General features: G+C 38.3%; 7 protein-coding genes, 1 long non-coding RNA gene and 1 pseudogene across 16 annotated transcripts; 3 read left to right on the forward strand and 6 right to left on the reverse strand.

Annotated features, from left to right (window-relative positions):
• Positions 1–1,235: 1,235 nt before the first annotated feature.
• Positions 1,236–10,277, reverse strand: LOC122670563 (ubiquitin carboxyl-terminal hydrolase 24-like). The gene is made up of 8 exons (XM_043867503.1): positions 9,965–10,277; positions 6,418–7,125; positions 6,083–6,267; positions 5,134–5,378; positions 4,140–4,285; positions 2,589–2,765; positions 1,618–1,855; positions 1,236–1,464 (listed from the first exon to the last, which is right to left on the reverse strand). Exons 1-7 carry the CDS (start codon positions 9,974–9,976, stop codon positions 1,655–1,657), a joined length of 1,674 nt encoding a protein of 557 aa, XP_043723438.1. The 5' UTR covers positions 9,977–10,277; the 3' UTR covers positions 1,236–1,464; positions 1,618–1,654.
• On the reverse strand, positions 5,241–21,673 carry LOC122670565 (pentatricopeptide repeat-containing protein At2g27800, mitochondrial-like). Of its 2 annotated transcripts, XR_006334226.1 has the most exons (3): positions 20,306–21,673; positions 5,658–5,700; positions 5,313–5,378 (listed from the first exon to the last, which is right to left on the reverse strand). XR_006334226.1 is itself a non-coding variant. In XM_043867505.1 (2 exons), the coding sequence occupies exon 1, from the start codon at positions 21,617–21,619 to the stop codon at positions 20,318–20,320; it is 1,302 nt and encodes a 433-aa protein (XP_043723440.1). In that variant the 5' UTR covers positions 21,620–21,672; the 3' UTR covers positions 5,241–5,378; positions 20,306–20,317. The 2 variants fall into 2 exon arrangements, 1 of the variants encoding a protein (XP_043723440.1); XM_043867505.1 differs by lacking the exon at positions 5,658–5,700 and having other exon boundaries at positions 5,241–5,378; positions 20,306–21,672.
• LOC122670568 lies at positions 13,977–16,248 on the reverse strand (annotated as a pseudogene).
• Positions 21,674–34,185: 12,512 nt separating the features above from the next.
• Positions 34,186–44,610, forward strand: LOC122670564 (glycosyltransferase-like At2g41451). The gene is made up of 11 exons (XM_043867504.1): positions 34,186–34,695; positions 35,663–35,812; positions 35,982–36,034; positions 39,336–39,444; positions 39,555–39,689; positions 39,862–39,906; positions 40,930–41,117; positions 41,544–41,685; positions 43,096–43,142; positions 43,673–43,760; positions 43,950–44,610. The coding sequence occupies exons 1-11, from the start codon at positions 34,360–34,362 to the stop codon at positions 44,229–44,231; spliced, it is 1,575 nt and encodes a 524-aa protein (XP_043723439.1). The 5' UTR covers positions 34,186–34,359; the 3' UTR covers positions 44,232–44,610.
• LOC122670569 lies at positions 43,110–57,994 on the reverse strand. Its single transcript, XR_006334227.1, has 3 exons — positions 57,984–57,994; positions 43,435–43,442; positions 43,110–43,227 (listed from the first exon to the last, which is right to left on the reverse strand). It is a non-coding gene; the product is annotated as an uncharacterized LOC122670569 (long non-coding RNA).
• Positions 48,302–71,351, forward strand: LOC122670562 (DNA-(apurinic or apyrimidinic site) endonuclease, chloroplastic). 6 transcript variants are annotated; one of them, XM_043867502.1, is made up of 12 exons: positions 48,302–48,397; positions 49,049–49,232; positions 49,338–49,438; positions 49,788–49,867; positions 49,960–50,229; positions 50,400–50,722; positions 54,301–54,411; positions 63,415–63,552; positions 63,672–63,719; positions 64,946–65,026; positions 70,060–70,219; positions 70,894–71,351. In XM_043867502.1, exons 2-12 carry the CDS (start codon positions 49,140–49,142, stop codon positions 71,013–71,015), a joined length of 1,527 nt encoding a protein of 508 aa, XP_043723437.1. In that variant the 5' UTR covers positions 48,302–48,397; positions 49,049–49,139; the 3' UTR covers positions 71,016–71,351. The 6 variants fall into 6 exon arrangements, with proteins under 6 accessions (XP_043723437.1, XP_043723431.1, XP_043723432.1 ...); XM_043867496.1 differs by having other exon boundaries at positions 48,335–48,507; XM_043867497.1 differs by having other exon boundaries at positions 48,335–48,497; positions 49,057–49,232.
• A 2,378-nt stretch (positions 71,352–73,729) lies between these two features.
• On the forward strand, positions 73,730–77,156 carry LOC122670566. Its single transcript, XM_043867506.1, has 2 exons — positions 73,730–74,046; positions 76,764–77,156. The coding sequence occupies exons 1-2, from the start codon at positions 73,765–73,767 to the stop codon at positions 76,881–76,883; spliced, it is 402 nt and encodes a 133-aa protein (XP_043723441.1). The 5' UTR covers positions 73,730–73,764; the 3' UTR covers positions 76,884–77,156.
• A 2,343-nt stretch (positions 77,157–79,499) lies between these two features.
• Positions 79,500–84,458, reverse strand: LOC122670561 (U4/U6 small nuclear ribonucleoprotein PRP4-like protein). The gene is made up of 5 exons (XM_043867495.1): positions 83,479–84,458; positions 81,003–81,456; positions 80,723–80,920; positions 80,545–80,626; positions 79,500–79,774 (listed from the first exon to the last, which is right to left on the reverse strand). Exons 1-5 carry the CDS (start codon positions 84,420–84,422, stop codon positions 79,686–79,688), a joined length of 1,767 nt encoding a protein of 588 aa, XP_043723430.1. The 5' UTR covers positions 84,423–84,458; the 3' UTR covers positions 79,500–79,685.
• Positions 84,459–95,510: 11,052 nt separating this feature from the next.
• On the reverse strand, positions 95,511–98,269 carry LOC122670546 (bifunctional endo-1,4-beta-xylanase XylA-like). 3 transcript variants are annotated; one of them, XM_043867472.1, is made up of 4 exons: positions 98,134–98,269; positions 97,109–97,297; positions 96,134–97,012; positions 95,511–95,773 (listed from the first exon to the last, which is right to left on the reverse strand). In XM_043867472.1, exons 1-4 carry the CDS (start codon positions 98,228–98,230, stop codon positions 95,739–95,741), a joined length of 1,200 nt encoding a protein of 399 aa, XP_043723407.1. In that variant the 5' UTR covers positions 98,231–98,269; the 3' UTR covers positions 95,511–95,738. The 3 variants fall into 3 exon arrangements, with proteins under 3 accessions (XP_043723407.1, XP_043723406.1, XP_043723408.1); XM_043867471.1 differs by having other exon boundaries at positions 96,134–97,297; XM_043867473.1 differs by lacking the exon at positions 95,511–95,773 and adding an exon at positions 95,813–95,972 and having other exon boundaries at positions 96,246–97,297.
• Positions 98,270–110,179: the final 11,910 nt, after the last annotated feature.

Genomic DNA, 110,179 nt, shown 5'->3' on the forward strand with positions numbered 1-110,179 from the left:
AAGTTTAGCGAGAGAGTTCTTTGAGCAAGCGGATGAGGTGTGACGAAATGGTATCATAAATTAGCGGGCAGCGTAAAATCTGGTTGTATGGTTGGAAGAAGAAAATGAGAATCGGTCATGGAATATTTATACTATCCTTTTCGGCATAAAGTCTGTAATTGTAATCTAAAACAAGATAAGAATCGAATTTCTATAGCGCATGAACTAGGTGTAAGGGCTCAAACTGAAAAAACTCAAATCTCCACGTCTCAGATGATGTAGTTTCTTTCCTTTTTCCTTCGTTTAATAAAGTTTTTCTTCTCATCCAAAAATAAAAAGATTAAAAATTAAAGGGTAGCGAGATCATTTCATGTGAGGAAGAGAGAGATAGACAGAACTGCTAGTGTAATCTGCCGGGCGGCTCAGAGAACCTTTTCCCATAAGTTTATACCCTTAACCAAAAAAGCCATCCCATATACGCCCATTTCCAGTGGTCCATTTGCCCAACCCAGAAACCACTGATGATACTTCAACATTGATAATTATAAATTCAAAAATCATCAATAATCCTTTACCCTCCATATCATTTTAGCAGCCGGGTAATGGGAACTTTACCCAAACCTCAAAGGGTCATGCAAAGATCAGCCCTACACCCCTTGGAGGGTAAGGCCATTAGAAGACCCTACTTGTCCTACCTGTTGCCATCCCTACGGCCTTACCCCTACTCTAAACAAAGATAGTTAGAGGGAAAGGGCTCAGGAGGTGTTTAAAGTTTACCAATATAGAGCCCAACACTAAATAATATTCCTCAACCCTAACTGATTTCGATTAACCTCATACCCCACGTCCAAAACTCCTAAGAGCCAACCCCAGATGGTAAGAAAACAGGCATTAAGGGATATGGGCATATTCAAATTACGAATTGGGAGAGAGTTCTTGAGCAAGAAGCATAAGGGAGCGCACCAATGAAGAGCGATGAAACAATTTCCAGTATGGGGGCAGATAGGTCATTTCATCTGAGGAGGATATAGAGAGAGAGAGAGAGAGAGAGAGAGAGAGAGAGAGAGAGAGAGTGCTAGTGTATCCTCCACGGTCAGCTCAGAGAATCTTTTCCCTTATTTCAAAAACAAGGTTCTATTGTATGTAGCACTTCTATGGACTACGAGAAATCCATTTATAATCCAGAAAATCTGAGCACCTACATAAAATTTGCCAAAAATGAGGAAAAGAAAATCACACAATATGATTGTTCAGGAAAAGTAGAATAATCCATAGATTTCTGATTACTTCACAAAGAGCATAAAAATTACATGTCGTCAGTGACAAGTTGTAAGAATTGGTACATTCATATTTCCTCCATACACTATCCCAAAAGGAGACTTCCAAACCTCTATCCAACTTCCTTGATAATATAACAGCACAGATAGAGTACTAACTACTGCAACAGCAGTCCCAACCATTCCACAAATTTTTAAATATGATTAGGAAAAAGAATCTCTGCACGTAAGGCGTTTCCTACACCCTCTCATATATGAGTTTTTATTATTTTTCTCTTTCTAAAAAATGAATATTAAACTACATTGTGAGAGGGCATAGTAAATGTTGTTAGGTTCAGAGAACTCTTCCCCATATGCTTACTATTCTTTACGAGGTTGCAGCATTCAGGCTAAACCTCCTACCTACATACCTCCACTTGTTTGTAGAAGAGAACATAAGCCTGGTCGTGCAGCACCTTGCTTGTGCCAACAGCAGTGACGGAAGCATCGTCATACCTCAGCCATTGGTCATCAGAGTAGCGGCTATCAGCAGTGTAATGCCCCTTTGAGGGCTCCCTCCCATGATGAGTAATAGTGGCAACAAGCTCATATTTTCGACCCTAGACAAATAAAGCATATGAAAAAGAGTTAGAATGAACTTCCACACCAACTGACATCCTGAATCAATGGCATACACCAGAGATTAGGTAATCATAAACATGGCAACTCATTCAAGGGTGCTACACATAAAAAAAAAAGGGGCAATGAACCTTTGGGTAATCAATTTCTATTGGGAAAAGATTCAGTTAGAATGGTTTCATGAACCCCCAGGCTAAACCAGATGTAGAATAGATGCAATGATGAACACCAATCTGAATTCAATAAAGGACGGTGTGACCTGGGAACAGTTTCATAGAATCAGTTCCAGTAGAAAAATGGTTAATCTCGGTTTGACAAAGAAATAAGTCAAAAGTTTTAAGATCCATATGAAAAAATCATGGTGTCAATTTTAGGCTCCAACAATCTCTGAGGTGGCATAAAAAATTGATTGCTTGTATCATAAATCAACATTTGGATCATGAGCAGGAGCAAGTAAAGAGTTTCTATAAACTAACATGTAAAAGAGAAGTGAATCATATGGATGAGAAAAAATTTACCAAGACTAATAAATTTCAAAGTTCTATTGAAAAATAATGATTCATTAGAAATAAAAGAAAAACAACACGAATAGCCAAATGAGATACCTATATTATATGAGTTTGCTGGGCCAAAGATTTTTCCCCCCTTTTTTGCTGTGTATATAGGTAACCACTTCTTAAAAAACAAGAAGCGGACAGAGAGGTAGAAACTCACCTCAGAAGATGGAGAGACAAGTAATTCACGACCCAGGACCAGTTCAAGAGGGAAGTGCACAGGCTTCTGTAGTTTGGTGCTTCCTTGGCTTCCATAGCTAAAACGCATCAGGTGCAATATCATTATCTTTGAAAGAGTCTGTATCTTGACAGATTTGCTAGCACTCACCACCCCAGCCTGCAAGTGTTCATTTTGCAGATCATCAAAGTGGTTGAAGTTTATTCTTTTATGAGTAATGCCATGTAATTATGTATACGAAAGTAAAGAAATAGGAAAGGCATAGATGCGAGAGGAAAGGCTGACCAGGTTTTAAATAGAGGTATTCAATGAGTACCTTCTAACAGAAGGCTCAAAGCACTCTAAAGGTCAAAAGGGAGGAATGGATTTTGGAAGCGGCTGAGTAAAAATAAAAATGAAGCTAGTTGACATAAACTTTCATTTCTTTTCACCGTTAAAAATAGCACACAATCAACAACAGAGGATACAAACAGACCATGGGGAGAATTAGACAAACAGGAAAAGCAGGAGTTTGATGACACCAAATTTGTAAAGGTCCAAAATCTGGAGTCCAGGACACCTAGATCAAGCACAACCTGAACCATATCTGACTTAAATTGGTGTTGATTTGGTTATGATTGGGAAAGCCAACCTATTAAAGACAAGTTTGTATTAAGCCCAGTGCAGGAGGTTGTGCATTAAGGCCGTGTTTGCTGCTTTCTTGGATGAAAGAATTTGGGGGGGGGGGGGGGAAGAAGTGCAAAAGAGAAGAAATTCCGTCCACCTATTGTTTCGTTGTACCAAGAAAATCAGTTGTACAGAAAAAATCAAGAGAAAGTATATGACAAATTCCACCATTGTTGGTTGGTTGCCAAAGAATTGCAAATAGCTAGTTAGTTATTCCCCACATTGTGGGAGGGAAAGGAGAAGTCAGACATGAATAATTTCCTCCCAAACTTTCTTTTCCCTGCTTTTCCCCACATAATGGGTGAGAAACAAAAGTACGGATAACCATTCCCAAAAGTAGTTACTTTTTCCCTAGATTTTCTCTCATCCAAGTAATCAAACACAGCATAATGTGAGTATGGCTTTTACATAGAATTCCACCAAATTGACTCAAACCTGAGTACGACCCTATCTTGTGACCTGCTGATGACTTGGGTAATGCTTGGGTTCAAAACTTAGAGATGAATGTTAGCTTTTCAAGTTTGTCTTGGGGAGACATTAACCTAGTCCAAGAACAAACTTGCAACAAGTCTGTCAGTCTGGGCCCATAGCCAAGGAGCATGTTGACAGGCACCTTCCATGTGGCAGTTAAATTTTGCTGCCCACAAGGGGTCTATAAGTTCACCAATTTCAACAATCTCCCACATCCATGCAGTGCGTTTCCACTCATAGGCCCTATGTTGCAACAGAAACCTCAGTTTTGCAGGTTCAGATTTAAACTTTCGAAATTCAACCATCGTTAGGGAAAGAACCCAACACAAATGTCTTGACAGAGACTCGAGCCCTGATTACCTAGCTGACATAGAGGGTCCTCAATCTGAAAAGTACCTTTCCAGTTACTGATGTACGGTATCCTTCAAGTGTTTCCGGGGCAGAAAATAGATGGAGTGCATCCTCGATGGTATGAACAGCTTCTGGGAAAATATCAAGATGAAGTAAGAGGAATGGCTGAACTGTGGCAGAGGCCTTGTTACCTACACCAGACACACAAAAAATTGCAATAAGATTATAAATAACAAAAGTTCTATATTGTTTCACATCCATCTTCCTTAACCATATCAGTTCAGATGGTTATGGTATCAATTCCCATGAATATGGATAGATGCTTTTTTCCTGAGGGGAGGGTGTTAAAGGATGCTTAATAGATTGATATTAGATTTAGATTAGCTGGCATTTAGATCCCCATCAAAATAGCAAATTTGCACATTCCAAGGGAGTTGAAACCCCACCTAATAAAAATCTGATCAGGGAGATCTTATGATCATGGGAGATGGTATTGAAGATAAATGCCCCATATCCCATGATGCTGATCCAATTCACCTGATTCAATTTAAAAATGATCAGTTCCTGGCAGTTTGGATTCTGAAGATCCAAATTGAGCTTAAGTTCTTTTCTGAATTATTCTTATATGACAGATTTCCAAGATGGCCTTTTTGTCATTGGATCCAAAAAATCTAGATGAGACAAAATAAATGAAACAGTTATAAACTTTATTTTTTTTAATAAGAAAATTCTTACAGATGGGTAAGAAACCCCAAATGAAAAGATATATAAGATTGAGTGAGATATAAGCAGCAGAAACCATGAATCATTGAGTAGTATTTAATCTGGCTGAGAACCAAAAAAAGATGGATATACTACATGTGACTACCATTCATTGTTTTATGGGAAGTCAAGAAAATGCCGCAGTACAAAAAATTGTGTAAGACCCATAGAAATGGGTTATATGGTACAGAGAACAAACTCAACAAAGTCAGCTGAAGAACCATGAAAGATACTAACGTTAATCCATTGAAGCATGAAAAGAGATAATTAGGCCTACCTCTTGCCTTCACAACACTTCTCAATTGTCCCCCAAAAATTGCACTCAATTCAGAGGGAACAAAACTTTGTGTTCTTGTAACTGCTGATTTGTTCTTTGGTCCAACAGTCTCCCAGTCATCATCTTCTGTAAATGAAATCAATGATGATTTACCATCATTTATGTTTGAAACACCTTCAAGCTTGAGTAATTCATCATGCATTTGATCCATGACGAAACTTAGAAACTCTTGAGCGTCTTCTTGTCTGGGGGGAACAAGAGGATAAGGATGTTCAATATCCAACTTCAATAATACCCAAAGTACAGCAAATACATAAAATGGATATATTATTCAAGCACATATAAATTATAGTATGTCAGATAGTTTATGGCTCTATGCCCCTCTGTTCAACTTGTTGGTGTTTTGATTAGATAGTATATGTAGGTTTGTTAGTCTTCTTTGAGTTAACGTGAATATCTACTCAGGTAAGCAATGAACAGGAACTAAAAAACCTGTTCCCTTAAGAACTATAAAAATGACATAAATATCAATTATTTGACAGCAGCAGAGGGGGGCTTTGATATCATCAGCAGTGTACCACCCAAAGAGAAAGAAAAGAGAGAGAGAGGTACTTCTCATCATCACGATTTATTACTTGCTGTTCAATTTTTCTGTGTGTAGAATATCAATGAATATTTTATTGAGGGAAAGCTGACGAGGAAAGCACATTGTCTCACCAAATTATTTGAAAAAGATGGAGAATTGACTCCAATCCATAGGATCCAAAATACATTAAATTTCTGGGACCACCTAGATTAGGGATAGTGGGAAAGGACAACTTTTGAACTAAAACTCTGCAATATTGATTTAAAAAGAGAGAGGGGAAAACACCTCCACAATAGTGATTTATTCCACCAATGGTTCAGAAAACTGAATAAAATAAGCAAAACATGCTAGTTAAGTACAAACCTTGGCCTTTCTGATATACTATTTGGCACATCCGGTGTAAAATTTTTAAGAACGGGTTCAAACATGGTGGGACTGAAAGGCCTTCCAGTCTCAAGAATGGCATTTTTCTTCTTAAAGCTTGACTCAGAGGGCATGTCAAAATCAGAGAAGAACTCGACAAATGCACGTAACGTTGGAAAGCCGATCTACAAGGCAACCAAAGTTCATAATGAAAACCGTAAAAATATAAAACACAGAAACACTTGTGCAAATAACTACTAACCCAACATTTTTAGTTATATAGGTTAACAAGTTCACTAACACCAAATAATGGAGGTTATATGAAAATTAAAAACCTTGGGGATATCACGAGATCTTAATTCCTGCAAAAGCCAAACGAAAGGAGAACAGGATAGAAGAGCCTGTAGTGTTGCATTGAGAAAGCATAGATTCCCCAAATTGATTAAGCCCCGTGGCAATGAATTTCTAACAGCTGCAGTTGGCCCATTGATTGCCTTTTGGAGAACCTCTTTTGAAGCCAGAACCGATGATGTATCAACAACTATTCCATTTGGAGTAGAGTTTGATATACTGGGCAAGTTCTTATCTTTTGATTTTCCACAATCAGGACCATGCAGTTTTGAGCTGGTTGATTGCTTTGGAGGAGTAAATTCATCTTGAGACACATATAAGGAAGATAAGTCTACACTAATTTTTTCAAGTTCTTTTACCCCGTCACTTGGAGGAAAGCTAATCAGTGAACTTTGGGCACTTCCATTTTCTTTTACACTTCCTGAAACTCTTTGGGAAGCAGTATTTGTTGTCTTCACAATTTTGGTTAAATTGTCCTTTATAATAGGCTTTGATGGGTGGGAATTTGTTGAACCTTTTGAAGAATCGGTCTCTTTGGGTTTACCATTGAAACCATCTAAGGACTCTACAGTTGCAAAATCCAAAGAGCCAAATTGCAGGCCCTTATTTTCCAAAGGCTGTACAGTCTTCTTTATTGACTGCTGTTGAAATGATCGGACCTCATCTTCAGTGAATGAACCAAATATCAGTACCTGTTTGAGTAACAGAACAGTTAAAACATGTAAAATCATGCAAAAGGTGTTGTGAGCCAAAAACAGAATTATTTAAACTTTAAGGTGTATAATAAGATAAGTTCAACGATTTTATTGCCACAGTTGATCATCAGAAAAATGATGAACAGTGTTTCGAGAGATTGTGAGTAGCAACCATTGAATTTTCTAAATTCATGCCTCTTTGGGAATTACATTAGTGGGAATAACACAAAAGGAAAATTGTGAAACTGAATCAAACAGCAACTGAAATTATAGAGGGGAACTCATGTGGAAGATTATCAAACAAAGAAACATTAAAAGAATCCTTGAGCATCCTAAACAGATATCCGTCAGCGGGATATCTAATGCAGGAGAATGATCTAAACACTTTGAAATGGCTTGATCTTACAATTGGTTCTTAGATATGTACTTTATTATCTGGAGCAATGTATAATAATATGGTCCAATAGCAGAGGATAACATTTAAATTAATACCAGTCTTATTGTGGGGCCCAGTGGTAGATATCTATTTAGGTGTTTGGTGGTTTATTTCTTTAGTAAATCGTGGGATATAAATTCGTTGTTTTATTTATTAAGAATCTTATTGTAGTTTCCAATTTTAAGATAAGTCGATTTAGGAAATAAGAGTCATTAGTGGAGCCGGTTTCTTTCTTTTTGGTCTATAAATATGTAGTCCCCCCCCCCCCCCCCCAAATCAATTTGGAATTGAATAGAATGAATTGATTTGGTTTGGTTGTTGCAATTGATGGCTGAGGAGTTTTCACTCCCCATCCCACACTAGCTTTCTTCCTCTTTTCTCTCTCACAAATGTTCTTCTCTCTCGATTTGGTAAGGGACATCTTTTCTCTATTTCTTATTTTCTTATCTTCTCTCTCCTTTCACATTATCTCTCTCTTGCTTCATTCTTTTTTTAACCAATTTCTGTTTTCACATGATCAATTTGTTATTTTCCTATTTTTGCTCCCATCGTTCTCTCTCTCCTAGATCCTATTTTTGGATGGAACCTCCATTCTCCTACCACCCATCTATCACTTATTTTCTCTCCCTTATAATTCCCATTACATCTTACTCTCTCTCTCTTTTCTCTCATCACTTCACCCCATCGACCCCTCAAATTCTGCTTGGATATTTCTTAACTTGAATCTGGAATTTCTTGTACTAATTCTGTTGCTATCATCCATTAATTCTAACAGTTAGATCTTAGATTCTGTTCTGTCCCATAACAATCATCAGATTAGATACTTTTCCCCTCTATCTTTAAGTAAGCCCACCACCAGCAGATACATCAATCGATTTGCATCAATATCACATCAGAAACAATCATTCCCATAGAAATGATCCTTTATAAATTGGGACTATCACTACAAGCTTATATGCATTAAATACTTGAACGTTCTCCTATACCATGATCCCTAGGCATCCAAAACTCTTTGATATGATATTAAGTGTCTCTATTTTCTACTATATAACCCCCACCCCACCCCCCCCCCCCCCCCCCCAAAAAAAAAAAAAAAAAAAAGTGTTCTACTTTGTTTTCTGCAAGGAATCCATTACTACTTCTTTCCCAGTTCAATGTAGACCATCTCTTAATAAGGGAAAAGTAATTGTAGCTTCTTCTTTTTTTCCTTTTTAATTAAAGAAGCACATTGTCTGCTCACACACTCATCATTAACCTTCCTGAAGTAAGTTGTAGCATAGTTTCTCAGGTGGTTTATCATGCCCTAGGGAATACTCAATCCAGTTAATTCTCCTCAACCTATTCCTTCAGTTGCAATATTATAGTAAAGATCTCCAAATCAGAGATCAAATATTATATTTGCATCTCTTTTTCTCTTTTTTGGTGGGTGTGTTATGGAAGAAAAGCTTCACCAGAAGACGGAAGCTACAGCTAGATACTACTGAAAAAACCAAGTTTTGACACCCCAGAACTCATAAACCCTATTTCTCATTACCAGGCCTGGACTTGGACCTGGCTTTAACAAATTTAATGTGCAATAGATGTAAAGTGCTTCTTTTACCTACATGAATCAATTTTATCAGTTTTACCATTTTTGACCACTAAGACAGATCCCCATAACAATCTGTATACAGAATTGTATCTATTTTATAGAAAAAAGGATCTAAAGAATATCTTGCATGCTAAGAATCAAACATATTTCAAAATTCATGCTTTTATCCCTGAACTTTTGAGTTCGGACCCTACATGGCTTCCTCTGCATCACCTAACACAAGTTTGCTAATGTGCACCAAGCATGACCTTTGACACACACACACACAATGAATTTATTTGCATGGAATTTGGATTCAATCTTTTAAATGGTTGCCCACACAATAAAAATAACCAAGTGGTGATTCTACTCCACCTTTTTTTACCACTCAGCAGTCACCACATAATTTCAAAATACTGCTCGACAGATGCATACCAACACAGATAAGCACAAACTGGAAATGTGCATGTTACACAAAGGACCTTTGTTGTTTAAACAATAGCTCAAAGAGCCAGAAACGGCCATCCTGATTTCTACTACTTGTAATCACATTCACAATATTAAGTTATTTCTAGAATCAATCTTCTTCAGGACAAAACCTGGGCTGCTTCAAAATTTAAACACTCATCCAGCCTTCAATGTCCCAATAGGATCAATTGAAGGAACTCCCAACGGAGCACCCAATACGTTTATTTCATTCAGATTGATTTTCAAGCAGCATTCAATCAAATCCCCAAAACAGTTAGCACTCATCACACACACAAAATTCCAAAACCCAGACCCCAAAAAAAAAAAAAAGGATGATGAGCAAGGGATGATTTGCGAAGTACCTTATCAGTCATCTTTTTTGTGGAAAGGAAGCAATGAAAACAAAATCCTCGAACCGAACCTGGTTTTTTGGCGATCGAACACAAAAAAAAGCCGTCTTGGAGAGGAACTGTAAACAACTAGAGTTGGTAACCTAGTTCCGACGATAGGAGAAGAGAGAGAGAGGTCGACGGGAGACATGACATGAGAAGAAACGAAGAAGGGAACAAAGAAACAGCGCATTTAATAAAGGGCTCCTCCCTTTCACCCTGAAGCAGCAGACATGGGGAGCTGCTGGTCGAACGGAGCATCGACTGGGAACTGGGAAGTATAAGAAGAATGCCTTCCAGAAATAGAGCGAGCGAGAGAGAGAGAGAGGGAGAGAGAGGGAGAGAGAATCGATTGATTTGCTATGACAAAGAAAATTCCCCATCTTTCTCGACATAAGGTTTCTGTTTGTCCTTAACCTCTGTTTGGTTAGAAAGAATAAAGTGAGCAGAAATAGATAGAAATGAGGCAAGAAAATAATTGAACCTCCTGCTAAACTTTTCCAGGTTTCTCATGTGAATCAGGACCCACTTCATTCAGATCCCCGTATTTTCACGTTGCCCGCTTATATTGACATCTTATACGCTAAACTAAAATCGGATGGTCAAATAGTATATTTAATGAAGAGATTGAAAGAAGGAAACCTACCGGTGAGATCGAGAGATTGTGACATCTCCGCGTATCTCCATCGATGATGTGATCACATGATTGGAGTCTTGTGTGGTTACTACACTTCCACCACCTATTTACGAAGTTGAAACTAGTCCCTCCATAGTGCGATCCAACAATATTGATGTTCACAGGGTAAAAGAAAACTCGATCCAAACTTTTACTATATTTTTGGGTGGGAAATCACTATCTGTTCACTTGGCCCTTGCACTAATGCAGGAGCCAATGAAAGGACGGGTGGGGGAATCAATAGAGGTGGGTTTTTCATATATCACTAGAGTAGATTTTTCATTTTGCTCCCTCTCCCCCTCCGTGTCTTGATGTCAGACACCATGCAACTTGACAAGGATCTTTTTTCCCAAGTCATACTTTTATTACTATTTTTAGTATCCAATAAATAAAGTAGAAGATAAATGATTTTGATCACATGATCAGAATGACTTTTTAGGTGGCTTGATCAAATCCATCATCATGCATGGGAAATGATTAATACCTCAAATTCCCAAACCATTTTACAAGGAATTTAAGATTTTGCTAAATAAAAAGAAGCCAAAATTGGGTTTTTCTTCACACACAATGAAGAGATACCTAGTCTTTATTGCAGTTGGGTTTGGGTGGGGCTCTAAGGATAGTGTCCAACTTGTTCATACAAGGGAGGGAGACATTAATGACCCTCCCATCAGCTTCTCTCCCACACTGGACAGAAACTCTCCTAAAATGTTTTCCACTTTTAGCTGAGCATGTTATTAGACATGCACATGGTGTTTGGGGCATGTCTAACAGATGGTGTTTAAGTCTGACATGATCTTCCAAGTCTCAAAATGAAGCTCAGGAAAGTGGGGCCAAACATAAAGGCTGCCTCTAGTAAAAAGGGGAATTATTAATTTAACAAGGATATGTTATTTATTCAAACATAACAAGACACTATCTGTTACCCTCTTAAAACTATAATAAGGGATGCAATGAGATTAAAATTACCGGGATAATTAAGTGAAATCACATTCGTAGTCAAAAGTTGAGAAATAGATTAAAGAAAAAACAAGAATTTAAACGATATTTCGCATTAAAGGGTTAAATCGTAACTGAATACAACCCATCTTTATTAAAAATCAACTACCCAACCTACCTCTCTCGTTTTCGACTTGTCTCCGGCGGAGCTCAAGGCCTCCTTTAAGTTGCTGGCAAATATTACAAGGAACGTATTGGCAGTATTGTTTATCGTTGTGTAGTTGTTATTTGCGACAAGGAAGTCATGGAGCGCGACTTAGGGTTTTAGTATTTCAGAATCGTCATTGTGGTTGTAGTTCACTTTGTAATCTTCTTTAGATCCAATGTAGAATGATGAAATCGATAGCATAGATGAAGAATTGTCCTCGTGAAGTGTATGAAAATACAATGGTGAAAATCACCATTGTATTTTCATACACTTCACGAGGGTAATTCCTCGTCTGCGCTCTAGATTTCATCATTCTCCATTGTAAAATCACCATTGAATTTTCATACGCTTCACGTTGGCAACTCCTCATCTACGCTCTCAATTTCACCATTTTCCATTGGATCTAAAGAAGATTACAAAGTGAACCACAACAACAATGACGATTCTGATATACTAAAACCCTAAGTCCCGCCCCACACCTTCCTTATCATAAATAACAACTACACAATGACTAACAATACTGCCAAGGCGCTTTTCGCAATATTTGCCAACCATTTCAAGGATACCTTGAGCTGTGGAGACAAGCCGAAAACGAGAGAGGTAGGTTGGGTAGTTGATTTTGATAAGATGGATTGTACTCAATTATGATTTAACCCTCTAATGCGAAATATTGTTTAAATTCTTGTTTTTTCTTTGATTTTTTCAACTTTTGACAACGAATGTGATTTCACTTAAATTTATTTCCATTGCATCCTTTATTGTAGTTTTAACAAGCATTATATCATTTATTTATGAAATAATAAATATTTTTTAAAAACGTAATAACATGTGTTACGGGTAATATATTTCCACCACTCATAATGAGACACGTGGATACACAAAATATGAAACATAATCCAACGAATCTCCAGCCCCCGACTTTCCCAATAACATGTGTTACAGGTAAAATATTTCCACCACTCATAACGAGACACGTGGATACACAAAATAGGAAGATATGATTCAACGAATCTCCAGCCCGACTTTCCCAATATGGAAATCTTCCGAGAACCAAATAACTGGGCAGGGAAACACACAACTAAACAGGAAATCAAGGAGTCCCGCGCTCCGAGTTCCCAACTAAGGGAAGGAATCCTAGTGGGTCTACAAGATATTGAAGCTTTCCACAAACTGATGCTCCAAGAATGATCTCTACTCTTAAAAGGAAGCTACTAATTCGGAAAGAATGCGTATCAGAGGAGGACTGTCTCCCCCGACTCAAGCTGCCAGGCAACCAATATAAATAGAACCTCCCTCAAAGGGCAAGGTATGATACAATTGCTACTCTATACTCTTCTGATATTGCTCTATTATTCCCTTTTGTTGCGAAGAAACTGATTTAAGCATCGGAGAGTCTATGCCAGACACAGCTCCGACCCTCTCACAGTGTCCTCTTCTTTGTATTCCATAGGTACCTCACACAGCTCAGCCTATATTCACAGAAAATCAGTTTTCTGCCGCAATAACATGAGTCCTAAAAAAGCATGAGTTTCGAAAAGGTAAGAAACCCAAACAAACTAAAATCATCCTAAGCATGAGCATGTTTTTAACAATATAAATTTATTTTAACAGAATTAAATTAAGAGAAATAAAGCCAAAATTAATTTATTGAGCATGGTCCAACCACTTCCCCCCTCCAAAGGTTCAAATCACCTAATAAGCAATACCTATCAAAAAAGAAAAAAGCCTTCCCCCCTCCACCTTCCAAGAGAGAGATATCTCTCTAGACTGCTCTTGTATTTCTATGTATGTCTCATTATATATTATTCCATTATTTATTGGACTCTTCCCCTTATATTTTTAAGACATTGAATTCTTAAAATAAAAAGAGAAAGAATTCCTTGACCATTTTCGAAAACTATCTTTTCAATTGTGGAGAAATCTAATTGGACGATTTTTTTTTTTTTGGATAAACAATTGGAAGAATTTGACATGAGCAGAGAATGGTGTGACCATTTTTCTGTTTTCACTTTCACATATATTAAGGTTTTCCTACTCTAATGCATGTTTAGGTCAGTGATATAAACATGCATTAAGTGACAATTTAAATTTCCAAATCACAAGTCTCAACAGATTTAGGTGAGAGCCAAATGATGTGTTTCATTCAATATCTATTAAAATAATACAACCTATGATTCCTTCTCTATTTTGCAAATTGTTATTTAAACCATGAGACTGTCTTCCTCTCTTCTAAGAATACCTCCATGAGAAAGCAGAGCCCATAAGTGTGTCAAAAACTCTCCACCCTTAACCAACTGCTCTGCATGCCCAGTTGCATTATCAGAGGGAGAAAGAAATAGAATCATCTCTGCCCAAAAATCTGCTAAGACTTTCCACCTCAGCTCCTGATCTCCTATGTTCATCAGTTGCTTCCCAAGCTTAACACCCATTGCTGTTATTGTTTTGGGATCAGTTTCACCTTTCTTCATCATCTCCTCATACTTCTTTTTCTCGGACTTACATCCCTTAAGAATGTCATTGACTTCTTCAACTACTCGATCGAAAATGAAATGTATGACATAAAAGTGATCAGGCAACAGATTTGGAGCAGAAGTCACTAGATAGGAACAGTAGTTTGATATACTAGTAGCAACACGAAAATGAGGATTTAGTTCTCTTCCCCCTTTCTGTGATTGCAAAGGTGCAATCTCACAAAGGGTGGTAGCAATGTGCCAAACCAGAATACAATGAGTATGAGTCTCAAGTTTACATGCCCAAACAAGGTCACTGTCTACTCTGTTTCGCTGCAAAGAAGCTACCCCGTTTGATAAGTGTTGGCCATTAGCTTTCAGAGACTGAAGAACAGCTTTCTTCACATCCATATGCAATTTGATCCGGTAAACTGAAAAACCCTTAGTAAACTGATACACAAGTGAGGAAGTGAGACTATGATCTAATGGCTTGGGAGGGTTGAGATGGTAAGATAGAAGAAGTGAGTACTGACCCAATTGTCGGGTCCATGGTTTCAAATTAAAACATTGTCGATGCCGCCTATGGCAAAAGAACTGATACACTTTCTCGAGATACTTGTTTGGATGATTCGTAACGTATTTGCAGACCCACATCACAGTAGCCCAATCTGAAAAAAGAATGGCTATGAGCTGAAAAACCTGCATTACAGCAATGCCAAGTACTACAACACGAGTGACCAGGACATCAAGGTTGATCCCTGAAGAGGTAACTAAAGTCACAGTATCTTCTGGTGCTTGATAATTATCAAGGGTTGAGACTGCTATCCAACAGCTAGCTACAACCATAATGATCTCAATGGCCTTATAAGTTGGAAATCCAAAAAGGAAGATAATAGGGTACTTAGTGTAGAAGAAGTCATAAAGGAATGCAAGCTCTACCTCAACGACTCTGAAGGTTCTTTCAGGATCATCTAGGAGCCCTTCCCGGACCAAGTCTCCATGTCTTATCGAGGCAGCTCTCTACAAAAGGGTACCCTGCAAATCTACGGCGAAGAAGCTTGACCAATGCATAGGAGAGGCAAATATCCTTCAATCTTCCATCAGGATCCCCTTTGTGCTTTAGAAGTCTCCCCTCACATTCCCAGACCTTTTGCACTGTCACAATTTCAGGGTCCATTTGTAACCGCATCTGGTACGTTGGTGGCTCAACTGTTACCATTCTTTGTTTCTCTCCTCTGACCAAGTAATGGTAGCCCTTCATTTGGGTTGGATCTATCTCACTGTCTTTGCTCAGTTCAGGCTCACAGGTCATGAAGTCTGAAACCAATTTGGTGTATCTCACCAACCCAAATTTTCTACTTGCAGAAGCATAAGAAGCTATTCTCTCACTAGCCTTCCACATGCTTAAAACCCAAAGGAGCCAAAGGGGTACCATGAACTTTGTTTCTGTACTGTACTTGGCAATCAGCCAGCTAACCCAGAACGTCTGTAGAAAAATCTCACTATAGTGTCTCCATCTTTGTTCATTGTCTTCAAGGCTGTAGGCAGAGATGGAGTCAGCACTGCCAAGGACAATGAGCAAGAACACAGCCCAAACTGTGAATAGTTCATTGTGGAAGGGAGAAGATTGCATTAGCCCCACAGCATAGGATATGAGGGAGTAGGACATCACATATGCTACCCAAATGGAGAGCCTAACTGCTGAGCCATAAGATCGACGCCTGAATGAGCCAAATACAACTAGAAAGGCAAGAAGAGCCGCAGTCAGGCACACAATAACTTCAATACGTGCTAGTCTGCCATGAGGGTTGTCTTTTCCTTGTAGCAGAACTGTAGTAATGTTCCCAAGCGCAAGCGTCATCTCTCTCTCTCTTTCTCTCGAGTGGAAGACTAGAGGAACACAAGCGAAGTGCAGACCCTTGGCCTCTTATAAAGAAATGCTTAATTAGGCCAGTCCTTTAGAAGCCCAGAGTAGAATCAACCCCCATTCGTTGTTTGAATGGAGGTTGGCCTTTCTTTTAGAAATCCTGTGCTGTGAGTCCCCCCCCCCCCCCCCCCAAATTGTTGGATTATGACTCAGAGGTTTTGAATGGAGGTTGGCCCGATCTTATCCATGCCCCTTAACCACAGAGAGAGAGACCTGTACATGTCTTAAAGTAATCATGCAAGTATTTAATAGGATATCAATTCAATTGCTGTTGGTGGCTTTGAATTTTGAAAGCCATCACATTGGAATTAAGAATCTATTCGATGGTTTCAGACACGATTTTACCATGGGCAAAGGGAAACTCGGTCCTGCATGATGAGTGTACCCTTCTCAGTTTCTGTGATTCTATTCACTGCATCTACCCATTGGCCACAACTTGGGTTTCATGCAGAGAGGGTTTAACCTTAAAGATGTTCTTTCCTGCCCAAGCATTGGAGGCTGTGTGTGTGTGTGTGCGTGTGCGCTGTCAATTCGCAAACTAAACTATTATATTTATAGAACAACATTGGTTCATTATATGATGTTACAGCCATGTCAAATATAGCACAAAGCAAAGTTGAAAGAAACTTTTCTTCTTTGTTTTGATAACTTGGATAATTACACAACTGACATAGTAACCATTACAGGAACATTCCCGGACTGGGGTAGTTGCAAGCATTACACCAGACAATACATATCCCAAAGGGCACCTAAAAGTATATGTGGCAGTATGGGACAAAATCACCACTTATACACCTAACCTGTGAACTAAGCAAAGGACTTCAAAAACCATAGACGACTTGGAAACCACCAGAGTGAGGGAAGTAGCCCCTAAAGCATCAGTTGAAGAACATCGACAAGCCATAAAGCGGAATCAGCGAGAATCAATGAACAGCCAGCAGAAACAAGCAGCATGTTTAGTGAGAACATCAGCAATGATACTGCTCACTATAGCAATGTTATAAAAAACGATCCAATCATGTTTTAACAGGATGAAGACATTCCCAAAGAATGGCCTTGATCTCACAATCCAGAATCATCTCCTCTGTAGTGCTGAATCAAGAAAAGCTGAATCAGTTTCTAATGTTAAATGGCAGATTCCAATTTCCTATGCAGTAGCAAGCTGCTCATTGAATAGCTGACAACTCTTGGAGTTCAGCTTCAATTAGCTTATCAATGAACTTCTCCTCCGTCTTACCACCTACTACCTTTTCACAATTTGATGCATCTGCTTGTAAGCGTTGTTTCTTCGCTGGCATCTCCTCAGTTTCGTTTGGTTGATTTTCAAGATTCGCATTATCTTCTTTCTGATAACCCAATTTCTCATTCTTTTGATTTTCATGATCAGCAGCACCTAATTTACTAGGATCTGAGTTTTCATCCTCATGCTGATTTAATTTTTCATCTTCATCACCATTAGCATTGTCTTCATCACTAGATGAATCAGAATCTGAGAACTTAGTTATTTTATTCAAGAGTTTATTGGTCATAGCTGCAAACTCAGCTCCAGAATCCTCCCCATGGATAAGCTCTTCATAGAACTGCAACCAAATAAAACAACAGCTTAGTAGAGGAAAGCAACAAATTTTAATCTCATAGATAGGAGAAATTCGCCTGCATTCATCCAGATACAAGTATGATAACTGCCTTCAGAGTTTAGTCCATGAAAAGCCAAATTCCAGTTAACTGTTTCCTCTCACATAACCCTTCAGTTTTCATACAATCAAAATCAATACAAGCATGAGAGAAATAAATTAATTAACTGAGAACCAATAACAGTGCATACGGATTATATGAGTCATACAAGATAATGAAGAAAAATGTGTAAAACCTATAAAAACTAATCAGACAAGGCAAGTTAAGTCAAAGAATTTCTTGAAAAGGAAGGGAATAGAAAGAGGTGAAGTGGGCAAGAAGGTACAGAGGGTCTTAGGTCCAATTGGGCAAAGCTGTATTGCTGATTTCAGTGATAATTTTTGGAGCATCTGGCCCGAGAGGAATAGCAGAGCTTTTGATATCTATTGAGTTTATCTCACTTCCATTCTAGGAACTGGTAAACTTTTTGAGCTTTTGATCCTCTTATAGCATACAGAGAGGCTTACAATGAAAAGGAACTGATAAACTTTTTGAGCATTTATATCTATAGAGTTTATCTCACTTCCTACCACAGATGCATACAGCTACAGAACCAGAGAAGGAAGAAGGCAAGGCCACAATCTTATGGAGTTCTGTTTGAGTTGAGTTCTGTAAAATTTTCCTTTTCCTGTTTTGACTATGATTAATAGTTCTTAGACAGGCTGGATTAGGATCCTATAAGTACAGTCCTGTTTGGGCTTGTCTTCTTTAAAGTTGTTTTGGTCAATTAGAACTCTTCCTTAGCCAGTTGATTAGAAGAGTTAAGAGCTAGTTTTGGTTTTATTTTTCCTTTCTGTCCAGGATTGACTCTAGTCTTTCCTATCTTGTGTCTGACTGGACATTACCCAAAGTTATAAATATATGTGAGGCGCTAAGCCTTCCCATTGATTTCTATGAATGAAGAAGAATTGTTGTTACTCTGGTTCTGTGGATTACAGACCATACTGCGGTGGATTCAGTAGTGAAGGCCTAGTGGATTCCAGGAGAGGCTCTGGTGGGATTTCAAGCCTGCAGATAGGGTGGATTCCTAATCTAGTAGTTGTTCTATCTTTATTATATCTTCCCTTCATTCTTCCATCAATTTCAGGTCAGAAATTCTAACTTCTATACCCTGCGGCTCGATTGTTTTCCATCTTTCTATTCTTCAGGTTGGCTTCTACTGATACACTGTTACTAAATAAGTGTCTACCCTATTCTGATTTCAGTTTATTTTATAGTTCAGTTTCTGTTTTAAAATTCCAAGTTCTAATCAAAATTCTAGTTTCCTAGTCTGATTCAAATTCTGTTTACCTCTAAGTTCGGACTTGCTTTATGGTTTCTGGTTTCATTTTTTTGTTTAATCACTGACTGATACCTTAATCGATTTCTGGTTTTAAATCCTTAAACTCTGCCATCAATTCTGCAAGTGGATCAATCTTACCAGCATTAGGATTCATCCATCTCTTGAAATCGGGCCATCAGAAACACATCAAATTTGGCAGGCCTGATCAACCTACTAAACTGAACCATAAGCCCAAGTTCCAGGTCAATCAGATTAGTTCTATTTAATTAACATTTCCCCAAATCTGGTTAAGTTCCTATCCTGCAATTCTGGAATTTCCTGGTTTTCTAATAACCCTAATCTGTTAGGTGATTAGATAACCCATATTACTCATCTATTTCCCTTCAATCTGGGGCTACCAAGGCCCAGAAAGCATTACATATAAGGCTCCATTTTCTCTTTGAAGCCTACAAAGATTCCTCGGTTCCTCTCTTCCCATATAGACAAACTAATAGGCATAAAATAGTAAAAGATGATTAATTCTTTCTAGAATTGTATGTATATGAAACAGAGAAACTGTGGACAAAGGCTGTTGGATACTTCATCACTTTCAGTCCAAAGAAATTCAGAAAAACAGGAGATCACATTAAGACGTGATATTATATAACAATTAAAAATACTGCAAAGAAGAAAAATTACTCAACCGAATGAAGAAAAATTTTATATCCTGTAATTATCTAATATTTTTATTTTCTGTTTATGATGATTGATCAGAGCTACAATATGATATGTGATAATTTGGCAAATAATTGCACAGCACAAAATCATATATTATGGAATCCACTTAAAATTGCTACCCTTTGCTTATATATCAAATCCAACTTTGGCAAGTAGCTTTTCTTCAGAAAATTAAAGTTACAAACCTGATTTCATTTTGGTTAGAATGTTAAGGGTATTAAGCCATCATTACATATTGATATAAACTACAATTCCTATGGAAGATAAACTCTCCAATGATATCACTGTAGAAATAAATTTCAGAAAGATCTCCATATTCATAGAGAGCAGTGATGTTGGGATCCAACTTTTGATATATGAGCCAGCTTCTCTATCAATATCAGGAGTAGCCAAATCATTCACCTTTATTAAAACTTAAAAGTACATTTTTTTAACACTCACCATCAGATGCTTTCAGTCATTTCGATTTTCAAATTCATCTTCGAGCCCATGTAGAAGCTTCCTATAAGTGTAGCCATCCATAATATCCTTCTCTTGCCACTCCTTCAACAACCTCATGGCTTCTGCAACCCTTCCCTGCCTGCATATCTCAACCAAGATCGTCCGGTACGTTATGAAATCTGCTGACTTTTGCCTCTCAACCATCTCCCACACAATCCTTACAGCCTCCTCAACCTCGCCACCAATAGCCAGACAATTCACAAGGGAGTTGTATGCCTTACTGCTTGGAGTGAACCCCTTGTTCTTCATTTCGCTGTACAACTCTTTAGCATTGATTGTCCGGCCTTGTGCACAAAGCCCATGGATCAGATAATCATAGGAATGCGAATTAGGAATGAATTTATATACCGTACCCATTTGATGGAATATTCTAAGAGCATCATTGACATGAAGGGAATTGACATAGCCTTTGATCATCGCATTCAAAGAGAAGATGTCAGGTTCAATCCCATCATTGACCATTTGCCTGAAAAGGCTTCTTATAGTGTCCATGTAGACATGATTTATATAAGAATTCTTCCCCCTACCCAAAAGAGCAGTAAAAAGCAGGTTGTATGTGATAATAGAAGGCCTGCAACCAAGATCTCTGCTCTTCCTCATATGCTTGTATATACTAACGGCTCTCGACAATTTCCGAGCTTCTGTGAAGAAGTATATCATTGTATTAAAAAGAGCTTCGGACCCAATATCAGAAATAGCAAGAACTTGATTAACAACATCATCCATCTCTTGGTACAATTTAGCAGAGCCAAGCTTTTTGATTGTGATGTGGTATGTCGAGACTTCATGTCTAAACCTGGGTTGATGTGAAGCCCAATTGAAGAGCTCAAGACAGACCAGAGGATCTTCCTGGAGGGTTATGACATTGGAGAGGTCTTCTGGGGTGAATCTTGGTGGGAGTTGGGATACTGACTGATGAAACTGAGCTTCGTTAAGGGTTGGTTTGCTAACTGTTTTCGACTTCTTATATTTTCTTCTTCCCACGGATCTCAGTGTTGCGTAATTGGAATGCGAAGAATAGAACAGCAGGGGATAGCCTTTAGAGAAAAGGAACATGCTGGCAGATAATTTGTTACTTGCTTTCAACTTGGTTTGAACTAAAAGGCTGAAGTTCTTGATGGTGTCATTATTCAGATGAGAATGGCAACCATGGTTGCAGAGATAAGGGTTCCCTGCGCTTGCCCCATTTTGCGCTAAATGGGTCGGAATCGATTTCGAAACCAAAGTTATGGAGAGGAAACGATAACGGAACATTGTGATGGAAGGAACTGGGCATTCATAAGTTACAAATGAGAAGCTTTTATAACAAATTCAAAATGAAAAAAAGAAGAAAAAAAAAACTGGTGGCAAATGAAGCAGGAAACCATATCTTTCTTTAGGGTTACAAGCTGGAATAGTTAAATCGAAATTGCTGGTAGACTGAGTTACCTACTGAAGGTGGCTTTACATGTACTGTGTTCATAAGCCAACAAGTAAAGAAGAAAATGGGCCTTCAATTTCAGTATTTCCACCAAAGAAAGACAACACTCTCCCAATTTCATTCAACAAATTTGAAGCCTAAAACCATCCAAACCTGAGATACAGGAGCAGCAAGGAGCAACCGACGATCGAGAACGAAGAGGCCGTGCTTCGAGCAACGAATAGCCAAAAGCATAAGAAGAAGTCAGAAAATTACAGAAAACACACTAATCTCCAGCCCGGAGGACCAACTGGAAGCCATGTGTTGCTGAAAATCCTTCCAGGAGGAATGAACTCTGGAACTGACCATTTGAGATCAGGGTTTAAGAACCCCCAGATTGGTTTTGTCAACCAGAATCAGATCAGATCGGACCGAGATAGGCCAGAATCAGCCTGGAAAAACCTTAAAATCTGTCGGGATTACCAAACGCATTTTGGGTGTTCTTCTGTTCCCGCAGCACAGAAGAACAGAAGAACTGTTCTCCGAGAGAGTTACCAAACGCAGCCTTAAGGACTATTGATTCAATAGGGATCGATCCGATCCAGATTCAGATCCAAATCGACTCCCGATTCCGATTTATGCTTGAGATGGATGGTAGTAAAATCCTCTGCAGTACCGGCGGGGTGGCGGTGTACATCCGACAGCACAGCAGAGGCCAGGTGCCACATGCCCCGCCGGTCCTGCAAAGGATCCTAGTTTGAGATGGATGATGTTAAGCAAGTCCCAATCTTTTTCCTTTTCTTTTCTTGCCTTCCAAACATTCCCCACTCCCTAGGGGTGTCAATTCCAAGCCCGGCCCGGTAGAAACGACCGAGCCCGACCGCCTAAAGCCCGGCCCGTTTACTAAACATGTCGGGTGGTCCTGGTGTGAGGCTCTAACCCATCGGGTGCCCGACCGAATGCTACCCGACATAGCCTGACTTATTTACTAGTTTTGAAACCTTGTGATTGGTTCTAGCCCACTTACCTATGAAGGTTATGGCAGCAGATTGGGTGTTGACAAGAGAGCCATTCTTGACTGGAGTGACTCTTTCTTTCTTCAATACTTACCCAACTCCCTTAAAGACCATAACAAGTGGCCTACTCTCCCAACTCCGCTTAGGTAAAAATTTTAATTTTAAAATTAAACCATTACTGTTGTGTTCCTTCTGCACCTACATGTGTTGGCCCAACTTTTTAACTTGACTTATCAGATACTTGGAACTAAATCCATATTATGTCTTTTCTTATTGACCTAAATTGATCAGGACATTTTAACAAACACCCATTAATTGTAATTTTTTTTTGAGTGTAGGAAGAATCGAGGAGCACTGTGGACAATTGGTCCTCTGTGGCACTTTAATGAAACTCTTCCCCATTAACTTGGATTTGGGAGAAGGTCATCTACAGAAGGCATTTGGAGGAGACGACATCGGTGCGTGCAAGAGGGCCAAACCTCACACTTGGACTCTCTTCCCACTCTGACCCTGGTGGAATGACCATTCTCCTCCCAGACAATTAAGTCTCAGTTTGAGTTAAACATGTCCATAGTCAGGTTAACGCCTAATTAAGGCCCGGTTAGAGCTAGGCATGCCCACAACCCAGTTAAAACCCAGTTAAGGCCCGATTAGAATAAGGTTGCCCTGATTAAAGACTGAACACCGACCGATCGAATTGAAACCGTACCATGCCCGCCCAAGACAAGCCCGAATGCTTAAACGGTCGGACATGGTGCAGCCTATAAAATTGGTGAGGCACGTCCAGGCCCAACCGGTTGATAACCCTACCGCTCTCCAAATTTGTTACCCAACAAAAATCAAAGGATGAACTTATCATTTTAACGGCAAGATGTGGACCGTGGAGATCTCGGTGGGAATCTTCTTTTTCAATGACAATTTCACTGTTTAAATTATGGGAGAAAGAACACCACCCGGTTGTGCCAGACACGCCATCTCTACTTCCTAACACAAAGGCACGCAAAATGACTATTGCACCCCTAGTCATTTCCAAGGTTTCAGGGAGGTACAATTGTCATTTCGCATGTCCAGGTAGTGTTCTCTTTCTCAATTTAGGGAGAAGGATCGCTCCCAATCACGCCAAACATGGCGTCCCTACTCTCTAACACAGGGGCACATAAAATGACCATCGCACCGTTGGTCCTTTCTATGGTTCCAGGGGGTACAATGGTCATTTTGCACGCCCGAGCGACGGTCTCTTCCCCTAAAATTTAGTAGTTTAGAATATCATAGATTATGGTTCTCCCCATTTTGAAGGTTTCATTACTAAGAGTGGTTTTTCTAGATGACAAATCAAGAGAGTAATCCTTGATATCACCTTAGTTTGGCCACGTAACATATCCAATGACACTGAAATTTTTTAGGCAGGTAGATCTGCTAGTTTCTTGTTCACAAGTCAAGTTTTAGTCAAATAGAATAAATCATGTGGCAAAATAAAGCTTTTAAAATGCAATGAAAAATTGATAGACAATAAACATGGATGAAATATGTTAAATATAAAAAAGGGGTATATGATTGAATTTGAATCTCAATTTTTACAAAGCAACTATTCGATATTACTATTTCCTAAAATCCAATGGTTAGATTGTCATATCACCCTTTCATGTGGCACGACTACAACGGAATAAATATTTTCTGACTAATTAACATATTTTGGAGAGAAACAAATTCAAATAAAGTCCTATATGTATTTTTGGCAAAAGACTGAACAGAACGATGGCTCTTCAAGCCTTAAAAACCATTGAAAAGTCAGTTTCATTTCACTCATTATGAATGAAACACTTTAGGTTTTCAACCAAAATAAAATGAATTTTACAACTAAGATCAGCTATATGTAGTTTGGCGTTTTATCTCAATTCTCGACCGTTTAGCCAATCATGCAGTGACCTTTAAATCAAGAGTATTGTTGAGAAGACGAGCATAAAAATGACGAGATAATCATTAAGCCATCTATTGGAAGATGTATAGAGATAAATGATTTGCAAAGTTGGTATAGAGATGAGAGGATGTGAAATAATACAAGAGAGAGTTTAAGGCAAGAGGGAGCCCTGTGAAAGAGAGGAGATAGGGAGAAATGTATATGAGAGAGAGCGAGAGAGAGAGAGAGTTCTATCCTCTTAATTTGTTTAGTAAAATCTATCGATTTTTAATGAGATACCAGTGTCGAGATTTTTGAGTTAAAAAAAGGACAAATAATTGCCACATTAACATTGTTTGTTACTATTAAGAAGTTATTATGATTTTGAATTAAGAAAGGGGTTTTGTGTCTAAGAGATAGAGAGATAGAACTTGCATTTCTAATAAGGCCCACTTGCGAAGAAAACATTCACCATGCAAGCAAGTGTTTGATCATTATGTTAAGGCAGAAGTTTTGATACATGATCGTGCATGTATACGACCTGTATGAAGTATCGCCAGATGGACATAAATGCCCATCCGAAATGATCATAAAGCCCCCCCACCCCCTATTGAATGCATTGATGCACGAAAGCTATTGTGTACCCATACCTTCCTCGCATGCTAATAATAACAATTAATCTGTGGCAACCCAAGAATTTGTATGCCATAATTACAATGATAGATCCATATCTAAGAGCATAAAACATCTAAGATCTTGTTATGATTGGGGACCTTTTAATTTCCCCCCACCCCAATTATTTCCATACCAAAATGCTGGTTTCATTCATGGCTTATCTCTCAATCCTAAATGGATGGTCAGTTTCAAATAGACTTATTATAGTAAAGACACACATATGAACAATTGATTTCCTATTGATTTATTGATCACTTGGAGTGTTTTCTCATAAATACACATTCAGCCTTCAATCTACCTCAAACCCAAAAAACACATTCGAGTAGAGATTATTTCCCTTGTTTTATTATTGAGTGTATTGGTGACCAAGTAGATGACCTAAGAAATTGTAACCTTACTTTTTGCTGCATGTTTTATTCCTAAAAGTTATTTACTACATGGGTAAAATATGTCATTTCATATTTAAACTGCATTGGCCAAACTAAGAACACTGTATATTTCTGTAAGTTCTAGTAATATATTCTGTTTTTAACCATAAAAAAAAATATCTTATCATACAAAGATATTGAAAAAGAACAACATCATTTCAATGTCTACCTTTTTATGAAAAACTATATAAAAGTATTAAATTTTGGGCACTCTAAAATCATTAATTCGACTTGCTGACTCCCATTTTCACTATATATAACTGCATGGTGTATGTTCTATCTTATATTTTAAAGGCCATAGGAGTCTGTGATTTGATTATTGTTAACTTTGACGTGAGACTCATAAAAAATGCATCAAGGTGTCTTCACACTTTTAACAATGATACATGTGTGATACACACCTTGTATTTCAAGTTTAATTACGCGCCTCATAAATTTATCGTAAATATGATACCATGTGATTTGTTCCAAAGAAATATTGAATCGTCCAAGTTAGTTCTTGGTTTACTATCAGTTATCAATTGCAAATTCGATTTTCTAACTTTTGTTGTGAATTTGAGAGACAATTAAGTATGGACAGAATTTGGTACCTAAAGTTGAATTGATTGGAATTGATAGGTTGAACAATCATATATGATATTCTTACCCCCCCCCCCCAAAAAAAAATATATATATATATATATATATATCATATATGTTATAGAATGATAGAATTTTTTTATGCATGTTTTATATGTGATATTTTTATATTATTATAATATATAAAGCTCAATTTTGGTATAATTACAAACTTTTTATTACTATAAATTAATAAGCAAAATTTTCCACCGAAAAAAAAATAATAATAATAATAAGCAAATTTCACCTCATAAATATTATTTTCCATACTTTATGGCATCTTTATAAATATTAGGTCAGCAATGTGATGGGACTCACGAGAGTTACAAATAAAAAATTGGACATACTCTACTACAATATTGGTAATTATTTGTTTTATGAGCAAGAGATCTACATGCAACTTGTATGTGATGACATCTTCAATGCCAAACCAATGGACGAATCCAAGAGGGTGACTCATGATTCGTATACAAAGACCCATGTGGTCAAGGAGAAGGAATGTGAGAACAATGTGTTACCCTTGTTTTATATAAGATAATAACAAGCACTCAAATGGTTACTTTCAATCAACCCAACAATATTGGGGATGGTAAGATAACCTTTTTTGTGGGGGGCAAGCAAACGGGCACTCCATGGCATTTGGACAATGTGATAATCAATCATTATGTATAGACATTTGAACCAACCACAGCCTCACCAAATGGTATTTTTGTTACAATCAATAGTATTTGGGTAAAACATTGAAGTGGGGAAAGAAGTTAAGGAGAGTGATTCATGTTTGAGAGCGTAGCCTACGTTGTTAAGAAACATCCAATGATTGCCCCCAAAAATAAATCATTTAAGAGATACAAAGGTCATTTCAAAGGAAAGGACACAGTAGAGCGCTAGCATAGGCTATGCCCATGATCACGGACAAAGAAATTTGTCCCAAAAGTTAATTTGTGGAAACTTGTAAATAATAACAAGAAATGAGAATGGGAATTTTCGCCAATTAAAAAGTAGGACACATCTCTATTGCTTCCTCACAAGAATTGCAACTCTTTTCATTTAAGGGAAATGGATGACAGCAACTATCAACCTTATTATTATTTGGGCAAGAGATCTCTACTTGTTCTTATAGTCTCTACATAAGAGTCCGGGCCAATGGGTGAGCACACCTGGATATCTACCCAAAGGGCAGAGGTATCATCTCCCGATGCCTTGTGAGAGGGCGTAGAAAACACCACCAAGTAGGGATCTTTTTTTCTTATTAGTATTTTTTTTTTGTTGCAAAGGCAAATATTATATATCCACCACGTGGGATAAAAAATTCACCTTGTGGTAGCTAAATGCTTATTATTAGTATGAAAATTAATAAATAAATAATAATTAATTAATTAGAAAAAATTAGTAAATTAAAGACATCATGAAATATCAAGGAGACGTAATCACATAATAGGAAGATGGGAAAATGATGTACCATTGTTGGTAGTACGCACCCTCACATTCTCTCTCCTCCTTGACCATGGAGATCTACTTTTATATAAACAGTGAGGCACTCTGTCCTGTAAACATATTGGCTTGGGTGAAAGATAGCCAATACACATATACGGCATGTAAATCTCTTTCCTAAGAAGATAATATAATTTGGGGAAAAAAATCCTGAAAGACAGCATGGTCGCTGCGCCTAGACATAAAGGGGTGCGAAATGACCACCCCACCCCCATGAAAGGCTTAAATACAACCTTTGTTGATGCTTTTCGCTCACACTGCCATTGGTCCCCAGTGCTGTCACAGGGGCCATGCTGCCTTTTAGGGAACCCTCTCCCATATAATTTTTAAGACTTTTTGTATTGCATGACAGGGGATAGTGAAGATATTCAAAATAATGATTTCAAGGTGTTGGATTGGTATCTATAGAAAATCAGGAGAGATTGAAGATTCTCGGTATATTGAATAAAGGGCGCACAAAATGATCATCATGCCCCCATGGAAAAGTGGAATTTCTCAGAGGTGCAATGGTCATTTCTCGTGCCCAGGGAGCGTTCTCTTTCTCTTTCCCTTATGATATTTTATTGGGTAAAGTACACGTACCCCCCTAGAATGCACCCAATATTCCTCGTACCCCCCTAAGGGGCTCAATATTCCACGTACCACCCCTGCTTTACACCCCAAATGCCATTTAAGTCCACACCAGGTATTAAATGCTATAAAATGATCAAACTACCCTTTCTTCTATCTTTTCTAAATTTTGAAAAGACCTAATTGCCCTGACCTATTTGCTAAAATTTGAAAAGACTAAAATGCCCTCGTCTTCCCCAAATCATCATCTTCTTTTACATACCCCCACCACCACCACCATCACCACCATCACCACTCCAAGTTCTGAACTTCTTAATCGCACCTCCCTCCCCTCCCTCAACGTCTCAACCTTCTCAACTTTCACAGGTACCGATCTGTATCACCCACCATAGTTCGTAACCAAGAAAATTGTCGGAATCCACTCCTTCACGGGTTCAATTCCTTTACTTCCTCAATCTCCTCCAGATTTTTCATCTTTCGAACCCCACAATCTCTTGATCATGTTCTGCAAAGATTCATTTTTTTTTCCTTAAGAAAACTGAGTCATTTGCTACTTAACCTAGATCTGCTTGATTACCAGGATCAGGGAAAAAATTACTCAAAAGGGGAGAAACCCTCAAATATTGAAGGAGATCAAGACAATGTTCACCTACGATGGCCGTGAGAAATCTGGGTGGGGGCTGATTAGTAAGGGATCCACCAACATGGTTAAAGCCAAGGGGGAAATAATCTTGAACTGCTTCAAGCAGTATGAATCATGGAAGGAAACCTCTGGCCTGAAGGATTTTATGGAGGTAGTCACTGATTACTTGAAAAAGCAGGAAATCAAGCTTCACTGTAATCGCCTCATCTTACCGGTCACCATCGGTAGGATTCCGGAGGAGATGCCATGTGAGATTTGTCTTGATGGGTTCGCTTACAACAACAGGAAAGTGAGGAAGAAAATTGAGAAGAGATTGTACCGTATTAGTCGTTTGGTTAGTAATTCCTTAGTGATGCTCAAGAAATTGAATATCGCCAACATCTCTTCCACTTCCAAGAGTAAAGAGGCATTTTTGTTGATTTCACTAAAAATACCTAGCTAACGCACTCACTCTACCCAATTTCCAAAACCCACTCCCAAACCTGATTATTGAAACAGAGACCCTATTTTGAAGATGGGATGTTGTTGAGAGAGTTCGAAGATTTTACCCTAAATGTTCAATCCCCCACATTAAATTACATTGAAGGTTGAAACTCATCTTTAAAACCAAGCTTGTTACCCTTCCTTAGGCTCCCATCATATGCTTCATTCTATCTTTAATTTCTCCATTTTCTAATGAAGCTGGAGAAGAAGATAGTGTTTGGACCCAGGAGATCTATTGGAACAGTGTGTTTGTTGCTGGAAATCAATACAGAGACCAGAGGAAAACCAATTTCAGGGAAAGCCATATTGGCTCTTTGCATTGTGAGCTTTCTTGCAGGATCACTCTTTGCAAAAAGGAAGTGGAATCATGTGGAAGGATCGAAGGTTGTTGTAGACATCGATCAACGCAATGAAATACGATCTGGTTGTGGCTAAAGATGGGAGTGGAAACTTCATTACAATCAGCGATGCTGTGGTTGCGGCTCCCAACTCAACGAGAGGTGAGGAAGTAGAGGAGGGGAGGAGAGACAGTGAGGTGGGGCTTCACGGTGGGATGGTGATGGTGTTAATGGTGGGGGGTGGTGGTGATGGGTACGTAAAAGAAGATGATGATTTGGGGAAGATGAGGGCATTTTAGTCTTTTCAAATTTTAGCAAATAGGTCAGGGCAATTAGGTCTTTTCAAATTTTAGAAAAGATAGAAGAAAGGGTAGTTTGGTCATTTTATAGCATTTAATACCTGGTGTGGATTTAAATAGCAGGGGTGGTACGCGGAATATTGAGGAGTGGTACGTGGAATATTGAGCCGCTTAGGGGGGTATGAGGAATATTGGGTGCATTCTAGGGGAATACGTGTACTTTACCCTATTTTATTTAATTCCTAGTACATAGGAGGGAATAAGGAAACTTAATAAGGAGAGAATCTAATTTCTAATTAAATATAAAACATGAAAAATTAGAATTAACCAATTAAAAAAAAAAAAAAAAAAGTGTTAAGAGATCACATTTGTGTAACAAACTCAAAAACATATTAAACATGGCAAGTACAAGTCTCCTTCCTTGTACATGGAAATAGTATTGAAATTTTTCATCCAATTTTAACCTCTTATATATGGTGAGTCCCTACTCCCCACCGTGTATTTGCTTTAAAAAAAAATGTTGTAAATCTATTTTTCATATCATTTTGCATTAATTTTACTTTTAATTAAAACAATTGAAATTTTATTTTTAATTTTTTTTACTTCATTGTATTTCATTTTACCTACTAAATTTTTTTATTTTCTCGATCTTGTGTTTGTGCTGGCTTGCATCGAGGTTAAGAGCATTTAATAAGAAGAACCAAACTACTAGACTTGAGACAGAGAGAGAGAGAGAAAGGTTTTTTTTTTTGGTAGAGAGAGAGAGTTTAAGGTGTAAAGATTCCCTTGTATAATAAGAAAGATGGGAGGACAGCTAATGCTTGCCATATGAAATAGTGAGTATAAGTTATGCTTTCTTTTATAGTAATTGATAATCTTGTTCTACCAAACAAAAAAAATATGATAATCTTGTCGGTTGGCAATAAATAATTGTAATGAAGTTTTAAATTTATGGGAAAAAGAGTCTTGCCCTAAATTTATTTTAAATTTATATTTTTAATATTTTTATTGAAGTATTAGATTTATTTTGATCTTAAATTGGAAAAGTTATAATGTAAAGGAAGGTTGTTCGGATTAAATTTCATTTATATTTCATCTTGATTAGTTCAATGTGGAGAAATTCTAGTTTGCCAAGTCCAAATCCAAATTTTGGATTGTTGCAAGACATTTTGAAAAAAGAAAACCTATATCAATAATTAGTCAATAAAAATTTGATAAACAATATGATTCAAAATAAATTTGACAACATTAACAATTTGTGTATGGAGGCAAGGAGAGGACCCACAAGGGGTCAAATATGGTACCCATATGCTTTATTTCATGGAAAGCAAATAAATATGGACTAGATGTCGCTAGACTTAAACCACCAATCAAGCTCCTGATGCAGGTCTCCCAAGGGAGTAGCGATCCACCAAGGCAAGCCCTGGATCGACAACAGAATTTCATTGATTAAAGAAAGCATAAGAAAAGAAATCTTCTATTGAGATATATTATCAAACTTGACATGGTAACATCCCATGAATGTTTTATACATCCCCTAGTCAGATTGGTCAGTGGTCAAATCAATCTTTCTAAGGGCATAAATACCTAGAGGTTCCTAGTGGGTCACCTAGAAAAACTGCTTATAAATAGGGGGGAAGTTCCCTGTGTAGCAGCGCAGGCTGCGCCCAGACACATGGGCTACCCATTCAGAGGGGTGGAGTGATCATTCCACCCACCCCCATGTGCCTGGGCACAGCCTGCACTGCTGCACAGAGAACATTTAGCCTTATAAATATTAGGAAAGAATTTCCCATGTGCCAAATGGGAAGAAATCTACACTCCACATCAAAGGCTGTCTTGAAAAATGTATCATTTGAGTAAAACCCATATATTCAAAGAAATGAGAGAGAAGATTAAAAAACAAAAGGCAGGATGTGTGGAGTATGCGTCCGGACACAATAAATGCAAAATGACCGCCCTGCTCCTGTGAAATGAAAGATCCTGTTGGATTATTTACATTTGATGTTTGTATCCACCAAACTCAATTTAATTTGATTAAATTAATTATTACAATTCTTATTTATGTGCTTATTGTGATTATTTCGATAACATACAATCGTACAATTTTACCATTATTTGTTCACAACTATGGACAAAATTGGATACTATGTTCAAGAGTTGTCGCATTATATATTTCTATAATAAAGATTAGTATGGAAATATAAATGTGGGTACTTTAATTGTGTAAAACGTTGATCCATCAAAATTTTCGATTTGATTTACCGTCATTATATTCACAAGGGGGTTTCCGGTATTTTTTCCCTATACCTGAGAGACACTTACTATTGCATTTACATTTTATGCAATCTAGTATTCCAATGGTTGATGTCTATTGATAGTACTGAGTACTAACTAAACACTGGACACTCATTATGTGGGGTGTATGCGTGAATGGGGTGATCCTCAATAAGGTTTCCATACTCCGAAAGGGTGAACATCCAACTACATGAATTGTTAGTTATGATTGATTAGTATCCAGACCTCAATGATATTAGTTTAAATATTATTATTTGAAAGGAGTTGCAAATATTTTGATTAGTCATTGGTTGTGAGTTGTGACACTCGCGGTTTAATTGATAATAAGCTTTCTTTGTTGGGAGATTATTTTATTCCATACTTGTGACGTGCATTGTGAATGTTAGAAGTGCAGGGTAAAATGTACTTGAATAAACAACTGAACTATAACAACCAATGTTATATCTCATTGTGGATGTTAGATGTTATGGGGTAAAGATTATCCCCGAAATTTTATTATTTGAAATCAATCGCAAAGGTTCACACGAGCAATCTCTTGTAGGCCTAGCGGTTGGTCTCTGTGTTCTTTAGCCTAATTGACGTCAATTGCTTCCCATAGGTTGCGTTCGACTCGTCCATGACCAAGATTCCACAAACTCGTGTAGGGATTGGGTTCCAGCAAAGGGTGGGGGGGAGTGGGGCGGTGTTGTAGGAAGAAGAACAAGGATGAGGAGTGCTTGCGAAAAAAGGAGAATAGAGGCAAGGTGGGGTGGGTTGGGTTCCAGCAGGGGGTGGGGGCAGGTTGTGTTGAAGAAGAAGGTGGGGGGGGCCTGGAGGAAGGAAGAAGATAACTGGGGGAAGAAGTGGAATTGCAAGGGTGGCTTGCGGGATTGCAGAAGAAGAGGAGGAAAGGAGGGTAGGAGCTAGGATTGTAGGGGGAGTGGGAGGGGTTGGAGAATGTGATTCAAGATGGGAAGGTGGAGGGGTAAAATTATCAAAAAGTGTATTTGGTTGAGGGAGAAATACTCTTTTGACGAGTTTTGGAAACTCAAACTCCATTTTAGGTAATTTTGTAGTGTAAAATTTTGTTAGAAAAAGGTATTCATACGGATTATTATCCTCTTCAATTCTTAAAGCTCGACAATGCTACAGTGCTAGGTGGAGAATGCCGACATGTGGTAGTTTAGACATCCAACGGTCCAAGCTCAACATAGTCAATGAGCTCGGACCATTGGATGTCCGAGCTGCCACGTGTTGACATCTCCACCTAACACTATCATACTACCGAGCTTTAAGAAATTGGAGAGGCTAATTACATGAGATTCTCCCATCAAATCCATCAAATAAGGGATGCAATCGTGTAGGGGCTTTTGTGTCATCTAACTGCATTTAATTCAGGTCGTGCATATGAAAAATTGTGCATGAAAACTTTTTACCATTTTGTAATGTAAAACCCAAAATTGTGTAATCATGTAATTTTCCCAAAAATATATCAGAAAGGAACAATGCTAAACTACTACTATTTCAGTCAACCGATCCGAATCCGTGATGCAATAAAATCTGTTCTCTTTGGATTCCAAATAAACGGTGGACAGCCAATTGGGATTCTTTTCCCGTACTCCAATCTGGACTCTGGACCTGATGTGGTGTGTGTGTGTGTGAGAGAGAGAGAGAGAGAGTCCATTATTGTAAAAAGAACGTTTCTGCAATCACTCTTCCCACCTTCAGTTTTAAGTTTTCATTCCATCTTTCATTTCAACCTCCGTTTCAAATCAGTGATTTTATATTACAATTGCATAAAGTTCCAAAGACCATAGAAGAAGCTCCCTCCCTTTTCCTCTCCTTCTCTCTGTTTCTTCCATGGCTGGTGGTCTGTACAACTCAATCAGACCATCGTCATCTTCGTTTCATCAGAACTTCTCTTCTAGACTTCTCCTTCTTCTCACAGTTCTGCCACTAACCCTTGCAGCCTTTGCTTTCATTCTTCAATGGAGAGGCGGTCTCAACGATCCAACAACGCGTTGGTCTCCCGACAACCACCGCTTCCCTGGTGGTATGGGAAGCTCGGCTCCTCAAGACGTTGTGCACTTGCCGGCTTCTTCTGATTGCGTCGAGATTCTGGGTCGGAGCTCATCACCCTCATTTCCTTACTATCACGATTGGAAATTCAATTACGATGCCGATCTGAAACCAAAGGTGAGTTCCCGATTGGAATTTGATTGGATTTCATTGATGTGTTTTGGTTCTTGATTTTTGTTTCTTCACTGCGTCGTTGCTGTTGTTCTGGGTTGGTCACTGGTGGGTTTGTCCCGATTCATGGATCTGGTTTCTCTGCAAACATGGGGTTTGATTGATATTCGAATTTTTTGCAGTTGAAGGTGGTTTAACTGCAAGCAATGACAATGCAACTATTAAATATACTTTCCTCATATGTATGTGTTTTGGTCTGATCTGTTTTGGGTTGGAATCAGATTCTTCTTTGTGGCTTTGGGGATCTGGGTTCGCTTTTGAGGTCTTTTGTCATTTTTGAGAAGAAACGTAAATGACTTCAGAAATAAGGTGTTGACTTAGTATTTTCCTTAAATTTATGTGGTTCAGTTTTGGAGTGGAGTTTAAGGCATTCTCTGGATTTATATTTGATGGGGTTTAGCCGTTTAGGGATAAACTGTTTCATTTCATTCATACTTTGGCCATATGACCACTATTGACTTCAACTGTATATTTCAGTTTGCAAATGCTTGGCAATGTGATAATTTACTCTTTTCTGAATAGAATTAGTAACTGAGCATTGAGTTGTAATATCTTTCTCGATGGTTGGTTTTTACTTGAAATTTGCCTTGTCCCAACCATTTTTGGGGTCAGTAAAACCAAATCGGCTTTCTGCCTTTCTGGATCTGTTGTCAATTGTCATATGGGCTTGTTAAGGTTGTTAAGTTGGCTGTCTCCCTGCAATGACCCCGTCATAAGAGGAAGCATATCAATGAATATATAACAGACTCCAGTCTCACTGCAAAATGTACGAACATAATCGAATGCTACAAAATGAATGAAATCAAGCAATGTCAAGGATTATATTTGATTTATGCATACAGGTTATGTTTCATGTGAATGATTCAGTGTGTTTCTGACCTTGATTTGCAACTTTTTTTTGTTAAATATGCAGATATGTATTACGACGAGCACTTCAGCTGGCTTGGAGCAGATTTTGCCATGGCTTTTCTATCATAAGGTTCTGGGGGTTACAACCTTCTTCCTATTTGTGGAAGGGAATGCTGCATCTCCTAATGTGTCTCATGTCTTGGAATCAATTCCTGTGAGTTTGTATTATCTGCTCTGTCTCTGCCTCTGTGCATGTGTGTCTTTTGTTTTCATGGTTCTTTGTCTATATAGAAAAACAAAACCCAATTCCCCCCACCCCCCCTTTTTTCTTTCAATTGTGGTTCTTCCACAATTTCACTCATCTGTTCCATCTTCTCCTTCAGGGTGTGAAAGTTATATACCGAACAAGAGAGCTGGAAGAGAAACAAGCCAGAAGGTTAGTTCATACTGTCAGTTGGGTTGAACCCACTGTTAGCATTATTGTTTATCAAAATTTTGTGCATGTGGGAGGAAGGGGGTTATTGGAAGGTGTAATATGATTTGTCTCTGAAAATAGGCAGAGGAAGAAGAACATCAGCTTAGATAAAGAAGCAAAAAATAACTTCGAGTGATTATATTGAGTTTAGTGTGGTTTCCGGTCAAATTTATAGTCCAGAAAACATGTTGTAGTTTCATATAATATATGTGCAAAATGATGAAATGATGAACATATTTATCACATTATGAGGCATCCTATTGACAACTTAGTAGCAGAGAAAAATTCTCAAAATCCATTCAAATCCATCCATATGTATGATTTTAAAGTAGCTATGACTGAATATTTCCACTAGAAAACCTATCTTACAATACCATTAGAAAACAGAACCCTCCAAACTATCTAAGTTGATGTTCTTCTTCCTTCGCCTTCTCCTAAACCTACTAAAATGGAGTAAGATGGACGGAGGTGGTACTTCCTTAATTGACATAAGAGGCTTATGTGAGGCTAATCCATATTAGTTTCATAGAATGAAGAGAACAATATATTATGGTAGCTCTTATTTACCACTCATAGGGCCAATTCTTATTTGACCAATTTTTTTTTAATAATTAAATTATTTTACAAAACATAAAAGTTTCTTTTCTTTCTTTCTAAAATGAATGTGTTTTTGATTAATTGTATAGAGTGTCTCTAAAATTCGAGAGACTCTCGAATTTTCCCTAAGATTGATTGGATATTATTTATCTAGGTTTTATTTTGATCCGTTAAGTAGAGGGTGGGCCTTGGTGCAATGGTAAAGGTCTGCTCCATTGTGACCAAGTGGTCACGGGTTCGAGTCTAGAAACCGCCTCTTTGCGAAAGCAGGGGTAAGGCTGCATACATTATGACCCTCCCCAGACCCCGCAGTGGTGGGAGCCTCGTGCACTGGGTATGCCCTTTTTGTTTTTAATTCTGATCTGTTATGGATTTTAAGTTCTCCCACCAGCATTTAAATTGTCAGAGGCAGATGATGATGATGACTTTGAATGGAATAGATGATATCTTGGTTTTGGAAAGGAGAGGTGGAACTAGAAAGGCTTCTACTATGTTGGGACAATTTCCAGAAAGATTAATGATTTGGATGATGTTGCCAATAAAGTATGCCATTGGACTACTGACCTTTATTGAAGCCATTGAACTATTGACGTTGATGGATGGTAATTCTTGACCTGTTGATGCAGATAAATCACAGAATTTCAGTGGAAATAAGCCTTGGGTTGGGTCATATATGTATTATGCCTTTGGTCTATATTGGGCCACTTTAATGAGCTTATATATGGGTGGGAGCTAGGACTACGAGATAAGTCAATCTGATAAGTTTAGCTCAATTTTTTGGGGTTATTTGAGCTTCTATATGGGTAGAAGATAGGACTACGAGATTAGTCAATATGATTAGTTGGGATTCCTAATCAGTTTAGGAGTGCTAGAGAGTCAGTTATGAAATTTATGTATAGATGTAGTGGTCTATGGCCTCACCCACAAATTTATGAATGATATACTTCAATTTTCTGAAGTTCTACTGTGGATTCAGTACTGGCTTGAGTGGATTCTCAGGTGTGCTTGGTAGATTCCAAGTAAAGGCTCTGGTGGATTCCTGGCTGGCCTATCTTCTTTATTCTCTATCTTATTTCATTCAACAACAGGTCAGTGATCTTCTAGTTCTCAATCACCTGTGGCATCCTGCTTCTGCTGAATTTCAGATTGGATTATACTTATGATATCTTTCTAGGTGCTCCTTTGTTTTGGTTCAAAACTGGAATACAAGTTTCTGCTATCTTGTTATCTAAAGTTATGGTTCTGATCCTGAAGAATTTTGGTCCATAGTTGCAGTTCTAGTTCTGATATTTGTTCTCCCAGTAGCACTAGGATTTCTCCATAATTCCCTGCTCTGTTGTCAGAATTTCTTCAAATCCTTCCGGTCTTTTCTTCTTATAGAATAGATTACTTGAGCTGATTTCTAGAATGTCTGTCACTCTGTTGTGAGTTACAACTTTTCTCTAAATCCTGGTCTATTGTCTCTGTTCTGTGATCCTGTCTGTACTAGGCTCTTGCTGGATTTTTCTGGCTTGAGAATAATCCACATTACCCGTCACACTTTAATCTGCACTCACCTGGCATGCACCTGCCCCACTAATGCATGTCTCCTGGACCCTTTGTCTAGTTATAACCATGCTTGGTCCACCAAAACCCACCCAGTAGCTGTTTCTAAATTTTACACTCTGTTTCATTTTTTAACTTGCCTGTATGTCTGCCATAGGTGGCGGGACTTGGTGCAATGGTAAGGTTGCTCCATTGTGACCAAGTGGTCACAGGTTCAAGTCTGGAAACAGCCTCTCTGCGAAAGCAGGGGTAAGGATGCATACATTATGACCCTCCCCACACACCGCAATGGCGGGAGCCTCGTGCACTGGGTACACCCTTTTTTGTATGTCTGCCCTAGCCCCATTAGCGAAAAGGAATGGATCTAAATCCCACTCCTAAAATTTATTCATTTATTTTTCTATCACAGCCCATTTAGGGATGGGTTGGGTACTTGGGTTTGTGCTGCATGTATGGTGTTAAACTCCTTAAGTCCCCTTGGGCAGTACCCTGCCAAACCTGGCTGGTTGTGAACCCTACCAAACCCTTTTGTGGGAGACCTGAAGGTGAAGAGTGTGGCCTCAAGTAACAAGTCTTCCTTCTTGAAGAGGTACTAACTCCTCTAAATAGAGTAGTAATGGCAAGCAAGGAGTTTGGTTAAAAGGTCAGAAATCAAGCAAAACAAGAGGAACTGGAACAACGTTGTTTGATGCCAAAGGACTTCCCTTGCAGTATCTTATTGCCCCCCCTTGATGACTGGTCTTTCTTTGATCCATTTTGATGTATGTATTTCTGAAATATGTAGAGACTTCAGTTGGATGAGGGTGGTCTAAATAATAGTAGAATTGGGTTGCGACATATATGTTGATCCTCTGCTTACATCCTTAAATTTCCATAAAATCTAATCTTTCTGTTACTATTTTACTTTTGGGTGGGTGCAGTTTTTTGGTCCTGCTCTATTTATCTTCTTTTTTTTTTTTTTTGATTTTGTTTGCGGACAGTTCGTTTAAATAAACTGGTGTCTATTTAACAAAATGACTTGTCAAAATTCCGTAGTCTATTTGTTATAATGGATTTTTATTTATGTGTTCATATGTCTTTGATTCCTTAACCATTAGCATTTTCTCTTTTGGAATTCTAGCCGGATTTGGAATGAGACTTGGCTGTCAAGCTTCTTCTACAAACCGTGCAATTATGAACTTTTTGTGAAGCAATCTCTCAATATGGAGATGGCTATAGTCATGGCAAGGGTATGAAAAATTATATTCTCAACTACTATGTTATGAAATCTTTGTTCTTCTATATTGACAAATTCTCATGACAATGGAACCTTGGATTCCATGCTGCATGTGTTACTCAGGATGCTGGAGTGGATTGGATCATCCATCTTGACACTGATGAGTTGTTACATCCAGCTGGTGCTCGGGAGTACTCGTTAAGGCAATTGCTCTTAGAAGTGCCTGGGAATGTAGATATGGTTATCTTTCCAAATTATGTGAGTGAACCAGTTAAACAATATATTTTTTCTCTTTTTAGATCTGGTTATCATGATGGCATGTATTCATTTATTAGTGCAGAAAAGTTACCTCTGATCTCTTTTATCTTTTATTTTCATTAATAAAATTTGATATGTTGAATTAAATTCAATAGATATATGCTATTTTCAGGAGAGTAGTGTTGAACGAGATGATATTAAGGAACCATTCAGTGAGGTAAATTTTGCTCTTACCCTTTACTTGTTCTCTTTTCATTAGTGTATTTCTAAGGGATTCAATGAGTAAAATTAAAAGTTTGATTGTGTTGCTTGTTGAAATGGATTTCTTTGGAATCTTGAATGATGTGGGATTATTCTCAATACCCCCTTCACATCTAGCCTTTTTTTTGGGTGATGGTACGTGGCATGTGTGGCCCCTCTTTTTGGATGGCCGTACATAGATGTTTAATTAACAAAATGGGTCTGGTGCTTTGATAACATATTGTAGTATCTAAACCAAATAAATAGCAATCCTTGCCGGTAGTAGGTATGGAAAAACTTGAAGAGATCCCATGACTTGAAGTTTGAACCCTTCTAGATCCTACTTTATTGTTATCACTTGTATAGGTGGTTTGTAAAAGGAATGTAGAAACAATTTCTAACTTTTTTAGTTTTATTTAACATATGAACATTAGAATCTTCTCAAAGATGTTAGAGATAGAAAATACTATAATCACAATGCAGATTGATGACTTAAAGTTGTGTTTGGTTCCAAGGTAGCAGTGTGATTGCAATAGTTGCATCTAGAGCTAGGACATTGACGTGTCTACTCATTTGGCAGAGAATTCCTGTTAATTAAGAACTACTGTAGTACTGTGTTCATGGCACAACTATGCTACTATGCTACAAGTTGTGTCATGCTGGAGACATCCAGTTGCTTTCTGAGGGGTTGGTTATTTGGATAAGCTAGGTTTTGTTGGGGCCCTACTTGACCCAATTGTAGGAACATATAGCACTTAAGATTCTTAGCATCCTCTTTGCATGATCAGGAAGGTTAACGAATTTTGGTAAGTTTGTCAGCCAACTCACACTTTAATCCAAAGAAGTGCAACTAAGGGTGAGCACTAAGATGCTTCGTCAACTGTCTCACATCTTTAGAATTTGCACATTGTTGGGACCATTGCTTAAGTGATGTTTTGAGATCATATTTAAAAGGTGATTATTCATTGTGGACATATCATTCTTCTATGCTTACCAACAGGTCTCAATGTTCAAGAAGAACTATGATCATCTTACAAAAGACGTATACTTTGGTATGTACAAAGAGTCAACCCGTGGTAATCCTAACTACTTTTTGACTTATGGAAATGGGAAAGCAGCTGCTCGGATTCAGGATCATCTCCGTCCTAATGGTGCTCATAGATGGCACAACTATATGAAGACGCCAAAGTACGGTATTCTATTTCATATACTTGCTTATACACCTTATCTATCTCTGTCTACATCCTTTAAATAATTGATGGACATGGAGACATGAATGCACAGAGATAGTGCAAGTAAAATTTCTTTCTTTGAATTCATGTTTAGTTTAGGGGCCATCGTTTGCTGCAATGCTAGAAAGCTCAGCCTGCCAGCATGAAGATGCAGGTTTGAGTCTTGAGGGTGGCCACTTTGTGTAAAAAATTCCTGAAGTCTGAAAGTTAGGATTGACTCTAGTCTACCATTCCCGGGACTCATCAGAAGTGAGACTTGCACTGGGTTACAGCCCTTTATAGTCATTATGTTTAGTTTATAATTTATCAGAATGCAAGAGCAGATTCTGTTTTGTTGGTTACATGTGCACTAATAAATGATGTTGCTTAAATCATTGAACAGTGAAATCAAACTGGAGGAGGCTGCCGTTCTACATTACACATACACCAAATTTTCGGACTTGACTTCTAGGCGTGACCGATGCGGCTGTAAACCAACGAAGGAGGATGTCAAAAGATGCTTTATACTCGAATTTGACAGAGCTGTAAGTCATAATGCCTGCATCCAGTTAAGATTTTTCCCTTTGCTGACAAAAAGTGTAGAAATCTTCTTTAAAATCGGTGAAGAAAATTCTATTAATCTGTCTTACTGTGATTAAATTTATCATCTCTCTGTGGGTTTCTTAGATCTATTTCTTATTTATGTCCTTCAACATAATTTTCTTTCTTTAATGTTTATACAAATGTCAGTTTTAGTATTAGTAAAGGGATTAAACTTGTAAGTTGAAACAAAACATTTCTTTCCCCGTTGGCTTCTTACAACATGCAAGGCCTGTTATTTGCTGGGACCTGTGATATTATGACAATCCTAACGCTTCCTTGGACTGTTTATCGTTTGTTATCCTCATGAAGCACATTGTTGGGATGTGAAAAAAGGTCGATCTAAAATCCTTGCATATTTTTCTCTTGTTGATAGTGATTTTGGAAATATTAATAGTTCAGAAAATTCATTAATGGATTATTGTAGCGGTTTATGCTTATAGTCGCTAGGTCAAACCTATATAAGGCCATTGCTTCTGGAAGGAGGAGTGCTACTTAGCACTTGTATTATGAATTTTGGTAAGCTTGAGAAGCCCTAGGAGGGTGGGATTCTCTTTAGCATTTCTCTTCTTGCATCATTCTAGATTTGGCTTAGCTACCGATAAGTCAGCTGACCTGTATAGGTTCATTTGTTCGTATATGAGTTGCTTATTACCCTTCCTTCAGTGGTTGGTCATTGGCTATTAAGTCTCTTAACAAGTGGAGTAACATGTGTCGGAAAAATGTTTTGAGGGTTTAAAATGGAAAATTAGTTCTTTATTCATGCTGCCAAGCGAAGTTAATTGGATCAATCAAAACAAAAATATTTTGGGGTACTAAAAGTTTTCAACATATGCTCACGAGCAATTATTAATTGAGGGTAATTCCTTCAAATGGTTTAGTGGTGCAAAACTGGACTAATCAACCCCTTGATATGACCAGTAAGAATCAGTGTTTCCACTGATAAGTGATAACCCTGTATTTTGGGAGAGAGGAGAGAGGAAAACAGAGAGACAGGGTATATGCGGTTTGTTGAGGGATAGCTTGATTTGCTCATGCTGTCATGCAATATCAATTTTCTTTGTCTTTGTAGGCCATTCTCTGGCGGCTACCAGGCAACAGAGTCGTTAAAACCAACATAATGCTGATTGTAAATTTTTGCCACTTGAAGAATGAAAAACTGGTTTTTGGTCAGTAAGCAGCAGATTCATGGTTGGACTTGCGTGGCAATCTTCTCTATCTGGAAACTGGAGATTCTCTTTGTCCCCCCCCCCCCCACCCCCGCCCACACTTTTTTTCTCCTTAAACCTTTATCCTTTCGAAGTGCATGTGTTGTAATGATTTTTAGCCTTATCCAAGGAACATTGGCCTTGCAGGCATTTATAATAGCTTCCACTGCAACAGGGGAGGAAATGCTCCAATGGTATGGACTCATACTTTTTCTGTCTAATGTTCTGTTCTTCTTTGTTAGGCATGCTTCGGTTTTTTTTAAATTTAATTTTTGTGGACTTATTTCTCTTTCTTTCTCCTCCCCTTTCCTGTCTTGGGTCTCACAAAAAAAGTCTTGATTTGTTTGAAATGTTTTTGAACCCTAATCGATAAACCTTGGAGACTCCAACGTTGAATAATATGAAGCAACAATTTAATGGCTATGGGTGCATGGAAGCTGTTACCCTGCTTCGTTTTTTTTTTTTAAAAAAAAAAATTTTGTTGACTTATTTTTCTTTCTTTTTCCTCCCCTTTCCTATCTTGTGTCTCACAAAAAAAGTCTTGATTTGTTTGAACTGTTTTTGAACCCTAATTGATAAACCTTGGAGACTCCAACTTTGAATAATAAGAAGCAACAATTTAATGGCTATGGGTGCATGGAAGCTGTTACCTAGAAACTGTAGACATGGTGTAGTTTTTCTAATTTTGGACCTTCATATCCATTGACACCTTGTACTCATATAGGTACCGAGATCACGTGGTATGGACCGATAAAGCTCTAAACCTGAAACTTCTACGGAAGGGCATTTTGACCCGGATTTATGCTCCTATGGTAAGATGCTTTTTATTGTTTCTTGAGCTTTATAGATAGAAGAGCTTTCAGGCTCCATGTACCCATATTCCTTAAGTTCTGTCCTTGTGCTATATATTTGTTACTTGTGGATGTTTGTATGCATCTGCATTTGAAATGTGTGAAGTCTCAAATTTCTTATTGTTGACCTACCTCTTTTGTTGCCTACAGGCCATTGTTAAAGGTTTGAGGGAGTCTGGTGTTTTTAGCTCAGTGATTGCTTCTGCACAAACAACTATCTCAAAGGAGAAATTTTTATCATCTGTGGAGAGCAGTAACTCAACCAGAGGATCTGGTTCCAAATTAATGTCCTCGAGAAAGTTTGGGAGCAGTGGAGAATCTCAGGCAACAGCAAGAAAGGTTTTGGAGATCACAGACACTGATTCTCATATGGAGGCAGTTCCACCATTGTCTCCCCCAGGCATGGATGATATTGGCATGGAAACATTATAGACCTCATCTCATGATTGCTTCTTCTACCTCCTGTCCATACTGAGGGCCTGAAAATCACAAATGTTTCATTTGGAGGGAAGAATCAGAAGAGTTGACAAGCAATCTCTGGATGGGGTTTATTGATGTTTAACTTCATTGAATCTTCCCGATCATTACCCAAGCGCTGGTGTACATTTCAGGTTAGTTGATAGGGTTATAGTTGAGATAGATAGAGAGAGAGAGTAGAGATTCTTAGCGAAGCAAGCGGTTCTCTTCCTTGGCCTATTTTGGGCACTTTTGCTGCCCACTTGAGATAGCAATTGGAGGCCTCTACCTGTCTGATTTTTATGTATAGTTGTACTATTGATTCTCCATTTAGACATTGATGGTTATTCACCCATTATATTAGTGCCTCATTTTTTGAAGTTCCAGCACAGATTCTTCATTTTTTTTGTTTGTCTTCATCAACTCATTTCTCCAAAGGATCCTCACCATCTTCAGTCATTAGATTGGTCACTTAAGCCCTTCAGATGGCATATATGGTCACTGGCCTGACTATTTTTATCCTCTCCTGTTACAGTACGGTGTTGTACTGCATCATGCGGCAGCTGCAGAGGCCATGTGCGCCATGTGGGGCCCGCTGTGCCACATGGCCTCTGCAACGCCGCATGATGCAGTACAGCACCGTGCTGTAATAGGAGAGGATAACGATTCCTGACCTGAAGAACCTTTTGCCATATATGATGGATCAAGTCTTTACTATGAAAAATAAAGTAAGCTAAAGTTATCTAGTCTATCTAATTGGAAAAATTGACTGAACCTTCCTAACTTGAGAATAATTTAAATAAGAATGTTCAAATGAAAATAAAGAATGACAAACTGCTTACGTTTTATTTCATCTCAATATTCTCACTCAGTTATATTTACGTTGTTTTTATGTTGCTTCTTTAGCCCAATATTCAACTTCATACAACCGTATTTCAAATGAGAATTACAATAATAAATATGGTTCGAGAACTCGGTTGCGGTACTGGTTTTGCCCAGCCAGAAAATCGAGTTGGGCCGAGATCGGCGACGAGTTGATGCATTTTTTTTTAACTCTGTAGCTGGTTTCCGTGGGTTTTTTACAAAGTTTGGTCATGAAACTTGGTATGTAGCCTGTTTTGGACCATTTAAACACAATGTCACTATCAAATTGTTTAAAATCAAAGTCCAAATAGGAGTTAGACTTCGGACCTTAGTTTGGTAGGCTACAATGTAATAATAGGCTTTATTCTACACATAATTTAGTAATATTAAACAATCAATGCATAAAATTAATATAAAACAACTTAAATAAGCATTGAAAATGTAAAAGTGTAAAATACATCAATCTTAACATTTACATTTATAATGCCAAGCCATTTGCCGCAACATATAAGCCTTTGAATATGCAACATAGGATTTCCATGTCATGGTGTTGCTGAAGAATCTCATCTAGTCTTCCACACAAGTCATATAAGTGTTGTCATTAACTAATTGAAGGTACCCTATCTTAGGGTATGGAAGAGGTGGTTGCGATGAGATTGATCCACTGCTACTGCCCCAGGTTGTTGAAATACCATTGGCATGTACGGCTAGGTTGGATGCAGCTTTTCAGCGCAATCCGACGAATTTTCGATGAAAAATGGGAGCAAAACCTTGCAATTCAGGTGGGGTGTGTGTTCTCTACCGAGACCAGCGAGATCTTGACTAGTCTTGATCGAGATGTGCATTATTTATACAAAGCCAGATGTTTAATTATTAAGATCTCGCTGAGATATTGTAATCCTTTAGTATCGCCCATAATCTCGTCTCGCCATCTAAAAAAACAAACGAGTTTTTAGTGGAATTCTTGTTCCATGGCATAGGAATATCTCTTGATAATATTTAAATTTATATCCCTATTTTTTCTTTCACTCCATCGTGAAAAAATTGGGCAATTACCCTTCACCCTCGGCAAAGGAGGAATTCCTTCACCAATAGGCGTGGGTGCTTTGGGATGAGCATCAAGAATAGTGAAGAATATTATTGATTTCGTATAGTAGGGTGAGTAATAATGACCCTAAATGTGGGTATACTTTTCTTTCACCCAAGGTGGAGGAAAACTCTATCCTAAAAAATTTCATGGGACAACATAAAAGTTGTTGTTTCATAAAGGAAAATGCTTAGGGAATCTTAAGATCAGCTATTTAAAGGAATGCAAATTTGAATTGGCCCTCATTAAATAAAAAAAGTTCTTTGAAAATAGGCAATGAAATATAAAATAAATACCATTTGGACCAACTCAACTTGTGGAACTAAAAGGAGAAATGTTGAAGGAATCAAAGACGCACTAGAAAAAAGCTTCTACTGTATAAATGTTTTTTTTTTTAAAGAATTGGGAGCTTTTATATATTTCTTACTTTTTTAGGGGGGGAATAGGGAGGGGGGAAGGTACCAACTAAGAGACTCGAACTCAAGACCTCGTGGTGAGCATTGGCCTTGGTCCATGTTTGTTTTGCTGTCAGATATTTGGGCAGCATTTGGTATGCATTCTAAGTTGATTTTGCATTCTCAGATAATAAAAATAGTTGTTTACATCATCCAAGAATGTAAAATTGGCCTAGAATGCATATCAAATGTCTGAGATGCTTGGGACCTTTATCCCCTGAGGTTCGCTAACTAGTACAGTTGTGCAATTCCTCTCATCGGGGGAGTTGAAATGACCATTCCACCCCCTGACCGAACACACTGTCCGGGTGGGGTCTACCCCCCTTTTATTAGAGGCACTAGGGAACCGTACCGGGCAGGGGAACCGCAGGTAGGGTTGTAAACGGATCGGATTCGGCTCGGATAGTGCTATATCCGCATCCGCATCCGATTAGCTATCAGACGGATTCGGATAGTGCTAAATGGATACAGACATGGATATGGATCGGATATTTTATCCGTTTACATGTAAATATAGCTTTTCGGATAACTATAGCCTATCCGTATCCGCATCCGTTTAGTTTTCGGACGGATTCGGATAGTGCTAAATGGATACGGACATGGATACGGAAACGGATTTTGACTATTCATTTACTCCCCTAACCGCAGGTGATAAAAATTCAAGATGCTTGTTAGTGTTTTTTTTTTAATGATAAAAGATGCTTGTTAGTGTTGCTCAAGATAGAGTGCTTGTTAGCTAGTTTATTTAAACTGTGTGCGCCTCTGAGCGCATGAGATCCATTCTTTTGTACGAGAATGAGAGCCGAACTCTTCTACTAGATGGGAGACCCCTGCCTTGGCTCAACATACGAGAATGGGAGCCAAACTCTTCCACTAGATGGGAGAGCCCTACGCTGTCTTAGCAGCATGGCTCTTTACTACTTGGCTCAACCTGTCCAAACTCCTAACTTAACTAATGGCCACCGGCTCACGCTTACAAATTTCAACCATATTTTTTTTTTTGGTTAAGAACAAGTTCATTCATAAAGGTCGCAATACAGAACCAGAGGCAACTTTAAGACATAAGTTTTGGAGCCACAGAGTGGAATGTGGCCAAGCCATCGTGCGCAACAAAGATGGGGCCTTTTGGGATAGGGAGTCAGCAGTCACATTGCTGATTTTGTGACGATACGTGTCCTTTGCTTTCACAAATACCTTATTATGGAGCAGTTAAAACTTAAAAATGTTTTTTTATCAAAAAAACTGAAAAAGTGTTTAGAGGGTCATTTGTGGAAGAAAAAAGACACATGTCATTAGTAAAACAGAAAATAATCTCCTCCAATTCCTTATAGTGTGGCAGTGCAGCAATACTAAGTGGAGATGTGGACACTTGACAACTGCTGCATCTAACGATCCATATCAGGATCGTTGGATGTGGCAGCTGCCAAATGTCGACATCTCGACCTAACATTGTCGCAGGACCACACTTTTAGGAATTGAAGAGGATTAAAATCCAAACTGTTACACTTACACCCCACGCAGGGTGAGCTGATTGCTTGATCTGGACTCAATATTACCAGGTAACCAGGCTTCCGTTATTAATTCAACTGCAAGATCCTCATCGGACGTCTACTACTGTAACTCCATGCCCAGCCGTTCGATCGATGTAGCCATTATTCTTCGTTTCACATAGCAGATTTGATTGATTAGTTTATCGTCCACTCGTCTCCGTTTTGGCGGTTAAACGGACGATGCCGGTAATCTGCGCCTCCTTCTGCTTAACCTGCGCACCCTTTCCTCTCTGGGTCTCTCTTCTTCTGTCTTCAAATGCTCCACTCTCATTTAGTTACAAACCATGTTCTTGCAAGTTGTAACGTCTTCAACTGCTTATTTTATTTATTTCATTTATTCAAATTTTTTTTGTTTTGTGAATAAAAACCTTGAAGACTAGTAGTGATATCAGAAACTTAGGGTTCCGGATATTTTTATCAATTTGAGAAGGGTTCTCTTCTCTGATTCAGAACACTTTGTTGGTTTTTGAAAGGGAGAAAAAAATTCCTTGGTTTTTTAAAGCCCTAAATCGAAGGAGCTCCTTGGACATTTTCAGTTTTAAGTGGATCATTGTGATTGCACAATGCTGATTAGCAGAGTGCTGTAAGTTAAATAATTTGGTTTCTTCATTCTTTTCCTTTTCATTTTTTTCTGATTCTTTTGTGGGGAAGAATTGATAGAAATGTGTACTTATCTTTTCTTTCAAAAAAAGTTAATGCGTTGAAGTTTGCAATCATTGCCTGGTCATTCAAAAAGTTTTAGTATTTAGTTGTTTTTGTTGATAATATGATGAAGAACATCAAGTTGTGTTTGTTATGCTAATGGAGAATATAGTTTTGAGCTTTAGTATCTTCTAGTTTTGCAGTTGCTCCAAGGAATTGGAGATCTGGATCCTTAGTTTTATCAAAAACAAGAGTGTTGGAGTCTGAACGTCTACTTTCGAGTCACATGGTTTCTCCAACACTGATAGTTAATAGCAAGAAAGATATGACATTGAGCTCAGTTGGGGGTGGCCCGCATCCTAGGGAGAACCTAGCAAAGGTTATTGGATGATCAAATTATTTTCAATGTTGTAACAATAATAATGAGCCTTAAGTGGTTGGCAAAACATGTGGTTTTCACTGGTGATAGTTTGTTGACATGCAGGATAACTTGGAGGAAAGTAACTCAGTTGAAATTCAGACAATTAGGGATGACCATTCTAGACTGGAAACAATGACAGTGCAGGAGCTCAAAACAGTTATGAGGTGAAAAAAAACCAAAAAAAAACAAGTATTTGTTTGAATCATTCCTTTGTTTGGCTACTTGTTTCAAGAATAGTGAAGCAAATTTTTGGTTGGCATGTTTCAAGAATATATCTCCATTACTGCAATTTATACATAAATAAGGATATATATGGTATTCTTGTTCCTGATACGAATTGTTGTAGCATATTTCCAACAGCTCTAGTTATGCTGGAAGTGTCTTGCATGTACTTCCTTTCAGGATCAATTCTTCTCCTGAACTCTGGTTCTGAAATCAGTTGAATGTATGATATTGATACTCTAAGAACCTTTTCCTGATATCAGTTATATTGTGGTGCCTAACAAATTTCAGGAGTGTTGGGATTCCTACTAGAGGTCGTAAGTGTGATCTTCAATCAGCCTTAAAGTGCTTCCTGGCTGAGAATGATGATGGTATCGTATTCTCTTTCTCAAAATGAATTTGATCTTCTATCGTAGTGCTTATAGTGGAGGACCAGTCAGTTCTAATGCTTTGAAATTTCCTGCATGTGCAGGTCAAAGTTCAGTAGCGGAAGCACATTCGATCGCTGTGAGAACGCCAGTACCTTCTAATGGCTCTCCATCAAAAAGGAAGCTTATTAACCCATCTGGTGAAGACCAGGTTCAAAGCCCGAGTACTGTTTCAAAAATTTCAGGAATTCGACAGTCTAAGAGAAGGGTAAAATCACCTTCGCTTGAGGTTGCCAGTACTGAAGTCAATTCTAAATTTTCTACCAAAAAACAGAACTTGCCAATCAAAATTGATGGACATACAGGTAATATTCTTTGACAATGTTCATGTCTTTTTATTTATTTTTGCAATGACATGATTGAAAACATATGCTTTTCTGTTCTTGCTGTGTGAATTTGTTTTTTTATATATCATCTAATGAGATAAACTGATCTAACCTGGTTTATGAGGTTTTTCTATGTTTACTGATGGTAGGTAAGAAGCTCCCTGGAGTAAAAGGAAAAGCTTCACATATTTGTGATGAAGATGATAGAGCCATTAATGGAGTCGATCTGTCCATCAATCCTAGTGAACCATGGACAATGTTTGCTCATAAGAAGCCGCAGCCTGGTTGGGTAGCGTATAATCCCAGAACCATGAGGCCTTCTCCTTTAACTAATGATGTACCATTTGTGAAGCTAATGTCTTGGAATGTTAACGGCTTAAGAGCTTTGCTGAAACTGGAGGCTTTCTCTGCTCTTGAACTTGCAAAAAGGGAAAATTTTGATGTGCTGTGCTTGCAAGAGACCAAACTGCAGGCAAGTACACGTAACGGTATTCCCTTGATTGGTGTAGCTGTTTTAACTCCTTTTTGGGGGGGGGGGGGGAGAGAGGTGTGGGATTGATTTTGGCGAGTGCACAGTTACAGGGACATTATTTAAACGGGATACTTCATAGCAGAAAAAATGAGATTGGCTCACACTAGACAAATGCCAATTTACCCGAGCCTGTATAGGAGCACCTTCTTCCTCCATGGTCCACCTACTTTTTCCATGTTGCGGTGATATGGCAATTTCAACCATTGGGTAGATGGGGTATGGTCTGTGTGGTCCACTTGTCAAGTTTCGAAGCAAAATATAATTATATACGTGCAGGCATTTTCCCTTAAATTTTCATCCATCTACTTGTTTTCAACCATTTATCAGAGTTTCATATTTTCAACCATTTTCTAAAATATTTTCAAAGCTTAATTTTGCCATGTGACCAGCTCTGTTTTGTTTGAAACTTGACAAATGAGTTGGGGACCTGGGGCCCAGCCCACCAACAAATATTTGGGGCCCTATCTGATCTTACATGTGGCAGATATTGGGGCCATGGAGGAAGACCTTCTGAAGTGGGCCATGCAGGAAACTGGAGCCCTTTTCCCCCCTTATTTTTTGACAACATTATCCATTGTCAGCATGCAGAGAGATAAATGAATGGACTCTGTTACCATTTGAAAATTCCAGTCATCTGATTCATTCCATTAATTGGGTGATATGATTCAGGCCAAAGTCAGACAAGCATTTAGGAGCATAATAGACTTATAATTGTGATGGTATCTACTATACACTATTATAGGTTGCATTGAAATTTGAGTAATATACCTTCTGATGCAGATAAATCACCTAAATGGGCTTATTTGATTGGAAATAAGCTCTGGTCTGGGCTTTTGATTCAATGGGTTCTCTTTTTAATAGGCCACTTTAATGGGCCAATAATATTGAAAGAGGCTAGGCATACGGGATTAGTTAAAAGTGTCTTTATTTCTTTTTTTTTCTTCTTTTAATTGTTATTAACTTTTTTAGTTAGTCTGGATTAGGATTAGTTAAAAGTGTTCTGTTTTGAGTCAGTTTCCTAGTCAGTTTATGTTGCCTTATTAGTTAAGGATTGGGTTATTCCTTTCCTTTTAAGTGTTTGAGTCTGTTTTTGAGTCTCCTATATAAGTTTGTAAGGGGGTCCAGCCTTGTACATGAATTTGGTTAATGAAATTTTGGCTTGAGCCTTTTCTTTATTCAGTGAGATTCAGATTTTCTATGAGATGCAGTGTTATGTGGTGGGATTCCTTTAATGGCTGGTGCCTGGTGGGTCTCTAGTCGAGGCTAGGTGGATGCTTAGTCAGCATCTTCTTCTATTCCTCCATTCTTGTAGTCTATCATTGATTCAGGTTAGTAATACTTTGAGGAAATAGAGACCCTCATTTATCTTTGTTATGTTTCTCTTTTTGGACCATTTATACCTCCAGCATCTTCCTGCAATTGTTTTACATATTTCCTTACCTTCTCACCCTGTCCACTCACAAAAAAGGTATGATTGGAGACTATTATTCATTAACTCTCCAACTACATATCAGCAGTAGATATTACTCTATTTTACAGATAGCACCATGAAATCCATGGGAAATTGTTGCAGGATGAAGTTTATACAATTCTGAGTCAGCTTTTCAAATTTCAAAACAATAGTTACCTAATTCTCCGTTTAGATGGTTAACAAATTTTCAAATATTTTGTTAATTGTATGGGATTTTTTTTTTTTTGGCTACATAATTTGCTAAACTATTTCCCCATTTGCTGTTTTTTTTACAGAATTAGTTAACTATCATCAGTGCAGTGCCTAGATATTTAGGGTAGGGTCAATGTCAAGAAAGAAAACTGGCATCAAAGGCGGAGAAATCAAAATTCCAAGAGAAAAGTTATATTATATATAGGAAATCAAAAGGGTGAGAAATCAAAGAACAATATTCAAATGAGTAATAAATAAAGTTTGGATACGAAGTAATAAGAGTATTTTTTATATAAGATAAATAGCAAGAAGTTCTTGAGGGCAGAAGTTAATTTTTTCCTATGGAGGATCTAATGATTGGAGTAGTAGAAGATCACAATAGTATGAACCAAACACTGAAACAATTGAAGAATTACAATTTCCACGCACAAGCATGAAAGGATCCCATCCAGAATTACAAATCAGCAGCCTAATGACAATCTATTAAGTTTTACTTGAGATTCTAATCATACTGCAACTCTAACTAGTAACTTCATAAAACACACAACCATTACCAGGAAATAACAGTAGCAGCAAAAATAAAAATAGCTTGAAGCCTATATTTCCAAAGGTAAGAGAGAAAAGCATCTGTCTAATTCCTGAAAATCAATATCATAAGCAACCAACCCTAACCCATGTCCCTGGATCCTGTGTCTGTTTTAAGTTATAGTTAGATTACAGAACATAAACTGACTCTCTTGACTAACTCCTAATATATCTCTAACTTGACCAAAATTGACACCATGACTAATCCCTGTTTTAAATAGACTTTGAATAAAATAAGAGAAAGACACAAAAAATTAAAGAAATTTACTAGCGATAGTGAAAATTAGATTGACCATAAATAGTAATTTGGAACAAATTATGAATAATAAAATTGGAATATAAATAGTGAAGGGAGAGTTTGTCTATCTCCCCTAAACATTGTCCATAATATTCTCCTTAAATATTCTCCAATAGAGAAGCATTCTTTCACATTTACCAGAGAAGTGGAATTCATTTATCAAAATTTCCCAGGAGGTTTCAAAATTGCCCCTATTCTACTGTGAGTCATAGTATGATTTTGTATTAATGGGACCTACGTAATCTCCAAATGTCCAATACATACCATTTTCCCTTGCCTTTTCCCACTTGTATTGACACTGTCCGTGTTCCGCATCACATTGCAATCATGGTGGACCTGCTAGCCAGGAGGAAGAAACAAACTCTGTATTTCATTATCTTGGTTAAAAAAAGGAGAAACAAAAATCAGTGGAGACTTAGCCTAAGTAAGTGCATCATATTCTGTCCTTTTATCTTTCTTACACTGTTTCCTTTGACCTGATCTCCATATTTGTTAGTGTACTATATTTTCAGAGATATTCATCATTATATTCTGATTATATTATTCATTTATTACACACACACACACACACACACACACACACACACATATATATATTTGTATAATATATGCAACATACATTATCACATGTTTTCATGCACATGTGAAAACATTGAAAGTTAAAACTCCAGCAATATTTGTATAATATATGCAACATACATTATCACATGTTTTCATGCACATGTGAAAACATTGAAAGTTAAAACTCCAGCATGTCTCTTGGAGGGAAACTGGAAAGTAGGATTTCTCTCACTGAATAAGTTGAAGGCAAAAGTCATCTTGAAACATTGAAAACATATTTGAAACGCAAGCTAGCTTTATGTTCAATTTGTATGCGTGTATGTGTTGTATATGTGGCAACTCTTATTTCTGTTTATCTTCATTTAATTGGTCCTTAAATTTTATGATTGCACGGTCTATTTCTGACAATAGGAGAAGGATGTTTTGGACATCAAGCAGTCTCTTCTATCTGGCTATGACAACAGCTTCTGGACATGTAGTGTCTCCAAGCTTGGGTACTCTGGTACTGCAGTTATCTCTCGGGTATGTCCATTCTTTTCTTATTGTGTTTAAACAAAAAGTGTAGTTTCAGCAGCAAGATTTCATTGTGTTATGATTGTCTACTTTGTGAAGGCACTTTAGGTTTCTCCATCATTTCTATGTTTTCCCATATTATAATCATTATGGATGATGTCAATTTATCAAGTTCTTGCAGTCTTGATCTGGTTATTTTGTATATTCTCAAATGTGGATTTCACTACTTACAATTGATGGGAGACCGAGTTTAAAGGATTTTGGTGGAGCTGGAGATGTGGTAAGGCTGTGGTTGTTGGGATTAGGGAATTTAAGGTTCAGAAATATAAAGGGAAAGTTTTTTGTAGATGGGAATAGGAAAAGAAAGATAACTGATGATATTCAGAGCTAGTAGCTTAGTAGGGATTGAGGGTGCTTTGTTTGGAGTAGTCATGGTTAGAAAAAGCAATAGAGTGAGCCTTGAAATATCAGCAAATTCATGTTAACCGGAAAATTGGCATCTGAACAAAAGCTAGAGCTGAAAGCAGAAGTATTTTTCTTATTATTAAAGATTTGATTACAGTTGCTTTTATATAGATCCTACTACCAGACTACCTTAGACTCCTTATAAAACTAAAACTTCAAAACAGATAATTGTAATCACAACAAGATACCTTCCACCATTCTGGCTAATAAATTTCCCATTGATTTACTGGATCATAGATTCATTCAGGCTGTAACTGAATAACCTTTCAAATTAACGCTATAAATCAAGGCAAAGGTGTCAGTTTTGACTCCTAAATGTAAGGACCGAGGAAAGTGATGAAAATAGGGAATTTTTTAGGTCAAATTGCCACAATGAACTGGATAAGCAAAAGTTATCCAGAACGGGGTTCTGACAAAAAAACATTTACCAAATCCCGACTCTAGTTTTTCATCCAAAATTGCCTCTTATCTTCTTTCTTCCGTCTCTTTCTCTCTCATATTCCTCTTCCAGCTCCAGAATGCCATTCTCCTCCCTCACTGCCTTCTAATCCTTGTTGGATCAGATACGTCATGTAAGTGTTTCCACCAGGAACTAATGAATCCAAAGTCTCTTGCTCCTTCTTCGAAGGTTCAATTGATTGTGACTTGGAAGTAAACAGAAGCTGGAACTCAACAATAACATGGAATCAGAATCTTGAAGCTGGGGTTTAAAATTGAATTCAAAACTGAAATATGTAGGAACTGAAAATATAGTATTGACTGAGTTTCAGCAACTAGATAGAGAAGAATAAGATAGGAAGAAGAGAGATACAAGCAACAACAACAACAACTCAGCCTTATCCCAACCAAATGGGGTCAGCTACATGGATCCATTCAAAACAAAGTAGAGAAAAACTGAGGTCCTCACAAACGGAGAGGAAAGTAAGAGGGATGAAGAGTAAAAAAGAAGAAATGGGGATAAGCAAAGTGAGTAATGAAAAATGAAAGTGAGAGGAAAGAGGATAGCCCAGGAAACCAGGAAAATCTCAGCTACATGGTATCGATAACGTGGATCCTCGCCCTCCAATAGGCTCTATCTGAGGTCATACTTTGCACAAGACCCAAACTATGCATGCCATTCTTCACAACCTCACTTATGGTCATTTTTGGCCTGCCCTTAACTCTTTTAGCTCCTTCGATCGGCATCGGATCACTCCTCCTTACTGGGGCATTCCCAGGCCTCCATTGTACATGGCCAAACCACCTCATACGACATTCTCAGAGCTTTTTGCCGATCGGGGCAACTCCCACATCAGCTCTAATACGTTCGTTCCTCACTTTATCCTTACTAGTTTTGCCGCACATCCATCTTAACATCTTCATTTCCGCAACACATATCTTTGTTATATGACACTTCTTAACTGCCCAACATTCCGCCTCATACATCATAGCAGGTCGAACAACAGTCCTGTAGAACTTTCCTTTAAGCTTTAAAGGAATGTGTCGGTCACATGGTACTCCGATCGCACCTCTCCACTTCATCCATCCCACTTTAATTCTTTGTGAAACATCATCTATGTCACCTTCTTTGTGTATAGTAAACCCCAGATATCTAAAATAGTCATTTGGCGGTATCTCTCTCTCCTCAATTTTCACCATGTCATCATCCATCAAATTGTGACTAAAGTTACACCTTATATATTCTGTCTTTGATCTACTAATCTTAAAGCCTCTTGTTTCCAAGGTCGATCACATCTCTTACTTAGCGTTAATCCCGGTTTTTGTCTCATTCACCAAAACAATATCATCGACTAAGAGCATACACCACAGTACCTTGTCTTGAATGTTGTTTAATTCATCCATGATAGGCACAAACAAATAAGGGCTTAGGGCTGATCCTTGATGCAACCCAACCGTAATTGGGAATTCCTTGCCCTGGCCTCGCACAGATCTCACATTAGTCACCACACCTTCGTACATATCTTTAATTACCTCTAGATACTTACTCAACACCCCTCTCTTTGCAAGAACATGCTGGATTAAATCTCTAGGGACTCTGCCATAGGCTTTCTCCAGGTCAATAACGACCATATTGAGATCCTTTTTGCTAGCTCTACATCTTTCCATGAACCTCCTCAGTAGGTAGGTAGCTTCTGTCGTGGATCTACCTGGCATAAAACCAAATTGATTCTTCGAGATATGAGTCTCTCTTCTTAGACGAGCTTCAATAACCTTCTCCCAAAGTTTCATTGTATGGCTCATTAGTTTTATGCTTCTATAGTTATTGCAGCTCTAGACATCACCTTTATTTTTGTAGATCGGATCTACAATGCTTCTCTTCCACTCATCTGGCATTTTCCTTGTGATCATAATCTTGTTAAATAGCTTGGTTAACCAATAGACCCCATGTACTCCTAGGGCCTTCCATACTTCTATTGGGATCTCATCCGGGCCCGGTTTTTGCCTACTTTCATCTTTCTTAAGGCTTCTTCAACTTCCGCTACACCAATCTTTTGTACAAATAAATGATGTGTGGTGTCTTGATGAATAATGCAGTTAATTGGTTTGGTCATATTCGAACTACCTCCATTTAGAAGTTCACAAATATACTCATCCCATCTCCTCACAATGTCCTCATCCCTTACCAACACTCTTCCATCCTCCCCTTTTATACATCTCACCTGGTCGAAATCTCTACTCTTCCTTTCTCTCATTTTAGCTATTTTATAAATAGCTTTTTCCCCTTCCTTTGTGTGTAGATTAAGATATGAAGAAGGGAGGATATGGCCTGGGAATCACTCCCAAGGTTTAGGCTGAAATCACCACCGACCAGCCTACTGAATCACCTATTCACCACAGAACTTGAGGAAGTAAAGCTTTCATTAATTAATAATACTGTTTGGGGGGGGTGGGGGGGGGCTTTATGGCCTTACAACTTGTAATAGAAACTAAAAGTGTACTTACAATAGGAAAGAAAAGTAGCCTAAACATAGGAAACACTCAGTGTCCCGTAACAAAACTATCTTAACTAATTAAATAGAATAAATGTCCCGCATAATTAAAACTCTATCAAATGTAGGAATAGAAGTTCTATTCATACCAAATTCTATCCAATCCTTAACAACTGAGGAAATAACAATTACTTAATAAGATAAAACACTCAAACTAAACGAATAAAGTAAATCCTGTGTTCCAACCTACTACCCATATTTTAGGCCTATTACAATGAAACCCATTGGACCAAAGGCCCAACATGTATAGAACCCAACCCAAGGCTTATTTCCACCAAAATTAGCCCACTTTTGCTGATTTATCTGCATCACTTTGAGGATTTAAAACAGTAGTATATGGGATTCAGCTAGGAAACAGCAATATCAATTCCAGAGGGGATTCAGCAGGCTAATCAGGTGGGACTCTTGATTATATCTTCTTCTCTTTCTCTCTTTCTTTCCATCAATCCAGGTCAGTTTTGCATTCTTCTTTAAACCCTGTACATGCTTTGTTTCTCTCTATCTTAGGTTTTTTGCTATTTTCCTCTTCAGTTCATTTATTGGGTTTCCAGCTTGTAGTTCTAGCTTCAGTTCAGTTTCAAAACCCTGAAAACCTATTGATTTCAAGAGTCCTAGTTTACTTCTACTTCTTTGAAATCTCAGTTTTAAATGATATCCAAGTTTTTTATTTCTGATTTCCTGATCACTAGTTACTCATTGATTACTTCCATGACTGAATTCTGGTAACCTAGTTCAAGTATAGCTCTTAAATTTATGGTTTCTAAACTGAATTCTGAGTTTTTCTTTTTTGAATTCCAGTTTATCATTTATCTCTGTTTATCCTATTGAATTCTGGTTCTGAATCCATAAATACCAATTACCAAATTCTGGAATTCTAGCTGGAATTTAGTTTTGTAGTCACTTTAGGAAACCATCATAACTTTGAATCCAGCTACTGGATCATAATCCAATTCTACTAGCTTACTTGTCCTGCTGAATAGACCAATCGACCTTTGCAAATCCATCTGACTAGTCAATTGTGATTTATTGAATTTCTCTTAATTCTGATTCTGTTCCTAATCCTCTGGAAAACTCAAGGATTCATAACTCTAATCCTTTGGGTGTTTTAGGATCCCATTATTAACCTTGTAGAGATTCAAATATGGTGAATTTTCATGATGGCCTATCCAAAGAAAATTTTGGATGGCCTATCCTCGGTTTCTTCCACAATAGATTTAGTGGTGGTTCACAAGGAGTCTACTTGTTTGCCAATCCTACACCTTTTACTGAAATTTCCACTAAGTGCTCTCTTAGCAGTCCACAAAAGAGGGCTTGCCAGACTGCCAGTCAGGCAAATCTTTGCTTTATGGGCATGTTCAGGATCTTATAGAGGACAGATTGGATATTCCAATGTATATGCATGGATCCCAATGATATAGGGTTTGGTCTTAGATAGACATCTACAATCCTAATCCACAATAAGACCTTTCAATATTGTCAACAATACAATCTGTCACCAGCTACAGCAAGAGAATATAAGGAAAATGTTAAAGTATGTACCGTGGGGACATAGAGTTGTAACTCCATAGGGGGAAATCTTCCCTCTATCGAGATTTAGTGTTAGGTACTTAGGTGTCTTATTGTGTTTACTTCTAACACTGAATCTCGATAGAGGGAAGATTCCCCCTATCGAGTTACAACTCTATGTCATCATGGTACATACTTAAACAGAAAACACCTAACAGTTTGAACAGTAGTGTATTTCAACTCTTATAATTATTAACAATGCATAACAGCACCCTTTTAGTCCTCCATTAGAACCTGGTTTGAAGACTCTAAACAAGCCTGCGACAGTGCTTTGTTGGAGATTTCTACAGATTTTCTTCAGGCCCTTGTAACTTCATATCCGACCATCAGTTTCAGTCCAGATTTTGAGAGGGTAGTACCCATCTCAGCCTGATGCGTTGGCTGATTTGGGCTGTAGTTTGTAAGTTGCTAATTTGAGTCATAGTTTCTAATCTTGATATCATGGCATAGCTTCTGATGCAACGATCAGAATTGGCTGAGGTTTTGAAGAGTTTATCAGTCTTAAGAGTTTTACCCTCGGCTGGGATATCTGTTCCATCAGAGTTGCCTAGTAGTGTAGTCCTAGATTGGTAGGAGACCAACTAGGAGCCAGTAAACCAGGATCTGATATGAATAGGTAGTCCGAATAGGTCAAAATTAGGGTTAGGGTAGGGTTTGCTATTAGGGTTAATGTCAAGTCAAGGTAGGGGAGTCTATCATTGAAGGTCCTGAGATATTTTGATGGATGGAAGTGTGTAAATGTGAATGGGCAGCAACTTGGATTTAGGGTTTTGGGTTTTGGAAAAGAGGAAAAGAGGGGGTATCTAGGGTTTAGGATGGGAATTTTGGGGCTAGGGTTTGGATCGATTATTCCCTAGTGTAGGGAGTGAAATTCGATTCAGGTATGGTGTGTTTCTGATGGTTGGATTGGTTTGTGAAGAATTTGCATAATGGGATGATCTCCAGAAATAGGTGGGATGTTGTGGTTTCAATGGGGGTAATGGTAAAACAGCTTGGTTCGAGTATTCCATTGGGCAGGAGAATACTCGATCCAATTATGTGAAGGTGTTGTTAGCTGAATGGTTTGTTAAGAATTTTAGGAGATGGGATGGTTTCAATTTTCAAGAGATGGGTGGGAAAATTAGGGTTTTGCGGTGGTTAGGAGGATTAGGAGAAGAATGGGTATTGATGGGATGATTCAAATTTACTGTTGTTGCAAGGGCAGCTCAGTTGGTTAGAGGATCTTGAATAAGTCTTGAATCTTGATCTTGAACTTGAAGGAGATCTTCAAGAATTGAAAGAAAGCTTCAAAGAACCACCCCGGCTTCACACCGCAAGGTGTCGAATAAATCAAACACCAATCCCACCAATGAACCACCTGGACTTTCCACTGCAAGGTGTCAATCGGATCAAACACCAATCCCACCAACGAACCACCCGGGCTTCCCACCGCAAGGTGTCAATCGGATCAAACACCAATCCCACTAGTCTTGATCAAACACAAGACAAAATCTTCAATGGAGAAGAAGAGAAGAGCAGCAAAAAGCTTTTCATTAATCAAAATTCGTGTTCAATACTTGCCCCCCTTGCAACCTTATATAAAAGACTCAAAAATAGACTCCTCCACTAAAAAGGAAAAGGCTTAACCGCCCTAACCCAATCCTTAACCTATTAGGTAACTTAGACTGACTAGGAAACTAAAATTGACTCAGAACAGAGCCCTAATTCAGCCCCACTGAACACTTAAAAGAAATTTACTAAAATCACTTAAATTGAACCATTGGTTGAACCAGTTCAATTTATGAACAAAAACACTAAAATAAAAAACTAGGTATGGAACTAAAACAACTAATTCCGTATGCAACCTAATTACCCATATTTTAGGCCCATAAAAGTGTCCTATTACATAGAAACCCCATGGAATCAAAGGCCCAACATGTTTATAGCCCAACCCTAGACTTATTCCTAAGGAAAGAAGCTCAGTTTGGTGATAAATCTGCATCACCTAGTTTCTAATTTTGACATCAGTTTCTATTTCTGAGTTTGACCCACTTTCTGTTCTGCCAATTGTATATGCTGTTATACAGTCCTGTTTGCTGTGACAGAATATCAGCTTGGAAATGTATTCAGATCATTAGTGTCTAGCATAGTTGTCAAGGCGTCACTTAGGTGACCACCTTGGCATCCAGGCGCCTTGACAGCTAATGCCACCTTAGTCGCCTTGTTGGTGTTGCCTTGCATCCAGGCCCCTCCAACGCCTTGGTTCGCCTAGATGCTGTGACAACTATGGTGTTTAGTGTGTCAAGGACCCTATCGATAGCCCACTAGCATAGTTTTCAAGGTGTCGCTTAGGTGACCGCCTTGGCATCCAGGCGCCTTAACAGCTAATGTCACCTTGGTCGCCTTGTTGGTGTTGCCTTGCATCCAGGCCCCCTCCAACGCCTTGGTTCGCCTAGATGCTGTGACAACTATGGTGTCTAGTGTGTCAAGGACCCTATTGATAGCCCACTATTTTGGGTGATTTTCTATTACCCTGTTTCTGGAACCAAGTGTTAGAACCTCCTGTTTATCAGTCTTTGATCCTTATTGTCGGTTAGGACATCATTGACATAGCCATACATCATTTGGTATCAATGCCAACCATGGTCAGCAATGAATTAAGTCCCTTTGACATGTCCGACTCCCAAAAGGTCCGTGGTTATGTTCTTAGGGAGTTGAGGCAACTGGATAAACAAATGGATCAAATGCTGCAAGTTTGGGCGTCCCAGAATCATGTATAGCACCTCTTTGGGAATAAGAAGAAGGAAGAAGAAAGGGATATAACCAAGGCCTCTACCTATGGCCATGGTCTATCTCTCACAAACCTTGGTATCTCACCACACTGAATCACGCAGCACAAGCGCAAAGTTTTCTTTCTTTTTTTCTTTTTTTTTTTCTTCTTTCAAAACTCAAATCTTTAATAAAGCTTTTAAGACTCTCACATTAAATAGACTGTTGTTTACAAAAATAAGGAAATAAACCAAAAGAACCCCACACATGGTGTAGGGCCTTGTACAACAAGTAATTACTAATAAAAGGAAAGAAAACAACTGAAAATCTAAATAAAAATCTAGTAACTGAAATCTAATTAATGTCTTGTAACTGAAATAATAACTAAATAAATTAAAAGATTGCAGCTAGTTTTCTCCCCCACGAAACTCAATAACCAATTCCAGAATAATCTCCACGCAAGGCCTTATGGGCCCTACAGAATCGGACAACAATTTCTTTGAAGAATCTACTGATTGATGACAGAATAGGCCTGGCTGTATGGGCTTAAATAATATCCGCATATGGGCTCACAAATACTGATTCGATAGGGGAAGAATTCAGATAGGCTGCTGCTGTGGCTGGTTCCACCCCATTGATCTACATCACCCATGTGTTAGGCTAACTCCTACATGGGCCCCATGTAAACATGGTGATGCTGAATAAGTGCATTAGCCTCAGATTTAAGGGCTCAATGCCTTCTTCTTCTGTACATTTGTGGAGCTGAATATGATCCCAATCAAACAATGTAGAGCAGTCATCTGCCTTGTAGTGATAAAGTCAAATCACCTCTCTGTGCAACAGAACTGAAGATGGGGAAGCATGGGCTACCGCATCAAAGAATATTTTATTGAAGAGTCTGGAGTTCCTTTTCTCCCAAGTCATCCTAGCTGTGATGGCTATTTTTTTCTTCATTATTGTTCTCAGCTGTTCATTTTATTCCTTCCATTTCCTTACCCTAGTTCTCAACACTGTTCTGGAGTTTGTTGAGATGGGCTTAGGCTTCACATACTCATTTTATGTTGATCTTATTGATTGAATCCAATTTGTATATAGTGGTGCCTTAAGGTTTCCAGTGTTTTATTTGGATTCACTACTATTTAATTGTCTATTCTTTTAAAACAGAGATTACATTTTTTTATGTTGATATTTTGGCTACACTTTTATTCATTCACTGGTTAGAATCAACACATCTATTTGACAGATAAAGCCACAGTCAGTCACATATGGGCTTGACAAAGCTGATCATGATAGTGAAGGGAGGCTTGTGACAGTGGAGTTTGACTCATTTTATTTGATATGTGCATATGTTCCAAATTCTGGAGATGGATTGAGAAGGCTGGTATTATTCTTCTTGCCTCATGGTTTTTATTTGATTTTCCTTTTTATTTGTAGTGGTTATGACAACATAATTTTTAAAGTCAATTTTTCCTGGTCTAATGGGTTTCCTTTTGAATTTAGACTTACAGGGTTACACAATGGGATCAGGATCTTAGCAACTACATAAAAGTAAGTGCATGTATTTTCTCTCTTCAGTGAAAGATATCTACAGTTTATTAGTCCTTAGCCTATCCTCTCTCTCAGTGGGCGAGCCTTGGTGCAACGGTTAAGTTGCACTATTGAAACCTCATGGTTGCGGATTCAAAACTTGGAAACAGCCTCTCTTGTGAAGCAGGGGGTAAGGCTGCATACATTTGCCCCTCCAGACCCTGCAGTAGCAGGAACCTCGTGCACTGGAACATTTTTTTTAGCCTATCCTCTCTCTAATGGTTCGTGCTGGAGAAAATTGCCAGCCAGTGTTCCTTTTCTGTTTTAATTAGCTTACAAACTGAGCAAATTTTTTTCATATCTCTCTCTGCCAAATATATTATGTGAGGAAACTTCCCAAGTTATGGTTGTTTATTACATTTTAAACTTTAATTCAGGTCAATGATTAAAGGAATATATTTTCTGTGAACATTCTATATACTATTTCATGTTAGTGTTGCCTCAAGAGCCCTTTGGTTTACTTCAAAAAAGATGGTCTTAATCATTGTTGAGGAAATGCTATCAGTTCAAGGAGAGCCGTAATTTATAAAAGGTTGTTTCTCACAAATCTGACCTACTTTCCTGTTTCTTTCTTCCCCCTTCTCCCTTAAAGAGTTGGTTTTGTTGGTGCCAACTAACGCAAGAATTTAAGCTTTAAACAAGAAGTCATTAGCATAAACAAATTCTATCTATTAGGTCAATGACATGTTTGATCTTGAGGTGGGTTGCAAAATCTGTGGTTTTGTACCATAATTTTGTGTTCAAAACCTGTGCTTGCATGTGGCGAGAGAGAAGGTGGGGAGGAGGTTGGAAGACAAACTCATTAATTGGTTCATTAAGTATTTTCATTTCTGGAGAAAGCACACCAGGGTGCATCACGTGCCAATTTAAAAGCATTTGGACTTGAGCTGATATGAATGAAAGATGGAGCAAAGTGTATAATTAGTACTCTTGCTTGTGCCTCAAGTCATGTGTGTTGCTTGTTTTGTAATAGTTCTTCACCTTTATGTACCAATTGCCATCCTTTTTGCAAGTCTTGTAAATTGTTATTTGTATTGGTGCAATACTTTCCATGGCTTTGAGCATACCTTATGGCAGTCTTATTTGAAGAGTAATACATATAGTACATTATGTTTTTACATTCTTCTGTGCATGGTGCCTGCAAATAAATAGCTGATGCTCTATTCCACTTCTTGCACATGATACAGGAACTAGAAAAATCAAAGCCTGTCATGCTGACTGGTGATTTGAACTGTGCACATCAAGAGATAGATATTTACAACCCTGCTGTAAGTTATCTAATATTGGCATCTTTATATTCCTTAAAGGTTTCATGGGTTTCTGTAAGAGTTTATGATCGATTTCTAGAAGCCTAACTGCATTTGCTTATTTAACAGCCATTTACTGTTGATCACAACTATAGGTACTATTCTTTTGAATGTCAATACAATTCACAAGTATTGCGATATCTTTCTTATAGACATTCAATGTACTTGACTTTGCGGGCAAAAAATGGTTATAAGTTGTGAGCTTGAGATGTGTGCCAATTAATATTCGGGTTTATCTCACGAATGCTTGGCATTTTGTTCCTTTTTTCTAATGAAAAGAGTTGTTAAACAGTTTACAGATGGACGGATTAAGTCTTTGTGTAGCTCATATATCGTACAGGGTCACAGTAAGATTGGTCGTTCTGGCTCTTTATTTTAAATTTCCAGCAGCCCTTCTAGTCCTCTGCTTGAGTACAATCTTCAAATCTACAATTTGTTCTCTGGATTTCAATTTTCATGTCATAGTGCTTTCTGCTACAATCTACTTACTTGGAGTTTATTATCCTCTTTTTGCAGTTTTCTTAGATAATAACACAAAAATAATTCTTCCTTCTCCTATTGATCATACTAGGACTTTTTTTGAGGTATGGGGAAGAAGATAGGGAGAGAGGCATGGAAATGTTCATACTCCAGATCAGATCCCTGATGGCTTGACGAACTGATATCCTAGTACTTCCATATTGTTAAGTTTTTATTTTTTAGTCCACCATGATCTGTTAGTGCTAGTAGCCTAGTACAAACTGAAAGTATCTCAGTGCTGCTTTTTCATGAATGGTTGTAGAATATAGTAACTTGGCCAAGAAAAATATTAAAAGAGGATGAGGAGACCGACAATCATCCTTCATCATTGATGTAATACAACCACAGGATAACCCTAATACTCCAATGATTAGACGAGAAGAGAACTTGGAAATTAAGGCTGTAATTTGGAGAAATAGAAACAAGGTTTTAAGAATTTTAAAGGCAAAGCTGTAAGAATGGTGGGGTAACAAATATAGGATTGAAAGATCTGTGTAGAGAAAGAAGAAATGAAAGAGTAGGCTTCAGTGGGAATCCATCGATAGAGCCCTCGCAATCCACCATGACGTTTTGAGGGTTCTACCATGCATGATGGTGGAAGGAATGCCTCCTTCCAGTGGAATATATAGGCTCCACGAAGAAGAAGAATAGCTCTGAGGCTTTTGTTGCTCCCACAACCCTCCCCTCATCGTTGAACAACTCAGCCATTAGCCCTGTAGAAACAGATTATTATCCAGCAACAAGCTCCCATATTTTGATGCGGTAGGATTCTCTCAAGTGTACAAGGGAAATTCAGACTGCAGCATCCTTTGGTGGAGCTTTTTCCTCTTCAAATAGAAGTGGAAGTAGTACACTCTTCTTCAATAGAGATCTTCATTTGATGAACATCTTCTAGCTGATCAACCACATGATCTTCTTCATCCTTCTTTCCTCCTTTCTTTCCCCCTCTCTTTGACAGAACTCTCTCCAACAAAATTGCCTTTATCAAGTTATATCTTTTTTGGATAGCATTCGTGCATTCATTGTTATCTTGAAGCTTTCAGTCAAGCAAATAATATTCTTGTTGAAAAAAAATGGGACCCATCCATCATAGAATGCTGAAAATTCTAATTTTACTATTGAACGATAAGTAGAGCATTGAGTTGTTTAACTCAATTGAGAGGCAAATTGGATCTTTTTCTCTGATTCTGAATTGGTGCAAGAAAAAATGATAGAAAACCTTGAAGTTCTACTGTTGATGGACTCACAAACAGTAGGAATGCTAATAAGAGCGAACACTGTAAACAGCAAGAGTGATTAAGAAACAACAGCAATATCTACCAATAGCAGCAATGGAAATATCCAAACAGTAGCACTACAACTAATAATCAATCTATCCGCATTTAATGATTTGGTTTGGGTCTGATCCTTATGTCTTAATTTCTTCCTTTGAATTCTTGTAAGGCTTTGTAATCCCTTGATGCTTCATAGGTACCCAGGCTCTCTAGCTGGAGTTGTAGTTACTATATCTTTCTGCATTACAAGGCTTCGTCTCCAGACTATAGAATCGTCTGTCATAGAGTGACTTAGGCATCAAAAGGTGGAAGGTAATGTGAGGAAAGCCGGGCAAGGGGTTGGGATATTGAGGAACATGGAAAGGTGAAGTTTTGAAGAGCAATAGGGAAAGTTGCTACGTCCACTATAATATACCCTTTAAAAGGGAAAGTCTTAAACTACAAAAGACCCCAATGTTAGTTGAAGTAGACTACAATGATAATGGCTCTAATAAGAAATGGTGATCTAAAAATAACAAAGCTTACAACTCTGGTATGCTCTTTTGAGGGCAGAAAGAGGACCTACCTTTAGTGCTACCAGTATGTCAGCATTCAAAAGAACTGTTTGGTAGAATATTGCCAGGTGGCATATATTTGATGCCATAGGGAATAATACACAGGGAACTGGGGAGCATGACCTTAGGTGTCTCTGCATGAATGCATTTATGACAGATGCCATAGGATATTAATACTTTTCCAAAGAATGAGGTAGATGGACTCACCCGGAAGGTGAGCCATTATAATCTCAGAATATGCTGTCACTAAGGTGCATCAGGAGTCTTGGTTCTGCGGAGGGAGACAGATGGAAGACTCATCAAAGACAATCCCGGAATTTTCCTCAATATTCATCTGATATTGCCAGGTATTTACTTGATCGGGCTATGACATGTAGAGAATTTGTTGGGGTTGATTGAAAAAGTCTCTTCCAGCTGGAATTATCTGCTTTCTATGATATAGGATTTTTTGGAGATGTTTCTCATTCATAGTTTTTTTTTTAATACCTAGTATAATTTTCTTTTTGGGTCTGGGGTTATAATTTTATGGTTTCATTTCTGTTGTATTTTCATCTTTCTTGAGTACTGAAAATATATTCATTTATTGTTTATCAAAAAATATTTCTTCTTCTTGTTGCGGATCCTCTGCCCCCGTCAAAGAAAAAAAAGCTACTCAGACTATGAAAACCCATTTGAACCATTTATTTCCACGGGAAAGCCACAGCTCCCAAGCCTTTACCCTGCTCCTTTAGAGTACTGAGATTCTGAGAAACTGAAAGGAATCAATGAGGTGACAGAATAGAAAGAATTAAAATGAAGAAAATCAATGTGCTTGAAGAAGTTATTATGAGGGAAAATTATGGATATATCTCAACTTTTATAAAGGACAGAAAATATTGGTGTTCAGAGGTAGAAAATTTTAGAAGCAACATTATAGTCACCCATCAAATGTGTTTATGAAGTTGGGATTTTTTGACATCTTTTGCCATTTATCCACTCTGAATGAGTCTTGGGGCTGCTCCTTACTGTCTCAACTCAGGGAAGTGTAGACACATGGGCTACATTGATGTTAATTGAAGTGCCACCTTAGCATGTTCCCCTTATTTTTGGGTCAATGCATTGTTCCATTTTCTGCACTGACAAGTCAGAAGCAAGATTATTGTATTTCTTGCATTATGGCTAAGCTGAGTGAATCTAAAGCAGTGAAAGTAAAATAAAGAGAGTTGGGATCCCGTTCTCGTACGAGAACATACGAGAACGCCTCACAGGCATACAGATGGAACCCACTCAATGTGGGTCCCACAGAGTGGATTCCATCTGTACTCCTGTGAGGGCGTTCTTGTACGTTCTTGTATGAGAACGGGATCCCACCTCAAATAAAGACAGGGTTGGAGGAGTGACACCTTATAGTTTTTTTTTTTTTTTTTTTTAAATTTATTTATGAAAAACACCTCTAGTTGATCAAGATTGGAGCAGTTCTTTCCTTCCATCAGACTTTCTAATGGTGTCATTGCACCGTGAATGGAAACATGCCACATAAAAGATCTAAAACTCAATATCTATATCTAATTCTTAAACTTGTTGGACAATGGTTGGACATTTATTTATATGTGTTGAATTATTTATCCACCCATGTCCCCCTTTGGATAGTCCGCGTGTTAGAGCTCCTGTTTGATATACATATTATTTCCTTCCTTTCTTACAAGGTCGGCCTTTTAGAGGAAACGGTTCCAACATGGTATCAGAGCAGGCAGGGGTCACGGTATTGAGTCCCCCTGGGAGCGGCAGGTGTTAAAAAATTATTTATCCACTCGTGTCCCCCTTTGGATAGTCCGTTGTGTTAGAACTCCTGTATGATATGCATATTGTTTCCTCCCTTTCCTATAAGGTCGGCCCTTTAGAGGAAGTGGTTTCTACATGGTATCAAAACAGGCAGGGGTCACGGTATCGAGTCCCCCTGAGAGCGGGCAGGTGTTGAATTATTTATCCACCTGTGTCCCCCTTTGGATAGTCTGCTGTGTTAGAGCTCTTGTTTGATATACATATTGTTTCCTCCCTTTCCTACAAGGTCGGTCTTTTGGAGGAAGCGGTTCCAACAATATGTGAACTGATTGGTAAACAACATCTCTTCACCACATGCATTTGAATTCACTTTTCAGTGGGACCCTATCAAATACCGTGTGTTGGTTTATGTGTGTGTGGAACCGGAATTCCTGAACCAAGAACTAGCCATTACTGCAGATCAATTTGGTCATTAACCCACTCTTATAGGCAGTCTTTTTGCCTCTTGGAGCTTCATTGTATGCCCAAATTCACCTGGTGAGGCTTGATTCAAAGACTTTATAGTAGACAATGTTGCGAAGAGGTTATTGAAGTCTTACTTTGGCCTTCATATTGAACCTCCTTTTCTTTTGATAGGATGTGTATTATTTTCTACCTACAAATGCTGGATATTCTTGTCCTCCCTCCTTGGCCCCTTGGAATGCTCTGTTATAGATGGATATACTGTGGTTTTACGGAGCTAAGTAAATATTGATCAATTATGATTACAGTGTAATACTTGTAGGACCAGTGCTGCACTTCTCTAGATTTCTGGCCACATTTCACCTAAGTGTCAACTTTTGTTGGTAGCTTTATGATGCTTTCTAACTGTGATCTTGTTTTTTAGGGAAATAGAAGGAGTGCTGGATTTACAGATGAAGAAAGGAAATCGTTTGAAACAAACTTCTTATCTAAAGGTTTTGTGGATACCTTTAGGAGGCAACATCCGGGTATTGTTGGCTATACCTACTGGGGTTATAGGCATGGAGGGCGTGCCAACAATAGAGGTATCTCCCAGGATGATCTCTTTTCTGTTTATTTACATTTATTCTTTTGTGTGGACTCTTTCTGCAATTTGTTGATCATCATAGGTAGGATAACTTCTTCAGCTACTATTTGTTTTTTGGTCTTTTTCGCATGGTCCCTAATGCATTATTGAATATATATATATTCCATTGGAACCTAAGTCGTCTTGCCTTTGCTGGCTGATGAACTGGGCAAGGTTGTGCCTTCTGAACTAGGGCCCTGTATGATGTGTTCCCACTAGTTCAGTTTTGTGTTAACAGACAGTATGGTTAACATCTATATGAACCAAAATGAGCAAGACATCATGGACCTTGGGTTCTTTTCTCTCTCCCTCTATATCCTGTGTGCCTATTTCATTCCCCTATTTTTTGGACCACAGTAGTTCTTCCAATCACGCAGGTTCTTTATTTTCTTTCATTTTTGTGTTCAACTCCTCAGGCTTAAATATCACCCCTTAAAGCTAGCAATCCATACTGATTTCCTCTGACACTGTTTGAAAGTGAGAAGTATGCATGGGATTGCTTGAGTTTCAGGAGGGTATTCAACCCTTTCAGACATGGTTTAGAATTTTCTTTCTCTTATATGAGATCCCTTCCCCCTCTTTTCCCCCCAACATATGTATCTTTTCCATCTCACCATTGCTAATGTGACACAGGTTGGCGGCTTGATTACTTTCTTGTCTCAGAATCCATGGCGGACAAAGTTCATGACTCTTACATTCTTCCAGATGTTGTAGGCAGTGATCACTGTCCTATAGGCCTCATTCTGAAGCTCTAGGTAAATTTAGTGGTGGTTCCTTAAGTTTTCTACCGGTCTTGTTTTTGATAATTGCATTCCTGTAAATTGCAATCATGAAATGGCCACTCAAATATCAGAAGTGCCATTTTGGGGTCTTCTGGCGAGTGGCAGGAACTATTTAGTCCAAAGATGGTGCTTTTCCAAGTCAATATTGACATGTAAATCTAAGTCCCGCATTTGAGAATCATGTGAGAATCATGGAGGTTGCATTTTGGTGCCTGTCTAAACTGGCCGAGATAGTATGTATTCACTCATCTTTGGTTAATTTAAAGTTTGTATATTGAAGAGAAATATAAGCATTCAACTCTTTTCCTATACCCTCCTTTTTTCTTTGATTGGGAGAATGCTGCAAGTTCTACATATACTCATAATATAATCACTCAACCATGGAACACACCAAAGAGAAATTTAAAAAAAAAAATGAAATAAGCAAAAACTTAAATAGTGTGGCAGTCTTGAAGCATTTTCTGCTCGTTTCCACATCCAGTTCTCTGGCTAAGTTAGAAAATATTGTACTCCTTCCTTTTGTGCCCAAGTGCTGGAGTGTACATTACCTTCACCTGACCTACAACAATGCCATTGATTGTGTTTTTTCATACATGGATTGAGGAATCCAAGGCCCTTTGCTATTCACCCACTTCACTGTCTGCTTGGCATTAATCTTTGATCTCTAATTGTTTCAGCCTCGTGCTGCTTGGGGATAACACCCTTCCAATAAGTCTCATTACCACTATTTCCGGTTAAACCTGTCCATATTGAGACTAATTGGGTGATTAGAATGGTTGGACCACCATGGGACCTATAACTCAATTTAATAATATTTGGTAAATTGTTTAAGTGTTTCTATTGAGTTGGACTAATGTAATCTTTATCTGCATCATTTCCTTGTCAGGTCCATTTCCCCAAGTTCCTCTAATGGAGGGGGCCAGAAATGATCATCCTACCCCTGCCCGAACACACTCCCCGGGGGCTCCACTCCCTCTATTAGAAGAACTTAGGGAAATGGTGCGGGCAGGAAATGGAGCAGATAAAATACAATTTACACTCTCCGGAAATTTAGTACAACAGTGATGTCTGAATTTTTATCTTCTCCTGTTATTGCACGGTGCAGTAATGCATCGTGTGGCGGCTGTAAAGGTCATGTGCATCATGTGGGGTCCGTTGTGCCACATGGCCTTTGCAGTGCCGCACGATGCAATACTGCACCGTGCAATAACAGGAGGTGATAAAGATCTGTGATGTCTTGGTCTCTCGGCTGTTTATTATCGCTTCAAGTACTTGACGTGGTCAAGTGTGCATCGTGCGACTGGGCATCGCCCATGTGTGCACAGTGGGTTCCACCGTGCACACATGGGCGGTGCCCAAACGCACGATGCACACTTGACCGCGTCACGCGATAAATATTCCGTGGGAACTTGCGTTTTAGGTACTGAGGAATGGGTTGACGCTTTCCGTGTTAGTTGATGTGTGGTTTTCTGTTAGATCTATTCTGTTGTTTTAATTTCAGCTCTGTACTTCAGATTTAAAAGAAAAGGTGATCATGCAAATGAATCCAAAAATAAAAAATAATAATATTAATAAATAAAGGGCAAGAGATTGTTGCCTGGATGCCAAATTACTGTCCCACCCCCTAAAATAAAAATGTCCATCCATATTGATGCCCCTATGTGCATTTTTATTGGCCCTTATATTGATGCAGGCCCACATGACTAGGTGGTTTCTCTACACACTCACCTTATTGATTATTTGATCTCGTCGTTCAATACATTGGGTCCAACCACTGGATCAATATTCTTATTGTAGCATATATTTTTAGGACAAGAGATCATTGCCTGGTCATGTGGCCTTTGCACCAACGTAGGATCAATGCGAGTGTGCGCAGGGATGAGAGTTTTTTATGTTACTGGGGTAAGATGATAATTTTACACATTCATATGTCTGGGTGTGGCATCACGCGATCAGACAATGTTTTTTTCCTCAATTTTTTTAATTACTAAAAAACTGAATTCAAAGTTCCATGAAAGGCAAAATGAATTTTACACAACCTGCTTTGGAAGGGGATCTAGCATGATCTTGCATTACCCAATGTCATTGTGCCATATGGACAATTGATGTGGCTATTTTAATTAACGGATAGGAAAGACACCGTTTAGTCTAGATCAACCACATGCCAAAATTCAAAATATATTTTATTTAAGGGAAGAAGGATGCTAGGTTGCGTGGCACCTATGCCTAGACATAGGAAGGGCAAAATGACTGCCCCACCCTGCCCCTATGAAATGAAAAATTCTATCCTTATTGACTGTCCCCACGCACTCTCATTAGTATAGTAATATTCAATGTTTTCATGAATATTTTGATTTTTCTATGAATTAGAATCATGTCTTTTTCAATGCGGCTTGTCTATTGAGTACATCTAGCAAGCATTAAATGTGTTATAAAACACGCAAACTAATTGAGTCCCAAGTATCTAAAATCGTTAGCGAAACTATTTAGGGCTGATAAAACTGAAACCGCTTACTAAATGGTTTTAGTTTCAATAATAAAAATTTTAGTTCTGGTTTCACCTAAATATCCTTGCATCGAACCAAATCAAACCGGTACATCAAAACCGAACCGTTTAACACCCTTACTTTAGTAGTAGTCTCCGCTGTCCACCCCATGTCCATGGAGGAATTTAAAATGTTGATAAAAGAACGATAATAACCAGTCGACTCCCCAAAAGAAGATGGCGAGTCTCATCCTCTCTAATACAGTCCCCACTTCACTCCACCTTAGCAGAAGGACTCAAGTTTCGATCCGACCGTTGCACACCTTCTCATCTCCTGCCATTCGCTTTCCCGGCAGTCTTTTTTGTCGGAATACGAGAGGTTTAGTGGTGAGAACCAGGGCTGGACCCAGCACTTCCAGTCTTATTTTTGCTTTTGTGTTCCCACTTTCTCTTCTTCTCGCCACTATCTTCACCTCTATTAAGATTGCTGATAAACTCGACAGGGATTTCCTCGAAGAGGTAACTTATTTCTTCTTCTCAAATCAAGTATTGGGTTCTATTTTCTGGGCTTTGGCTGTTGTTTGTTGTTTGTTGATTGGATTAGATTTGTTTGTCCACACTTTGTTTTAGTTGTGTTTGGTTGAACTAAATTCAAATCCAAGACCGACCCACCAGTTGTTTGATGTAAATCCGTAATGGGCTCGGGCGATTATAAGATTTTAGCTGACAAGTTGAATCATTTCTGCCCAACATTAGTAATACATTATTGGCGACTGCAGAGGATCCTCTTTTCTCTGTGGTTTGCAAATGCAGTTTCTTAGTAAAATGAGGTCATTTGTAATCAAAAGGTCCTGAAGGGATTCGTTTCTGATGCTTGGTTTCTTATAATATAGATATCTGTGTGTTGCTTTTATATTTTTTTTTACAATTTCCCCCCGCCCCCCAGGGATTCGTTTCTGATGCTTGGTTTCTTATAATATAGATATTTGTGTGTTGGTTTTATATTTTTTTTAGCAATTCTCCTCCCCCCTCCCACCAAAAAAAATAAAAGGGGGGGGGGGGGGGAAGGCTTACGAGTCTCCAATCACTGTGTTAAAAGTCTCCTATTAGCTATTTACATTCTTAAGATGGCAGAACTGGCTTATTATTTTTTTTCCAGTTGAACTATCTCATTGCTGTTCATGAAGGTTGAGAAAAGCCATTCCTGGATATTAAACCATCTGAGTTGTAGGAAAAGAGATCACAATTATTTTACTTTTGTTAATAGCCTCTTGTTATTCTGGCAACTGAAATCCTACTTCAATCTGAACCTCTGCCATCCCGAAGGTTTCCCGACCAAGGGTTGGAGAGTTTATGCGGTCCACTTATTTGATTGCGCTGATGGGTAAATATACTATGATTGCTGAGAAAATCCTGGGAGTGTTCCATTACTTTTTCTGAAATAGAGGCATTGAGGTTCTGCCAATGTGGTTTTATCCTGTTAGATGGTTGAAGTGTGGTGGTATGTAACGATTCAGAACCATAAGGAGGACAAATTCTCACTAATTCAAGTCTAACGAGGGACTCCTAAGAAGGGGGGGAACTGAGAGAGAGAATTAACAAACTAATTGATTTTCTTCCTTCCTCTCAATGAGTCGTAGCTACTACTTATAGTATCGATACACGAGTTACACAACCCTAACTAACAATTAACAACAAACTTAACCAAGAACAAATTACAAGCAGACTGCTAACAAACAAACAACCTAACTAACAACCTTATCCTATCGCCTGATTCCACATTCATAACATGGTACTTCAACCAAGTTATTCACGAAGGATAGTTTGATCCACTTGATCCTTCTATCCGTGATCCATTATTCGAAAGCAAAGGAGCCTTAACTTTTACTATAGACATGTATAAACCTTTTGAGATTGTTTAGGACAGAAGTCATAATACCTAGATCTGGTATAAAGTAACAGCTAAAGCAAAACTGCTTATGAGCCAATCTAAGGTATGTGACAATGCAATCCATAGTTCCATACTGATTCTGATATAGAGCGCATGAATGATGAAACAGGTCACTCAGCTTAGAAGAGCTTATGGTTTGAGAATTGCTCAAAGTAGTATATTGGGTCTATCTGATTATATGCTAAATAGAGAATAGTGGCCTTGAACCCAAGCAATGCACAGACGAATTATTAGGATTGGGAATGATATAAATATAGCTGAAAAGAACACTTTTGATATCAGAATAAACGCTGGCAAGGAGGCTGAGGAACTAAGAGAACTTGAGGGAACTGAGTACCAGGCGCTACGGCGCTGAAGTAACCCATGCCATACTCCCAAGAAAAAAGCTCGAATGACCTTCAACAAAAGGGTACCTGTACCCGAAACTGACACAGGTGGGTAGGTAGAGAATACCTAGGGGTGCGAGACAGCTCTCTAAGGAAAAATTGAAATGAAAAAATTCATTTAATTTGATTTGCAACACCATATTTCAAAGTAATAAACTTAGAATTTTATGCAACTACAAAATTGAATATCTTAGGTGCTAATACTGCTTAAACCATCCCAAACCGCCATATAGATCCTTTTTGAAAATAAACAAACATAAAATATTAACACCATTAATAGTATGAATATATAAAAAAGGGACACGGCCTTGGTCTCCTCACCCTAGCTTAACCAGATGCATGCTTAAACCATCCCAAATTTTGTATATAAGTAGACTCCAAGTTCCTCTATTCACATATCATATATCATTCCAAATGGAGTTTTCCAAGTGACAAAGCTGAACTTTGAAAAGTCAGGACTGTGGGAGACTACGCTGTAGTGGTCGGAGTATTGTAGACGTGCATAGACATACATGGGAATGCATGCCAATACAAAGGAGGTATTTGGTTAAAAAAGACTGAAATTTGACATGTGGCTACTCCAAACCACGTCCTCTCTATACAACTGTCTGAAGAGCCATGTCATCAGTCCACATGGCATAATGAGGGCGGTATGCATAGAAAGACCTTCCTAGGCAGGGCTGTTTTTTGTATGGATCATCATTGATTGACATTAGGTTCATTTTGTCTTTCTATTTTTTTTTTTGGGGGTGAATTTAAAGAATTCTAGTGGATTGTTTGCTAATTTATTGGATGATCCATACTATTATAGAAAGTAGAAAGAGCTTGGTACAAATATTAAATCAATTCATTCTTCTTTCTCCTTTTCTCATCATTTACCTAACTGTTCTATGAACCAGGTTGCTCTTAACCAATCAATGATGGAAGTGCAAGATGATGATGATGATGAAGATAGTCCTATTTCCATAGAGGAACCTGCACTCCCTCGTTCTAGAAATCGTCCCAAACGTGAAGCTTAGGCGTAAATTGTGTTGATTGTGCTTGTACAGTTTTGACTGGGAGATCAGAATCAATGGCATTACTTGCTAATTTGTAGCATATATTAGAAATTCATTTGTGTTACTTTCTCATTGTTCCCCCATTTCATGTTCTGCAGTGACAATGGTTGAGTTTACGAATGTAGTTTTATTTGCATAAAGAGCTTGTATGAGGTAAAGGAGTGCTGTAAAAAATTTGTCTGGCCTTGGCAGCAAAGTGAAACAACTTAGTGTATGCATTTCTTTTGATTAGTAGTAATACAGCCACAAAGTGAAACGCCTTAGCGTATGTATTTATTTTGATTAGTAAAACAATTGACACATAAACCTTGTATCGTCTGGGTGGTTTCTCCCTCATTTCCACCGGCGCTCCTAATCTTCATCCAATCGAAGGATTGCAAGACGTTTTAAGTTAATCATATTATCATTGTTGCATCTTAATATAGCTTACATAACCAAACTATTCAGGTTCAAATGCTGTTTGTTCTCTTTTGAAATTTTTTATTACAAGGTGCTAAAGTATATTAAGATGGAATCGCCACCCGATCAGTTTATCACCCATATTAGTATCAGATTCAACTGCATTCGGTTTCCTCTTTCTTGTTTATTCAATCCTTCTTCTTTCCCCATATCCTCCATTTTGCTAGTTCTCCTGACAAGGGGAAGGTGCTAAAAACAGAAATCCATGCTTCAATTTACAAACCCATCAGCCTATCAAAAATGGTAGTGACACAAATTAATTGATTCCCACTTCCCTGGTTCTTATTTTGGTCCTTTTTATTTCTCCGTATTCTCCTTGTTGGTTCCTCTGACAAGGAAAAGATTCAAGAAACAGAGCTCCTAGCTCAGAAATACAAACCCAGTTTTTAGCAGATACAAGTACCCAAGAGATGCAGACAAATTCTGCATGTGTTTAGTTTGCCAAAAAAAAAATTCTGCATGTGTTTCACTGGTAGGTTTCCACGCGATAGCTCTTCTGTATGGCCTGAACATCCTGTCTTAACATCCTACATTGAATCTCCCACACCCGTGATAGGGGTGGAAAAAAAATGAACTAAACTTTATCTAACAAATGATGGGACCATCAGATCTCAGTCACCATTAGATTGGCACTTTGGCTTCACATTTTGTGTCTGCAAGGGGAGGAGAACAAGGTTTTAAAACAATGAATTGGATAGACCATTGATCCTCCATTGATTTCGATTCAAATTGTTTTAGAATCGGTCGAGAATTGGTTGGGCTCAATTCGAATTGACCGGGCTCAGCCTAATTTACTCGGAATTGGATTTAATCTGAATTGGTGCCTGTCGATTTTAAGTCAAATTGACTGTTTCAGCCGATTCCAATTTGATTTTTAAAAGAGTGGAGACTGCTCTTTACCCACTCTGCATCCCTTGTTGGCTGCTGAGCATATACAATAGAGTTTGGGCATTCGTGGCCTGAGGGTTGCTCTAGGAATAGCCTGAACATTGAGTAGAGGCAGGTCCAGTGTTCTCCTAAACAGGGTACTTTTTTTTTTTGAAAATTTCTAAAAAATTATTTAATAGAAAGTGAAAACACAAAAACAACAGAATATAAGCCAAGCACAGCCAGAGCTACAGTCCCTCCTGATTTGAGTTTCTAATAGACCTGAAATACTCAAAAGTCTCAAACTCAAGATTTAACTATTCTATAATTCTATCTATAGAATATCATTTTATTTATTCTATAATTCTATCTATAGATCTATTGAGTGAATATTTAAAAAAAAAAACCAAAAAGTTATGGAATGAATCATGAAACCCATTACATTATATTCAATACTGACAACTGAAAAAATTATTGATACTGTTATGCTGTTACTCTCTTTTGCCGGCAACTACGTGAGTTTCAAGAAGCCTTATTCTGAAAGCTGTTAAGAACACAATCTCCCCAAAATACACGAGGAAAATTGTAAGACTGGAGATTTAAGAGAAATGCAGGTGTGTTGCAATATAGTATTTTCCTAAACATAGAAAAAGGCCAGGCTAATCAGAAGACCCACAAAAACTGAACCCCTCCCCCATTCATTCTCAACCCTCAAACCATTTTTTTAAAAGCTTTGATTTGACAAATGGAAAATTCCAAGTCCGGATCAGCTACCCACATGGGTACGGGTGGGGGCAGATCTGATCCCTTCATGGGGCATGGGTCCCACACCCTAGAGGTAGGTCCCACACCCCCATGGAGGGTTCAGATCTGTCCCCACCCATCCCCATGTGGGTAGCAAATCTGAACTCAAAAATTCCATCCAGCCTCAAACTTAACAGAAGCATAAACAAGGATGTAACCTACCTGTGAACAAAATTAAAGGGACAGATTAGCTGCCATGCCGTAATTAAAACCACCCTTCTGCTAAACCTAGCAGAATGATCATTAAATTACCACCTAAAAGAGTACATATTTGTACATATGCATGAAAGTACGTATGTTTTCTAAGAAAAACAAATGGAGAAGTGGAGTTTTAATGTAGTCAGATCATCTATCACACTTCAACCAAGAGCTATCAGCCTCAGATTAGTAAACCTTCAGAACTCAGCCTTGTGTCAAGAATCCAAGGCATGAACCTCAAAGCTCCCTAAACATGGAATCCAGAATACAAAATTTAATCAACATCCAAACTCAGGATTCCTGAAATATACTCTCTTCCCTCTCCCCTTCCCCTTTTTAAAGCAAAAGGCAGATGACATTAGGATGTTCAACCAAGGGCATGAGAGAAGTCAGCATTAATTTCCTTGAAATGGCAAGAGGAAACAGAATTGTTACTTAATCAACATCCATATCATTTTCCTTCTCACTTCTGCTTGACCATAGCTTGATAGTCCGATCATGTGCAACGGTCACAAGATTTCCTTCTGCCACCAAGTGACAAAAAAAAAAAAGGAGATTCAGCTGTAAAATTCATATTATTTCAGATGTAGGCATTGATGCAACACAAATAAAACATAAATGGATGCATAGGAAAAACACAGGTACCCACTACTAAGCCATGCAGTATACCTACCTCCACAAGGGTGTATTTTTCTGTAAGGTGAACCTTTTTTATTTTCCCAGTATCTATGCAATAAGTTTCCTAAGTTAATTACTGGTTCTAATTAACCCAAAAAATTGAAATCATGCAAAACCCCTATATGACAGTGTGGAGGAAGCAATGACAGAGGTCATGAAGACAAAGTTTACTAGATATCTAGGATTTTCATACAGCTAAAAAATACGACACATGATAAATTTCGGTATAATGCGTTACAGTAATTGGAAAATACTATGAATATTAATCGCATATATTAATATACTCTTATAGAATGTAGGATAATAATTTAAAATACATATGTACATTAAAAAAGAAAAATATGATAAAGATCAGAATAATACGGCAAAAGCTATTCATAATATGACTAGGGATAAAATAAAAAATTTCCATTCTAAGAAAAACACAGAATTTGGTAAGCATTTTTCTGAAGTTAGGCAGGCCACGAATAATTTGAGAATTCACTATGAACATGACTAGTCAGTCAAATATAACTGTCTATTGAAGAAAATAAATCACAATTATTTTATTCAACTCAAACATTACTTGGAAAAGGTACTGACAAATACTTGACTACAAAGTGAAAGATGAGCTCACCTCCCACTATATCCAATGATGTAACTTTTGATTCATGTCCAGATAATGTCTTGACGGGTTTGAAGTCTCGAGCTGACCACACCTAAACAAGATAAAACCAATCATGGTGAGATGAAATGAAATGCAAAATGAAACACCCAAATCAGAAGATAAATTAATATTCTGGAAGAAAGAATACCTTAGCTGTCATATCATATGAAGCAGTTGCCAGAAAATAGCCTTCCTGCGGCTCAAATTTTACTTGTGAGACAAGGTTTGAGTGAGCTGGTATTATGTACAAGGATTTCTTCTTTCTCAAATCCCAGATTCGGCAGGTATTATCCTCACCACCAGAGGCTAAATGATACCCATTGGGAGAAAAGCTGATTCCCAGGACCTGCAGAAAGACAAATATTCATAAAATCCATCATGAGAAAATCTTACTATTGAACAAAGTAGTTTTATATACATGCCCTCACCGGCTTAACATGGCCTTCCAAGGCAAGAATGCTTCTTCCAGTACGCAGGTCCCACACTCGAACAAGTGCATCTAACCCACACGATGCCACTAAAGATCCATCATGGTGGAAACATATCCCATAAACGCTCCTGCTATGACCTTCTTGAAGAAGCAACTCAACACCAGTGTCAACATCCCACAACCTCCAAGTCTTATCAAAGCTAGCTGTTGCTAAGTACTTCCCAGATGGATGGAATGCGAGACGTGCAAGACGATCCAGATGGCCCTCAAATTTTCTAAGAACAGAACCTTCAGTATCCCATAACCTAGCCGTCCGATCAGCAGAAGCAGTCGCTATGAGGTTTTGGACAGGAGAAAATGCAACATCGGTTGCACGCTCTGTGTGACCCTTTAAGGCAGTGACCTTATTTACTTGAGGCATGCCCCACAATTTAGCAACTCCACTCAAAGCACTGAAAAACAATGCCCGAAAGCTTAAATAAATGCTCATCTAACAAAACAATTACCTTCTATGTTGTAGTTCTTGGAAAACCATCTAAGAGCATACTTTGATAGGTGAATGTTGAGAACTATATGAGACTACATTCAACATTAAAAGTATGCACCAGCTGTCTGTTTCTGTTAATGTCATTTATCACAGAGAAATCTGGTTTGATAAACAATTTTTTTAATGAATAATGATTTTATCATAACAAAAAAGAGTGGATTGTTGATCAGGAAAGGTACAATGGATCATCACAAAAGAAGCAAATATAGAGGAAAATACAACATAGCCGAAGCACCCAGAATCATATCATGGCATCAGGTAAGGCCCAATGTACATTAACTCCCTTTTCTCCTGCTAAAGGATAAAACAAAGATTCCTTTGGATATCAGTAATCCTAAATACAGAAAAGTCAAATCAAAGTTTACATGGACCATAATCTGCTCATACAAAGTTATTGATTATGAAATAGACGAACAAATGGTCTAGAAGATTGATTGGTGAGAAACCAAAATACGGTGAGAGGCCGTGGGAGAGATACCCCAGTCTGAGAGAGACTACCCTATCTTTTTCTTCCCTTCTTCAATTTATTTTCTATTTATTTTATTGTTCTGAAATTTCCTGCAAATCTAAAAATCGATCAAAGTATTTACTGTTGCTGATCTGAAGTTTGTGATCCTCTTGTGGACTGGTTATCACTTGTGACTGGTCTAAATTTCTGATCTGAACTCTTTTTGTGCTTTGTTTTAGATATAATTTTAATTCTGGACTCAAATCCTTAAATCTGATTTGGCAATCAGAAACCCTTCTCCATACCCTGATTATTTTATCTAGTTATGAACCTGTTTTTAAGTTTTCTACATTGGAATTTCTAGTACTTGGGCCCATCACAGCAGGCTGTTTAGGGTCTTTTATCCCCCAGCCTGCATCACCAATTCAACCATGAAAATGAACAGGCCTGCACCTCAGGCTGCAAAAATGAAGTTTACTACAACTATCTAAAGCAAACTAATAAAATTGGAATGAAACAAAAAGAATGGCCAAGAGCACATGAAGATTTTGGTTAATACAATTTAACCATTACAATTTTTTAACCCTGAATTATTGGTTATAGAGTTAAGAGATCCGAACTTCACTCTGCAATAACATAAAACAAAAACAACCCAAACTAGAATAATGTAATCATGATAATCCTAACTCCAGTACTACAAAATCAGATTTTTAAGAGGCCTCAAAACACAGCAAAGGAGATTTGAGAATTTGTACTCACTGCATTTACAAAACTCCGTATTCGGGTAACAAGCACTGTGTATTTACAAAACTCCATATTTGGATAACAAGCACAGAGGAATTTTGAAGTCTACACAGCTCCAAGTAACAATGTTAAGACTATGAAACTTCAAATGTCATGTTGAGGCCCCAAAGAATGAAACATTGTAAAGAGATATTATGAGAAATTCTCATTATAAAAGTTGCCCAAGGGAAGAGGGGATTCAGACCTTTGTTTGTGGCTTTGGATCATCTTATTCCAAATGCAGGTTTTGAAGTTCACAGCTTACAAAATATAAACACACAAACTTGTGATGGAATTTGAAGACTCAAGATCACTCTGACCAACTTTAATAATCTTGTCAATTTATTCATTCCAGATTGCAGTATTTATTTTTGAAAGAAGCAACAAACCAGTCCCTCCAAAGTTGCCAAACTTATTGGAGGAATTGTAAAAGTTAGTACAACTCCAGGTATGTTTCCTTCATCTTCTGGGTTTGGTCACCTTGATGCATAAGGCAACTGGTCCCCTAGGGGGCATCATAACCCCTGCCTTGCTGCCTAGGCGACGCCTTGAAAACTATTTTAACACATGAAATTGACTACATTGTGTCATGCTCAAATCACAATATTTGAACAAGTGATTCATAAAAAATAGAGAATATAGACATAATCGCGTAAATCAAATGGACAGAACTAAAGCTACGAAAAGGAAGAATACCTGGTGGCAAGTAGCTTTCCATCTCGTGAAAAGGAACACCCCGAGAGTGGTCGATCATCACCAATTTCACTGCAGTCAAGGACCAAGGTACCTGCCTGTTTCAGAGCTGAATCCATCTCTGCATCAAGATCTTCATCTGGATCATTCCTTCTCCTCCTTTCACGTTCAAGCCGCAAGGCAGCCTTCACAATTGAATACCTAGCAATATGAACCCGAGCATCTAAAAGTTCTTTTGACCCTTCAGTAAAAAATGGGTACTCTTGAGGCCCGTCAGTGTCACCCTCACCCACCGCTGCAGCAGTAGCAGCCTCCTCATCCTCATGAGCTTTCAACAACTTCTCCAACTGTCCTTCAGTCTCAAGCTTCACCATAATCATCCGTAACCTCTCCCTCCTTTCCATCTCCCTTTCTCCAAAAAATGTAATTGGCTCACCAAGCCGGCGGAGACGAGCACGGACAGCTGAGTCATTAGTGGGCACAGCAAGAGCATAAGCACGTCGCTTCATCAGAAGTTCCTGCATTGCTTTTTCCTGCCTTTCTCGGATCAGTTTACTCTCTTCTGATATCTCATAATCCGCAGATGAACCATGAGCAGCATCACGGTCTGAATCCGAATCAGAGCCATTTGCTTCAGTGTTTTGTGGGACAAGGGGACGGATGACTGGTGGACGAACAGGAAGTGGTGCCAGAGGGCGGGGAACTGGGGGAGGTATTGAGGATATTGGAGCTATAGGCGGCATAATTGGTGGTGGGGTTGCTGGGGTAATTATAGGTTGGGGAAGAGGTTCCGGTGTTGCAACAGCAACAGGAGGAACAGTGGGAATCGGAGGCAGAACAGGAGGAAGATTAGTGGCTGGAGCTGTAGTCAGATCATTAACAAGTACCTCTGTTGTTGAGGGATCTGAAAGAGAGGTGCTTGTATTGGGGTTTTCTTCTTCTTCCATGATGCTCTAAACCAGAAAAACAGACACATTGTAAAAGTTCAAAATTGAAGAAGTGCCCACAAATTAATCACTCGTTCTCTAATGGGTTCTTGCACCACATCTAATTTAGTGAAGGAATGACGTAAAACTAATTATTATGTTTTCTTCTTTCATACTGTATCACTTGCAAACTGGAATAACAATATTAAAAAAAAAAAACTCATTTGGTACATGGAAATGTTAAATGAACTAGGACAACTGTTCAATAATATAGGAAGCCTACAAAATTATCCATTTTATGCAATTGATTGTTGTCAAGCATTTTACAGAAAAAAAAAAATTGCTGTCAAACCAGAGTAACAGGAATAATGTTCTTCTTATACTAATCCTTAAATTCTTAGCAAACCTCCTCTAAGCACAAGTCCTTCAAAGGTTTTACCATTGCCTATAAGCCTGTAGGTATGTTAATCACTGACGGTAAATCAATGGTAACACAGTGAACTACCTGAATGCAAGATATCTGAAACTCATATTTGCCTGTGAGTTCCATCAATTACATTGTCTCTCTAGACTCGAGGTTCTAAAACAGTGGTTAGGTGCTATATCCTCTCTTATCTCTCAGCATTATAAAATGGTAGGATACCACACAACATTATATTCAAATAATAACACTTTTCAATAACATTTGTGTAACATTGTAGACATTATTGAATTGTTCGGTCCCACAAAGGCATCCTCAAGTGAAAAATTGGCTTCGCTAGATAATCGTAACCACTTGAAAATCAATATTGGGTGAACCACAATACAAACAAGAAGGCAAAACTTTCTAATTCTTTAACTTGGAGTATTTCTTACTATGTTGATAATATAAATTGATAACGATTTAAGATTCAAAATGCACAAATATATACACCAAAATCGACTCACCTGGGATTGTAGGGTATGAACTATAGATTTTTTCACCACTGATCCAACTTTATCTTCTATTTACCCTGCAAAAATGAAATCCAATAGTTGCTTTATTCCGTCTTCATCTCTGAGTGGATAAAATAAAATTTCATTTAAAAAAAAGCTCAACAGTAAGTTTGATCCTTAAAGGAATGCCCAAGTTGCAAACTAACGATATGCGTGAGGATGAAAAAACCTCGGTTTGACATTTTGGGGATTTTAGGGTTTGGGGTTGAAAACGATGGGGAAATGAGAAAACTTCGGTTTGTGGAACAGGGATAGGGAGAAGTAACGGTTCCCCTATTTGGCCATTCACTTTGACTCGAGTGAATAGAAATCTAGGCTACAGAGAGAAAGCGAAAAAGAGCAAGAGCGACCGAATGAGAAGAGGGTTGAAGAGAGAGGGAGGAGCAACGGTTTCGAAGCTATGCCTGGACACTCGGACGCCTAGTTCAGCAAGTCGATTGAGTTGCAGAGAGAGAAAGTCAGACGAGCTTCAGCTTTGCGTGCTTACGTTCACTCGCGTGGTAGAGAGTTGCAGAAAGCTGATTTTCCTTGCAATGGAGTCGATTTGCCTAGGCTTTGAGTTGCAGAGTTGAAGATGTGAGCCCCCCAAGTGTTTCTCAATTTATGTTCTTAACTATTTTTTCATCCGTTCAGTCCGTGGGAACAAAAGAATGGACCGGGGCTGTTCTATATTGATTCCCACAGAATATAAGAACACCAGAAGTATTCCCAAAAGGAGTGTTACTAAGAGTGCGTTTGGTAACGGTCAGAACAGTGTTCTGAACAGTTCTTTTGTTCAAAAAGAACGAAAAAATATGAAAAAGTGTTTGGATTATCGGTTCGTTTTTTTATTCTTTAAAGACCGAACCGGGCATTTTTGAAGTAAAAGAACGTTCTTTACAGACCGTCTTGGAGACGGTCTGCAAAGAACAAAGAACAAATCGAGAAGGCTATCGAGCAAAACCCGTGACTTCACAATCGAAAGAAACGCAACTGCGAGAAGAGGAGGGGAAGGAAGAGAAGGGAAACGCTCGAACCACCTGCAGGTACAATGGTTTCTCTCTCTCGCTCTCTCCTTCACGCTCTCTCTTCCTTTCTCTGTGTATCTTCCTCTCTCATCCTCTCTTTCTCTCTCTGTCTCGCTCGCTCTCTCCCTGTCTCACTCTCTATCTCGCTATCTCTGTCTCTCTTTGCTCGTTCTTTCCCTCACGCTCTCTCTATCTTCGTCAATAGGACTTTGTTGCAATTGATATGGAATTGGGTTCATTGGATTCAGACGCTTGAGAAAGAAACTTGCAAAGAGGAGGGGAAGAGAAGGGGAAACGAAGGAGACCACCCATAAGAGAACCTGCAGGTACCATGCCCTCTATCTCTCTCTCGCTCTCTCCCTCTCTCCCTCACGTCTCTCTTCCTTTCTCACCCTTTATCTCGCTCTCTCTCTCTCTCTCTCTCTCTGTCTCTCTGTCTCGCTCTCTCTCCCTCTCTCACTCTCTATCTCGCTATCTCTCTGTCTCTCTCTGCCCGTCTCTCTCTGTCTCATTCTTTCCCTCTCTCTCTCTCTCTCTCTCTCTCTCTCTCTCGATCGTTGTTTTGTGATGATCTGACCAGGTCTGAATTTTTTCCTCCCATGTGTCTCAGGAATTGGATCTACATCCCTAAAATTTGAAGGATTCAGCCGAAAGGTATGATTATGGATTTGTTGAGAAAATTGATTTTTCGGTCTGGATTTTTAAGAATGGATGTTAGGGATTTTGGGGATTTTATTCATACATACTGTGATTTTCTGGTTTGTTTTTTAGGTATGGATGTATGGGTATAATGGATTTTGGGGATTTTATTATCTTTGAGTCATTCCAGTTGCTGCTTTTGCGTCTTTCTTCTTTCTTTCTCTGTGATGATTTTATTATCTCTCTGTCTCGTTCTTTCCCTCACTTCAGTTTTTTTGTCTCAGGATTTGGAGCAACAACTTGAAGGATTCTGCGTGATCCTCTCTACCACGACCCTGTCTGCAACTGAAGTGTGAAGGTGACTCTCTCTCTCCCACTCTCTCTGTAAGGTAGCAGATCTGTAGCTCTCTGCTCTCTCTTTGTAATGGCTGTTTACTCGATTTAGTTGGGTTTTTTTTTTCTCTCTCTATTTACCTGAATAGAAATTGCTTTGTATTCTTGATTTTGAATAAATTTTGAATAAATTTTGTATCTGATTTTCTTCCTTATGATTTTATCCTTCTATGGTAATGCAGAATCAGTGTTCTTCTCTATTTGCTTTTTTATTTCTTCAAAAAAAAAGAACATTTAAATTTTTTTGAGCAGATGATCTCTTGATTATGTTGTAAGTTGAGATTGTGGGTCTCTGTTGTTCAGTGGAATGCATGGAGTTTCAGTTGGATATTACATTGTATAATCTATCTTTCCTTGTTTGTTTTGACTGAACTCTGTTGGATATGAAAAGTAAACTTACTATGCATGGGTTTATGTTGGTCTGCTTCATAAAATTCAGTATAATAAAATGCTATAAGCTCATCTCATTACTATACTAGAATGAAATCCTTATTGCTTACATCCTGCTATTTATGTGCTTCTTTTTGGTTAAATTTTATGGTAGACTGATACCTCACAGTGTCTTCAAGTTCATAATGTTGGATCTGCGGTCCTACATAAAAACTGTGGAAGCCTTTATATCCAGGCTAACACGGCTGTTATTCTTATAAATGCCCTTACTTTATATCATCACTAATGTATGTATATGTGTGTCTGCATGGAGCATGTGTCTCTTATTGTTGCTGACTCAGGAATTGCTTTTATTTTTCTATTTTTTATTTTATGAATTCCTCTATTTTTACCACTCAAGATTTACAAAATTTAATCTTCTACATTAAATGTTGAAGGACTTGGGAAAGGTGGGAAGTAAAGTGGGACCCTGTCACATTATAACCCTCCAAATGGTATCCACTATAAAGAAAACTGTCTGTGTGTGTGTGTGTGTGTGTGTGTGTGTGTGTCTAATGTCAGATTGGAGGGCCTTCTTTCTCAATGGTCTCTAAGAGAGAGGGTTTTAAGAAAAGAGAGAGTTTTATTGGCTTGGGAGAAAGTGGTTGCAAGTTTATTGGTTGTACTGAACTTGGGTTTTGGGATGAGACGATGAGTCCTTGAGAGGGAGTGAGATGTTGTGATCTTATTGACCAAATCCTGGGGATAGGAGTGTCATGTCACTCTCCTGCTCTCATCCTCAAATTCTTGCCATGAGAGGAGACCACATATAATTCTCGAATTCAAATGTTTGAGAGCATATTCTAAAGAAAACCACTCCATGGGTTAAGATTAAAAGGAAAGAGTAACCTACCAAGCTGTTGTTGGAAAGCTTTGGAGGAATCCTAGTTATGTTAACTTAAAAAAAAAAATTTTGAAACCAGTAAACTAAAATAGCACAAGTCCAGCCATTATTATGGACTAACAAACCAGCAGGGTAAATTTTAAATTTCAACACATGACCAGAATAATGATTGAAGTCATATGTTCATATTGAAACTCAAACCAGACCCTATGCAGGTCAGATTATATAAGAAATTGTTGGGGTTCTATATAAGAAATTGTTGGGGTTCATGTGTTGGGCCTATGACCAAAACATGGCCTGGCCTCCCCTCCTCCCCCCCCCCCCCCCCAACCATAAAAAAACCCCGAGCTCACTAGAGGGAGACAGCCTTCTGATTGCTAATTTTATTACAAGAGAATGGTGAGTAGCAATTCCATTTTCAGGGCTATGATCAACCCATCTAAGTAGAGTTGTCTTCAGTTAGATTGATGTCAACAGATAGTCTTTCATACGGCAAATGAATTCTACATGACTCCTTGCCTAATAGATGATTTCTGAATTATAGGGCTGTGATGGATCCATACTGTTAGACAGCAGTGCCACCATCATTAGTGATTTCTGAATTATAGGGTTGTGATGGATCCATTCTGTTTACAAGCTGACCAGATTGTATGTTTTTTGCACGTATAGACTGGTGGTCCTAGCTGGGAAGTACCACCTTACAACAAAAAAAAAAAATAGCTGGGAAGTACTACTGGGAAGAACAAAGTAAATTAATTAACAATACTTTATCCTGTGTCCCCTAATCAATGAGTACTTGATGGGTCTTTAGCTCAAATTGGTAGAGCACTTGACCATGTTCCAAGGGGATGGTGGTTCGAATCCACCGAGGCCCAATTTTTATTCAACTGTTCATAGCATTGTCAGTTATGACACTAATCCACATAAGAACCCAATTTTAATGGTATTTTCTAAATTTGGTATATTTTTATAATTACTTTGGTTATGTTAATGAGATATTTTAATTTTATGCCAAGGTTGGTAAGAGAGAAAAGAGTTTTACAAGTATTTATTGGTGTAATTTAGAAGGAAATGGCAATTTTGTAATTAACATCAAATAGGGAAGAACAGGTTTTACCAAACGCCATTTTCGTTCTGAACGGCGTTCTTGAGACCGTTACCAAACAGTCATTTTTGGTCTCAGAACGCCGTTCTAAACAAAGAACGCAAAAGAACGTTCTTATTCAAGAACACCCGTTCTTTGTTGAGACATTTACCAAACGTAGCCTAAATGGGCCCTCTGCGTACTCCTCACTTTCTTTTAGTTGAAGTGTCTCTTACAAATTGACCATTTTACCACTAACCCTTCCATTATTAAATTAAATTAAGGTAGGCGTTCTCTGTGGGGGAGCATGGCATCTATGGGCTAATGAAAGCACACGCGATGGCATCACGGGGAGCGAGATTTCCGCCTTTCATGGGGGTTAGACTGTTAGAGCGATCATTTTGCCTCATTTGACCCCTATTTTTGGTCGTGGGGGCAGTACACTCTATCACAGAAAACTTTTCTCCATTAAACCAATTCTCAAAAGTGGCATTTGGGGTATCTTTGAGTAGAGGAGTTGAAGATGTGCGCCCCCAACTTTTCTCCAATAAGGTCATATTTTCTCACCCTCCACCCCAAACCCCATTTGCAGCCACCGTTGCCCCACTGCTCAACCGGCCCCCAAGTGTTTCTCAATCTATGTTCTTTTTAAATTTTTTCATCTGGTTCAATCTGTGGGAACAAAAGAATGGACCGGATGTCCCAAATGCATTTCTGTTCTATATTGGTTCCCACAGAATAGAAGAACACCAAAAGTATTCCCAAGGAGTGTTACCAAATGAGACCTCTCCTTACTCGTCACTTTCTCTCAATTGAAGTGTGTCTCTTACAAATTGACCATTTTACCACTAATCTTTACATAGTAAATTAAAGCAGGGTGGGCGTTTTCTGTGGGGGAGCATGGCACCTTTGGGCCAATGAAAGCACACGAGTTAGCATCATGGGGGTGGGATTTCCACCTTTCATCGGGGTAGAGTGATCATGTTACCCCCTCTGTGTCTCTGGTCGTGGATAGTACACTCTGACACCGAAAACTTTTCTCCATTAAACCAAGTCGCAAAAGTGACAGTTAAGGTATCTTTGAGTTTTGTTTTTTTTTTTTGTTGATAAGAAGAGTTTATTACCGAGGGAACTAGGGGTGTGAACCGATCGGGCTCGGTCGGTCTCGGTCGGGCCTAGTCGGGCCTCACCAATTTTATAGGCTGCACCGTGTCCGACCGTTTAGGCATTCGGGTTTGCCTTGGGCAGGCATGGTACGGTTTCATTTCGGTTGGTCGGTGTTCGGTCTTTAATCAGGGCAGCCTTATTCGGGCTAAACGGGCCTAAACCGGGTCTAATACAGGCTAATGAGCCGTTCAACTCTAAACAGTATCTAAACGGTGTGGGCTTACTAATTGACATGCAATCAGAATTTTAAGTTCAAACCATCACACCGTTGGGCACTCACTGTACACCTCAACTCAAAATCAAATAAAACTTATCCCAACTAAAACAGTAGCAGAACACCGAATAGAAGCACATCTAACAAAGTAGTAGAGGGAAAAATAATAGCAGCACAAAACCAAAAAGAAACACTTCTAACAAACTAAGTAGAGGGTAATAAAAAAAATAGTAACACAACATCAAATAGAAGCACATCTAACAAAGTAAAATCTAAAAACTAAAATTAAACCTCATTTCACCTACGTTAAGTGTATCTAAATCTAACCAATAAATGTCAAAGACCAACAAAAAGACAAACAAAAAAAAGGAAATTTGGAGGGAAGGGGAGGGGAAGTTTATAAGTTAAAGGGTCGGGCTGGGTAGGGCTACAATAGGGCGGTCTAGGTCGAGCCTAGAATCGATCAGCCCGGTCGGGCACCTGATGGGCTAGGACCCCACACCGAGACCGCCCGATTACTAAACATGTCGGGCTAGTAATCGGGCCAGGCCAGGCTAAGCTTTAACCGGGCGGGCTCGATCGGGCCTGGCGGGCCGGGCCTAGAATTGACACCTCTAGAGGGAACTATGTTCCAATATAATCAACATACAACAGAAAGAAAATAAACTGAGGGGGAGAAGAAATCCAACATAAAGAATATTGGGAAGACGCAGCAAGTGAAGCCATAGAGTCTGCCACAGCATTAGCCTCCATCAAACAATGAGAGAACCTAACATCATCGAATAACGAGATCAAATTGAAGCAATCGTTAATGCGTCCCAATTCTCCAAGGAATAGCATCTGTTTGACCGCTTAGAAGACGCATCACAAGAAGATTATTAGTTTCAAAGATGATCTTTCTTAGATTGGGAGAAAGTGCTAGCTTTAATGCCTTCCTAACCGCCAAAGCTTCAGCAACCAACACAGAATTCCACCCAACTCCTTCCGAAAAACAGCAAATGAAATTGGAGTTGGAGTCTCGGCAAACTCCCCCAATACCGACATTGCCTGGATTACCCAAACTTGCGTCATCAATGTTGAATTTCACATATGGATGATGGGACTGATTCCAACGAACCAATCTTCTCTCTCTGACCGATGTGAAGTGAAAGTGACTTACAACTTCTCTTGCCCATGTGATTGCTCTAAGAATAATCTCTCTTGGGTTGAAAGTCTGTTGACGAAAGGTCCAATCCCAATAACTGATCCAGATGTTCCACAGATACTGCAGTAATAAGAAATCAACAGGATACAATCCCTATTAGAATCATTCTGACCTTTAATTAGATTGCGAATTGTCGTAGTCATTGACTGATTTGTGAAAAGATGAAGTTTGAGTTGCAGAGGAGTTAAACACTAAAACAGTTCATCATGTTTTTCCAGTAGGAAATTGTACAGGATGACCATGCTCACAGGGTTCTGGGAAATACTAATTTCCAAAATCTGTACTGAAATTCTGATTCATCTGAAATGATTCGGGTAAATTAAACGCAAGATACCCAAGGTCATAGGTATTGCCGTATTGGTATAGGCGTCTGTATCCGTCTCAACCAATGCTGGTAATGATATGATACGGATCAAGCCATGTCAAACATGAATTCAAAAATGGAACTTTTTTGGTTGATACAATTGATCCGTATTGATTTCGTATTTATATTAGTATTGTACCGGTATTGATCTCTGGAGATACTGATATAACTGATACAATGCGGATACTTAAAACCATGGTCCTACCATGAATTCAAAAGTTGGGGTCGGCCTCCATAGATCTTCATCGAATTCCAGTCCGAACTGGTTAAGAATTAGCCGATACTTGGTTAGGCTTAAGAAAAAAATCACCTTTATGAGAATCAGGATTGGAGATGGTGAATTCACTCAACTCAATACCAAGTTGTGAAACCATGTTAATAAGTTCAATGGTGAGCATTCTTTGTGAGGGAGTGTGGCCCTTGCGTAGAGCCGCAGACACAAGGGGTGTGAAATGACCATTGTGCCCCCCTAGTCCCCTTGATTGATCCTCACAAGCGTGCTCCCATTGGTTGGGTGCAGACAGGGCTGCTCTCCCGACAAGCTTCTTTTTTTTTTCCTTTAGTTCACATTGACAAAAAAAAAAAAATCATTACTAAAAAAATTCACAAGTATTATTCAAAGGGATAGGGTTCTTCGCGATGCTAATGTGGGTAAGAATTTGCACGCGACGTCAATGACAGCATAGAAAACTGTAATCATCTACATAATACATAGGGCTCACATCGTTAGAGCAAGGTAGAGAAAATAATGAAAAACAAAAAAACAAAAAAAAAAAAAGAAACCATGTGAGAGGGAAATAATAACCCAGGGTCATGGAAATCTTTTTCCCATTCAATTTGGGAAATTGAGAAAGAGGCAAGAAATTTGGAAGGAATTAAATTAATATAATTTTTTTTTTCCTAATTTAAGAAATCGATACAAAATATGACTAGCAATTTAAAAAAAACTAAGGCAAGACCCTAAATTCTATCAAAAAAAATGAAAAAGCTCATGTCATTTAGAAATTTAAAAAAAAAAAAAAAACCCAACTCCAAAACCACCAATTTGTTTTCCAAGTTGGGAATTAACATCCCAAAACTTTCCAAGTTCCTAAATATAATAATTAAATGTTTCTAAATTTGATATTACATTGAAACACTAGGGTGATCGGGCATTTGGGTTTTATTTTTTGTTTTTCATTTTTTATTTTACAAGGTTTTTAAAGAGCTGAATTTATGGTTTACATCATTTGTTTCCTCTAATAATTTATGAGTTAAGGACAAAGGGTTAAGAGTTCTCAAATTTATGAACTTATTTTGAATACAAATAAATTTGATTTGGTTGAACTACTAGCAAGTTTTTGTTGGATATGTTAACTACTGTACAACATTTAAGCCTTAAATGAAAACCACCAGCAAATATGAGCTTATTGCAGCCCAACCAAAATTGGTGGGCTTTGTTCAACCCTAAGACCTTAGATTTCTGGGCCTGGACTTAGGCCCAGATCTTCAGCAAGAGACTACTTGTTTGTATTGATGCAATTCAGTCAAACAGGCTCATTTAGTTGAAATTCCCAAAGAATAACTAGAAGATAGGAAAGTGTTAAATTAAGAATTTTGTAACTAAATTATCACATAATCCCTCTACTTTGAAACTGAAATTAAAATTAGGATGAAGTTTTTCTTGTCCAATAGGTCTAGAGAATATCTCCAGACCAGTCCAGAAAATCTCAAAATGTGTTCAAGGCCTAGAATGCATTCTGAGAGTGCATACCAAACACAGCCTTAGTGTGCATCTAGAAAGAAGACTTCATTTTCTCCCACGTTCCAATAGGTTCCTAACCTTTCAACCGCCTATCTGCTTGAATCTGGTCCCATTGCGTAAAATCTACAACTAAAGTTTGCAAGTTCAGAAATTCTATGAGAAAGGGGTTTTCCCATTTCATTAATTCATCTGATTATGAACACCTTGACTATAAATTTTTCAAGCACTTGACAATCCCCATGTAGTATTTATATGCTCATAATTTTGTGCTAGAATGCATTCTTGGAATATATTCTAGGTCTAGAACGCACTCTAAAGCGAGAAAATAGCAAAAAATCAGGTTTCAGAATGAGCTCTAGACCTATAGTCTATTCCAAAAATGCAAACCAAACTACAGCCAAAATGATTTGCTTTGCTAGAAAGGCTAGATGTTGAAGAGAGAGAGAGAGAGGTGGTAGAACACAGTGAACAGTGAACAGTGAGTGGTGGCTATCACATCATCCATTTCCAGATAAAGAAGTATCCATTGTGAGGACTAGGAAGTAAAGGGCTAACAAGGAAGCGAAGATTGAGGGGAGTGGGGATGGATGTGTTGTTCTTCTTAGCCATTGCAATGGCAGATGGAATCGTTATCCCTTCCAATTCGCTGCCCCCTCCAATTCCTTCAATTCCTCACATGGGGGTAGAAATGACCACCCTACCCCCTGCCAGAGAACACTGCCCAAGGTGATAATTATTCATGGCGCAGATGGCAGATGGCAGGCGAGTTGTCAAGCATCACAGGCTGCCTTCCCCTCCCCCATCACCCCAACAGTCTCCTTGTTCATGAACCCAACCTGTTCTCTCTTCAGTATTCCCTTACCCATTCTGCTCTCTCTGTTAGACACCTGATAGACAACTCAACTGCAAACTGGTATTAGCCTCATGTTACTACCTCAAATATCCAATAACAATAGTGGAAAAAAAGACGAAGAGAAGAACACAAGCTAAATTAATTTGTGCATATTCCAGTAACAGTTCCTTAATCCAGACCAAGAATGCAATTAGAAAAAAAAAATGGCTTGTTTTCATTGTTTACATACACCCACGCCCTTTCAATATAGGACGGGGGACTAGCTCAAGAAAATTGACTACATACATACACAAGATTGAAATAAGAAGCTAGTATATTATCCCATTGCAATTTGAGCAGAATTGCAAATTGAAGTGGGTATTTTAACTCAGTTATACTGCAAAAAATCAAATAAGATTGATAGATCAAGGTCATTCATTACTAAGAAACAGAATTCTCCCAACTCCACGGATTGCCTACTTCCCTGGATCCATTGGCCAGCAAGAATGGATTGAGTCCAACATTGTAAAGCCAAAGGCATTTTATCCATCAGACGCTCATAAAAGAAAACTATTCTCTCCCTATCTTGACCATTCTTTCACCCATGATCTGTTTGGTAGTCATCTCGTTGAAACCTTGATGTCTTATACCTCAAAATGTATCAACTAGCCCCACCTCTCTTCCCATGATTCTCATTCCATGTTCCCAGACTTCCACTGTTGTAGGAATCTGGATTGTCCCAGAACCCAGAAACAATGGAAGTTGGGGGACATGGAATAGGTAGATCAAAGTCATTGATTACTAAGAAACAGGTTTCTCTCAACTCCTCGGATCGCCTGATTCCCTGGATCCACGATGACTAATTGGCCAGCAAGAATGGATTGAGTTCCACCGTTGTGAAGCTAAAGGTTTTTTATCCACTCGTGGGCGCTCATAAAATAAATTTACCCTCTTCCTACCTCGACCATTCTTCCACCCATTATCTGTTTGGTTGTAATCTCCTTGAAACCTTGATGTTTTATACCTGGACATGTATTGACTGGCACCATCTCTCTTTCTGTAATTCTCATTCCATGTCCTCCAACTTGCATTGTTCCTGGGTTCTGGATTCTCCCAGTTATTGTTATTCTTCTCCCATTGGTTGCTTTCCCATGAGTTACCCCTAGGGTCTCCCCTTGTGCTATCCTCTAAAGTATTGTTCCCCCAATCACATTCACGCTCCCAAGGATTGTCAGCATTATTGGCGTTATGAACAGAAACTTGCAATCCTGGTTCTGATGAGTCATCAATGGTTCCAACTGGATCCTTCTCTCTTTCCCAAGACATGTATTGACTGGCACCATCTCTCTTTCTGTAATTCTCATTCCATGTCCCCCAACTTGCATTGTTCCTGGGTTCTGGATTCTCCCAGTTATTGTTATTCTTCTCCCTGTGGTTGCTTTCCCATGAGATATCCCTAGGGTCTCCCCGTGTGCTATTCTCAAAAGTGTTGTTTCCCCAATCACATTCACGCTCCCAAGGATTGTCAGCATTATTGGCATTTGGAACACAAACTTGCAATCCTGGTTCCGATGAGTCATCAACATTTCCAACTGGATCTTCCTCTGCATCACCCCATCCGGAGCATGGAACTGACTGATTTAAGAAGAGAGAATCAACAACAAGCGTAGACTTCCCCTCTTTGTCATCTTTATCAAAAGGTAGCGGTTCTTGCTCTAAATCCAACAACAGCTCTGGATCAATATCACAGTTCCAGGCAATTTCATCAATGTAGATATCTGGGTCAGGCAGAGAAATTTCACAGGGGAGGCCATTGATCTCTGCCCAAAAGCGGCTCTTTGCATTGTCGAATGCCTGTCTGCCAGCTGAATCATTCCACTTGAGCACATTCTCATGGAAAGGCATTACCTTCTTGGCTTCCAAGATTTTTCTCCAAGGAACTGAACCAACTATGGTGCAAAACTTCTTCTCCCATGTAGGTACAGTAGGGTGCCAGGGCCCTGAAATTACAATTAAGAAAAAGGTTAGACCCCTCAAGCAACCCCATCATACCTTGATCAATACATAGAAACAGAATAACTCCATGACACCGCCACCACAGTTTTAAAAACCGGATTTCTAACATAATAATAAATATCTCATCATAATTCAAGAATCAAAGTTACACACTGGTACTCGAACTCTCATTTCTCACTTAAAAAAAAAAGAAAAAAAAAAAGCAGCTTCTCAATCATAAAGGTTCTGTTTTATTGTTTTGGGGGGGGGGGGGGAAGAGCCCATGTACAGTAAATGTAAAGGAAATCCTTGTTCAACAAGACCCATTTTCCTTATTTTCATTCAAAAAAATATATAATTTTAGAGTTAAACAAACTCAATAAAATCCCCCTTTAGTGAAACAGATTTCTTTCATAAATCATAAAGAGCAAAGATTTCTTAAAAAATGAAAAGGATAACTCTTTCTTTAGGAAAAGTAGAGGAAGAATAGATTAAAGTTTTTTTTTTTAAAAAAAAGGTAAATCAGAAACCCAACATGAAACAACTCTAAACCCTAATTAATATCCTTATACCCAGTTTCAGAAATTTCCTCAATAAATAAATTCCACAATTTTCAACATAGAAACCTGAACACAAAACATCTCGATCTTTCAAACACGAGCATTATCTTCCCCTGCTAAAAACTACTCCACTACTACAAACCCCGCTACCACTTAGCCCAGAATAGACATCTAAAATGGGGGGGAAAAAAAACCCAGAAACCATACAAAATATCTGCAAAAGAAAGGCAACTGCAAGAACCCATCAGTGAGTAATCAAACAATCGGCCAAGTAAACGTACCAGAAGGCGGTTTTCTGTACTGGGATCTTGTGGATGCTCTCCGTGCATCTTGATGATAACTTTCACATCCTCCTTGGCGTCTAATCCTATCATCCATGGTTTCAGGTTTTGAAAGAACCCAGAAGAAACACTGCCTCACAGTTTTGAGGGAACTGATGATTTCATATTGTGAAAATCTGGAGTATGCAGGAGTCGAGGGTCTCATGCACTAGGAGCTTTTGGAATTCAAGGGATGTGATAAGCTGAAATCTCTTGGAGCACTTGCACAACATACCCAATTTTAGTAGTCTTGCGAAGCTGCGGATATGTTACCGAAAAAAAAAAAAAAGAAGCCGTGGATAGAAAAGCTGCAAGCGTGCAATCATCTAACAACGTTACCAGAGAAGAGAAGAAGATGTTGTACATGCAATCCCTGAAGACACGGAAAAAGATCCTGCGCAGATGTGGCGGGACCTGCACAGGTGCAACACCGCTAAACGACAGTAAAATCAGGGTTAAAGTAGTCATTTTGTAAGTGGATCCCACCTGAGCCTCACATGTCATGTGAAATCACCACCTCCCCAGAGTTGAGGTGGATTTTGGTTTTCGTGCTTAGGAAACCTTTTATATTGCCTGAGCACTTCAGAGTTCAGATATAAAATTGCTCAAATCTGGAGGCATTGCCAATTTGCCAGGCTCAGAGTGCATTCGACAGCTCTCATCTCTTCCAACACTTCTTAATTAGGGCATGCCCTAAGAATTCAGATATGCTATCCACATGGGGACGGGTGGGGATAGATCTGAACTCTCCATGAGGTGTGGGTCCCATTGCTTACATCACTTTAGGAATATCTATCAAAAATTGGATTTGGATCCACTCCAATGAGCATCGGGGTGTGTATAGTATAGTCCAGTCGTTGAATGCCTCATTAGACTCACATAGTGTTACTCATTCCTTACTCACGAGGGCACTATCAGTTACATGCTTGACTGTTTACCCTAATTCCACATCACTTGAGGTGTCTTCATCTTCAACTCCATAAATTGTTACATGTGTATCTTGAATAAATATTATTTCCTACAAAAAAATAAAATAAAATGTAGGGGTGTCAATTCTAGGCCTCCATCCGTTACCCCGATTAGGTTAGCTTAACTAGGGAAAGTCTAAGACTGACTTGGACTGTTTATTAAACGTACCGGACTCAAGCCTAAACCAAAAAATATTAGATCATTTTGGTGGAAGAGTTCAGCTTGACGATCGTTCAAACGAACTGACAGCCTAAGAACCCAACCCCCTAAGAGCTCAATTAAGCCTGAATGTTGTTGAATTGCTATTGTTTTAGATAAATTTGATGAATCAATCTAAACATTTATGATTAAGAAAGGAGCGGAATTTGTGTGGACGATCGAGCCCTCTGTCATATAAGGCTGTTTATGGCATTTTGAGGGTTTAAGAACCATAATAAAGGAGAGATACTTGTTGAGGGTCTTATACTCTATCAGAACAACTACTTAGATCTTTTTAGGAAAATTATCAGCGCCACCCCATGACAGTTGCCTATATTTTAAGGCACACCTACTGACTATCATATTATTAGGGCCACCCCCTACTTTGTCAAACTAATTCCACATAGAACCCTACCGATAGTTAAGAGTTGTTAAGTGGTGATGTCAGCAATTTAATATTTTTTGTAAAATTTTTTTACCCTTTTTAATAGGCTAAGCACCTAATCTACCCTTTTAATTAAAACACCCACAAACCCTTCTTCTTCCTCAATCCTCACAATCAGCCAACCACTAACAAAAACCTCATCATTACCGAACTCCCATCCTTTTCATGCCTTCTTCTCATGTCTTAGACTCTTACCTACAACTCATTGACTGAACTCTCCAAACCCAAACCCTATCTCTGATATAATTTATTCCATTTTCTCATTTCTTTCCTTTGAAACCGATCTCACCATATCTCATTCACCCCCTCCTTTATTCTCTTTCTTCCCCCATTAACCCTTTCCTTAAGCTCTGAATGATACGTCTGAACCAGTGATGGCTTGCTCAAAAAAAAAAAATCTGTGATGGCTATTGGAGTTTGATCACAGGGCCTAATCCCATTGGAGTCTGATCGAAAACAACCATACCGTCCTTTCTCCCATTATACAATCTATTAATCTAACACTTCTATGAATCGGTAAACCCTAGATCAAATTGTTAAAAAAGTTTCAAATTGGTCTGGTTCTTATTGGTTTTCATTATCGATCTGGAATAGAGTGTACTATCAGATTGGGTCCAGTTTGGCAATAGGAAATTCTAGATTTTTTTGGGTTTTCGATTTCGGGTTACTATTGGTTTGTAAATTCTTGTTTTTTTTTTATCGATTTGGTTCGCTTTTTCGTTTTCGGCCAATGTATTCGGTCAATCCGATTTGGTTACGGTTTCTATTGATTTCATAAATCCCAACTAAACCAATAGGGATTAAGTCCGAGTTGAATTGATCATTTTTGTTGGTTCGGGCTAAACTTTGATACTTTTACTAGTAACTAATTAGTCAGGTGAATTTTCCTTTTTTTAGAAAAGATCCCACGACACCAGAGGAAGGATTCTGTTCAGAGTATCGTGTCAATATCAATCACTGCCATTATCAATACTGATACCGATATGTATCGGTCTTATTGGGTTGACCATTTTACCTTTTAAAAAAATGATACCTAAGATTTTTGACAATTTTACCCTCATACGTTCCGACATCAATCAATATCGCATTGGTCATGACCGATCTCCACACGAATCGACCGACATGATTGATCTAATATGGATACATAAAAACCATGCACTGGAGTGACGAATCGTTATCACCTCCAATCCCTCACATAGGAGCGGAAATGATCACCTTACCCACTGCCCAAATACACTGCCCAAGGTGGGGTAGGATGGTCATTTCAACTCCTATATAAATGATTGGAGGGAATTGGAGAGAACAGCGAATTGAAGGTGATAAAACTTCCTAGAATGAGGCTTTTTTGTTTCACTTAGCGAATGTATCTCTTTGCCTTTTCGTTGGTGCGGTTAAGGGTGTCAAGTGAGAACATAAACCAAAACATAAAAATCGAAACCGACTGAATCGAATTGAACGACAAAAAGTCAATTCTATTTTGGTTTTGGAATGTGAAAATTTCATTGGATTAGGTTGAGTTGTGTGAAATTACCCTTATAACCGAACAACAAAAATTGAATTAGATTTTAGTTTTGGAAAGTGAAACTTCTTTAGATTAGGGTGCAACATAAGCTAGTCTAATTGGTTCGCTTTTCAACCGTTGAAATGGTGTCAGTGAGCTTTGTAGGGCAATTTGGATTTGTTGAGTGAACCCGGGGACTGAATTGAAACCGAACCCCCCCTAAAAACCCATATCTAATTCCTACCGGAACCGAGTATAGTCTATACTCGGTTTTCAAATCGAATCGAACCAAACCAGAGTCCAATCCAAATTGCAACCGAAAAGTGCTTATTGTTTGGTTTTGATTTCTTGAAACTCACACTGAAATCAAAAAAACCGAATCCGAATCAAGCCACCCGATTGACACCCTTAGTTGATTTATATGTGAAACGTCACATTAGGTTTATATATGTTATCAGAAAGATTACCATAAAAACAAAGTGAGAATGTTCTCTGTGCTGCAGAACAGCTTGCACCCAACAAGGTTCAAAATCCAGGTATCGGACTCGGTATCGGTCATTGCCAAAACCTTTCCGGATCAGGATCGGATCGGCACAAATCGGTCAAGATCGGTCAAAAAACCCCAAAAATCGTTTTTTCATGGATCAGGTCATGTATTGGCCAAAGTTAGTGGATGTTTTGATCTTGGTATCGGATCGGCTGATATTATCTAGATCAGATCAATCAATATCGGTGAATAACGGTCAGTATCGGTCATTATCGGTCTAGATAATATAAAAAAAAAAAACTTAAAAACTTTGAGAAAAAAAAATTCAATCGGATCGGATCGGCCGATCCAAGGAACGATCCAGTCAAACCTTTTCGTATCTATCAAATCTTGGGATCGGCCTCGACCGATACCGATTCAATCCGAGATTACGAACCATGGCGCCCAGGCACATGGACAACTTGTGCAGGGGGGTAGAGTGGTCATTGCGCCCACCCCGAGACAGGTAGAGTTGTGTAGAGAGGTGAGAGCAGCCTAAAACTTTGTTCACTTTGGTGATATGTTGAGTGTGAACTGTCAGTAATCCCTTACTCCTCAAATAAAATCTAGGAAAAATTACAAGATTAGCTACAATTAGGTTTCCCATTACAAAACTAACCACTCAATCTTTCAATTAACTATATTATGCAAAATAATGATCGGTATTACAAAACTAGCTAAAACACTGTTTTTATTACAACTCAGTATATTTTATGACATTTTTAACCCCACTTTCTCTTCCACCACCGGCTCTTGCTCGGTCACTACTACTGCATTTTCAGACTCATCCCATGGGTCATTCCAAAGACCGCTCAATCCTCACCACCACAACCACAAACATTAACAACAAGCTCTTGTCCTGGATCCACCACCACAACCGTCTGGGCGATGCAACACCAATTTCAGGCGAAGGGATCCCCAACAGGAAGAGAGAGTGAGAGAGGTCGGTGCGATCTTAGGGACAAAAATGTCCAACTCCTAGGAGTTACGTATAGAGGTTACTGTATTGGTTACTTTTGTAATTCCAATCTTTGTTGTTGCTATATTAGTTAAATGAAAGACTAATTAAGTAGTTAGTTTTGTAAAGTAAAACTCGATTCTAGCTAATCTTATAATTTTCCTTTGAATTAAGGCGAGACAGGAGGTGGTGATGTGATGGTAGGTTTATAACTAACTAACTATAACTATGTGGTATACTTATATTATATATATTTTTACTTGTTAATTCCTGGTTCTTAGCCCACCATGGAAACACCGGTGCTTCAATTCGCCATTAATTACTCCTCTCCTCCATAAAACCTAATCATCTTTTTGGTTTTCATGATTTTATTCAGTGGAATTGAACCAACTGAGTTGCAGAATTTATTTTGTCTCTCTCCCATGGCTGCTGCTAATGCTATGACCCTGAAATTGCAATCTTAGTTGGTTCATTTTATGGAGAGAAATCCTGGAAACCAAAAATGTGATGCTTTTTTATGATAATAATATGCTTAATTAGTGGAATGATGATGATGATGATCAGACTTTTAACAGGTGATCGAAAATACTATTAATCGTACTATTATGTATGGTTTTATTATGATTCAATTCCTATTTGTTTGATTTGATTTTCTAAGAATCCTCTAATTCCTTAATTTCGTGTTTCTATATAGTTTTCCTTAATTAATTTTTTAGAATTAAAAATGTCTCATGTGGGTTCAATTTTCTTTTGTTCTATCATTTATGTTTTTGTTTTGTTTGTTTCAATCCACAATTGTTTATTCACTCTGCAAAGAAGGAAAAGGGGAAGAAGGAAAAGTAGATGAAGAAGGAAAAGGGGGGAAGAACACTGGATGAGATTTTTTATCACTGACGATAAGAATTTTTTTCTTTCCTTCAGTTGGAGATGTGGAAACAAGGTCAATCGTTTAGTTTCATGGATTAGAGTGTTGGTGATTGGTGTCTTTGCACAAGGATTTTGCTTCACCATCAGTGCTGTCACTTAGTGTAGGTCATCCATATCAATGCATTTCTTTTTATATTAAAGGGGGGGGGGGGGGGGGTACCCTTGAGGTAGGGGCTTAACGATCAGACAAAATTCTTTTTTCCAAAATTTTATTTCAATAGAATGACTTACTTCTATCCCATTTCTGAATTCACTTCTCTACTGTTCTAGGAGTGATATTTGTAAAACTAGTATTTGGTCTAAAGAGAATGATTCAAAAGCATCAAAACTAGGATGTAATTTATGGTATTATTTTCTTTATAAAGTTAATCATACATACACTAATCATATAAATTCGGAAAATCTTATTGTAACTAAATATTTTAGTAATGTATTGAGGAAATACGAAACCCTATATGGGTATTCGTCCATGGACGTAGACACTCTGGCCGAACCACGTATATCTGGTGTTCTGTCTCACACTTATTTTTAATATATATTTGAAGTGTGTGTTGTGAAGAGTGGGGGGACACTGTCTGGTAGACCTAGCCACGTTGTGGTGTGTGGTGGACGTGTCTATGTGTGATTGGTAATTACGGGACTGCCCCGACCAATCTTGAATTGTAATTGAGAAAATAGCACCAGTGCGATATCCGTTAGAGATTGGAAGAAAGTTTTTGGTGACCCTGATTCACCCCCCACTTTTATCTAAGACGGCTTGAAAATTATGGACACAACCCGAGAGTAGGGGTGTCAATTGGTTGGGCTCGGTCGGGTTCGGTTGGGCCTAGGCGGGTCTCATGGTGCTAAAAGCATGCACCGTGACCGCCCATTTAAGTTTTTGGGCCGGGCTTGGTAGGGTTCGGTCGGATTAGGCCGGGCTTCGGGTTATAAACGGGCTGTTATATTCGGGTCATAACCGGGCTGTGGGCATGTTTAACTCTTAATCGGGCTCTAAACGGTGCAGCCACATAGGGCTGAAGAAAAAAACTGACCGTTAAATCAAAATAAAAACTTACTTTAAACTTTATATAAAGATAGTTTATATATGATAGTTGTCATACGGTAATGAGAGATTAATTTGATTATTAAACAATACTTTAAATCAAGACAGGAAAAAAATATAAAATATAAAGATTGAAAGTATCAAACTAACTGGGTAAGTGAAAACTGACCTGGTAAAGATTCTTTTTCAAGTCTAAGCTGACCCTAAGAAACTCAAAGCCAATTTTCAGGTGTGGCTTTCCCTTGTAACACAAGGGGTTTACGCGAACTTGAGAGAAGTCAACAAATTATTAATAAACCAAATACCATAAACCCCTTAAGTTGGTTATTTATTGATTAATTTACTATAAAGAAAGCAGGAAAAAAAATGGATTTTATTTATCGGTTCAGATGTATATACTACCTCATCTCTCCTTTCTTGTTCTTTAATGGCGAGGTCAATTATATCTTGGGTTGGGATGATTTTCCATTTGGGAATGATCTTGGAAAGCTTCGCCAATGCACTAATAACCAATGGATGAGGTCTCATATCATCTGCAATCTGTAACTTACAGTAGAAAGAAAACCAATTAGTAGTTAAACTTAAAGGGTCGGGCTAGATCAGGCTGTAATCGGGCAGGCTACGTCGGGCCTGGAATCGATCGGTCCAGTCGGATGCCTGACGGGCTAAAACCTCACACCGGGACCGCTTACTTACTAAATATGTCAGGTTTAAGCCAGACACGTTTAGTAAACGGGCCGGGCTGGGCTTTAATCGGACGGACTCGATCGATTCTATCGGGCCGGGCCTGGAATTGACACCCCTACCCAAGAGCATGTTGGCATGTATTCTGTAAGCAATTTACTACCCAAATGACTCTTTCCTCTCGACTAGAGTGGGACACCAGCTAGCTGAGGTTGGCGAAATATTGTGGAGGGACAAAAAATCCTAAAATATGGCTTGTGTGGGTGTGTAGGAGATGGTTCTTCCATTAATTTATAGATCGATAATTGGGTTCCTACTTTAGAGGTATTCCAAGTATCGTCTCCACATCCTGCTTCTTTTCCTATTGATTTGGTTTCTGAGTTGATTGACCATGAGACTAGTAGTTGGCGAAGAGACCTACTGAAATTGAACTTCTATGCATCTCGAATGTCACTGAAATCTTGAAGATCAATTTATTGAACCTATCATTTATACAACTCATCGGTGGTCAATTTAGAATCGGAATCTAAAATCAATCGAAACTAGCTATTTAAAATTGAACCTGAAAAATCATCTATTTGAACCAAATCAAATAAAGTATAACAATTATAAACCAAACTTAAATCATACTAAACCCAATAATCAATTGTCTTTGTTGAGTTGTGTGAAATTATCTACTATAGATATCTTTGTTGAACTGTGTAAAAAAGGTCAAAATTTATGAAATATGACATCGTAGGATTGTATCATCATGAGATTTAATTTCCTTTCCAATTATATTTGTTTGGTTCCATTTTGACACCCTTATGATCATATAGACCAAGTGCAAAAGGGTTAAAAAGGAATAATAATGAAAAAGACTTAATTATCCTTACCCATTTTGAGGACAAAAAATGATTAAATTATCCCAAATTAATCCCACATAATGATAAACTTAAGTAGACAGCCTCACTATCAATCAACCCAATGACTTAAACGTGATAGTGCAGTTGAAAGTCTTGAACCTTTCTCCCTACGATCTTTACTCTTGATCTCTCTATATGTTTTAAGGAAAGTTGTTTTCTACCGTCAAGTGTGGCGTATGTGTCTCTCTCTCTCCTCAAAACATGGTGGAGAGATGTCTTAATATATGGGGACATGGTTTTAGTGCATGGTATCCGATCGAGTATTGGTCATCTTCAAAACCGATATGGTATCGTCATGGATCGGCTGTATCGGACAAGTTTATCCCTCGATTTTCTTAAAAATAGGTTTTCTTGACTATTTTACCCATTGTTCGTACCGTTCCACCGATTTGGTATCGACCAAGTATTGGTATCGATCACCTTCAAAGTTGTGCAATATCGGTCGCATCGGGCAATCCAATACCGATACTTCAATACCTATCCACACTCCCATACAAAGTTCTTTTTCTCATCTTTTAAATTATAAAATCTATGTTGCAAAGCATATCCACAAGTCAGCAGCCACATTGCTGACTAGGGGTGTCAATTGATCGATTTGGTTAGTCTAAATTGACCAATCCAAAACCAAGTTCGATTTTCAATTTTGCTGAATCGGCCAACCAAAATCAAATCGTTAAAAAAAGTTTGAATTTGATCTGATTTCTTATTAGTTTTTCGTTATTGACTTGTAATTGAGTTACTATCGAGTTCGGCCAACTTTAGCAATGAGAATTTTTTATGTATTTAATTATTTTTAGGTTTTCGGTTTCTATCAATTTCATAACCCCCAACCAAACCAATAAGGATTTCAATCCAAGTTGAATTAGTCATTCTGGTCGGTGCAATCGATTCATGCAGAACTTTGACACCCTTACTGCTAACTAATTAGTCAGGCAAATTTTTTTTTTTCAGAAAAATCTCACAACACCAGAGCAAGGATTCTAATCACGAATCGGTGTATATCAATCAGTACCGATATCAATACAAATACGTTCTATTAGGTCGGATTGGACCATTTTACCCTTCAAAACACCTACACTGGAACGAATCTATCTCTCGTCGTCCTCTCTTGTTGGTGCGATTAAGGGTGTGAAGTTAGAATCAAAACAGAAAATCAGAAGCGGTTGATGCTACTATATAACTAACCAACTGTGGTTATGGTTCCTGATTTTCCCATTAATTACGTACCCCTAACGTTGTGGGCCCTGATAACTGGTAGAGTTGGGTAGAGAGGTGTGAGGTGTCCGTAATCCCTTGCTCGTCAAGTAAAATCTAATAACGGTTTTAATTTGGAGCCTTGAATTAAGACGAGACAGGAACTGATGGTTTCTTTATAACTGTATATATAAGTATTTAGTATACTTAATTACTTCTTAATTAAAATTCCAGGTTCTTACTTGTTAGGGGAAAGGTAGGGGAAAACAAACTTAACCCACCACGGCTCGGAAGAAAGGAAGGAACCAGCGATTGATGCTTCGCCATTAATCGATCCTCTCCATAAAACTGGATCGTCTTCTTTGCTTCCATGATTATATCCCATGGAAGTGAACCAACTGAGGTGCAGACCCAACTTCTTCTCCCATGGCTGCTGCTGGTGCTGCTGCTAGGACCCTGAAATTACAATTAATATATTTATTAATACAGATTAGTACAGATTATTGGGATGGGATGGGATGGGTTTAATTTGCAACTTAGTTGGTTCATTCTATGGAAAGAAATCTTGGAAGCTAAGAAGGTGATGCCTTTTTATGACAAAATATATATATATATATGTAAGCGTGGAATGATGATGATGATACAGATCAGACTTTTCACATACAGGTGAAAATAATATTGTTGCCTAAGTAAGCTCATAATTATTTCTAGTAGTACTGTTACTTCAATTTTGATTTTAGTTCAATTATTTCAAGTTTTGGTCTTGGCAATCATATATATTGGCATTATACCTCTATTCTTGTTATAAATTTGATTTTCTAATTAAGAATTCGGCCTCTTCCTAATTAATTTCATGTTTCTATATGTGTAGTTTACCTTTCTTTCTTAGAAATAAAAATGTCCCATGTTTGGGTTCAATTTCTTTTGTTCATCATGCTTAATTATGTATTTTATATTTAATTTGTTGGGATTTCATCTAAATTTCTTTTTTTTTTTGGTATGTGTTCTACTAATACTACCATATCTCCCGCTCCAACACAACACCCCCCCCCCACTCCCCAAAAAAAATAAGAAGCTAAAACCTAAAGGTCATCCATATCAATGTATTTTTTTTTTATATTAAAGGGGGGTGGGGGTGGATAGTAATTTTGTACCATTAAGGTAGGGGTTTAACGATCAGACCAAGTTCTTTTTCCCAAAATTTTATTTCAATAGAATGACTTACTTCTATCCCATGTCTGGATTCACTTCTCTACTGTTCTAGGAATGACATTTGTAAAACTAATATTTGGTCCAAAGAGAATGATTCAAAAGCATCAAAACTAAGATGTAATTTATGGTATTATTTTCTTCATAAAGTTAATCATACATACAATATTCATATAAATTATGAAAATCTTATCGCAACTAAAAATTTGAATAGTGTATTGAGGGAATACAAAATTCTATATAGGTATTTCTCTATGGATGTAGGTACTCTGGCCGAACCACGTATATTTAATGTTCTGTCTCGCACTTATTTTCAACATATATTTGAAGTGTGTCTTGTGTAGAGTGGGGGGGACACTGTCTGGTGGACCCAACCACGTCGTGATGTGTGGTGGACGTGTTTGTGTGTGATTAGTAATTATGGAACTGCCCTGGCTAATCTTGAATTATAATTAATTGAGAAAACATCACTAGTGCGGTATCGATCTGTTAGAGATTGGAAGAAAGTTTTTGGTGACCCTAATTCACCCCTTCCCTCTCAGTGTCAACCTGAGTTTATCAATCAGCATATTCGTAAGCTTGCGTCCAACTTTTTTGGTGGGAGATAAGGATGGTAAACCTAAAATTCATTAAATTGCTTAGCAACACCTATGTAAGTCAAAAGCTAAAGGAGGGATTAGCTTCCATGATTCTACACTACATAATAAAGCATTTTTATCTAAGATGGCTTGGAAATTATGGACACAGCCCGAGAGCATGTTGGCATGTATTCTACGAGCTTCCTCTCGACCACAGTGGGACACCAGCTAGCTGAGGTTGGCGAAGTATTGTGGAGGGACAAAAAGTCCTAAAATCTGGCTTGTGTTGGTGTGTAGGAGATGGTTCTTCCATTAATTTGTGGATCGATAATTGGATTCCTACTTTAGAGGTATTCCAAGTATCCTCTCCACATCCTGCTTCTTCTCCTATTCATTTGGTTTCGCAGTTGATTGACCATGAGACTAGTAGTTGGCGAAGAGACCCACTGCAATTGAACTTCTATGCATCGGATGTCATTGAAATTTTGAAGATCCATTTATTGAACCTATCATATATATAACTCATCGGTGGTCAGTTTAGAATCGGAATCTAAAATCAGTCAAAACTAGCTATTTAATATTGAACTTGGAAAATTCGATTTGGTTTGGGTTTTGAAAAATGAAATTTTATTCGATTCAGTTTCGTTCTTAAACTAAAAATCATCTATTTGAACCAAACCAAATAAAATTTAACTTTTATAAATCAAACTTAAACCATACTAAACCCTACAATCATTTGTCTTTGTTGAGTTGTGTGAAATTACCTACTATAGATATCTTTGTTGAACTATGTAAAAATGGTCAAAATTTACAAAATATGACATCGTACGTGGGATTGTATCATCATGAGATTTAATTTCCTTCCCAA

This window comes from Telopea speciosissima, chromosome 8, assembly GCF_018873765.1.
Source record: "Telopea speciosissima isolate NSW1024214 ecotype Mountain lineage chromosome 8, Tspe_v1, whole genome shotgun sequence".
Classification (NCBI taxonomy): domain Eukaryota; kingdom Viridiplantae; phylum Streptophyta; class Magnoliopsida; order Proteales; family Proteaceae; genus Telopea; species Telopea speciosissima.

Bases quoted from the DNA above. Each gene is read 5' to 3' on its own strand.
- LOC122670565 (XM_043867505.1), bottom strand. From the start codon at position 21,619: ATGTTCCGTTATCGTTTCCTCTCCATAACTTTGGTTTCGAAATCGATT.
- LOC122670566 (XM_043867506.1), top strand. From the start codon at position 73,765: ATGGCGAGTCTCATCCTCTCTAATACAGTCCCCACTTCACTCCACCTT. The intron at 74,047-76,763 runs GTAACTTATTTC...TCTATGAACCAG, and splicing joins ACAGGGATTTCCTCGAAGAG to GTTGCTCTTAACCAATCAAT.
- LOC122670562 (XM_043867496.1), top strand. From the start codon at position 48,392: ATGCCGGTAATCTGCGCCTCCTTCTGCTTAACCTGCGCACCCTTTCCT. The intron at 50,723-54,300 runs GCAAGTACACGT...TTCTGACAATAG, and splicing joins TGCAAGAGACCAAACTGCAG to GAGAAGGATGTTTTGGACAT. The intron at 70,220-70,893 runs GTATCTCCCAGG...AATGTGACACAG, and splicing joins AGGGCGTGCCAACAATAGAG to GTTGGCGGCTTGATTACTTT.
- LOC122670546 (XM_043867471.1), bottom strand. From the start codon at position 98,230: ATGGATGATAGGATTAGACGCCAAGGAGGATGTGAAAGTTATCATCAA. The intron at 97,298-98,133 runs GTACGTTTACTT...TTGTAATTTCAG, and splicing joins GTACAGAAAACCGCCTTCTG to GGCCCTGGCACCCTACTGTA. The intron at 95,774-96,133 runs GCGATCCGAGGA...CCAGGGAAGTAG, and splicing joins TCGTGGATCCAGGGAATCAG to GCAATCCGTGGAGTTGGGAG.
- LOC122670561 (XM_043867495.1), bottom strand. From the start codon at position 84,422: ATGGAAGAAGAAGAAAACCCCAATACAAGCACCTCTCTTTCAGATCCC. The intron at 80,921-81,002 runs GTGAGGGCATGT...GTCTTTCTGCAG, and splicing joins TGGAAGGCCATGTTAAGCCG to GTCCTGGGAATCAGCTTTTC. The intron at 79,775-80,544 runs GTGAGCTCATCT...ACTTGGTGGCAG, and splicing joins ATCATTGGATATAGTGGGAG to AAGGAAATCTTGTGACCGTT.
- LOC122670564 (XM_043867504.1), top strand. From the start codon at position 34,360: ATGGCTGGTGGTCTGTACAACTCAATCAGACCATCGTCATCTTCGTTT. The intron at 39,907-40,929 runs GTAAATTTTGCT...GCTTACCAACAG, and splicing joins TTAAGGAACCATTCAGTGAG to GTCTCAATGTTCAAGAAGAA. The intron at 41,686-43,095 runs GTAAGTCATAAT...TTGGCCTTGCAG, and splicing joins TACTCGAATTTGACAGAGCT to GCATTTATAATAGCTTCCAC.
- LOC122670563 (XM_043867503.1), bottom strand. The intron at 2,766-4,139 runs GTACTTTTCAGA...GAACACTTGCAG, and splicing joins GTACATCAGTAACTGGAAAG to GCTGGGGTGGTGAGTGCTAG. The intron at 1,856-2,588 runs GTGAGTTTCTAC...TTATTTGTCTAG, and splicing joins TTGTCTCTCCATCTTCTGAG to GGTCGAAAATATGAGCTTGT.